Here is a 110,897-nt window from a genome sequence, read left to right on the forward strand (position 1 = left end):
CAGCTCTTCAGTTTTATGCAGACGAAGGATTTATCTACAAACTGAGCTTTAAACTGTTTTTCTACGTGAATGTATGCCAACACAGTGAAGCGCTGTTTTTTATGCTGTTTTTTTCCTCTCCCCATTCATTTCCTATGGGAATTTTTTGCGACGTTTTCGCTAATAATTCGCAAACCTTCGGACTAATGAGAAAGTTTTATACAAGCACGCATCGCCCCATTGGTCTCTACGCGTGTGCCAACTTTGGGCCCGATCCGACGAATGGTGCGTGACTAGTTACGCGCCGAAGTTTTTGGTGGCGAGGAGAACTATAAGCTATAATAAAAATAATACGCGGAATAAATATGTGAGATAGTAGTAGGTGGGCCATGCCTTCGGCATGTGGCCCCCCTAATAATACGCGGAATAAATATGTGAGATAGTAGTAGGTGGGCCATGCCTTCGGCATGTGGCCCCCCTAATAATACGCGGAATAAATATGTGAGATAGTAGTAGGTGGGCCATGCCTTCGGCATGTGGCCCCCCTAATAATACGCGGAATAAATATGTGAGATAGTAGTAGGTGGGCCATGCCTTCGGCATGTGGCCCCCCTAATAATAATACGCGGAATAAATATGTGCAATAGTAGTAGGTGGGCCATGCCTTCGGCATGTGGCCCCCCTAATAATACGCGGAATAAATATGTGAGATAGTAGTAGGTGGGCCATGCCTTCGGCATGTGGCCCCCCTAATAATACGCGGAATAAATATGTGCAATAGTAATAGGTGGGCCATGCCTTCGGCATGTGGCCCCCCTAATAAATATGTGCAATAGTAATAGGTGGGCCATGCCTTCGGCATGTGGCCCCCCTAATAATACGCGGAATAAATATGTGCAATAGTAATAGGTGGGCCATGCCTTCGGCATGTGGCCCCCCTAATAATACGCGGAATAAATATGTGAGATAGTAGTAGGTGGGCCATGCCTTCGGCATGTGGCCCCCCTAATAATACGCGGAATAAATATGTGAGATAGTAGTAGGTGGGCCATGCCTTCGGCATGTGGCCCCCCTAATAATACGCGGAATAAATATGTGCAATAGTAGTAGGTGGGCCATGCCTTCGGCATGTGGCCCCCCTAATAATACGCGGAATAAATATGTGCAATAGTAGTAGGTGGGCCATGCCTTCGGCATGTGGCCCCCCTAATAAATATGTGCAATAGTAATAGGTGGGCCATGCCTTCGGCATGTGGCCCCCCTAATAATACGCGGAATAAATATGTGCAATAGTAGTAGGTGGGCCATGCCTTCGGCATGTGGCCCCCCTAATAATAATAATACGCAGAATAAATATGTGCAATAGTAATAGGTGGGCCATGCCTTCGGCATGTGGCCCCCCTAATAATAAGCATGGACTAATAAAATAATTACGCATATGTTCTTAGTCCATGCTATAATAAAACAGGAACGGGAAAATCAATCCAAATTTATGGTGCAGATCCCTAAAGACATTCATGTAAAACACAATCTTGTGTTGCATTCAGTACACAAACATACCTGTGAATGCAGGAGGAGTCTTTAAACAGTGCTGGGTTCCAGCTTAGATAAATGACATCATAATACTGACAGAGATCCTCCCATGCAATCCAGAAAACCCCTAAAAATGATACAAAAAATTTTAATTAGAAGGATTGTTCATTGTTAGAACATCTGACATAGATTGCAGGACAAATTGGGATTTTTAATACAACAATCCAAAAAGGACACTTTACAGGTTTCTCATTGTCTTCTTATAAATATAATTTTTATCTACTTTGGTTTCTCATTAAATGTGTTTAGTGGTTTCATGTCTATCCTTCTGTCGTGAAACTCTGTAAAACACTTGATTTAAGTTCTCTGTGAATTAACATTGACTGACTGATTAATTAAACACCTGCTCTCACTTTAAAGAGAATAAAAGATGCTTCACATCCTGGAGAGTTTCTAAGTGAACAAATTAAAGCGATTGTTTTGTTTTATATCACGCCCTCCCTTTTTGATTCCTAAAATGTTAGAAGGATTATGTATGCAGCATCATGAATATACCATTATCAAACTTCTGTGCCGTCTTGGGGTCAAAGTTGAGGTATTTAAGGAGCTCCGGCGTCCAGTTTTTCTCATCCCGCTCGCTGTAGCGCCCCTTCCAACGCAGATGACTCCATGGATTTTTCAGCTGCAGGAAACGCATTCCCTACAAGTGTAAAAGACACAGAGAAGCAGATTTAATCTTCGTACTCTAGCTGCTGAATTACCAAACCAAATCTTAGGAAGCAATGCAAGCTGTAGGACTTGATATGGAGGATAACAAGTTCCCGTCCTTATACTGCCAGTTTTAGATGCAGCAATTCTTTGGGAAAGCTGACTTATAAGGAGAGGCGTCAAGTAATGAAGTATGGAGGATAAAAAGTGCCAAAATTAAATAAATAAATACAGCATTAAATAAATAATTAAATGTGTAATTCATTAAATAAATAAGGAATTAAATATATAAATGTGTCATTAATTTAATAAGATACGTCTTCATTTTATAAAAAAAATATATATAATTATTTCAGTGTGCATTTAATTATTTCATGGTCCTGTGTCGCAGTGCATCGAAATCATTAAAACAATCTGTCAAATTCACCCATCAAAGTTAGGGGGCGGGGTTAACGCGAATCGAGTTGCCACCTACTTTGTCAGAGTATGTTCACAACCTGTGGATCACAGTCTCTGTAATCGATTTGCTTCGCCTTAATGTGCAGGGTGACCAATCAGGTGTTAAAGGAATAGTACACCCAAAACATGATTAGCCTTCATTTTCTACTCACCCCCATGCTGAACAACACTCTGGAGTACTTTTTTGATATCTCAAATGCATCTGGAGATCTGGGAGGCTTCTTGCTGTCTGCTGACATTCAAATAATGGAGGTCTGTGGCGCCCGAGGCAGAAAGGTCCATAAAAGTCCACAAAAAACGTGTCAATATTCCTCCATACTACTGCGCACTTTCATCTGGTTTGGTCTGCCGGCTTCCGTAGCGTCGTGATCGCGCATGTGCGCGCTTTCAGGAAATCCTATACACTACTGTTTAAGCTCTAAAAACATTCTAAATGACTTCGTTTCGAGTAAATTCTGGATGCTACCCACTCAGGACACTTGGAATACATTGGACGAGCAGTATGGAGGAATATTGACACGTTTTTTGTGGACTTTTATGGACCTTTCTGTCTCGGTCACCATAGACCTCCATTATTTGAATGTCAGCAGACAGCAAGAAGCCTCCCAGATCTCCAGATGCATTTGAGATATCAAAAAAGTACTCCAGAGTGTTGTTCAGCATGGGGGTGAGTAGAAAATGAAGGCTAATCATGTTTTGGGTGTACTATTCCTTTAAGATAACCGCCCCCTAACTTTGATGGGTGAGTTTCTTTTAATGGTTTCGATGCACTGCGACACAGGACCATGAAATAATTAAATGCACACTGAAATAATTATATATATAAATATATATATATATATTTTTTTTTATAAAATGAAGACGTATTTTATTAAATTAATGACACATTTATATATTTAATTCCTTATTTATTTAATGAATTACACATTTAATTAATTGTTTATTGCTGTATTTATTTATTTCATTGTGGCACTTTTTATCCTCCATAATGAAGTACAAATACTTTGTTACTGTACTTAAGTACACTTTTTAGGTATCTATACTTTACTCCATTATTTTTTTCCTACTTCTGACTTCTACTCATCACATTTTCACACAAGTATCTGTACTTTCTATGCCTTGCATTTTTAAAACAAACGTTACTCGTTACTCTTGGCTTCGGTTTAATGTTTATGTATAAATATTTATTTCACGTCATCTGCACAGTCTAATGCAGATCTTCAGAAGCAAGCAGGTGTTCTTCAAATTGCAAACGTAAATTGTCTATGCCATGCTACAATGTTGGATTCAGAAAAACATGTTGAAATGTCTGAAAGGTCGGACACAGGCGAGAGCGAATCGGGAGACGGAGACCAACAAGACCTCCCTTATCCTTGGCCCTATCTCAAAGAAATTTTTCAAAATAGTAGAAAAATTGAGCTTTAAGTTCATATAGTGGCATCTGCTTGATACTTTTTTATTTTAAGTAGTTTTTGGAGCACATGCTTTTTCACTTCTACTTGAGTAAAGAGGTCAAGTTGATACTACAATTTTTACCAGAGTGTTTTTAAACTGCAGTATCTATAGTTCTACTTAAGTAACAAATGTGTGGACTTTTGACACCACTGCTTATAAGGGTGAAATCCTTTAAAAGTATCGGGTCAGCTAGATGTTCTCCATGCTTATGAATAAATTGACCTGAACTAACCTTGTATTCCCTGATGTCAAGAACTGCATAGGCATGTGTTGGCACCAAACCCCATCTATCACCTTCCTCCTCTGTCATCACCCCCGTCGCCGTGGTGATGAGACAGTCCCCCCTGTGGAATCTGAACACAGAGGCCAAGTTAAAAAAAGGAAGACGTCTCAGAAGTTAAACACAGGAGCGACTAAAATAGAGCCGTCTGTGTGTTATTACCTTTGGAAGAGCATGCGGAAGGTGTCTTCCTTGTTGAAGGACTGATTGTCAGAGTGCATAGCAATGCGCTCAGGGATCCAGCCAGTGAGTGCATGCAGATCGATATTCTGTAAAAAAGAAAGCTTAAATATTTATCTTGAAAAGCAAAAAGTTTGGTGTCAAATATAAATATATGTTTGTGTACAGGACATAATATAAAAAGAAATAAGAAAAGATCCAAATGAATCACATTCCAATTAATAGAGTCTACATTTTAGATGAGCAACTTGTGCTTTTTTTTTTCTTTTTAGGAAGCAGATACAATAACAATACAATGACTGGAAAACAGTTTAAAACCGTAGGCGCTACCCTCCAATGCACTCACCGAGTTGGAGCCAGGGAAATCGTAGCCACCCATCACCTTCATGTAAGCCTTCTCTATCAGGGAAACCCACAGCTCATTGCGGTTGCTGGAGTAGGAGCAGAGCAGCTCTCCGTTACGATCCACCGGAAGGTAGTCATCTATGATCACCTGAAGAAAGAGAAATACCAACATCCATGGAGGAACATGAGTAAAATAAAAAATGTAGACATATTGTCTTTTACAGGGTTCCTACAGCATAAGGCAATTTAATTCAATACTTTTTAATGCCACTTGAAATAAAAATCTAAGATCAAATTCAAAAGAAACACAAGAAAAACCTGCTTACGACAACTTAACCCAAAGGTTTATTTTAACATAAACCACTGCACTAATGTTTCAAATTTTGAAAAGCCTCCCATACAGGAAGAAAGCTAAAAACAAACAAATGACAGATATATTTGAGCAATTATTTAACTGAATTCACAAACATTTGTTTTAGCAGGGAACGAAACAAATCAGTTTTAAAGCCACAACATAACCAGTGCTTAGTCTTTTTTGCAGCTATTTTTCTTTGTATCGTTTTCTTAGTATGTTTGATTTGGTGATAAGTGGAGGCGTTGCAGAGACAAGGGTGGAACAAAACTGTGAAATACCGGCTGTTTCTCGGTAACTCCATTTTGACGATTTGTGTTTCGCGTTTCGCATGTGCGACTCCACTGCCTTAATTCCCATCGTTCCGAGCTTGAACGACTTCTTGCACAAAATCCACTGAGCCTCATGTATGTTCCCTGGTTTTAGCCATGGAGGAAACTCTTGGCTGGAGACAAATTTGGTTACATTTACACTTGCTCATATTTTCCAGACAAAAAGCTAATGGCGCATCTCCCAAATGTCCCGGCCGCAACAACGCTTTTATTGGTTCCACTATCGGGACGGAACCAATAATGGCGAGCCATTATTTTTTTTAAATAAAAAAAAAATTGTCAATTTTAATGTTTTATTTAGATTACAAAAATAAATCGTAATAAAAATAATCCTATTTATGATGTTTTAAAAATTAAGACCTACTAAAGATTGATTTAAGACGTTTTAATACCAATTAAGGCCTTAGTTTTTTATTTTGAAGAATTCAATGCCTTTTAAGACTTTTTAAGGACACGCAGTAACCCTGTTTTAATTCGTGACTACCTTTACAGCTTAGTGCATTTTTATAGAATAAACTAACTATCTTCCAACTTTTGAATAAGGTTTATGGGATCCTATTAGTTTGATATTAGTAGATTTTTCTTCAATAATACTGTGAGTTGGTTTTCTATGGTAACCTTTCTGGGCACTCCATTGATGTGAAGTTTGACCATGTACTTTCCACAGGGGTTATACTCTGGTTCTCCTCGCCTGTTCTGAGGGTAGATGATGCTGCAGGGGAGAAAAAAACAAACAGATTTCAGTTCTTATGTTCTATGTAAGCCGAATGCTGTTGCAATGAAAAAAGAAGCTGCAGTCATACCTGGTGATGAGTTTCTTGTTGTAGCGCCTCTCATAAGCTGCACTGATGGCCAGTGAAGCCACAAATGAACAGTCAGAGACCACCGTCTAAACAAACATGGGTAATTCAAGACACACAACGTGCAATTAGCTTTTCAGAGCCATCAGAAATCACTTTTTATCACTGGTAGCATCGGTTCTCAGTGAAACTGAAAACTGTTTCAGTGTCGTGCATCAATCTGGGCTTTGACTTTAAAAACGAATGTTCTGTTCTGCTTTAAATGCTCTATACCTGTGATGATGTTGCACCACCTACTGGGTAATTTGGACATTACATATCAATGATATTAGCTTTATTCAGAATAAATGAAAGATTAAAGAATAAAAAGTGTGAAGGAATAACTTTCTATACTGAAAACATCAGCATATGAGTTGGAATGAGTTGCGAACCTGTTTGATGCTGAAGCTGGACACAGACATGATCATGGTGGGATTATTGCAGATCTCATCTGGCCGAACCCAGCGGGAGAAGATGGCTTTCTGTTTGGGAGAAAGAGCAAGTTTCCCAGTTTTGTCCCTGTAAGAAAAAAAAAAGATAACTAAAAATGTTTAAATCATTTCAAAAGAAGCATTCAGCAAAAGGCTTAGTTCAACAAGCCAATTTACTCTGAATCAGAAAAAACTTTACTGTGTAAGTGTGTTACACAAAAAAAAGGATTTTTGGTTTGGTGTGACACATTGGTAAAAAATGCAAGTGAAGGAAAGGAAGGAAATATATAATTTAAACAGGCATATGCAAGTTATACAGGAATGTTATGAGGATAATAAAAGGTTTTACTGCAACTTTTTGCAAAGGAAAAGCACTGAAACTGGTATTAAAAGTAAACAGTACTAATAATACAAAAATAGATTTAGCAGAAACAAGATATATAATTTAAATCTAAATTATTTATTTAAACGAGACAAAAGCATCTGATTCTTCATATCTGGCATCCAAATATCGTTTATTATTAATTTTTAACAATGTTTAACAGAATGTAGCAACCACTCTAGAGATGTTTTACTGAACAGAAAGATGAATTATATTTTAATGAATAATATTTTTTCACTTTTGCATGTGAATAATTTTGGTGCAGAAACTTTTTTGGACAGGACCGTAACCTTAAAAGGCATCTTTGAGGTGAGTTACAACAGAGATTCTGGTTCTGGTTGTCTCATTTAACAATCGGCACACCTCTGAACCATGAGGAAGACGTTTACAGAATAGTTAAAGCTGCTGGGAAAAGGGAACATCAACAAACTCCACACTAAAAAAACAATTATTTAGGTCATCAGAGATTCACGTACATGGGAAATTATACCGCTACTTTTGGTGATATAGTTTTTTTTCCATACCCATTCCATGTTTTTTCATTGTTTGAGTTAAGCTTATTACTATGACATATACTGGAAAAATAAGAGTTCCATGTCAATATCCCGTAATGTTTTGATGACAGAATAGGGATTTTTAGTTCATTCGTAAAAAATTTATGAATCCTACTTATGAAGTTTTTAACTTTTTACTGATTGACTGAGCTTTAAATGTTTTGTGTTTTTTTTTTTTTTTATGTGGAGAAACCAGTTCAGTTAGATGTTTGGCTTTTTTCCCTCATTGTGTGGATAGTCCATTTTCAGTTTTTATTAACTGAAGTAAACGTTTACACTTTAGATTCGATGGCAATAAATCTTTAAAGCCGAGTGACAATAAGGACTAAAACTCACGAGAACGGTACAGGGAAGGCAAATCGCTCCTTTAAGTCCACACTCATGAAGGGCATATAGGCAATGCCATTGATTGTAGATGTACTCCTGCAAAGGTAGGCAGAGCAGAACTGATTAAAAACATTGAAACTGATAACAGAAATCTTCCACACCGGTAGAAGTCATTGCTGACCAGAGTTTCTAACCCCAGACGGTTTTATAAAAAAAATATACAAATAAAAATGCAATGACACGATACATTTGGTTCCTCTGACTCATAACATAAAGAGCTTTGTTAGATCGTTTCATTAACCATCTCACCTGAGGACCTCGATCTCCTCAGCTGTGTACCGTTGACCCTGGGGCTCACTGGACTGAACCGCTCTGATTGGTTGAGGCTGTGGTCGGTCGTGGACTGAGAAGTCTGGCCCGAGAGGGAAGAACTGACGAACCGGTCCGCTTGAACCGCCGCTGGACTTGGTTCCTGGAGGCCCTGTTCTGTCCTGAGACTGTGCCGAGGTTGACTTGGATTGCGACTCTTTAAGACCTTCAGCTCTGCAGAAACATTTGGGAAACATACAGGATGTCAGAATTATACTTTTAGTTGTTTTAAACAAATATACTGTTTTTAATTATCATTACCTGAAAATAATAATAAAGGACATTGAAGGTAAACTAACTAAGCATGAAAATGGGACTTTAAATATTCATAACACTTTGTCAAAGCTCTTTTAAATACTTCTGACTGATATGGAGAAAAAGGATTTAAGGCTTTCAAATCAAAGGTTTAAAAGTGTTTAATGTCTAGTTGGCTGAGGGTTCAGGTCGGCACTAGATCTGACCTGTCCAAAGCTTGACGTGCCAGCTGCTTCAGCTTCGTCTGAAGAGTCTGATCTGATGACTCGTTCGACTGACAGGAAAAAACAGAAAGGAGGAATAAATAACATATGGTTTACCATCAATGACTTTGAAAAGGACAAACATTTATACGGAGGGAAAAATACCGTCTTTATGCAGAGCTCCACGGCCTGAGTGTACAGCTCTATAGCTTCATCACCGTTCCCCTTCTCATCTTCCTCAAAGGCCTGAGTTACCAGGAAGTGGGCGCGCTCTAGGTCCACCTGGTGGCGGGATTTCAGCGGGTCGATCTTCTCAGACTGGACTGGATTAGAAGTTTAATGAAATTAAAATACAGGAAGTTTGTTCAGCTAAACTGATTAGACTGTTGTTTACTTGAAATGAGAACATACTGTCCCCAATTATTATTTTATTTTCATTGTAATGGGTTAATTTACAATAAATGGGCAAAATACATATCAAAATTCCAAAAAAGTAAAAAAAAAACACTCCACTGGACTTGGTTTCCAAGTTTGAAGACTTTTTGTTTCCCATCCAGGAAGCTTTTTCAATTCAAAATGTCAGAATACATATCAAAATCTTAAAGGCCTTTAAAAAAAAAAAGATTTCAGTTCTAAATCTTATACACAGAGCTAAACTCTGGGCAGTAGTTGTCAAAAACAGCGTATACTCCAGCCATCTGTGGACACACCCATGTCAACAAAGATCCAGCCGCAGGGAGCAGAAACCAGTGGAAAACTACAGTCAAACATCTAATGTTAAAAGCACTTCAGAGCTTAGAAAACATTATTCCATAAAGATCTAATACCTGCAACAAAAAGCAAACACCTCAGGAAATGATAATAAAAACTATGAAACTATAGGTAGAAAAAATAGAATAAAAAAAGGGAAAAAGGGAAGCAGTTCAGTACTACATTATACTACACAGAAAACTCAATAGAAAAGTTATTTTTGAAAGTAAGCGATGAAAGTCTAGTTTTCCGTGTGAAACAAGCTCCATAGGGATCACTGCAAGGGTTAAATTCAGTGAACTGGTCAGATCAGAATAGACATAAGACAACATGCAAATTATTACATGTGATGGAACATTTATACATCTCTCTGAAAACATTTTCCTAAGAGGGATGTTTTTAATCTTTAGCAGGGATGTTATTAGAGGAATTGAGATGTTATAAAACCTAGTAGAGACATTTGAATATGGCAAGGATTCTACAAAATATCCATCGCTACCAAAGAGCGGTTTAGATATAAGTATATCCATGTGTTGAATTGGTAAAGTTAAAATCTAGCCTGAAACAAACTGAGAATCTGTAGGAAAAAATAAAATCTGATGTTTAACCACTGGATCTATATCCAGTCTGTCTGAGCTTAAGCTATTTTACAAAGAATTGGCATAATTTTCCGTCTCTCGATATGCTTTATTTAGTTACTGCCTGAGAGGACTTTCAGCTGCAACATCAACAAAAGCTGATCCTAGAAAACAGTAAGCATGTATGATGGGTTTTTCAATCATGTTTTCCCCAAGTTTGTCTAATAAAGGTCATTTTAGGCCAATGCCTATCAGTCCAACCAATCCTTGATATGTGCTGCCCATATATTTGGGTCGATTCTACGACCCAAATATATCTTACTCCATTTACTTGATAAAAAAGTGTTATAAGTTAAATTAATCTTACAAAAGTCTCAATTTATTAAGAAATCAAAAAGAACACTAATGATGGAGAGCGATTGAATGCAGTGGCAATGCATGTGCCTCAAGTGTCCTTACAGGTATAGAGGACAATCTTTTATTTCTGGGTGGATCATCAAAATAATGGTCCTCCTAATTGCAATCATTCTGGTGATATGTTTATGTAAGACCGTCCTACGTGCTCACCCTGTTAGCTATCTTTTTCTGGACATGCACACTTCAGTGCGTATATCTTTGGTGAGCTACAGTATCAGACAGTTATTGCCACTACCCCACAGGGGCGACTAACAACAAAGATGGCTCAGGCACCACGCAATGAAGGATGAGTTACTACCAATGGGGAGTAAAAAGCAGTGATTATCTGTCTGAACGGTAAGTTAAAGGAAAATTCCCTTTTTTTAACACTTTTAGCCCATTTTCTGTAGTGTCCAGGATGAAATCGAATGATCAACACCAAAATTTTGACAATTGGCCCTGTCTCTGCTATTTGGCTCATGCAGAATCCCCCTCTGGCTGCTTCAGAATGGCTTCCATAGTGCATGTCCGATAATGTCCTTAAAACAACCTTAAACGTTCTTTTTTTAAAATATGCTACTCACCGGGTCGTCAGCGCTGTTCAATGACGTTCCCAAAAAAGTTTCGTGAAGAAAAACCGTTCCTGTCTTGTTTTATTTAGCATTTTGTAAGTTTACGAAAAAGTCCACCATAAAGTCCCTGCTCTATTTAGTAATTGGGGGATTTAGTAAGCTTGTATGAGCTATGAGAGCAGCTACTTTTAAAAAGAGCGTGCACAAGGAGAAATGGGCTTGTGCACCCGGGTACAGGGTTGTGCAAGAGCATTTATTTTTAAGTGGAGAGGGCTGGTCTTTTAAAAAAGAAACCTTTAAAGCAGCAATGCATAAATAAACTGCATGCATGTGTCAGCTGATATCGATACAAGAAAACAACCGGAATATTGTTCAAATGTCAGACTGCCAATGTATCAGCCTGTATTCACAACTATCCACTACTTTGTCTTGGGCTGGGACATATATTTACGGTAATAAAAATACAATATTTGTGGATTTAAAGTGTCAAAATATGAACATGGATAAAAATATGACTACAAAGCCTGGTAAAAAGAATATGGAAACAATCTTTACCGACTACTGCTTTGGTTTACAGGTGAAAACAACAGGAAGGAATTATTTTTGACAGCTTTCAGAGGACTTTACCTGCATTGTGGAGGGCTTGAACCCGGTTCAAATATTCATTCACTTTGTCCTGGAGCCCTTCCAGTTTGGACCCTGCCATTCCAGCATAGATCAAAGCCTGGGCTGCCTCCTATAACACACAATTACTGTTCATTTAATGGTTCTTTTTTATTATTATTAATAAAAAGTAACTGAACAATAACAACATGCCAGAAAAAAAAATATAATCACTATTTAAAAAGATTTTACTAGAACTTGCCAAACAAACAGAAAAAAATATAAAACTGTCACAGTAAAAGTGGACTTTGAACTCACAGGACAAACACAGCTAAATGCTAACCACGACAGCTAGCAGCTGTTAAAGTGAAAACTTCAGCTACCTACCTTATAATAAAAAACAGCCTCATTATATTTGGCCTTTTGGTCATAGGTCACAGCCGCTTTGGCAAATTTGAAAGCATCGTGTTCCAGCGCTGTACAATCCATGTTGAAGCAAACTTTAATGGCTAGCTCCCTGCTAGCCAGCGAACAGGGCAGCTAACCACTGTGTTAGGGCAAATGTCTATCTTCATTCAGCACGCAGGTTTTCTTCATCAGCTCGGACTGTACATATTGGACGCTCTTCTTTCTCTTCTTTACGGTAAAAGACAAGAAGACGCGGATTAAAAGTTCAGCTTCTCCTTATGACTAAAAACACCAGCAAACATCAAAACAATACTGGCGTTTCCGGGGGAAAAAACCGACCGCGCAGCCGCAATAGAGACTCAGCCTCAGCTGTATCATGGTGCGTTTACTGAAAACAGGAAAAGGATGTTTCTAAATTACCACTACCCTAATTTAAACTTTAAAAAAGAAAAAAATACATCTTTAAAAACATGAACAGCTATGTAGGGAAATTAATAATGATTAATAATAATAGGAGCATGTCTTAGCTTTGGGAAATGCCTGCATAAACTACTCAAAAAAAGAGAAAGAAATAAAGCTTAGTTATCCACCTTATTTCAACACAGATAAAAAGGACACAAGATATTTATGAGTTTCAGAAATTGAGAATGTTGAAATAAAAATGTCATTTGACCTAAGGAACAAGAAGAGAAAAAAAAAAATCATTGGGTAGTTTCTAAATTTTGGGGGCTCTACATTATTACATAGGCCTATATTAGGTCTATTAATATTAATATTTTAAGGCTGTGTATGTTTATCCCCCCAAAGTATAGAAGAATAGAGTTCAATACATTCTAAAAAATATTTAGTCTACTTGATATAGCAGCTTTTTGACAAAGGGCTTAAGTTACAGAGGTGTCAGAAATATTCAGAAATATGTTTGGCATAGTTCAATTTCATTCTGTTCCTATCAGATTAATAAAATAATTGTTGAACCAATTATTTGTCTTCATGAAACTAGCTGATCAACCATTTAAAAGTGAAGTCATTAAGAACCTTTCCTATTGTATAACAAACTATTGTGAAGTTAGAAAACTTAGTGGGAAAGCATTTCTTCCATAATATTCAGTTTTATTTAACGTCCTTTGGACGGAGAGTATTTAAAAGCTCTGACTTAACCGTCCTAAGCACATACATTTATACTCTTCAAAATACCAGAACATTCTCACTCTCCCATGAAACTAAAACCCACCCCCTGCACAAAGATCTCTCACACTTGAACGTTTGGTTATTCCCAAGAAAAATACTTCAGTTCATCAAGGACATACATTTTAGCCACGGCATGAAGGGGCCTGTGTGAACTTACGGTATCTCTCATGACCTTCCCTTTACCCTTCTCTAGAGTAGGGAGGCATCTGCTTTCTGTCCCCCTAAAGATGTACCGCACAGTGAATGATACAGGATTTCTCTATCATTACTCATAATTCAAACAGGCACACTCAAAACATTTTATCTCACATAATAAGCCAACGAAAAATATGATTCCACACTATAAAACCCACTTCATTAGCACTGCACTATAACCACCATTTCTTCTCACACAAATGTTCTTTTAGTGCCCGTTGATTTTGATAATAGATTAAAATTCAAAACATTAAGACTTCTTAAAGAACTTATGAAAGCTTTTTTGTGTGTGTCATCATCTTCAATGTAACTTTAAGCTCTGGAAAATCAATATATAAACTCCTAAAATAAATAAATTTTGATAAAATCATGTGACAGTAAAAGTTTGTTAGTTTTGAATGTTTTTCTATCAACTTTGAGATATTGGGTCTATTGTTTAGATTCTATTAGTAATGTTGTTATTGTACAATATCTGAATAAACACACAATCTGTGGACAGTTCTACCTTTTCCATTTTTGATCGATGAATAAGCAGCTTTATTTATTTCTGGAATGTCCTGTATCATAAAATGGCAATAAAAAATAGTTTTTTTTTTGTTTTTTTTTACAGTGTATTTGTTGCCATTACAGATTATCAAAAGAAAAAAAAAGACAAGTAACTTTATCAAAACTATTTTTATTTTTTATGATTATCTGAAATGTACTTATATAATATACAAATAAACTATTACAATTTGAACATTTAATTAACAGAAGTTATTTAGGAGAAAAATAATTTCAAGATTTAAGATCAGTTGTTAAAAAAAACACCCAGGAAGCTTTCTTTTAAACCAAAATGTCTAATTTTCAGCCAAACCCCCCCCCCCCCCCCCCCCCCCCCCCAAAAAAAATGCTCTTTGGGTCTTCAGCAGTTGTTTACCACACATTTTAAATTTTTTGGTTGTAATATCAAAGCACTGAAGCTGTTCCTCAGCTCAGGATAGGAAAAAATGTGCTTAAAAAACAAAAAAAATAGTAATACCAGAATTATATGCTTCTGTTGATGTATATACTGTCGGTCTATATTTAACCGAGATGTATCTCAGATCAAACCACACATATAATCCTCAAAAACATAAGTGAAAATGTGTGTGTCGTAACATAGGAGTCATTGGGACCTATGGATGTGAATTCGGTTTATCACCAGTCTAGTGTTTTTTCTAGTCAGAACTGTAATTTTAGTATGTAAACCAAGAATACTTTTTGAACTTAAATCAGCTATTTTTATAGCTCCCACCGTGAGGTTGAGTGGATGGGGAGTGCTATTTCCCTTCAAAACTATTAAGTAAGGGAGCAATTTTTGGGGGTTTTACTGTGATTACACAGGAATTGCTACTAATTGCTCACTTGTGCTCATAATATTATAAATGATTGGTTAAAATATAAAAAAAAAACCCAACAACCTCATTATTGTCGTTTCAATCAGCAAAAATAACTTATGTTCTTATTACAATTTGTACAATTATGCATCTTCAAAAGTTTTTTTTTAACCACTTGTAAAGCTGCTCAACACCACAGATGTTTTAAATACTAATGTGTCTTTAATAAAATTTTATGCCAAGATTAAAGAACATACAGTATAGCTGGATCCTATTATTAGTTATTATTAATTAAGTAAAATCTGAAATTAACAGATTGCTTTAACTTTTACTGAATTGTATGAGAGTAAAGAAAGTTGCATAAAAACATGAACCATTTTGTATTTGGAAAAGCTGGTATCCCTTTTTTTTTTGCTTTAGTTTTGATCTAAACCCGATGAGAGAAAGTGATTGTGACCAGTGCACTTTAACCAAAATGTTATCGTATAAAGAAGATTGAAATGTAAAAGTTTTAATATTTTATTAAGGTAAAGTAGCAAAAAAAAAAAAAATCATCTGGTTTGTCCATCAGAGAAAAACAAGGTGCAAGAAAACTGTTAACTTAACTTTCAATTAACAGAAAGGTAGCACCCTCTAGCGGTCAAACAGCAACATTACTGCTGATGGCAAACAAAGGCAAAACACACAGTGGATTAAAAACACATTTAAAGTTACTGAAAATGACACTTTGACCACTTTGAGAAGAGAATAAAGGGCTACATGATCAAAGGTTTTAGAATATAAAAAATAAAATACTTTTATTCTCTCACTTTTAGACTTTTTCTTAACCTTTTTTATTTGCTTTTGTGGTTTAAACAGACAAAGCCTTCTTTTCACAGATATACCGTTGATTTGCACTGCAGTCCACTGATTTCCATCCACTGTACATAACAGATATAACACACTGATTGTCATTTGGTTGTGACTGAATCCAGTTCCTGTAGAGGAAAAAAATATTACAATTTGCAGAAGAATGATTAATTTAATTAAGTGAAATACTAAATATGTGTCTCTTACTTATTAGTCTCATTACTTCCATCAACCCACTTCCATTTGTTGCCTTCTGCTTTCAGGCCAATCCAGTATCCATCATTCCCTGAGCTATACCAACTATTCTGACTGACAAAAGTCTTGGACAAAAACAGAAAATATTATAAATGATATTCATTTTCCAGTTTTTAGGAAATATAGATTATGCACGGGGTTTATCTAAGTACCTTCTCACTTTCATCGGAAACCACAACGAGATCTGCATTCTTGCGTCGGCAGTCTTCACGTGCTTCTTTCCTGGTTTTCCTAGTATTGCAGGCATCGTTTATGGCATAACAGCTGGAGTCTTTATGAAGCCACCCGTCTTGACAAGGTTTGCATGTGTATCCTGAAATAACAGAGTCCACTCGTAAAAAAGAGTCATACATACAAATATTCATATTGGTGATTTTAGAATACAATCAATGTGATCTGGACATACTATTATAGCTCTTGGTACAGTATGCATTGATGCTCCATTGAGCACGGCTGACGTTCTGCTCGATCCACCTGTTCTCCAGGTTTTGTATTTGCTCTGTAAGGTTTCTCTTCTCTGACTCCAGCTCCTGGTTTTGATTTGTAAGTCTCTGTGTTTCTCCTGTCAGGTTTAAAATTCTACTTTCTGAGACATTAAATGCTTCAGAGAGGTTTTTAAACTCAACGGTCAGATTGGTGTGACCCTCCCTCAAGTTTTCTAACTCTGATATGAGTTTGTTGTTGATGTTTGTCAGGTTGTTATTTTCCCCCAGAAGAGCCGTTTGGTTGGTTTTCAGCCGGTCCAGCTCACTTACATCATGCGCAGGAATGAATGTGACTGCAATAGAAAAACAAGACGTGATTTCTTAACAGTTAAATCTTATGCAAAAAAGTTTTTTTCCACATTGATTTCAACCCATTACTACATCTGATCTGCTCCTTTCTGTCTTCTTTAAATGCAAAGTTCAAGCCAATTTATTTTCAAACAAATGTTCTTGTAAGAAATTGTAGAAATCTTCAAGCAAAATTAGGAATAGTGTTTTCATACTGCCTTGGAGGGATCACAGAGATATGTTAAAATGATAAAAAAAAAAACATACAGTATATAATATTGGTATGGTTAGTTATTTATAGAATATTGGCTTCATTTAGCTAACAGTTATCTGAACTAGAATTATTTTAGAATAAAGATATATTGATAAGTAAGTTTAATATCAAAAAGTTTTCCAGATACATCTCTGTGTGACAAAATGCCTTATCTGATGATATGTTTTTAATACAACGCTAACCTTCCACATATGCTCAGAGTGATATTCTGAGTCTAAGAGACGGAGAGGATCATGAACTACCTAAAACTCGCTCTTTCAAGAGAGGTTTTAAAGTGTTTGAATATCAACATTATTGCATACTTGGTGATGATTTATTAAATGTGTGATATTTATAGACTGTGCTTTCAAATCTATGCAGAAACAAATATGCTAATACATATGTTCTATATGTTTTCATTGTAAACTACCCATTTTTGGAGGTGTGACATAAAAAGCACAATATAGTGTTATGGTAGTATCTCATGGTTTCATTGTGTTGCTATTTTACATGTCAAACGCTGCACGACACCTACTCTAATAATAATAATTAAACTTTATTGATCTCACATTGGAGATATGTACCTCTGCATTTAACCCATCCCCTTGAAGAGCAGAGGGCTGACATTGTGCGGAGCCTGGGGGGCAATTGGGAGTGAGAGTCAGAGTGGCAGTCTGTTAGCCTCGTGAGACCATCCTGATCTCGCGAGCTTTCAAGGTTTCGCTCGCAGAGTCTGGAGACTCTCCGTTAAAAAAAAATTGGAGCCGTTCACCAAACGAACATCCAATCAGCGTTGGCTTTGAGGCGGGTTGAGGTGTGACGCAACGAGAAGCACGACAGTTCAGTCTAAAGAACATGGCAGCTTCAGCCGATGAAACTAGCGTTAGCGTGGCTATCGAGCAAGTTTTATCTGAGTATTTCTTCACTGAAAGAAGAGCAAAACACTGCTCTGGAGGCTTTTCTCAGAGGAAAAGATGTTTTTGCTCTTCTCCCGACTGGTTTCGGCAAGAGTAGCCTGGCTTGTGGTTGTGTTTTCGTCGTCGCTCTGTTAGTACGTCATATGCTTCGTTGATCTGATTGGTTTATTTGGCCCGTCTATCACCAACATAGGCCAATCAGCTAACCAGTATTTTCGCCTCTTCCCAAAATTACTTCAACTGAGGGTTTCCAGATGGATATGCGGAGCAAATCCATCTGCATACATTTTTTTTTTCTTTGTATGATGGCCTTAAATGTGCATTTCATCAGGTGAAGTAAAGTAAACTGATTCAAATAATCAACAATAAATACCAAATCACCTAAAAGGTCAAGTTTAAGACTGGGTTTGAACTGAGTTTTCGTTTGGGTTGGGGAGGGTTAGGCGTGAACTCATAGTGGCTAAGTTTAGGGTAAGTATTACAGTTAGGCTGTTGAAATAATGGGATGTCCAGGGAAACGCCCAGCAAAAACATTTCCTGTATTTCAGAAGTGCTATAAAAACGCAGACAATAACCAAAGCTATCTATCTGCAGCAGTAGCTTCATTAGTGATGTGCCAACAAACAGCACTACAGTATAAGACTTATGGTTTCATTTTTTATTTATTTATTTATTTTATTTATTTCGAACAGACAGTAAAAACAATCAAGAACGAAAAATATTTTGAAGGAAACAAACTTAAGAATGAAAATATAAAACAAATTATTTTGCCCATGTGACATGTAAATTTTATATTTTCTGTTCGAAAAGGAGCAGGTAGAAGATACAACTTATAATGTCCTGCCCCTTTCCTACTTGTCAATTTATCCTCAATTAAATGTCAAAACACCAAAAAAAAACAAAAAAACACTTGTTTCCATTCCACATGATGTTTTGCCATGTACAATTATTTTAAGTTCTATTTATGTCATCAATTACATTATAGACTATTAAACAGTCATCTTATATAGCGTATTTTGAAATGAGCTCGGTTTTAATCAGTTTATTAAATTGGTTTGCATTTTGAATTTTTTTAAACTCGTCATTCAATCCATTCCAGACATTTACTCCACACACAGATAAACAAAAACTCTTTCTGGTTGTTTTAAAGTGTTGTTTTTTAAAGTATCCTTCACCTCTTAGATCATAACCCCCTTCTCTGTCACCAAACATTTCCTGTATATTGTGTGGAAGTTTTTGATTTCGAACCTTAAACATGAATTGTGAAGTTCTAAATATTACCAGGTCCCAGAATTTCAGTATATTTGATTTGATAAATAAGTTTCCAATGTTAAAGACTATTAAACTACAGTATTTAGGATTTTTTTTTTTCGATTCTTACCATACACTCCGACTGCTATGACTCCCAACAGCAAACTGACAAACAGAATCCCAAAACACCAGGCCGCCTGCTTATAGACTCGAAGCATGGCTTCTTCTTCCTTATCAGGCAACAGCACTGCTAGAGCTATATAAGAAGAAAGTGTTAGACTCTATAGCTGCTTTATTTATATTCATCACTGTGTCTATTTTGATGATTCCATATAATTCAACCTATAAAAATTTAAATTCTAACCAACCAACCAACCAACCAACCATTTAACTAACTAACTAATACTTTTGGATCCTTTAACATCCTGAATTAGCTTTTAAACCATCAGACAGTTGTAATAGGAAGTATGAGTCCTTGTGTTGACCTGTGCTTTTCTCTACATGCTTTTTTCCCGTAATAACTTACCATTTGTGTCATGTGTGCTTTCCGCTCTTTCACAGCACGTTTTGAGTTCATCGTACACAATCTCCTTCTCCTTTTTGGCTGCAAATTAAAGGCTTATTTTAGAATCAATGCAAACCAAACCTTAGCTCTAAAAGGGAAATTGAATAGTTTGACTTAACAATTGGTCTGTATTCTTTCTTAACACTGCAAAAGAATTAGATCTAAATAAGTATTTTTTTTCTTAAAATAAGTGCATTTTTTCCTTGGATTTGTCAATGGAACAAGACAATCTACATTTTAAATAAAAAAACAATTGCATTGTCTTATTTTAAGTGCATATTATCTAATTATATTATCTTAAGGGTAAAGAATCTTATTCCATGGGCAAATCATCTTATTTACCTACTCAAATTAAGGGTAAATACACTTAATTTAAAATGTTTTACTTATTTCTCGATTGTTTTTGCAGTGAAGACAGTGATTGACAAAAAAAGATGTGGGTTTTTTATATAATAGAAAACGCATAAGAAATTGATTACATCTAAACAGAAGTTACAAGTTTCTGTAAAAAGACTTCTAAATAAATGTATTGAAAACGTACAGTAATTATCAAATATTTCCTTATAATGTCAACATTAGAAAATAAGGGTTAGGGTTTTGTTCATTTGTAATTAAAAATGTCAATCAATTAATATAAAGTTTAAATATTTGCAGATATGTTGTATTTTTTTATATGTTTCATAACTTACAGTTTGTGTAAGTTTTTTCTGTTGCTTCACTCTGGATCTTCACTTCATCATACACAGTCTCTTCTTCCTTCTTTGGAACTGAGAGACAAGGTTGATTTATTGTAAGAAATCCTCCTTTTAAATACATTTCAAGCATTGATTTCAAGCATTTCTAATTTATATGACAGGACCTCTTACAATCCAAATGTATTCACAAGCCTTTATAAAACTTTACCCAGGAATTTTACATGGCCACCCTGTATTCAGAGTATATATGTAATAAAAAAACAGCATGGGGAATCACAGAAAAACGGATGGAAAAGCAGAAGTACTTTAAAAAGTCTTTAAAGTTAGAAAACAAAAAAGGCCAACTGAACCCGTAATCTTTAGAACCACATCTGGTTTATGCTGACAAAACAAAGCATGATGGTCAATCACCATGTTTACTAACTAAATTAACATCTCTGTTGGATAATGTCTCCCACCCCATGCATGAAGCTGGTGCTGAACTGGAGAGCCCCTTCAATGTCAGACTGCTGCACCCTACTGTAAATGCACCATGGAGCGTGATCACAGATCCTTCCTCCCAGCAGCTGTAAGACTTTATAACTTTCTCTGTTCTCAACAACCTCAATAAGTTAACGTTAGAACTGTAAATTTACAGTCACATGTTTATATTACAGTTTTTATATATATTTATTTATTTTTAACAAGTTTTTCAAGGCTGCACTTTAAAAAAAAGAGGAAATTGTCCAGAGAGCTGTTCCAAATGAATTTTCTTTTTGTTTTACACTTGTGTAAACCAAATGACAAATAAAATCTAAGTCTAAGTTGTTCCATTCATGCTGATTTTGCACAGTTTCTATCTTAGTAAGTTAAAAACATGCTGCTGTCGTTTTGCACATCTCGGATGTTGCTGCTATTTTTCAAATATCCAATTCTGTAAAAATGTCCATAGCTGTATATTGGTTATTTATTCTCCTGGTGCATAGTATTTATATTGTTTAAACATTTTACAGTACAGTATTTCATTTGTTTATTTTTAAATTTTTTATTATTATGTTATTCTTATACACTTTTCTGAGGTCAATATTTGTTTGATTATTTTCTCTGTTTTCTTTTTGCTGCTGTAAACACCAGCATTTCCCCATTGTGGGACAATAAAGGGATTTTCTATTTCTATTCTATTCTACTTAGTGACATATTGTGTTTTAGGTGACATGCAAGATGTCAACCAAACAGAGTTGCTTCTTATCAGGAGTGGCTCTCTTCCTGCTACTGGTTCATAAAAAGCCAATTTGAAAGATACACAGCAAATCAAGCAAGGCGTTTTAGAAAACCAGCTGGATTTACATTGAGTTCAGTTGGCGGCCATCAAAGCTTATGCGCTGTATGAACTGGTAGGCTGGCCGTCACTAAGTCTACGTAGACAACTTCATTTGTATATTTTTCTATACAAGGCCATGTTGGGCAAACTGCCGGCATATTTATGTAATCTCCTCAAGCTAAATTCCAGCCATTTTCATCTCCGTTCCACCAGGTGGCGCTTTTACCAGGTTCCAATGGTTTTTACTGAGCTGGGGAAGAAATCCTTCTCTTACTTTGCTCCATGGTCCTGGAATAATTTGCAAAACTTGCTCCATTTAAATGATCTAGTCCCATTGAATGAATTTAAGGCCATGTTAAAATGTCATGTAATTCAGAAATGTAACTGGCCTATGTGACCTGTCTTTTTCTCTATGTGAGATTTTGTCTATGTTGTATTTCTGTTTGTATTTTAACTGGTGTGCCGTCTTGGCCAGGTCTCCCTCGAAAAAGAGATTTCAATCTCAAGGGACTTCCTAGTTAATTACAAAAAAAAAAAAAAACGATAATGGTGGACTAGCGTCACTAACTGTGTGAGAGGAGGGAGTTGGTTGTAAAAGAGTAACAGTAGCTTAAGACAAATGTTTTACCTATCATTCATATCGTCTTTTCATTTTTTAAAAGGTATTGTTTTTCTTGGACTTGACAAACTATGTAGCAACATGTTGTGGCTCATGATTGATAATCAAAGTAAAATTCACTTGTGACTTTAACAAAACAAAGTTTAAAATAAAATTTAAAAAGTTTACTTCCAAGAACACCCCTTTCCAAAGATCTAAAATAAAAAAAGAAAGAAAGATCTCCTTAAAGCGAGTCAGAAGACAATGGTTTCTCTGCAGGTCTTAATAGATGGTGTAACTTTATCTCTCACTGGGAAACACTTTAGAAATAACAATCATTACACATTCTCAGTTTCAGGAAACTGCAAGTAAAGAACAATCTAAAAGAAGTGTTCTGAAAAGCTATATAAGAAACATTTACAATTCTTCATAAATGTTTGAATAAAAGGTCATATTTATCTACACTTCAGTTAAAAACAAACAAAATACACATTTAAATAATATAAAAGTTGCTTTTCTTTTCAGTTATAGTTTTGAGGAAATTAAAATAAAAATCTTCATCAAACAGTTTCAAGTTGTATTGCTTTTCCAGTTTCATACTTATAGCGGTAAATATGCAAACTGTCTAAGGTCAAAGGTTATTCATATTTAAAAAAAATAAAAGTTCCCTTTACCTTCCAGATGTAACTGATCCCTAGTTTTGAATACAATAGAAGAATAGGTAATGTCATCCTCCTTTTCTGCCATTGCTGCAAATATGACGAGTTTTTCCAACTTGTACAGAGAAGCTTTTCCTCAGCTGACTGACATTTAGGAGAAGTTCTACTTTTTTACTACCCTTTTGTCTTGCATCGTTTAGTTTTGAAACTTCTGCTTTTGGTTGGGTAATTAATTGCATTTATGGAAAATCTTAAAATGGGCTAGAGCATGAATATTGTGTTCATGTGTTGTCTGAAATAGAAATAAGTAAAATATTAGCAGCCTACCTAAAAAAAAAAAAGAAAAAAAAAAGCTATTTAAAGTGGAGTTTAGACGTTCGATTGGAGCGAAGGAATTAAATGAGTTCTTCCACTGCTGAATGAATTAATTAAAATGCAATGGATTAATCCTTTTCGTCTTTAGGAATCCAAACAGATTTTGAGGGTTCTCTGCTTGGATTCATTTTTAAGTTTATTTGTGTTTTGTATCTTTGTAGTTATTTCTACCACTGCTGAGTTCTTAAGTTATCCTCTGTTGCTCCCTTGTGCAGGTTTTCATTTCCTCTTGGTTTCCTCCTACTTGGTCTTGCTCACACCTGCTCCCAATCTGCTGATCAGCCTGTCTTGGTTCATTGTCCCATAGTAACACCACTCACTGCTGGTTTGTTGTGTTTGTTGCTTCCTCATCTCTCGTTCCCCACATGAGTTCTCCCTGACATTTTAGTTATCTGTATTTCGGTTCTCAGTATGTTTTGCATTTTTTGTATTTCTGCTATGGAAGTAAAATGACCAGCTCTAATATGTATCTTTAGAAGTACTTCTGGTGTTTATTTTCAGGTGTTAAAAAATATTTATATTTTTAATTGAATAAAAAAAAAAAAACATATAAAGCAACCCATATGGAGCAAATGCAAAGTTTGATAAATACTTTAATGATTTCAAAGCATTTAATATTCATAAGATCCATAATAAACATTTTAAAATACAAGATCAACAATTTTCAGCAGATTGTTTTGTTTTCCAAAAATAAGAATTAATAACTAGGTTTAATTCTATGATAGCATCAATTTTGCTCTACTTTATTGTGTTTGAATTTTGCTGATCCAATAATTTACAGGTTCACATATTTCACTCTCAGAGTTAGACAAAGTGCATCTCCTGGTCAGGGTTTGTACCTGTTTTGGATAAACCTTCAAACTATTGCCTGAAAGTGGAAGCTTTTCCAGACAAAATGTTATCACTGCGAAAACGACCTAGAAATAGGCAAACATTTCTTAAATTAAGTGTATTTACCCTTAAATTCTGTCAGTGAGCCCCAGGGCAGCTGTGGCTACAATGTAGCTTGCCACCATCAGTGTGTGCGTGAATGGGTGAATGAATGTAGTGTAAAGCGCTTTGGTCAAGTCTCCTGATTTGAAAAAAGGCGCTATATAAGTACATGCCATTTACCATTTATTTTGATTAGGTCGATAAGATGATTTGCTGGTGGAATGAGTACTTTTAATCTCAGTTAATATGCGCTTGAAATAAGACAATGCAATTGTTTTTTTTCTTCTTTTAAATGTAAATCATGTTGTTCCATTGGCAAAGTGTCTCACTGCTCAGTTCACTAGAAAAACAATCTAGAAATAAATAAAAATGTCTTAAATTAAGTGTATTTACCCTTAATTTGAGTAGGTAAATGAGATCGTTTGCCAATGAAATTAGGATTTGTACTCTTAAAATAAGATTATTTATTTAGATAATTATTATTTAATTAGATATGTTATTTTAACCTGACAACAGCCAGATGCATGTCTCGCTCCGCCCAGCCAATGTGAGTGGAGCTAGGCGGAGCGAGACATGCATCTGGCTTTTGTCAGGTTAATGTTATTTATCCATCCATGGGCAATGACAGTGAGACCTGGATATATTATTTAATTAGATATAATTAGATAACATGCACTTGAAATAAGACAATGCAATTGTGTCCTATTTTAAGTGTAAATAGACTTGTTCCACTGGCAAAATGTCTTTTTTAACCTCAAATGCACTAATTTTAAGAAAAAAAGAATTATCTAGGTTTAGATTTTTTTCAGTGTTCAAGAAAAAAAAAACTTATTTAGTTTTAAATTTTTTGCAGTGCTGGGGTGTACTCTTACTGTACTGCTGCTAGAATATCATCAAACAATATTCTTAGATAAATGTGCTTTTTTTTATCTCTTATTGTGTTGAAAGTCATGGAACTCATTGCAAAATAATTATATAAGAAAATTCATCATGATTTCAAATGGACTAACAAAAAAACAAAACAAAAAAAATCCAGCAACTCAGGTGGACGATAGTTTGGTCTATCTAATTTACCCACTCAAACTAAGGGTAAATGCAGATTTAAGAAATTGTTACTCATTTCTAGATCATTTTTCCAGTGCATTGGGTAGATGCATAGAAGAAACAAATACGCGGATTCAGATGATTTAAAGCAAAAATTAAGTTTGAGTCTTTGGAGCCAAAGAAGAGCTTTTCCAAAGTCAATACACAGGTTCAGTTAATACAGCTAGAAACCACTGATCAGGCCCAACATCTGGGCTCAGCGTATCTTAAAGACTACACTTTAAAAAAACATCTGTTAGCCTCTAAATCACGGAAAGGTTAAGCTCCACAATATATTACAGACTTGCTGATAGTGTATCCACTGACTGCCTCAGGTCTTCTGGCTGTAATATCTTCTGAACACCCAGAACTAAACATGAAGAAGAAAAGTTCAGTTCTAATGCTGCAAAGATCTGGAATAAACTCCCAGAAAGCTGTAAAATAACTGAAATTCTCATTTGCTTATATTGAAATAAAAAACGTATTTGTTTAGAGTACACTTTGACAGTGCTATCTAAACATTATTAATTTTCCAGTCTAAGTTTTGCTCCACTTTCTTAATCACTTCAATCTTAATCTTTTTAATCTCTGTTGTTTTTTTATTCATTTTTTATTGTGTCGTTTTTATTCTCTTATACTTTTTTTGTTCTCTACGTCGCTGCAATGTGCTTTTCTGACTCTCGCTACTGAAATTTGCTATATAGATAAACTTTCCTTGCCTTTCAGTTTTTAACTCAAAGGCTGAATAGACATCTTTATATCTAAAACTTGATCCACGCTAGTTTTTTCTTTGCCTTTAAAGTTCCAGAGGAAAGCGGAAATAAAGCTTACAGTAGATAAGCCACAAGTCAACCACATTTGTTTGCTCAAGAAGATTGTTTTATAAAAATAGTTTAATAAAAGTGACATATGCAAGTTCCAGGCCCTGCTTTGGTTTGCATGCGTGCTTTAAAATTGAGACTCATGCTTGAAGAATCTGTCAACATTATGATCATTTTATTGAAAAACAGCAGGATCTTTGTTTTCTTCAGAAACAGCCACAAGAAATTAGCTGTTCGACCTCAGTAATCATTTCAAAGGTGTTGATCTGGTCTAATGAACCAAAACTGGACCAATATATGAAATTATAATGTGTGGTATTATCATGAACACCTGATCCTCATTATGCAATGTGATATATTCATAAAATCAGAATCTAAATGACATTTATTTTCCTGAAAGTTTATGTTCCCAGCTTCTCCGTCCAGCTGAATCAAGACAGAGGAAGTATTTTGTAAATAAAAGTTGTTAAAAATGTTCATCTAGATATAGAAAACTTATATAGACACAAGATTTATGCTTGCTATTGAAACATAATAAATATATACAGTTAAGTTTCAATTTAAGCCATTTGAATAAATACAGATTGGAAGAATGGTTAGTGTACAGACTTTAAATGTTAAACACAAGTATGATAGTTTTTGAAAACATTTTTATTTGAAAAGATAAACCTATCTTTTAACAAATCGATGCATTTTTGTACCACAGCTCTCTGGCTAAGTGAAATTATTCTGATGCAAGAGGTTATTTATCTTTCGTTTCTACTGTTTTAGTTGCTATGCTATATTAATTTCTTTTCTCAATTGGTATATATGGGTCAGTTTGCATTGTTTATGCCAATGGCTGTATTGTTTGTTCAGGTCAATATTTACTGTAGAAAACAACAACAACAAAAAACGTAAACACATTCTGGATTCTGGTAGCTTTATTTTATCTTTCAATTAAAAAGGTTATGATTTTAAGTTTGAACGGCAAATATGAGATGCACAAAAAATTTATTTTACAGTGTAATTTGTGATTTTGTTTCAATGAAATTTTTAAATGAGAAAATGTAAATAAAAAAAATGCTGACTGTATTTCATAATATTTCATGGTTTGTTGTGTCACTAGTAGGTTTCTTTTGTACTTTGGAGAGAGAATAGACGGCAGAGATTCTCAGGGTCAGGACTCCCACATAGGCTCTGTAAAACATTCGCCACATGTGAATAGGTCGAGGCTAAAGTGTTAAAGCCTTTTTTTCACAGATCCACGCCCTGGTTTCATTACAGCGCACTGATTTCCATCCTTTGTTAGTGAGAGTAGTCACACAATGACCATCAATTGCAGGCTGCTGCTGTATCCAGGTTCTAAGAAAAAAAAAACAGCTTTTAGATCAAGGTTAATAGATTTGCTTTTTACAAAGTGTGTCAAATAATGTATTTCTCACTGATTGATTAGATCACTTCCATCGATCCATCTCCATGTTCCATTTACAGCTCTGAGGCCGATCCAGTATCCTGTGATGCCTTTTATAGCTGGACTGATATCTTTTAAATATTCCTGAGAAAAAAAAACAGACACAGTTTAATTTTATCATTACCTTCTGTCTCTATGAAAATAAAGCATTAACGATATTGATAATATATTAACTAAGCAATCAGAATTAATTGGAGCAAAGAGTTTTCAGTTGGTGTGCTTTTCAAATCCATTAAATTTGTTCTACGGTTCTGCTTACCTTTTCTTTTTCATTAGCGACGACTATCAGATCTGATATCTTTGTTCTACAATCTTCCCGTGCACCTTCCCAGTTTCTCCAATTAGAGGATTCATGGTCGTTATATGCGTAACAGCTGGAAAAATTGGATTTCCAGCCCTCCTGGCAAGAATTGCATTTTCTATCTGAAACAAGAGTGTTCCAGAAATAAATATAAACCCATTATGTTGCTGTTAGGTATATTTGCACATTCTTATCTAGTTCACAAAAACCACTGAGTTATGATCAGAACATGTACCACCAGCTTTTCTAGGACAATAGGCATCAACGCTCCACTGAGCTCGACTGACATTGAGCTCATTCCCAGTTTTCTCCATGTGTTCAATTATATCTGAGAGGTTTTTCCTGTCTTTCTTCAGCTCTTCGTTTAGCAACGTCAGGTTGTGGTTTTCCGCAGCCAGTGTGGTGATTGTGTTTTTTAAAGCAGCAGAAGCGGTAGTCAGATTTGTATAATCTGAACTTAATTTGTTGTTGAGGTTGGTCAGGTTGTGAATTTCCCTCTGCAGGATCCTTTGGTTTGATTTCAGCTGGTTCAACTCATTTGCAGTGCTCTCCTGAACTGTTGCAACTATAAAATAAAAAAAAATGTTTAAGAATAACTATCATGTAACTTTTTAATTCTAATTTGTTGTTTTTGTTTGATAGTTTAACTTTACTTTACCTCCTGGTATAAATGCACTGTGGTTAAGCAATCTTTTGAAAAGAGCCTTAAAATGTATTGCTCACCGAAACAAAGACCCCAGTCTTTAAATTAGTTCACTTAAAATCAGTTTAAATTTGTTTATATAGCACCAAGTCCCAACATATGTCATCTCAAGGCACTTTAAAATGCTTAAGTCAGATTCCTTAAAAGTTTTACCGAAACTGAAATATATGATGCATTGTAATGCCATTTTTCCAGTAATGAACCCCTTCAACAAACCAATGAGCATATTGCATATGCGCTGATACAAAAATATACTAATTCATGACTTTGCTGTTTTCATATACTTACAATAAACACAGATTCCAATGATAATAAGCAGCAAAATGGCAGAGAGAATCCCAAAACAGCCGGCCAGCTGCCCATAGAGGCCAAATCTTCCTGCTGCCTTTCCTGACAGAGATTCAACACAGATTCTCTATTAGATTAAAACAGTGGTTTTCAAAGTGAGCCACTACTTACTACCTACCCTTGCGTCCTTTTCAATTTGCATGTTTTCAAAACAAAAACAAGGCTTTGTTGGGCTACTGTATAAAACTTTAAACTCAACGCTATTCCTGACATTTTGAATTGAGAAAGCTTCTCGGATGGCAAGCAAAACGTCTACAAACTTGGAAACAAAGTGGGTTTTTTATTTTATTTTTTTGGAATGGCTATGATCTGCATGACTGAGAATCTTCCCCAGCGTAATTTTGGATAAATTACCTCATTCCATTGGGGGTTGTTTTCTCCAGATGAACTTAACAAACTGAGGTGGGCTACAGCGTTCTGCAACCCTTTATCAAATAGAAGATGTGTAATGAACTGCATGCTAATTTTCTTTGGAATAAAATTTGAATCATCTCTAGTTTTTATTAAACTTAGCCTTTTGTCAAGAGTTTTTAATCTTTCATTTTGCTTCGCCTGAGCAACATTTTAATCTAAAAGGTAGAAATTAAAATTCTAAACTATGTTTCTAAGGCCTGTTATGATGTTTAAATTAAGCAAATGAGATTTTATTTATAGGAAAAAATTCTAATAGTCTAAGATTAAGCTTCAGTTAAAAACTAAAAAAGCTCTCTTCAGGTAATTGCCTAAGAATATGAGAAACAAAGGGTCGTTATTAACCTTTTTGCAAAATGACAAAATCTCTCTCTCTCTTTCTCTTTCTGAAAATAAATATATATATATATATATTTTTTTTTTTTTTTCTGTTTTTATAAATTTTTACAGTGGAGAAAAACATTTTCAGTTAGTCATGAAAAAGTTGAGATTCCTCAGTCTTTTTTTGGGGGGGTATCTACCTAAAGAGAAAATGTTTAACCCTTAAATAACTGGTACCTTAAAGTACAACCTATTCTTTATAAAACCAATAGATATGGGATGATTTGCATTAAAATACTTTTGTACTCACCCTGAGCTGGTTCTTTGTCCACCTGCACTTTAGAAATGGTCTCCTCCTCTTTTATAGCTGCAAAGTCATAAGATTAATAAACTTTACATTTAAGCATAAAACACAGTTCAACATACAATACAAATTCATTACTCCTGTTCATCCTTATACTTTTGAATAGTAACCAAGTCTTTTCTTAAATATATATGTATGATGTCAGGTTTATTACCCTGGTCCCTAGGTGAAGTAATCTCCTAAAGAGTTCTTTGTTTTATCCTTGATTTTATGTATACACATGCATATCTTTATCCTGTGCGGGCAGTGCTTTTATTCTATTTTATTTACTTTTATTTATTTTTATTTATTTAAGTTATTTTATCCTTTTGTGCAGCACTTTGGAAACCTTGTGTTTATTGAAATCGTGCTATATAAATAAAGTGGATTGGATCCTCTTCGCTTCTGTTTTTCATCACTGCACTGCTGTTAGCCACTGGATGGTTATAAGGGATTTGATTAGTTTCTTCTCAGGGCACATTCACTGTCCGGGTGGCGTGTGTGTGCGTATGGACGCTGTATGCTTTCGAATAATTTTGGCACGATAAAATTGATCTTCTCTTATGTTGTGGAAAGTTTCTTAATTCTTGTTATTTAAAATTTCCATAACACCTGCCAGGGATGATAATAAATTTGGAAGATAGTATTGGTATTTGCAGAAGTAGTACTTTTTTAGTCAACAACAGGAATAATTTGGGATAATTACCCTTATCACATTAGCAATATTTATTTCTTTTTTTTTTAAAACATCTGATTTGGGAATATGTTTTAGATTTTACATTGAAGTACTTTGAAGTACCTTTTTTTACATACCTTGAGCTGGTTCTTTCTTCACCTTCACCTCAGTATAAACAGATTCCTCTTCCTTTTTAGCTGCGAGATCAGAAGATCAGTGGACTTAATAACATTTAGGTATAAAATACATTCCAAAATACAGTAGATAGTAGCTACAATTAATATACTCTTTTAAGAGATTTCAAAGGATATTAATGAAATGACACAACTATGTATTTCTATGTAATAGGTAAGATAAATTTATCTACAGGCCAGATTTAAGCGTCAAGACAATCCAAAGTGATGATGCAAATTTTATAGCTTTTATAGCTTTCTGGGAGTTTATTCCTTATCAATAGTCATAAGTATTAAATGCTTCTTCTCTGTGTTTGGTTCTGGTTCTGGGTACACAGAGTAGATCAGAGCCAGGAAACCTGAGAGGTCTGGGCAGTGGATGTACTAATGGGAAGTCTGCAATGTATTTGCAGCTTATCCATTTTGTTATGTATTGACGAACATATATATATATATATATATATATATATATATATATATATATATATATATATATATATTTTTTTTTTTTTTTTTTTTTTACTTTATTCTCTGAAAGACAATGTAAGCCCTTTAGCACTGTGCTCCACTTCTTAGTTTTGGGGAGGAAGTGGGCAGCGGCATTTTGGGTCAGCTACATCTGATTCAAACCTGTAAAGTAACCCTTGTAGTGATCAGATCTACTAAAGATGGACACATTAAATAGTTTGTCAAGGTCCTGCTGAGACATTATTTCTTTTATTCTCTGGGCGGTAGAAGGCCGACTTTATTACTGTCTTTATGAGGTACTGAAGGTTCAGGTCTGAGTCCATCACTACCTCCATATTTTGAGCCTGATTTTCTTTGGATTGAAATTTGAGTTATCTGTTTTGATTGTTTTATAAGACTTAAAAAATGTTTGTCCCATAAACCCATGGTCATAGGAATTTGTGGAAATCTGTAATTTAATTTCACTTCAGTGTACTCGGCCTCTTTCAGTGTTATCACTCAAAAAGTGAACATTTTGAAGCATTTTACAACAATAAAAAATGAGTTTTATTTTATCAGCTGTAATACCCACAGCTGTGTGCTGATTTTTGAACACTCGTCTTTGGTGCAAACGCTATTACTTGAGTTTTTTTTTTTTTTTTGATTTAGCTTAAGCTAAGTTTTGCAAATTCATGTATTGGTATTAAATAAAAGGGGCCCTAAGATTAACCCTTGGGGGACACCACATATGATTTGTATGTTTTCTAAAGTAAATTTCCCTACCCCAAAAAATCCCTGTCCTTCAAGTAAGTCCAGTGCTGTACCAGAATGCTGGTACAGGTTTCTAAGCACTCTAATATACAATGGAAGGATCAACAGTGTTGAATGTTGCACGGGGGTCCAATAATAACAGTAATATGGTTCTTCCATTGTCTACATTTATACAGATGCAAACACACACCTTGATGAGGGCAGTCTTTGTACTGTGGTGAACATGGAAGCTTGTTGAAGCGGTTGGATATGTTAGGAAGGTAGCCGTAAAACAGCTATTTAAATAATTGTACTGAAGGGGAAGTTCAAGATGGGCCTGTAGTTCTGCTGTAGTAGTTTGTCTAAGTTGTTATTTTTAAACAGCAGTTTTATAGGGCCTGGGGGGAAACGTCTCACAAAAGGTACACTGCAAAAACGTTCTGAAAATTTGTAAAAATGTCTTTAAACAAGTGTATTTACCTTAAATCTGAGTAGGAAAATAAGATGATCTGCGAATGGAATGAGCATTTTTACCCTTAAAATAAGATAAATTTGATATTATGCACTTGAGTAAGTAGTAAGAGACTATAGTCTTTTTTTCTTATTTTAAATGTAAAATGAAGCTCTAGCGAAAGTTCAATTGAAGAAACTCTGACTTACCTCCATCAATCAGAAGCCGATCCGTCTCCGAAGCGAGCCAATCAGCTTCGAACTACTCCACCACGAAGCCCAATCAGCGTCCTGCTTCCACTTTATAAACTCCCTCAAATCTCACCACAGCCGCTATCCTGCAATCGCAATGTCGGATTTCGACTCAGACGACAATTCACCCACCTCCATCCCCTTCTCCGCCATCGCAGCTGAATCGTCCTCCATGACACGACTTCACCTCAACCTCATCAGAGAGTATTAATCCCAGTTGTCACCATCCCTCGCCTCATCGCATTGGTCCGGCAGAAGACCACCATGTTGAGCCCGGTTCTGCCAGAGGTTTCTTCCCAAAGGGGAGTTTTTCCTCTCCACTGTCGCTTCATGCTTGCTCATCATGGACACTTCACGGTGCCTGCATCATTGAGCAGGACCTCTATATCCCGAGTCTGAGTGAAGCCCCGGCGTCAGCTCCCTCAGTCTTCTAGTCCCACAATTCTGCCCAGCAGATCACCTTGTCAACCAGCTCGGATTAAACCACCACCAGTTTCAGGCCCGGGGGGAACATCCCTATTCACATTCATCTACTCATGCATGTTAAAGCATAATTCAGCATGAATGTTCCTGCCGAGGTCTGAGCGCCAAAGACTATACTTTCTTATCAATAAATTCTTCTAATTATCTTTTCTCTCTGTGTGAGTTTTTCAGATTGAATTCTCTTATTCCACTGGCAAAGAGTCTTACTTACTTGCTCAATTCAAGAAGAAATGCACTTGTTTTAAGAAAAATTTACTTACTTAGATTTACATTTTTTGCAGTGTACATGCTTATCATTTGAGTTAAATCAAATGTTTATGTTTCTTCCCTATCTGAGGTTCTTCTGAGAGAAACCTATTTTTGTACTGTCTCTTTAAATTCACGAGGCACTTCCAGGCTGCGGAGCATTGTATGACATCTGCCAATTGTGTAGTTTGCTGGCAGACATATGATTGTCTAGCAATGTAAAAACTCGGGTAAGTTGTAATGAATTGTGTGGATCAATCCGTCTAACAGCTGTTGACTTTTATACTTGGAGTTTTGGCATCCTTGAGTTTGGGTGATAAAATTGCTGTGGAAACTGATAGAATGGCGTTAACTTGTTTAGCAGTATTGCATCAAGTACTGTTTAATTTAATCTTATGGATTAAAAATCTAATAGGAAATACAGAAAACAAACAGATCAAAAACTAAGACCCAAACTGAATATAAAGCAACTCCATGCTAAGAGTCCGAGTATACAACAAACTGTATTCTAAAAGAGAGCGTTTTGCTAAGATGGAGCCATGTTTTAATATATGAGGGAAACCTGGTGGCTTTTTCTAGTTTTCTGTGTTTGTGTATTATTTTGAAAATAAATTCCACAGTGGAATCCCACAAATGGAGAAATGAAAGCAAAATGCATATTTTATTCAATAAACCATAAAAAAAATTACCTTTCTAATCAGGACAAAATTCAAATTATTTTTTGTAAAAAAAAAAAAAAAAAAAAAACATAATCTTTGTTCGAATATCTAAAATATAACATTGAATATGGGGTAGTTAATTTATTCAAATTTCAATCGTACTTAGCAGAAACAAGGCCGAATGTGGTCTTTCATTTAAAAAAAGTTTTAACCCCTGCTCCTGGGAAAGGGGAAGCAAAGAACAGCTGATTAAAACTTCCTTAAATCTGTGAATGCATGCCTTACAGCAGGGGTCAGAAACCCAAAATGTTCAAAGAGCCATATTGGACCAAAAAAAGACAAAAAACTGATCTTTCTGGAGTCTGGAGTGTGTATTAGCCCACAATTAAAATGTCTTAGGCTACATAAGCATCCATGAAAAAATGTTTATTTTCCCTGCTGCGTATCCAGGAGAAGATGACAACCATGGGACTAATCTGCTGTACGATATTTGGTGCTTTAAGATTAACTTCCTTTACAGTATGAATGTATTATATTTTCTTGCATCAAGGGAATCACATCACAGAAATCACATCTTTTGTGTTAGTTTTATTTTGAGGATTAAATGAAGTTTGTTTGATCTCCTAAACACTATATTAAAAGAAACAAAAAACTAATTTTTTTTCTTTTTCATACATTTTTGAAAAAGCTCCAGTAAGGATGGATACTAAATTATCCATTTAATATAGATACACAAGAGCTATTACATTATGTTGATGATGTGCTTAATCTGTTATTAAAACTTTTATAGATATTTATATTATTATCTTACACAACAATTAGGTATCAAGCAATAAACAGCATTTTCAACATTTTCATCCCTATCCTGTTTTCTGTTTTGTGAAGAATATCAACACGGTCAAATATTAAAATGATTGAAATAAGGACATTTCAACATCCTTTTTCAAGACTTTTATTAGCCATTTCACCACGTAAAGATTAAATGAAATCTTCCGATGTCAAAGTATGAAATAGTAAAAATAGCTATAAATACGTTGAAGTATAAATATTGAATAAACAAGATAAAATAAGTACGTTTAAGCAATTATATACATAAATAAATGTAGGAATCTACAACAGTTATAAATAAAAATGGTGCATTCTGAGTTGTAAGTTTGACTGTCACTACTGAGACTTTTTGACTGTCACTTTTTTGTAAACATTAAGTTTTGTAATAAACTGAAGTGGATTTTTTTGTATTAGTATTTCTTCGGGTTAGAAAATTAACATCCTGCAAGAGTGGCGAAGATCATTTTTATTGGCAGGAAAGAAATTTAGCCACTATGTAAACTTTGTTTCAATGTTCCTACCCTGTCAGAGTAGCACACTGGGCTAAAATATTTCCACATGAAAATGCTTATTTTTATCGTAGGCCATCCAGCGAGCACGTAAACATATCACCAGAATGATTGACAATTAGGAGGACCACTTATTTAGATGATCCACTTGGAAATAAACAATCCTCCTCTATACCTTTGAAATATTGCACAATGTATGCCTGTCCAAAGCTTGCTCTAACATCTTGATCAACTCCTGCTAAAACCCCTCCTAACATGTTCATACTTATCACCAACCAACATTGATGGTATTTTTTAAAATTCGTCTGGGGAATAGTAGGTCTTTAAATCAGGATGATTTTAGTTTAGTTAACTTCAGGCTACTGTTGCTTACCTGTAAGGTTCGTTATGGACTTGCCTCCTCCTATTGAAATGATTTTGTCAAAATTTATTTACTTTGGTGTGCTGTCAGATCTATTCTGGATTTTATTTTATTTGTTTAATAACAATTTTACTTTAATTTATTTATTTTTATTATTGCATATTTGCGATTAAACATTTGATTTTGATGTAATTGTGCATTCAGAGATTTTTTTCCAAGACTTTTTCTGTATTTGTCCCATTAGATTTCATTGCTGTATTTGATAGCTGATCACAGTATTCTATAAGTTATGAACATGTATTGAATAAGGGGAAGTACAATAGGATGGATTCAATATCAAAACAAAACTACCTGAATGGCGTTAAAAGTTCTGCTTTCAGAGTTAGCCAAACTAAAGTTGTCGTCTTTGAACCATGTTTTTTTTTTATCTATGCATGTCTTAAATTTCATGTTAAATACATTTTTAGAATTTTAACCTCTGGAATATTGCAAAAAAAATGTGAAATATCTTTTGCAGCAGTGAAAGAAAAATGATCATACATTATTGTGATTCTTCAACTTTAAAAAGTCCACAAATTGCATCAAAAGCCTTAAGCTTATGCAGAACGCTGCTACTAGAGTCCTGATGAAAACTTACAGAAATTTTTAGCCCTCCCCTTCGTGTCTTTTAGTTAAATCCAGAAAAGAAATTCAAATTCTCACTGTTATGTGTAAATCCCTAAATGAACAAGATTCATTTTATTACAAAGATCTAAATATTCCTAATAGAAAATCTCCTAAAAGTACAAATTTTCCCATGAATCCAACCATGTCATAGGGTTTTATTTTTTTGCTTTAAACAAATTTTTGAAGACACCACCAACAAAAAACAGAATGTGGACATAAGAAAATGTGCAGACTCAGCTGAATTTTTATAAAATCTTCCACATTTATGTAGAGAAAGATGAACTTACCTTCTGACTTGGGCTGTTTGTTACTTTTGATAACCACTGAAGCATAGTGAATATCGTCCTCTGCCATCACTGGAAGGTGAAGGTTGACCTGGATGTGACTTGTTGACTTAAATCTCCCCTCTAAAATGTGATGTGTCAGAAAGAAATTGTCAGTTCTTTAACATAACTTCTGTTTTTTATAGCTCTTGATTTGCATACTTCTGCTTTTTTTTTTTCCCCAGATCACTTTTGATAGATTTTGACCTGTGTTTGCTCGTCTCTGTCTGCTTCTTAGTTCCTTCTTTATTCCTCTTTAAAAATACTATAATAATTACTTGCTGGAAATATTCCAATTTCTAACATTTATTTTGGAGGAATAATTATAATTAATTTTATTTAGAAGAGATTTTCAAAAACACTAAAGGTCACTATATAAAAAAAAGCATTGATAAAAATCATGGAGCTGCCAATGAAAATGAAAAAACTGTGTATTTTGAATTATATTGTTTCCGTTTAGTGCCAGTTCTCAAGTGATACAAGTTTAGCTCAAAACAGTGGTTTGCAGGGTTCACTCCAGTAAGTTTCAAATACATGCACAACAATGCCCAGAGTGTGGGTTTTACATGGTCTCATTAGTGGAGCTGAATTTTCCTACAAGGACATGCAAAGTTAGTAAAGTTTTTTACAAGCCACTACATCATATGTCACTTCCTAACGATTGTCATTGTCGACTTGAGGAAAAACCGGTCTAACCACGCCCCACTGCTCATCAATGGCTCAAAAAGGCACAGAAGCGCTTGTACTTCCTGTGGAAGAAGAGGAGAGCCCACCTGCCCCCACCCATCCTTACCACCTTCTACAGAAGCCCCATAGAGAGCGTTCATACCAGCTGTCTCACTGTGTGGTGTGGAGGCTGCAGCATCTCAGACTGTAAGAAGGTGAGGAGAGTGGTGAGAACAGCAGAGCGGATCATCGGGGCTCCTCTTCCCTCCATTAAGGACATTTCATCCAATCGCTGCCTTTTCCAAACCCGTAACATCATCAATGACCGCTCACATCCCCACCATTGACTGTTCCCCCTGCTGCCCTCTGGTAAGAGACTTTGCAGCATTCGATGCAGGTCTAACTGGTTCTGCAACAGCTTCTTCCCCACCACCATCAGACTGTTGAACTGTTGGGAAAAAAACCTAAATCATATCACAGACTCTGCATCACACTGATAACTGAATACCAACTAAAATACTGCATGTTTGCACCATATATATTTAATGCTCTTGCAGCAAGAAGGTTCTGGATTCGATTCCTAGCACGGTGTCTTTCTGCATGGAGTTTGCATGTTCTCCATGAGCATGCGTGGGTTCTCTCTCTTTTCTGGTTTTCCCTGTTTCCAAGAGCTGGATTTATACTGAGATTATGTTCAAGGTGGACTCAGGTTACTTGTTAGTACTTTTCAGATATTTGTTTTTAGCAAAAATGTGAAATTCCTTTTGCTGAAAAACCATAAACATGTGTTGGTTATAAAATTAAGTTTAAGAGACACAATTGAAAAAGAATTAATGCTGTAAGTACTTTTGCCAGACCTTTTATGTCCAATGTTTGTTTCACTGTGCACTTTAGCAAAGTCTCTGTCTAAAATAGATCCGATTTTGTTTGATGTACAGAACTTCCCTAAACATAGTCTGTGAAAGTCGAAAGCAACACTTGCTCAATGTTGTGGATACAATTGTGGAAGTTGCCTTTAATACGCAGACCAGAATTTGATGAAGTGACTGTAGATGGACGAAATTGATAATTCAAATAACAATAAACCAGACAAAACAAAAATGTTTTTGCTACTAGTGATGCAAAATGATTGTGGAAGTGACTTCGAAACAGAGCAAACAATGTTCTTTAATAACCAGTAACCTACTTTTACCGGTACAGTTTTGGTTATTGAGATCTGTGTTCCGCTGCCACATTTGTAATTACCAACATTAATTACCACATTTGTAAACAACATCCCCAGACACTTAATTTTATACTTTTACTTGCTTACGTGGCTATATAACTAAATAAAGTACAGTTGTGATCAGTTTGGATATTTTCTGTCTGAAATACCAATATTATTTTCCACTTTTTCCAACATTAAGTGATAATGTTTTATACGTGCATCTGCTGTCCAACCTTTTCTTACACTCTAACAACATACATCTTCAAAAGTCTAGTCAGTAATTAGTCCCTTGAGCAGGTTTAAGGTCATCATAATTTTTACGCTGCAACATGAATGTGACTATAGAGTGCATCATAATTGGATGTAGGCAATTCCTCCAATCACTGCTAAACTACAACGCTGTAAAGTCTAAAGAAAATCCTTGAAACATCAAGTAATCCCCATGCAAAGATAAGAGGACATTACAACTGTCAAAGCAATCATATTTCCTACAGGATTAGGGGTTAAAAGCACTTCATTTGCTTATCCGGTTGGAATCTGTGGAGGTATTGTTCTCATATAGTGTACACAAAGAGCGAAACATGTTTAAGCATTAACAGAATTTATTCCAGCCATGGTTAACAAAATAATTGAGAAGCAAAAATTACATGGGAAAATCTCACCTTCTATTAGACTCTTTTTATATATTCAACAATCAGATGGGGAACCAGCTGAATGGCAGAGAGGCTCTGCATACTTTCCAATTTTATCTAAAAGTCAGCCAGGAAGTGTCTCCCCTTAAGCTCCCAGTCATCATTCAGTTCTTCTTACACAGCCTACAACATCGCCATACAAGGTGATGCTGGAGCCACTGTAAGAGTTCTCATCTCAACTTGAGAATCTCCATTTTGATTTACCCACATACAAAGTGAACAGATATAGAAATGAAAAGATGTAACACTTAATTAAACCAGAAAATAAAATAAAATAAAAAGAAATTAAACTGTTGGTTCCTTATGCCATCAGACTGCTGAAATGCAAATGCTAAGTTTCTCAAATAAAACATTTTACATACCAAGATTTCATTATCCTCTTTACTTTCATCAGTAATTGTACTGCATTATATTGATATACGTATACATACACTAATACATAAATCAAACTGGTTTAGTTGTCATTGTCTCTAAATACTTAGGAGACTCCCAGATGATGTGCCGTAAAATTTACATTTTTAAATACATTTTCTATTTATTATAATTAATTGTATTTTATTGACGCATGTAATTAACTACTGTATGTTTTGTTCAGTTTATTGTTAATACACACAAGAATATAGAAGAGAAAGATGAATAAAAAGTTTTTTTTTCACTTTTATCAACACTTTATTTACAAAATCAAACAATATAAACAACTATTTATATGAAACAAGTGCCAGCTAAATATTATAGATCTCCATCAACTGACACAGTACATAAAATTTGGTTAAAGTCCCACAACTGCATAAAATCCTCCATTTTCTGTGTGGCTCTGTGGAAGTGAAACTCCAGCCTCAAAGTAAATAACCATCTTTTCTAATCTTAGGCTGGTTTTCTTTTGTTTTGGCAAACTCCTCCAATAAATAGAGAATTTGTAATATAAATGTGCCAAAAGACAAAAAAAAAATAGTAGTTTTGTGCATTCCATGAAAACATTAAATACATTTTCATGTATTTGAAAGACCACAGAAAGGATACTAATTTAAAACACCCCAATTAATGACAGATACAATTTTCTTTTTAAATTGGAGATGTTTGTATAGAGACCTTCACTGGGATGCTTTTCTTCTAAATTTATCACTCCAGGTGCAGTCTGCCCGGTTTTGGAGATGTCTTAGGTTAAATACTTTTGTGCAGCTGTGGTAAAGGGCTTTCTTATCCATATTCAAATACATAAATAATTCAATAAAACCATTTTCCGTAGGTCCAGGCTGGAGAGAAGAGCTCCACTTTGCTCAGGGTAGCAAGGATCCAGGATCAGGGAAGGAAAGGAGTCTGTTGGATCCGCTTGGTTCTGACCTCACAGTAGCTATGTACAAAGGAGACTCTTCTCATTGGCTGACAAGTTTTCCCTCAGAAGGTCCAGGAAACGCCACACAAGCCTGGCAGACCGTGCTTCCATAACTGAATCTGTGGCCACTGGGCTTGACACCAAAGGTTCCTCTGCAGCTACGCTGGAGTTCCCCAAAGCAACAGAATCCTGCAACCCGGCAGGCTTCTAAGCCTCGTGGGACAGTCAATGAGAGGATGCAAATAGCTTGGTTTTCCTCAGATATAAAACTTTGAACCAATCTGACTGTATGATTTGGTTGAATTGTGTCTGTGTATTAAGATGACACGTGTAATGAATTGGTGCTATATAAATAAACTGAATTTAATGTTTGTGAATAATTTGTTTGTGAGTCCAAAATCAGGCTTTCAAGGGTTAACAAATTTAATTTCCATTGAAGATTTCCATGGGATTTTGTTGTAGGCACATTCAAGTTTATACAGAACCAATTAGGCTTATTGAATAATAACATTTAATCCATTCTGATCTAGGATGTGTCATTTGAGTGTTCCTTTTATTTATTTGAGCATTGTATATGAAATATGAAAATAAATTAACCAAAGTAATACAAGTTAGCAAACAAAATACTACACTGACAAATTGCAAAATGGTGCAGGAGAACCAAAGCAATCGTGGAAGGTATTAATGCCAACTCTTCAACAAGGACGTTTTTGAGAAGAAACAGTTCCTCAGTTCTGCTCTTAATGCTCTGCAGCCTCCTGCCAGATGTAGTGTCCTTTAGGGAGCTACAAACAAAATTTAAGCTTAACAAAAAACATCACATCAAATATTTATGACTGAGAAGCTTTGTGAAAGGGAGCTATAGCAACCTTAACTAGCCACTATTTACGGGGGGAAAAAAGGTTTAGAAAAACATTTGTGTGTTTTTTTGTTTTTAGGCTATAATTGCCTTTCAAAAGTAGCTAGACATGATACATCTTTAGAGAGAGGGGAAAGACATTTGGCAAAGGTCACCAGGCCGGGATTTAAAGATGTGATGGCCTTGTTTCTCTGAATATGACTAACTGTATGTGCTCTCTTTCATCCTCTGACATAGGCACTGGTTTGAAGCTCGTTTTCCTGGCTGTATGTTTCCAGGAGCTGGTTGACAGTTGCCGTTTGTATCTCTGTTTCTTCTGTATCTCCGCTTCTGTCTCCTTGAACCCCAGCCGGCCTCAGCAGATGGCCGCTCACACTGAGTCTGGTTCTGCTGGAGGTTTCTTCTGGTTTAAAGGGAGTTTTTCCTCTCCACTGTCTCTACAAGTGGTGTGAGGGATTGTTTTCGATTTAATGAGTCGATGCAATCAGATGGTTTTCCTTAGACAGAAAACTTTTATCCAATCTGACTGTATGGAACTTTAATACATTGTATGAGGCAATGCAGCCAAAAGTGTTTTGGATGCAAAAAAACAAAAAAACAAAAAGAACTGAGAAGATATTTTCTTTATTTTGTAAATTTTTTTGTCCATTATACCCAGAAAGCCATTTCATAGTAAAACTGAATGCACTTTTATAGATATTAGCTTACTGTTTCTAAGCTTTGCCTCAGATTAAAGGGATGTAATTGGACCTAGCACCACCTAGTGGTTAAAACAGATTATGTCTAACCATGGAAATCTTACATCAGGGAATCTGAACAATATTTACTTGAGAATTGGAGAGCTTTTATTAACTTTTAATGCCAAATGCGGGCGAGTATTGGAAATAGTTCTCTCACCCAAGTCACAACATGTGCTGTGTCAACAAATTAATTTCTATAGGTCAAGAAGAAAGATAAAAAATGTGTGTATTTATTTAATAATCAAAGGACATATTCTATACTCTAATAATCCCAGAGGGAAATTACTTCTCTGCATTTAACCCATCCCCTTGGAGAGCAGTGAGCTGCCATTATGAGGCGCCAGGGGAGCAGTGTGGGGGTCAAGGGTCTTGCTCAGGGACCCAGAGTGGCAGTCTGTGGGAGTGGGGGATTGAACTCACAACCTCAGGATTCAAAGTCCTATGCCCTAACCACTAGGCCGCCATAAATAAATAAGCATACTATTATGTGCCCCGAAAAATACAATAAACAAATAACTGTAGGTAGAAATTAAATAATACAATGAGACATGAATGTATATATCTCTTTTATTAACTTCGTTATTTATTTGCCTTTGTAATAATTACCTTATTTATTTGTTGTCCGTTATTGTTAGGATTCCAGTTTGTGTGGTTTGTTTTTGTGTTTTTCTTCTCTCCACCACCAGATGGTGCCCTGGTCTCATTGGGCCTCCTTGCACACCTGCGGCTCGTTGGGTCTTTACCAGATGAGTATTTGAGCAGCGGGCTGTCACTACCTCGACACCAGAGTGTTTGCCAGTATTGGGAAGCCTTCCTGTATCACTGGATAAGCCTGGACCTTCTACACCCCCCTGGAAGGTTAAACTGAGTCACACTGAGCAAGGGGAAACCTCCACATGTTCAAGTCCACTTCGGGAAAACCAAGTGACAGTCCACTCCTTTACTCATCTGGTTCCAACGTTAGTCTGCCTGTCCGCTCTCCAACGAGTTCATTCTTCTCTGGATTTAACCCCACAAACTGAATGAAAGGAATAACCAAGAGCACCCCAAAACAGTTTCCGGTTCCGGTTCATCAGTCCGCTGAGGTTCAACAGTATTACCCAGCAGAATATCTCTCTCCATCTCTGTTTTGCTAACCCTCAATAAACCAGTTACCTTTTACCCTTGGTCTCTGAGTGGTTCTCTGCATGTGGGTCAGATCTTTAAAGCCCACTATGACAGTTATAATCTTCAACTTTATTTATTAATAACTTATTTTTAAATATTAAGTATTTATATATCTCTTTAATGCTATTTATTTCTGCCTGTCGTTTTTACAGTTCTGCCTCATTATGCAAATGAGGAAGGCTGCGTCTTACAGGGTCAACTTCTGCCCATTGGTTAGTTAGCATTTTACTGCATTGGTCAGATCTACAGGAGGAGAGGAGAGTCTGAAGTCGAGTCTAAAGTCATAGGCCGTTTCTCAATTCATAAGAACGCAAGTAAGGACTCGCCATACGCTAAGCTAGTCACCTCCTGTGTGTTTATATATATATATATATATATATCTATATATATATATATATATATATATATATATATATATAGTAGGGTTGTCAAAAGTATCGATACTCAAAAAAGAATCGATACTGAAAAGTTGTATCCGGATACAATACTCATTTTCAAAAGTATCGATACAGTGCTTCCACCAGTGGCACCTAAACAGTCATTCATCTAAAGTGCAGAATAGAGGACAATGCACTTTCTGAACACTGTGTGATTGAATAATTCTACGCACTTTTCAGTTTCAGACTTTTTTCTGTAACAGGTGCAGCTGCTGAGAATTATTTTTGTTTTTTAACTGGTTTGGCTAGTGTCATTGTTATGTGTGCAAAGCATAGCCAAGGAAGAACACTTAATTTTAATTTTGTACGTTTTTTATGAAGCTTGCTTAATATTGTGCACAGCCAACAACCTCAAAATATTGTTTATTGAAGTTATTTATCTATTTATTGTATTTTTTTTATTAATGAAAAAATTTCTGTTAAATTTTGGAGTCTTTGTTTTTATCCTTGTGGTATCGAAAATGGTATCGAGTATCGAATATTTTCCTTAGTATCGGTATCGAGTTGAAAAGTTTAGTATCGTGACAACCCTAATATATATATACACACATTTATGTCTCACTGTATAATTAAATTCCTACCTACATTTATTTGTTTATTGTAATTTGTATGCTTATTTATTTATTGAGCATGTATTTATTTCTGTATTTATTTTTAAATATGGTACTGTCAAGGTTTAGTTGTGATTTAGAGGGCCCAAATGCAGAGGCAAGAGAGGCTGAGGTGAATTCTTGTAGTTTTAGTGATTAAAATAGTCAACAAAGGCAGGAATCCAAAAATCCAACTAAAAATGTAACACAGACCAGAACCATGGAGACATCAAGAGAAAACATGCACAAGGAGCCAGGGAGAGACGAGGTGAGAAGACAACAGCGATGACAGGACCAGCAACAACAAGGAGTGACTGCAGAGGGGGAGTATATGTAGCTTACTGAGACCATGGCAGGGCTAACGAGCTGACAAGGAGCAGGTGTGAGAGGAGACAATGAGGGAGCCAAGTGGAAAGGAACACACACAAGAGGGCAACAAAGGAAAACAGAAAAACCTGAGAACTGACATGAATCTAGAAACTACAACAAAATAGGAATTAAACCAATAAAACTAGGAAACATGGAACAAAGTAAAGTACAACAGAACCAAAACCATGACAGGTAGAGCTGGTCGTCCATACAGAAACAGCTATCCAGCAGAGAAAGAGAGAATCTACAGGCTCATACAAACAGCATGCCAGGAGGGGAGAGAAGGAGCATGGACTCAACCATGAGTCCAAGCTTGATGGTGACATTATAGTGGCCTCATGGTAATAAATCTGCACACATATAAAATATTCAAAATGCATTTGGAGATAAGTTTGTATCTGTGTTTTTTTAAATATACAGCTCCTATGAGTTTTCACTACACATGTTCACTTCCAGGCAGAATTCTGACTTAATAAATTGAGATGTGCTTCAGCACATCTGAATCAAATGATTGCAAATCTTTCTCAGCAGCCTCCAAGGGCTGGAGAGGTCTGTTTATTTTTTTATTTAAGTTGGAGGTAGGGGAACACCTAAAACATGCTGTATGGTGGGCCCCGAGGAACAGTGTTGAAGGCATCACCTTTAAATGACTCCATCTTCTTGGAGAAAGCAGATTTTTTTGTTGTATTGGAGAGTTTTTATTTGCTTTGCTGTAAACACGTGGATTTACCCACTTTAAGGCATTAAATAATGTTCATTCTCTATCCTATTAGATGTTGTTTTGACCTACTTAACTCTTTATCTATGTTTCATTTAAGTTTGTTACAGTGAAAGTGCTTAAAATAAAAAATAATTGATCTCAAACATTGTAAGTGTGCAAGAGTTTCCATTTTCTGACTATTTTTCCTAACAGATTTTTATTTAACTTAACATCAGCAGGACTATTTGACATGAGGCTGTGACACATCTAAGCTAATTCCTGACAGAAACACATACTTACAGTTTGACATTAGATAAGAAGCATTGAAAATGAGTGAACTCCAACTTAAAAAGAAAATAAAAAACACAACTTCCCAGCTGTATGATTTTCTGTAACAGTTGTTCTTTATGGGCTGCACAGTGTTGCAGTGGGTAGCGCTGCTGCCTTGCAGCAAGAAGGTTCTGAGTTGGATTCCCGGCCTGGGGTCTTTCTGCTTAAAAAGCTTTTAAAAAGGCCCCATTTTGTTTTAATTATGCAGCAGATCTTCCTAAGCATTTAGAGAAATTGTTTGTCTAATTTAATTCAACGTAAATCTTTCGACTCTCCTTTCTTTTTTTTCTTGTTTTAATGTTATGTTTGATAATTCCTGTAATAAATACAAAATAGCGAATGAATAAGGTCAGAGAAATGATAAATACATCAATATAATTTATTTGACCTAAAACTGAAAGCTATATTAAATGTTCAGACTGTATGGATGTAACTAATATGTTTAGTTTAATGAAACATAGTAATGAGGGTTGTCTCTGAGTAGCTCAGGAATAATATCTGGGGTCATGATATCAGCTGTCACTTAACACATTAGTTTAGTTTAAAATAACAATATCCAAAAATGAAATGCATTTAAATATTTAGCAATACACACTTTCGCATATAAATGTGATTTCCAGCCTTTTTAAAGGAGCAATGGAGCAATATGGCAAAAATGTTTATCCATAAAAAGTTACCAACAGGATCTGGAATTACAGCCGACTTTGTTTTATTTTACATTTTTTGTGAATATTTTACTGCAGAGTGTTTTAGTCCATAAACTAAATCCACAGAAGAGCACCTGTTGAAGCAATAAATATTGGAAATCACCTGCAGGGAGATACTTTTCTGGAATCTACCTCAGAGTAATAATAAATACATGTTAAAGTGTAAATCAGTTTTACAGCTAAAATAATTTCAATTGCTAAGTAATAACTACCTTATTTGTACATGAAAATCGTGTTTAACACATGCACTGATTCTAATTTTCTTGAAGGGTATTAAAATAACTTCCAGAAATCTGAATATTTCATCTCTAAACAGATATAGCCTTCTTCCCACAGATCCAGGCGTTTTTCTCATTACAGCTCTTGGAGCTCCATTCATCGCTCTGGTGAGAAGTCACACATTGATCAGTAGCTTCATTAGGAAGTTTCTTTATCCAGGATCTAAGGAAAGATATTTGTCAGATAATGGATGATTTTTCTATTTCATAATAAGTTTAATAAATAATGTCTCTCACTGAATGGTCAGATCACTTCCATTGATCCATTTCCATTTCCCGTCTACAGCTCTGAGGCCAATCCAGTATCCCTTAATATCGTTACCAGTCCAACTTTCGTCTGTAACAAACTTCTGTGGAGAGGGAGATAAAAATATTACATATTTACTTCACTAACATGATCAACAGTTTTTAAAGAAAATGTACTTTTAGTTCACATAATCAGTTTAGCAGCTCTGCCTTTACCTTTTCTGCTTCATCACCAACAACAGCCAGATCTGAACCTTTTCCTCTGCAGTCTTTCTGTGCTTCTTCCCAGGTTTTCCAGTCCTTGGATTCAGCATTATTAATAGCAAAGCAGCTGGAACCATTGTTCATCCATCCTTTTGGACAAGATTTACACTTTCTCTCTGAAGCAACGATCAACAAATACAAATTAGGACTGACTAATATAACCATTATAAAGGGTAATCTTTTAACATTACGAGATCTGAACATACCGTTGTTTTCTCTTGGACAGTAATTATCAATGCTCCACTGAGCTCGACTAACATTCTTCTCATTCCAAGTTTTCTCCATTGTTTCTATTTGTTCTGTGAGGTTCTTGCTCTCTGTCTCCAGCTCCTGATTTTCCTTCTTAACTTGATAAAGTTCTTGTGTCAGGTTTGCATTTTGTTTTGTCAGGTTCTGAACCTTGTTGTTAAGTTTGTTGTTAAGGTTTGTCAGGTTCTGAACCTTGTTGTTAAGTTTGTTGTTAAGGTTTGTTAGGTTCTGAACCGTGTTGTTAAAATCTGAGCTCAGTTTGTCGTTAAGGTTTGTCAGATTTTTTAAATCAGAGCTCAGCTTGTTATTAAGGTTTGTCAGATTTTTAAAATCTGAGCTCAGCTTGTTATTAAGGTTTGTCAGATTGTTTTTTTCTTGTTTCAAGTTGTCATTTTCTCCCAGTAGAATTGTCTGTTCATCTTTCAGCAGTTTCAGCTCCTGTTCAGCCCTCTTCTGAAGAAATATAACTGCAAAACATCAATGTTTACCATATAGTGACAATATAGTTATACGTAAATGCATAATTCACAAATGGTTCATAAAAAACATACATTTTGTTAGACTTTTAAAAATATATTAACTTCATACTACAGCTGAACTGTAAATATTTCTTAGAAAGCTTTTCAATATACTTAAAATACCAGAAATTTCTTACATCTTAAAGTTTTATTTAAAGAAATATGACCCAAATAAAAATATGAAATTTTTGTTTCATGATTCTCCAAATCAAAGTTCAATAATTCAGGTGAGTAAGAACCCTGCCTAGTGTTTCTTCATTCTGTTCACTGGCCCAGGTTATCACCCCTCAGTCTGTGTTGTCCAAATGAAAATAGTTTGAACTAATCTTCATACAAGCTTTTAACTATCTAGACCTTGATTATCCACCTCTGTTCTCAGCTAAGGATTTGTTATTTTGGTTATTGTTTTAAGAACAATAGTAGATGAAGTTAAAGGGCCAATGTCATGAAAAATCAACTTATTTAACCTAAACTGTGCTATAATGCTATTTCTTCAACACCATAATGTCCAATGTGGTATTTTGCTTGATTAATGCATGTCTGAATGATCCTCATAAATTCTCCTCTCTGAGCTGCACCTCCTTGTCTGGAAAAATTACTGGCCTTTTACCGTTTAAGGTGATTATAGAGGACAGTGATTATAGAGGACCAACTCTGACAAAGTCAAAAATAAATATATATATAAAAAATGCTGAATAAATACATAGGCATACAATTACTTGGGCAGAAAAAACATCAAATAGATAAAAATAAGCAGCAGTTATATTCTACAATGAGAAATAAATTCATAAATACATTTAAATGTGCTTATTTCTTTATTTCTCTTTCTAATAATTATCATACTTATTTGAAATCATCTTAATCTTATCTTTATTTTTTATTGATTTTATATGTATTTATTTCTGCCGTATTATATAACTTACATACATTTGGAAGACTTTAAAAAACCTTTATGGTAACTTATGCTGCAGTAAAACACTGAGAAACATACAAAGAACCTTGATTTCTCTTCCTCATATTCCACATACTTACAATAGAGACAGATTCCAATGATGGCCAACACCAAAATTAAACATAGACTCCCGAAGCAACACAGATACTTCTTATACTGGCGATATCTTCTTTCAGCTTTCTTGTCTGAAACAAGTCCTGCAGAGACTAATCAGAAGATATATCACATTAAGTTTCATTATGACAAATCCTGATTACAAGTTTGCTTCAAGTTAAAATACTAGAAAGTGTCATTTGTACAGCACTTTCTTACATCCCCAAGATGGATGTCATTTTTTCTTTTGTTGTACAGAAGTAACACCTTGCTCTGTTTTAGGCTCCGCCTCTAAGATTGGATTCTGCTTCCTGAGTCTCAGCCCAATCAAGATCCCATGCACACTATTTAAGGCCTGTAAGGCTGCACTTCAGGGCCTCTGGGCCATTTATCTGCCATACACCTCAGTGGTTGTTGCAGCATCTAATGATCTGTTAATTTGCTGCCATGTAAACCTGTTTAGATAGTTTTTGTAGAAGAGAGCTTCCTTTTTGTTTAACCCCAGTTTTCTCCTCTTTATGTGCTTGTTCGATAGGTTCTATTGTAGGTTTGTATATTTTGGTTTTAAACTGAGTTAGGTAAATCCACTTTTCTTTTTCTTTTAGGGTTGTTTTGTTTTTTTTATTTTGGCCTGAGCTCTCCCTGAAGCCTTAACCATTTTTTATTTAAAAGAAATTGCAAAATAAACCTATTTAAATGCCTTTTTTGACTCATTGTTTCCTTGTTTAAATTTATGTTGTTCTTTTATACCTCCTAGACCCAGCCAGGTGACATAACAACTTAAAAAAGCAGGTGATGAATTTAAAAATATAGGATTAAAATAGGAAATACAGTACAAGTAAAACTACCACTAAAAAAATGATCACCAGGACGGTAACAAATGTGTGGTTTATTGTTCATATTAAATTAAATTCAATAATTCTTCACGGCTATTAAATGTTGCAATAACTCATAGGGTTTTTTCTTTTTACTTTTTTTGTACAATTGCCTTCACCTTTCAGGCTTTTTCTGGTTCTTCCCTGAGCTCTTGGTATGTCTCCTGTTTTCTTCCTTCCAATGTTTCCATGATTTGAGATGGCCACATCGACAATTATGTCTGCCCTCTGCTAATTCTCAATGATCCTAATGTCTGGTTGGTTGGCCACAACCTTTTTGTCTGTTTGTATCTGGAAGCCCCACATGCACGTGGAACAGGTTTGAGCTAATGCTGGCAATACGGATCAAACTTCTACTCCACTTGTAGAGAGACAATATAGCCTCTAGGATCTCGATCTTCTCCAGTTCCACAAAACACACGTGGACCGGTCGGACAAACTTTAAAGCACCTTTGAGCACCGTGCAGAGATTGTGGAGCTGGTCCAGTGTTCCTCGGCCAGGACATAAACCACAATGCTCCTCCCGAAGCCTTGGATCGAAACTCAGCCGAACTCTCCTTTCCAGCACCCAGGCATATGAGTTCCGTGCATGTTTTAGAGTCTCTATACACCAGTAATGATTAATTGATCACTAAATTAGTTATCGATTATTTCAATTAGCAATTGTTCACAGCTAATCTGCTTAATTATTAATTCTAGTAATTATAATAATTATTATTTATTTTAGTAGCTTCTATTTATTTTAGTAGCTTACAGTTCCCATGTAAGAGGATGGAAGACACACACATACAGTTAGTCACAGTAAGAGAAACAGGACTACACCGAAAAACATGCCAAGCTCCAACATCTAACAACAGAGATGCCAATGGCACTAGCATAGCTGAAAGTTCAATCCAGGATGGAGTCACAGTCGAGTAGCAACAGATCAGAAGAAGCTACTATATAGTTATAAATCAACTATTCCAATTTTGCACCTTTTGTACTGTGTCTGTTCTATCTCTCATCTGATGCAGATTGTGACAGCTGTGTTTTCACGTACAGTGTTCTTCCAATAAATTCCCTACAGCAGAAATAGTTTCTAACAAATAGTCATTCTATTATTGACTGTATTGCTGAAGAGGAATCTCTATTATGTCCTCATTCTGGCAGCTGGTGATTAGTACTTGACTTGTTTTTTTTTTTCTTTGGTTTACTTTTTTTTCCTTTTATGAAGTTACATTTGGTGTTTAGTTTGAGCTGGATGCTGGTCACTTCTGAGTTTTGACGAAATACTTCTCGACTATAAATCTTCAATTGTTTGATAGCTTCGATTAATTTAACATCTACATGCTTTAAGTCACAAACACTGAACAGTGCGAGAAACCTGATCTATATTCAGGAAAAATAGGCTATAGGCTTATAGAAGCATCAGGGCTGAGGTCTTAGTCTGCTGTTAAAAGGGATGTTTTAGTTATAAATATTCAAATATAAAGGCTATTTTAAAGATATTTTTCATTGAAATGTGTTTACACCTGCATTTTACACCTTTGTAACATGATCAGATTGCCAGGAACAAAGGCAAGTGCCAAATGTGAAAAAGAGACGTTTATGTATTTAAATTATTTATGCATTGAAATTTAGCTTCAGTCCTACAGTGATTTAAAAAAAAATTGGATCCACCAAACATCAAATAAATTGGTGGATTAATATCTAAAGGCTATCTTAATACTAGATAAATATATTCCTGCAGTCTAATTGATTTATATTTCATCCTTAAATACTCTAAGCCCTTATTGTTTGGTTAAAGCCCCCCCCCCCCTTCCTCATTTTAGGGCGTTTATAGAATAAATACCCTTAAATGAGGAAGGGTGTTTATTCTATACATTCTCTTAAAGATAAATCAGTTTATTTTTTAGTGAAAGGGGTAGCTGTGAAGTATACATTTTCTGTTGGTACTGTTATTGTAAAAGTAAATACAACTGATCTCCCTCTAAGAGTCTACAGTGTGTCATGGCATGAGTTCATTGACAATATGATGTTGGTATTCTGCTCAAAATACAGACACTTCATTAATGGTGATTCGAGGAGTTTTATTTAAAATACAGCTTTATAAACTACTGTCAATGCAATTTTTAATCTGTGCAGATTCAATAACGCGACCAATAACAGATATGAAATGTTTTGGAGCAGGAGCAAAGTATGAAGTCTCGGAAAAGTTTAGTCATAAGAATGTCCTGGTGAGACCTACCTAAGTGACATATTTGAGAAGCTAAAAGGACTAAATCTGCAGCTTCAAGAAAGAGATAAGCGGCTCCTTCAGCACTGCAAAAATTGGAATTCTATATGAGTAATTTTTGCTTAAATTAAGTGATTTTTTTTCTTGAATTGAGGAGAGGAGTGAGACACTTTGACAATGGAACAAGACAATTTACATTTAGAATAAGAAAAACACAATTGCTTTGTCTTATTTCAAGTGAATATTATCTAATTATCTTATTTAAGGAGTAGGCATGTCATTTCATTGCCACATCATCTTATTTGCCTGCTAAAATTAAGGGTAAATACACTTATTTTAAGAAATGTTGTACTTATTTCTAGATGGTTTTTGCAGTGAGGTCACAGGATCGGCTCTTTCACTCGAAAGCTTCCAGTGTGAATTTATGTATACTCCTGACTATGATACCACCACAATGATTCTATGTATTATGCAGCATATTTCAGCACTGAATAGATTTTTAAAAAAACTTTCCAGTATGAAAAGGGTGCATATGCTTATGCTTATGTTTTTGGCGCCTATCCGTTTCACCAACCCCTCAGTGCACATGGTCCCTAGCTGGGCTTCCCCTATTAAAATATTCTGGCACCTCCACAGGTGAGGACATCAGTCTTAAGATATAAATCAATGTTAAGAAAGCAAACACATTATCACACTAAAATCTTAGCCTTTTCATTTTCTGAACCTTGGCAGCTTTAGTTAAAGTCTTATATCTATTTCGGTGAGTTGGGTTTCTGGTTCAAATTTAAAATGTGTTTCTTTCACTTTGGGTCTGTTTGCAAAAATGTATTGTACTGGTGCTGCCATCTACATACTTCTTTTTACTCAGTATCATAAAGGAAATTGGTGGTATCAAAAATCTTTGGGAGGATTATTTAAGGAACAGAATCTGTTCATTTTCATATAAAAAAATAGAAAATAAAAAAAATAATTGAAAATATATGTTTTTTTTTTTTATTGAAAATGTAACAAATTAGTTGTGATTTAAAATGAAGCTAAGGCGGAAATTCAACTGAAGAAACTCTGATTACTTCCATTCAATCTGAGGCTGATCCGCCTCCGATGCAGCCAACCCGCTTCAAGCCACATCTCCTCGATGCCCAATCATCTTCCAGCATTCTACTTAAAAGCCACTCCAAATCATCTCTAGGCCTGCTCTTCAACAAGCGCAAGATCCGTCGCTCCCATGTCGGACTTTGATTCAGACAAATCAACTTACCTCCAATCCTCTGGCTCGAAGAAGTTCCCGTCTAGCCGCTCTCTCATCTCCGTCCTCCGCATTGCGCTCCAAGGGCATTTTGCCAGGCTCCGACTTATACTCTTATACTCAGCTCAACTTTCTCAGTTAGCCTCCCTTTTGCCTCATTAAGATTCATCTCCTTCCCCCCCTCCATCCGCTCCTCCGTCTGCGCCGAATCAGGTCCCGCCCTTTCCATCCAGGCAGTTCATATATTCCTATGTATTCTAACGTTTCTCCTTGCCTCTGTTTCAATATTATATAAGGGAAATATGTTAATTTAGTTTCACTCATCCTCCCCTCCTGTGAAGTTGAACATCAAGTCGCCTCAGCAGGCGACATTACAGCTGTTTTCAAATCATCCGATCCCCGCTTATCCAAAAACCTCACCATTGGCCAATTTCTGGCAGCGTTCAGCATCTTCCGGGACATTCTTTGCTCAGTTTATCAGACCGCAGGGTCGAGCTAGACAATTATCTCGCATGAATAGCAGATCTTCATATCAAATTCGGCAATCACCTCTTTTATCAATATCTCAATCATTTGCTACTAAAGCAGCTGCAACTTTGGCCCAATCCGGAGTTCGTCTGGTCTGGTCGGTCTCGGACACACATCTTTTAATCATGTTGACCCAGTCCATCCCCTGTTCTGCCTGTCATTCAACCGGTCACCTCAGCGCGTTTTGCCCATCTATACCCTTTAAGTCTAGCACTCAATCTATTCCTCCTCCGTTCTCTTCTACACTTGCCCAGCCCACGGACCGCCGAGGTAGAAATGTCCAGATATTCAATTCCAGACCCATCTGTAATAAGTTTAATGAAAGTACATGCACCTTTCCTAATTGCAGTTTCTCCACATTTGCAGCTTTACTAGGACGCGCATCCCAAGTCTGTCTGTCCCCGCCGTGCTCTGTTCATGAGAAATCGTACCTTCAAACATTAATAGCCCGTCATCTTCTACGCCCATCATTATTTCTGAATTGCCATTTTGTCTTACCCATCATCCCGACCGCACTTTCGTCAACTTCATTCTTACCGGTCTGTCTCAAGGTTTTCATGTTGGAGTCTACAACCCTCCTCCCTCACCCACGTCTCCCCTAAGTTCCAATCCGCTTTAAAAGAACCAGACGTCGTAGATCAGCTGCTTCACAAGAAGTGTCCAAGAGTTTCATGATTGCTCCTTTCAAAACATTCTCTGTTTGCTCCCTTCCGTGTGAGCCCCCTAGTGGTAGCTACCCGCTATATTCCGGGAAAAAGAGGCTCTATTGGACTTATCTGCCCCTCATTCTGGCCGTCACTCCTCCATAAATAGCCTCTTCCCTCTTTCCTCTTCTCTCTTCACTACGCTTCTGTAGACCACGCTATTTCTCTCATTAAGACCACCGGCCAAGGGGCCTGGCTGGCCAAAGCAGACATTTTCGATGCTTTCAAATTATTTTCATTCACCCTTCTCAATGGCACCCGTTCGGAGCTAAATGGAAGTCCCTGTTCTACTTTGCTGTCCGTCTCACCTTCGGCTGCAGGAGCAGTCCTTGTCTGTTTGACAAATCTTAGAAGCTCTGTGTTGGATTCTCCTTAATGTTACTCATTTGCCATGCGTTCTTCATCTCTGGATGATTTCCTACGCATAGATCCTCCCTCCATCAGCCCAGTTCGTCACTCTTTAAACTAAAAGCTCTTTAACCAACTTGGTGTTCCCCTGTCCGAAGAAAAACCATCGGCCCTGTTACAAAATTGTTTTTCTAGGCATAGCTCGATTCAGTGGCCATGATGGCATCCCTGCCCGCAGACAAGCTGTCTCGGATTCGTGTGATTTCTCAGTCTTATAGCTCTGCATCAATTATTTCCAAACGTCAGTTGCTTCTTTGCTTGGTCACCTTAATTTTGCTGTGAGCATCATTCCACAAGGTCGTTCCTTCATTTCCCGACTGCTTGACCTAGCTTACTCTGTTCCCTCTCTCTTAGATTAGGTTTCTCTGGACAAAGGTTGCCGTTCCGATCTTTCCTTCTGGGCTAGACTTCTTTGTAAATGGAACGGCAAATCATTTTCTATGATGACATCATTCAAACGCTGACACGCTCCAATTTTTCATGGATGCTGCCCCATCCGTAGGTTTTGGGGGGGTTCTTTCAGGACAGGTGTTTGCTGGTTCGTGGCCTCCCTCTTTTACTAGTTCTCAGTCATCTGCGCTATGCGAGGTTTACCCTACTGTATAGCCGTAGCCTACCGTCTGTGGGGCCCGCTTTTGAGGAGAAAGCACATATCCGCTTCTGCGACATGGCAGTCATTGACGCCATCTATAAGGTCACCCCTCCTCTCATCTCTCACGCCATTCATTAGAGGCATAACTTGGCAAGCAGTCACTAACAACTTCATCATCTCTGCTCGACACGTTCCAGGTCTTTTTAACCATTCTGCTGATGCTCTTTCTCGTTTTAAATTTCAGACCTTCCATCATGTTCGTCCTTCTGCCGATCTCCTTCCGACCCCGTTCCTCCGCTAGAAGAACTCATCCTCAACTAACCCACTTTCTTCGTTCGTACTTACTTTCCTCCAGTTTCTACATAAATCAGGTTTAGCTTCACTTCAACTAAAAGTCGTTTCGATCCTTCCCGACATTCCTCTTTCGGATCTTTGTTTCCACATCGATCATTACAAATATCTTGAATCATTCTAAAGGGAAAGGCCGTTGTTCTATTTCTATCACACATACAGATGGCCCCTTTTGCCGTTTATCACCATGTTTAATTTGTCCAAAAACGCCAAAAGTTTTTCCCTCATTTCAAAGCCCCTTTTTGCCACGCCCGAGGGTTCTCCCGCGTCACCACGCTGGTTCCAAGATCATCTCAGAATACTATTAGAATCCTGTGGCTTTTCATCCAGTCATTATTCCAGCCACTCATTTAGGATAGGGGCAGCCACAAAGCAGCTGCTCGTGGTGTCTCCGTGGCTTCTCTCCAGCAGTCGGGCCGACAGACTTTTTCAGCCTATAAATCCTATATCTGCCCTTAACACTCTTCAATCTTAGCAGCCCAACGCTCTCTCTGTCTGTAAGGTAAGCTAACTTCGAATACTGGTGGTGGTTTAAAATATATTCTCATCCTTGCTAAATCATTGCTCCCTGCCACGCACCCTGCCATGCTCCCTGCGTGTTCCCTGCCATGCTTCCCGCTATGCTCCCCGTGAGTCATGTTCCCTGCCATGCGCCCTTGCCACGCTCCCTGCCATGCTCCCCATGTGATCCCTGCCACTTTACCTGCCTGCCATGCTCCCTGTGTGTTCCCTGCCATGCTCCCTGCTATGCTCCCTGTGGTCCCCTGCCTTGTTCCCTGCCATACTCCCTGAGTGTTCCCTGCCATGCTCCCTGCTATGCTCCCTGTGGTCCCCTGCCTTGTTCCCTGCCATGCTCCCTGTGTGTTCCCTGCCATGCTCCCTGCTATGCTCCCTGTGGTCCCCGGCCTTGTTCCCTGCCATGCTCCCTGTGTGTTCCCTGCCATGCTCCCTGCTATGCTCCCTGTGGTCCCCGGCCTTGTTCCCTGCCATGCTCCCTGCTAGGCTCCCTGTGGTCCCTGGCCTTGTTCCCTGCCATGCTCCCTGCCTGCTCCCTGTGTGTTCCCAGCCATGCTTCCTGCCTGCTCCCTGTGTGTTCCCTGCCATGCTCCCTGTGGTCCCATGCCTTGTTCCCTGCCTCGTTCCCTGCCATGCTCCCCGTGTGTTCCCTGCAAAGCTCCCGTGGTCCCCTGCCATGTCCCTGCCATAATTCCTGCCATGCTTCCTGCCCTGCCACCTACAATGCTCCCTTCTATGCTCCCTGCCATGCTCCCTACCTTGCTCTGCATATTCCCTGCATGTCCCCTACATGCCCTGTCATGTTCCTCACCACATCCCCTGTCGTTTCCTGCCTTGCTTTCTGCTATGCTCCCCGCAATGTTTCCTATGCTTCCTGCTATGCACCCTGCTAAGCGTTCTGCAAGCTCCTTTATTTTCTCTCTACATTGCTCACTGCTATGATCCCTGTCATGATTATTCATTTATCACGTGTATCAGCCTGTGCATAATGAAGTCCTTCTGTACTCATCCTTCTCCCTCTACTTTCTGCATATGCTGGCGCTCAGGCCTGAACCTCGGCAATTTTTTGGGGGGAAATATCCTTATTCTCATACATCAGTTTATCTGCATTAAAGTGTAAATCAGCGTTTATGTTTCCTGCCGAGGCCTGAGCGCCAAAGTTCAAACTATTGTATCAATAAACTCTTCTAATTGCATCTTTCTCTCTCTGTGAGTTTTTCAGATTGAAATGAAGCTATGGCGGAAATTCAACTGAAGAAACTCTGATTACTTCCATTCAATCTGAGGCTGATCGGCCTCCGATGCAGCCAACCCGCTTCAAGCCACATCTCCTCGATGCCCCATCATCTTCCAGCACTCTACTTAAAAGCCACTCCAAATCATCTCTAGGCCTGCTCTTCAACAAGCGCAAGATCCGTCGCTCCCATGTCGGACTTTGATTCAGACAACCCACCTCCATGCCCTTCTCCACCATTGTAGTAAGCTCATCCGACTCCTCCTCGATGCTCCTTCAACCTCACCTCCAGTGTGTACTCCCTCCAGACTTTCATGGAGTTCCCTGTCACTTTAAACGGTCCGGCAGAAGACCGCCACGTTGAGCCTGGTTCTGCCAGAGATTTCTTCCCAAAGGGGAGTTTTTTTCTCTCCACAGTCGCTTCATGCTTGCTCTTCATGGACAGTTCATGGACAGTTTTATGCAAACTTTGTTCATTCCGTGACATCTAACTCAAGCATCACCCTGTATACTAGCCTCTATGGATTAACCAAACTTCATCTGTCTAAACTCCACCACCAGTTTCAGGCCCGGGGGAAATATCCTTATTCTCATACATCAGTTTATCTGCATTAAAGTATAAATCAGCGTTTATGTTTCCTGCCGAGGCCTGAGTGCCAAAGTTCAAACTATTGTATCAATAAACTCTTCTAATTGCATCTTTCTCTCTCTGTGAGTTTTTCAGATTGAAATAGCGATGTTGCTTTAATCACTCAAAATCTCACTCTATGCTCATATTAAAAGTCGGGAGCCCTGCTAATAAAATACAGTTTCTTTCTCAGGTTGGTTCCAACCTCTAAGTGACAAAAGTAGACATGAGTGCACAGAAACCGGACCATTCACGAGTAGAAGAGAATCTACAGGGGATAAAAAAAAAGTCACAAACTCTTAGAAAGAACATTAACTCATGCTTGTGACCAATTGTCCCAGTTTGTTTTAATATTATAGGAATAGCATAGTTTATAGATACTGTAAGCAAAAACTTTTTATATCTGTACAACTTACCATTTGTGTTAGGTGTTTGCGGAGCCGTTTGATTTCGGATCTTCACTTCAGAATACACAACATCTTCCTCAATTTTAGCTAAAAAAAGCAAATGTTCAAAAGTTTATTTGTTGATTTTGTTAAATTTATAAATTACAAATGTTTTGCTTAATTCTTAATAATGGTTTTTCTGTTTTGGTTTGTACTGAGAGTATATGTCATTGTCATTACTTCAGACAGGTAATCAAGATACCCAAAAACAAAAAGGGGGAAGTGACTCACAGGAAACAAAGCTACAAAGTTTTGCATTTTATTAAGTATTAAGCAATAAATCCAAATTGAAAGCAACATACTGTACATAGCAAAAGCTGATTAAAAATAAATGTATATACAGAAAAAAGTAGGAAAGAAAACGATGGAATGTAGACCCTTTCAGGTTCTAGAAGCAAAAACTTTTTTTATAGGGAGTTTATAGGGACCATGGAACAAACTATTGCTCGGCCTTAAAGTGAGTCTGGCAAATTGTCTGTCACCTTTAGAGAAGGGAGCAATGCTTCGCTAACAGCTCTTTTAGTTTTAGAAAGCTGGTGGGCTTTATCGAGGACATGTCAGACAGCGGGAGAAACACTTTGTGGGTCTCTTCAATGCTTTCTATCCTGGAAGCTGAAACTGGGCACCTGGGGCTTGTTCATCAACCAGCCTGAAGTCACTTAGGTGGTCAGAAAACTCTGCATTAGCAAAGATTCGGGTGCTGAGATCTGCCCTGACTACCTTAATCATGTAGTTGTTGTTGGGCTGCTGTGGCTGACACGCCTCTTCAGCATTGCATGGTGGTTGGGGACAATGCTCTTGGACTCGGGTACTAGTTCCCCTAAGTTACCAGAGGGTGCGTTCTCATTTAACTCATATCTCAGCCTCCTCGGAAAGCCCTATTACAGGGTTCTAGGGAGGATAGTAATGCTGTTTATCTTGAGGGGTCATAGAAGTTTGCCTACATGTGTTTTGTGGCTCAGCGGAAAGTAAAACTTGCTTACAATAATGTGTGCTTTTATATTCAGTTTAGTTTTTATTCTTGCCATGGTCTGAAAGTACCCAATTATTGCCTCATCAACTGTAGATTTAATTTCCCATTTTTGTACTCTATTGTGAGCCTATATTAGGGCATTTACCAAAAAGACGACTTGTTAACAAAGTGACTTATATAATACGTATATAAGCTGAGATGACTCATATCTGGACAACCTCATTCTATGGGCTTAGTAGAGGAATTAGTAATAACTGTTGGGAGCTGGAGAAATACACCTTTTCTCCAGCAGAGTCCGCCCTGGATCCTCCCTGCTGAGCTGCTCTGCACACCTGCAGCTGATGATCTCATCTGGAGGACCTGGACTACTTAAGCTGCCTTCAGACCTTGCCTCGACGCCGCAGTGTCTTAATCAGTTGGTTAGCACTTAAGCCATAGATCCCTAGTGAACCAAGTCCCCTTTGAGTCCAACCTGGATTCTAACCCTTTTGTCTCTGCTTCCAGGTTTCCTGTTCTTTCTCCTGAGAAGCTCTGGAAGAGCTTAACCTGCCGAGCCAGCCCTCCGAGCCAAACCTGAAGACTCACTCTCTGGATTTCCTAGCAGCTCTGGATACCAAGCTGGAAACACAAGCCAAGGTCAAAACAGCCTTTAGAAGTAAGACGCTGAAACAGCTTAAGGACTCTGCCAACCCAAGCTTTCTCCGGACCCAACAGTTCCGCTCCCAAAGCCTCCTCTACGTTCATCAAGGTACAAACCTGAACACAATCAGTCAAGTCTCAACCAAGCCTTCGCTAACCAAACTGTCTTTCTCACAGACGCCAGTGAACCGGTCCCAGCCCAGAACCATTGCATCAGTCTTTATTATATGTGTGAACTTGCCAATAAACTCTGTTAAACTTTCCATCCGTGTCGTCAGTGTTCTGCATATTGGGCCTCCCTAATACCCATCATGACAGAACACTGCGGCCAAACTCAAGGCCCAGCAGAACATCTCCGTCAACTTTTGGAGGAGCGGGATGCCCAAATCCACAGACAAGTTCAAGCTCTGAGTGAGTTAAACTCCCGCATAGAATTCCAAGACCATGTAGTCCGAAACTTCTCCAGTCGTTTAAACAATGCTAACGCTCCAGTAACCCAACCATTTCCGGGTCCTGTTCCTCCGCCGAGGTCACCGGCTGTGACGTCATCCGAGTTCCGCCCAAGTCTCCCAGAGAAGTTTTCTGGTAACGTAACTGATTGTAAGGGATTTTTATTTCAATGTCGTCTCATTTTTCAGAACTCTCCTGCCAGTTTTCCCACGGACCACAAGAAAATAACGTTTATCCTTTCCCAGTTAACAGGAAGAGCTCTGGCTTGGGCTCAAGCCAGATTTGCCTCAGATGAAAGCTTAAGCTGTCACTATTCAGATTTCGTTTCTGAATTTTCCCAGGTATTCAACCAAGACACTGACCAAACCCTTGATTCTCGAGCACTGCTTCATTTAAAACAGGGAAATTCTTCTGTGGCCGAATTTTCTATAAATTTCCGGGTTAAAGCAGCTGCTTCCGGATGGAACCAGGGTGCATTAAAGAGTGCTTATTTCGAGGCATTAAACGAAAATATTAAGGATGAGTTGGCTACCCGTGATGAACCGGCTACACTCGAAGAACTAATCCAATTAACTATAAAACTGGACAACCGGATTCGGGCCAGAAACAGCCGCAAACATAAGAGTTTGGCGTTATTTTCCTCTGCCCCCGCCTCTAATAACGTGACTGTTGTTTCTGCCCCCACAGAACAGTTATCCAGACCAAAGCCAAGGAGCCAGCCTCTCCCTTTGCCTGTTCAGGCTACTCATCCTGGAGAAACTGAGATTGAGCCGATGCAGGTTGGACACACAAGGTTGTCTCCTGAGGAAAGGCAAAGCAGATTTTTGGGCAGACTTTGCATTTATTGTGGTGAGAGTGGACACGTCATTGCTTCCTGTCCAGAAAGATCAAAAGCCGGGGCCCGTCAGAGGTTTTGAGGAGTCTGACGGGCCATGAAGAAAATGAAAAACCTCCTCGTCTTTTGCTTCCTGCCACGTTGTTTTTCCTCGACCAGAGCCTCTCTCTTTCAGCCTTCATTGATTCTGGATGTGAACGTAATTTAATAGACTCTGATCTCGTCCAACAGCACCAAATTGCTACAGTTCCTTTAACCCAGCCTCTCAGAGTCTCTGCGATTGATGGGAAAAAACTTCATCAAGTCACCCACCAAACTCAACCCCTTGAACTTCTAATCTCAGGAAACCATCGAGAGTCCATAACCTTCTTTGTTTTTTCATCCGCATGTTCCCCACTGGTACTGGGTTATGAATGGCTGGAGAAGCATAATCCCCATATTAATTGGGCCGATCGTCATGTGGAGTCCTGGTCCACATTGTGTCACGAGACCTGCCTCCGTTCTGCAGCTCCCGCTTTGGGGGCCCCTAGAGGTGGGGGGGAGATGGACGTCCCTGACCTTACTCCGGTACCCCCTGATTACCATGATTTGGCTCCTGTTTTCAGTAAGGTCAGTGCTTCGTCCCTTCCACCACACAGACCATACGACTGTGCCATCGAGTTATTACCCGGTGCTCCGTTACCCAGCAGTAGACTTTATAACATTTCCAAACCAGAACGTGAAACAATGGAAAAATACATTAACGAGTCGCTAGCTGCAGGAATTATTCGCCCTTCTTCATCCCCATTGGGCGCAGGATTTTTCTTTGTTGGAAAAAAGGATGGTTCTTTGAGACCCTGTATAGATTATAGAGGCCTGAACCAAATCACTATCAAAAACAAATATCCTCTTCCTCTTCTCGCCTCAGCCTTTGAGCCTGTACAAGGAGCTACCGTTTTCACAAAGCTCGATTTAAGAAATGCCTATCATCTCCTTAGGATACGTGAAGGAGATGAATGGAAAACGGCATTTAAGACTCCTTTGGGCCAGTTCGAGTATTTGGTCATGCCTTTCGGCTTAACAAATGCCCCCGCATGTTTTCAGGCCCTAGTGAACGACGTCCTCAGAGACTTTCTCAATGTGTTTGTATTCGTATACATTGATGATATCCTGATCTACTCCAAGAATCTATCTGAACATAAGAGACATGTCCGCCTGGTTCTTCAGAGACTTCTAGAGAATAAACTTTTTGTAAAGGCTGAAAAATGTGAGTTTCACCAATCTTCAGTTACCTTTTTGGGGTTTGAGCTCGAGGGCGGGCAGGTTAAGCCTTCTGAAGAAAAGATAAAAGCTGTTTTAGAATGGCCCGTTCCAGAAAGCCGTAAGCAGCTACAAAGATTTTTGGGCTTCGCTAATTTCTACCGGAGGTTCATCAGAAATTATAGCCAAACCGCCCTCCCATTAACTGCATTAACTTCTTCCAAGAGAGTTTTTCGATGGTCCCCCGAGGCACAAGCAGCTTTTGACAAACTCAAAACCTTATTTTCCAGAGCTCCAGTCCTAATCCAACCAGATCCATCTAAGCAATTTATCCTAGAGGTTGATGCTTCTGACTCCGGTGTAGGGGCAGTTTTGTCTCAGAAACTCGACTCTGATCAACGAATCCATCCCTGTGCCTTCTTTTCCCGTAAACTCTCTCCCGCTGAACACAACTACGACGTTGGGGACCGAGAACTTTTGGCCATTAGGTTGGCTTTGGAAGAGTGGAGACACTGGCTCGAAGGAGCAGAGCATCCAGTCCTGGTGTGGACTGACCACAAGAATCTCGCCTACATCCAGTCCGCTAAACAAGCTACTCCTTGACAGTCAAGGTGGTCTCTCTTCTTTTCACGTTTTAATCTCATTATCTCCTACAGACCTGGATCTAAGAACACCAAGCCCGATTCTCTCTCTCGTCTCTACGCTGTGGATCAACCTGAGTCACCCCAACCTGTCCTCCCTGCCTCATGTACCGTTGGAATGGTCACTTGGGAGATAACAGATTTAATCAACGCTGCCCTGGCCACAGAACCTGACCCAGGTAATGGACCACCTAACCGTACCTATGTCCCCTCGTCTGTTAGGTCTCGTCTCATTCATTGGATGCACTCGGCAAGATTCTCTGCTCATCCGGGAGTGAGCCGAACAGTTTCACTGATCTCAAGACGGTTTTGGTGGCCCACTTTGCATCGAGATGTAAAGGAATATGTGTCTGCCTGCTCCAACTGTGCACGGAACAAAGCCTCTCATCAGCCACCCTCCGGTTTGCTGCAACCGCTCCCTGTGCCCTCACGTCCTTGGTCCCATATTGCCATCGATTTCGTCACTGGTCTCCCAGAGTCTCGAGGTATGTCAACTATTTTAACCATCGTAGATCGTTTCTCCAAATCTCGTCATCTGATCCCTCTCAGAAAGCTTCCTACGGCCTATCAAACCGCCCAGTTGCTGATCAAGCACGTCTTTCGCCTCCATGGTATTCCCCAGGACATCCTCTCAGATCGTGGTCCCCAATTTGTCTCACAGGTTTGGAAGGCCTTCTGTTCTGCTCTAAATTGTAAAGTGTCACTAACTTCTGGCTATCATCCCCAGTCAAATGGTCAAACTGAGAGGATGAACCAACACCTCGAATCCACCCTCCGCTGTCTCACCTCCAATAATCCCACCGATTGGAGTCAATATCTCACCTGGATAGAATACGCCCATAACTCACTCAAGTCTGCATCTACTGGTCAGTCTCCCTTCCAAGTTAGCCTCGGCTACCAACCACCTCTCTTCCCTGCTGACGAGAGAGAGATATCGGTGAAGAATGTCAATCACCACATCCGTCGTTGCCAGCGTGTTTGGAGAGAGACCATCAAAGCACTCAACCGTTCCTCTGAGTCCTCTAAGAGGTTCACTGACCCCAAGAGACGTCCAGCCCCTGAGTACAAGGTCGGCCAGGAGGTCTGGCTGTCCACCCGGGGACATTTCCGGGACATCCCCTTGAGGGGGATGTCCCGCAAATTATCCCCGAGATTCATCGGCCCATACAAGATCACTCGAGTCATCAACCCCTCCGCCGTCCGTCTTCAACTTCCCCCGACACTCAGGATTCACCCTACCTTCCACGTCTCCCAGGTTAAACCAGTCATCTCTAGTCCCATTTGCCCTCCATCCGACTCCCCTCCACCCGCCCTGGAAGTCGATGGACATCCGGCCTTCACCGTTCGCCGGATCGTGGACTCCCGTCGGCGAGGTCGCGGTTGGCAGTACCTCGTCGACTGGGAGGGCTACGGTCCGGAGGACCGACAATGGGTTCCTGGTTCATACATCCTCGACCCTTCTCTCATCGAGGAGTATGAGCGTTCCCTCCCGTCTACCTCTTCTGCACCGCCAAGGGGCGGTCGTTGAGGGGGGGGTACTGTTGGGAGCTGGAGAAAAACACCTTTTCTCCAGCAGAGTCCGCCCTGGATCCTCCCTGCTGAGCTGCTCTGCACACCTGCAGCTGATGATATCATCTGGAGGACCTGGACTACTTAAGCTGCCTTCAGACCTTGCCTCGACGCCGCAGTGTCTTAATCAGTTGGTTAGCACTTAAGCCATAGATCCCTAGTGAACCAAGTCCCCTTTGAGTCCAACCTGGATTCTAACCCTTTTGTCTCTGCTTCCAGGTTTCCTGTTCTTTCTCCTGAGAAGCTCTGGAAGAGCTTAACCTGCCGAGCCAGCCCTCCGAGCCAAACCTGAAGACTCACTCTCTGGATTTCCTAGCAGCTCTGGATACCGAGCTGAAAACACAAGCCAAGGTCAAAACAGCCTTTAGAAGTAAGACGCTGAAACAGCTTAAGGACTCTGCCAACCCAAGCTTTCTCCGGACCCAACAGTTCCGCTCCCAAACCCTCCTCTACGTTCATCAAGGTACAAACCTGAACACAATCAGTCAAGTCTCAACCAAGCCTTCGCTAACCAAACTGTCTTTCTCACAGACGCCAGTGAACCGGTCCCAGCCCAGAACCATTGCATCAGTCTTTATTATATGTGTGAACTTGCCAATAAACTCTGTTAAACTTTCCATCCGTGTCGTCAGTGTTCTGCATATTGGGCCTCCCTGATACCCATCATGACAATAACTATAACAAAGAACATTAATTTTCATCAGATGAAAGAGGAAATTAAGGAAATGAAGAAATATTCAGGAGAGTTTGATATATATATATATATATATATATATATATATATATATATATATATATATATATATATATATATATATATATATATATATATATATATATATATATATATATATATATAATAAGGAGAACTAAAGCAAGCAATAATTAAAATAATTTAAAGGGAATCTAACTTAGATGGGGATAAACATGAAAGAATTCTACAATTTCAAAATCCTTTCTTCCCAGAGTAACAACATTTCATTCATATTCACTCTGATTTTATGTCTTATAGCAAAAACATACAAAACTATATTCCGTTGTCCGTTTCATAACAAACATAGAGGTTTGAAAAGGAGCATATTCAACCATTACGGGAGACTTTTAATCACTGTGATCAGTGTCTTAGTAGAATCCTAGGTCCGAGAAACTGTCTGCAACATATTTCAACTAAATTAAAAAAATTCCTTTGACATGAACAATAATATGGACACTTCTATTTAAGGATTGTTAATTCTCATATGTTGATGGTATCACGGTCAATAGTCAAATCTCCATGCAGAAGTTTTACTTGAGATACACCAATGCTGCCCTGCGCTCCGTGCATTTGCTTATATTGTAACATAAAATAAAATTATGAGTCGTAACAAAAACAAAAAACATTAAATTCTGTTAAGCATTTTTTTCCCCAGTGACACAAACAGCTTAACAAAAGCTCACTAATCTTTTTTTTGTTTTTCTGTACTGGAGAAATTCTCAGTCCACAGCTTTTATTATAATATAAATCCACAGACAGCTTCATGTTAGTCGTAGGAGTGTTATAAAACATCGACACAAACTTACCTCTCGGCGGCCTCTTGCTTTTAATCACTACTGATGCGTACTGAACCTCGTCCTCTTCCATACCTGCAGTCCAACCGTTAAAGAGTGTGACGATTCAGCAAATGTACCACAATGCTGATCTAAACAGCATTTTTGAAGAAGTATGCATTTCCTGAATAAGTTTTATGCTCTGGTTGTTTGGAACTTCTGCTTTTTAAAACCCAGACAATTCATTTACATTTCCATCTTATAGAAAAAGCGTCACGCCACAAAGCTCTGTTATTTGGTGATTATATTAAAACAGTCAAACAGTGATTTAATTCATAGAACTTTTAAAGGGTTCATTAAACCATTGTTTGTGAAAGATTAATTTTGAATAGTGATGCTATTTAAGTCGATTTTAAAACTTCTGGTCTCCGAAGAGGAAGATGTTTGTCACTCAATTATTAGTTTCACACAGTGCATGACAAAATGTTTCGTATCTGATCTTAACTTAAAAGTCTACAAACTGATAGCAAAAAAAAAATCAATGATCAATAGGATAAACAGGAACAATCATACTTTTTGGTCTTTAATTCCTTCAGCTTTAATCCTCTGCATACAAACAGTTTATATTATCTGTGCTGTCACTGTTGGATCATACACATCGCTCTAAAAAAATACTGACTTACAAAACTATAAGGGATGGCCAAGTCTGCATCCAGAATTTGAATCTGGGTGCCCATCAAGTAACCTTGCATGATGATTATCAGAAAATCTGACAAGCATTAGCTTTTTATTGCCTATACTCTTGTGTTGTTTGTGAATTGAGTCTTGTTCCGAAATGTTTTCTAAAGCAGGTTCTATTCTGAAAATTGGGGCAAAATTTTGCACATGACCACTGTTTAATTACAAAGCATCAGACTGAGCAACCAGACTTTCACCCAGTGATTTCTGAAAATGTTTTGAGTAAGGTTGTGATCTTCGATAAAAAAAAAGAAAATAAATACGTTAATTAAATGTTGCAGTAGGGTTTTTGTGTTTTCCTCATCGAGTTGTTGTAAGTGTTGATAGTTGTAGTTGTATCACTCTGTCTTGCACCAGGTCTGGAAAAGCATCTTAGGCTGCTCACTGTCGTCCATAACCTTCTTCACTTTATGAAGATTTCCTCTTTGTTAAATCATCTCCAGAGATTCTAGAGGACTATCTAGAACAGAGCCGGCTTTCTCTTGTTGTTGAAAGGGCACAAAAGAGTACATACTCCTTGTGGAGGAGGAGGAGAGCCCACCTGCCCCCACCCATCCTCCACACCTCCGAGTGTTCTGACCAGCTGTCTCACTGTGTGGTGTGGAGGCTGCAGCGCCACAGATTAGAAGAGTAGTCAGAACAGCAGAGAAGATCATCAGGGCTCCTCTTCCCTCCATAAAAGACATTTAATCCTAGCGCTGCATGTCCCGGGCCTGTAACATTATCAATGACCCTTCCCAACCCCCCCGTGGACAATAAATGTTTTCTTAGTCTAATTCTTTTGTAGGTCATTTGCTCAGATGCTGTTGCCCGAGCAGATGATCAGAAGAGATCACACTCTCCACACAGACTGTATTGCTTTTATGTTTGCATTAATGAAATTTGATGCCCTCGCCAATGATATTGTATGATTTAGAAAATATCAGTATGTTACCTAATAAACAAAACATATAACAGAATCTGTTATAATTTTTTTCTCTGATGAAAAGGTAGAAAATTTTAACTTACATCTTGATTGCCGTGGTTTCTTACTTTTGAACGACACTGAAGGATAGAGAATTTCCTCCTCTTGCATCTCTAGCCCTGCATTTAGAAATGACTGAAACTGAAACCTGTCTGCAAAAGAGCAAAGACATGTAGAAGTTATTTCCTCTGAGGCAAGCCTTCTAATTGGAGCTCTTCTAGAGACATGTCTGGTTTTGGCTGCTGGCATTTGCATCAGTAGAGCATAAAATAACTTGAGTATTTTAGAAAAATCTCAGTGAGAATCAACAAGGCTGAAAAGAAAATAGCTAGCTCGGTCAGGATTTTGCACTGAAAAAGACCCCTTTTTGACCGCGTTAGAGTTGACATCATAATGACTGCAGTCCAAAGTGGCTTTTTGTTTATAAATAAAGAAGCGCTGTGTTTTTATTTAAGCTACATTGTGTCATTTTCAGCGACATCTTACAGCTAGATTGCAGACTGCAGCGAGATTTACTTTATGGTTTGAGAACTGTATGGTGGCACTTTTGCTTAGCAATAAGAAGATTTAAATCCATTAGTGGAGTTTTAAATCCTGGCATTGTTTTTCTTTCTCTTTTCCTTGGCTAGTTGATTAATTTTTTTTACTTTATTCAATGGTATTGTGGTATACACAGCTGAAGTCTTTTTTTAAAATAGGAATTTTCATACAGGGTTATTGCACACGGTGTTTACATGGGTATTTATAGTGATGGATATTTATATATATATATATATATATATATATATATATATATATATATATATATATATATATATATATATATATTAGGGGTGAAACGGTTCACAAAATCCACGGTTCGGTTCACGGTTTCGTGGTCACAGTTTTCAGTTCGGTATATGTTGATTGTTAGCCTGACATGTTGGTCGTGTTGCTGTTAGCATAAACAAAACGTGTTGCACAATGCTTGCACACTGTTGCACTTTTATCCACAACTTTCTTTCCGCCATCATCGTAGGTCACTCTAAATGCAAAGTGGTCCCGTACAGCAGACCTATAAAGTGCTGCTGGCACATCTTCCAACTCCTGTTCTTTCCCACTCGCCATACCCACACAATTCTCCACAACAACTGATTTTTTTCTGCTACACCCGGCTACTCTGCTTCGCTTCTTCTTGTTTACTACTGGTGGTTGGCTTTGGTCGCAGTACCGCCACCTTCTGCTCTGGAGTGTACATGCTTCGCCTATGAGAAAAAGGGGCCTCACATGAACCGAAGGTAACACATGCGAACCGAACCGAACAGTTGGGACGGTTTTCATACACCATTCTATCCCTAGTATATATATTATATATTAGGGATATATATATATATATATGACCGGGGTTCGATTCCCGGCATGGACATCCAGGTGGACCCTTAGGCAAGGTCCTTTGTGCTTAGTGGCCTACCTCAGGCATGAGTGATACCGCAAATACAAGAGCGGACGTCGCCCGGGTTAACAAGGTCCGCGTCAGTTGCTAGGTAACCAAGGCAACTTGATGACAAATCGGCTACATTGAGTTCTTGATGAAGGCTATTAGAGTCCTGTTGATCTTGTACATTTCCAGGCATTCCAGTATCCATGTATGTGGCATTGAGTCATAGGCTTTCTTATAGTCAATCCAGGCAGTGCACAGATTTGTCTGCCTGGTCTTACAGTCTCGGGTGACTGCTCTATCCACTAGTAGCTGGTGTTTGGCTCCTCTGGTGTTGCTGCCTATTCCACAAATCGGCTACTGGAACAAGACATAGATGGACTAGAGCAGAAAACTTGGTACTGATGAAATATATATATATACACTATATTGCCAAAAGTATTTGCTCACCTGCCTTGACTCACATATGAGCTTAAGTGACATCCCGTTCCTAATCCATAGGGTTCAATATGACGTCGGTCCACCCTTTGCAGCTAGAACAGCTTCAACTCTTCTGGGAAGGCTGTCCACAAGGTTTAGGAGTTTGTTTATGGGAATTTTTGACCATTCTTCCAGAAGCGCATTTGTGAGGTCGCACACTGATGTTGGACGAGAAGGCCTGGCTCTCAGTCTCCGCTCTAATTCATCCCAAAGGTGTTCTATCGGGTTGAGGTCAGGACTCTGTGCAGGCCAGTCAAGTTCATCCACACCAGACTCTGTCATCCATGTCTTTATGGACCTTGCTTTGTGCACTGGTGCACAGTCATGTTGGAAGAGGAAGGGGCCAGCTCCAAACTGTTCCCACAAAGTTGGGAGCATGGAATTGTCCAAAATGTCTTGGTATGCTGAAGCATTCAGAGTTCCTTTCACTGGAACTAAAGGGCCAAGCCCAGCTCCTGAAAAACAACCCCACACCATAATCCCCCCTCCACCAAACTTTACACTTGGCACAATGCAGTCAGACAAGTACCGTTCTCCTGGCAACCGCCAAACCCAGACCTGTCCATCAGATTGCCAGATGGAGAAGCGCGATTCGTCACTCCAGAGAACGCGTCTCCACTGCTCTAGAGTCCAGTGGCGGCGTGCTTTACACCACCGCATCCGACGCTTTGCATTGCACTTGGTGATGTATGGCTTGGATGCAGCTGCTCGACCATGGAAACCCATTCCATGAAGCTCTCTGCGCACTGTTCTTGAGCTAATCTGAAGGCCACATGAAGTTTGGAGGTCTGTAGTGATTGACTCTGCAGAAAGTTGGCGACCTCTTCGCACTATGCGCGTCAGCATCCGCTGACCCCGCTCCATCAGTTTACGTGGCCTACCACTTCGTGGCTGAGTTGCTGTCGTTCCCAAACACTTCCATTTTCTTATAATACAGCTGACAGTTGACTGTGGAATATTTAGGAGCGAGGAAATTTCACGACTGGATTTGTTGCACAGGTGGCATCCTATCACAGTTCCACGCTGGAATTCACTGAGCTCCTGAGAGCGACCCATTCTTTCACAAATGTTTGTAAAAACAGTCTGCATGCCTAGGTGCTTGAATTTATACACCTGTGGCCATGGAAGTGATTGGAACACCTGATTCCAATAATTTGGATGGGTGAGCAAATACTTTTGGCAATATAGTGTATATATATATATATATATATATATATATATATATATATATATATATATATATATATATATATATATATATATATATATATATATATATATATATAGGTATTGCACTGGGTATCACATATAAAGAAACAGGTTATTGCACAAGGTATTAAATAGTAATTGCACAATATACATTGCACAAGTTACTGCCGTTGTAGTGTCGCATTGTAGAGTCTGGTGGCTGTAGGGATGAATGACCTGCAGTAGCGCTTCTTTTAACAAACAGGGATTAAAAGTCTTTCCCTAAAGGAGCTGCTCAGCTCCTCTACAGCCTGGTGCAGAGGGTGGGATTTGTTGTCCATGATGGATGTAAGCTTGGACAGCACCCTTCTCTCAGCCACTTCCTCCACCTCCTCCAGAGCATAGCTTAAGACAGACATGGCCGTTCTCACCAGTTTTTTCAGTCTCTTTCTGTCTCACTCTGCGTAGCCAGGGGCCCAACAGAAAACAGTGTGGAGGAGGGCTGATGTGACCATAGAGTCATAGAAGGTTTTAAGTAGTGGCCTGCTCACTCCAAAGGATCTCAGCCTCCTCAGGAGGTGGAGGCGGCTCTGGCCCTTTAGTATTGACGTGAACACCAAGGTATTTGAAACTCTCCGCAGTTTCTATGTCTTGCCTCTGAATGTTCATGGGGGGGTGAGGTGGGGGTCTTCTCCTGAACTCAATCACTATGTTCTTGGTCTTACTGGTGTTAAGACACAGGTGGTTCTTTTCACACCAGTCCGCAAAGTTCATAATGACCCATTAATACTGCATCTCGTTCCCCTCAAAGACACAGCCTACAATGGCCAAGTCATTGGAGAACTTCTGGAGATGGCATTTGTCCGTGTTGTAGGTGAAGAGGAGCGGAGACAGAATGGTGCCTTGGGGGGTCCCGGTACTGCAGACTGCCCCTCTGACTGTCAGCCGTGCAAGCATGGCCCTCACCGTACTGTGGGTGTTCTGTGAGGTAGTTGATGGTCCAGGCAGCAACATGTCTGTCCACTCCAGCTTCCCCCTCAGAAGCTCTGGTCTGATGGTGTTGAAAGCGCTGGAAAAGTCAAAGAACATAACTCTCATTGCATCCTTCACTCCAATGTCAGGTCAATAAGCAAACTGCAGCGATTCCAGGGTGGGGTACACCATGGTGCGTAGGTGAGCTAGGATGAGGTGCTCCATGGTCTTCATCAGGTTTTGATGTCAGGATGACAGATCTAAAGTGGGCCAGTTCCTTGGCATGTGGCATGTTTTGGGAACCAGTAGCACACAGGAGGTCTTCCAGAGAGTAGGGAACATCCCCAGGCTGAGGCTCAGGTTGTAGATGTAGCTGAGGAGAGCTTGCAGAGTTCATCAACACAGTTCTTCAGCAACCTTGCAGGGAAGCCGTCCTGTCCAGAAGCTTTCCTCTGTTTTAGTCTCTTCAGGTGGCCTCTCACCTACCTCGAAATGACTGTGATGGGGGGGAGGGTAGGTCTCTGGTGGCCTAGCGGTCGAAGACGTGTTGAGAGTTGAGGAAAGGGAGTGGGCTAGTGTGAGGGGAGTCAAACCAGGTGAAAAACCTGTTTAACTCGTCTGCAAACTCTGTGTCTCTGTCTGCAGCCCTGCTGGTGGTGGTCCTCTGCCCAAAGCCGGAGATTTCTTGAGACCTCTCTATACATTTCTGATGCTGTTTTGTGCCAGTTGTTCCTCCATTTTCCTCCCATAGTCCACCTTTGCCACCCTGAACCTCCACTGGAGCTCTACGCTGCTCTTCTCTGTCCCCTGAGTTAAAAGCCCTTTTTTTCTGGTTTAGGTGGTTGTTTGGAAAGCTCAGTAGCCGTTGTGTGGGCACAGTTCTTTCCACACACAAGGTCCTGTAGTCAGTGATACATTCAGTCAGGCTGTTGATGTCATCACCATGAAGGCTTTGGAACATGCTCCAGTCTGTGGAGCATGTTCCAAACCCACAGTATATTTCTTTCTCATAGTTCTCGTTTCTATCTATTTAAATGTGATGTAAATATTTTCTTTTATCGTCATCAAAACATTTTCCATGTTTCTATTTTCTATATCCTTTTTATATCCTTTGAATATATTTTGGTAAGCATATTTAGATCTGGATTACCATGGCATTACAGGGCAATTATGTAGGCTCTCTCTGTATTTCCTTTTTATATCAAAACCCTGTGAATTTAAATGTACTTTGACCCCCTGAATAACGGTAACAAAAAGGGGAAAATTCTCAGAAATAAAGCCAAAAAACTTCCAAAGAAGAAAGAAGAACGTTTTTTTTTCTTTTCTTTTAGAAGATTTTACTGATCTGTGTGTAAGGCACAATTGATAGTAGATCAGGGATTGATGCTCTTGAATGGAAACCTTGTATGTCTGAAACCATTCCTTTATTGTACATTTTGTTAGCTTGTCTGTCTGCTATATTAACCAATATAATATGTTGAACTAGATCTGCTATTTTCACAGCTTTTGTGAGACAATTTTTTATAAAGAAGGGCATTAATTCATAAAAAAGTTTATTTGTATTGCATAAATTAAAGATTTTTGCCCAACAGCAATGATGAACTGCACAGCAGCATTCTATATAAAGCTATTGCAGTATCTTGGCAAGAGCTGTCATTCTGGTAAAGAATCTGGTTGTTAATCGAAATTGTAAAGGTAAATTTTTTGTGCAACATAAAAGTGACTAAAATAAGACTAAAGCCTTTTCAAGTTTTAGTCCACTAAAACCGACTAAAACTAACATATGACTAAAATACAACAAAGACTAATAATAGTTTTCGTCCTGAAGACTAAAACTAAAACTAAATCTAAGATGGCTGTCAAAATCAACACTGCTTAGGTTTTGTTTCTCTGTGTTGCTTTATGATGACATGGTAAACAATCCAGTGTGAATCGTTTTGCTCTGAACCTGACTGACAAGTTTTAGAAGATGCTGTTTCAGGGTAAATGTTTCTTTCTCTTTTAAAAAAAAAAACCTGTAATAACATCAGCCAACAGCAAAAAAGACTTATGCAAAAGCCAGTAAGGTGCAAACATTACAATATTTTCGAGATGGAATATCCTTAGAAACCATAGAAACTATGAAACACGTTTAAAAATACCTGCTTCTGTATTGCTTACATAGATAATTAATTTTTAAATCAGAGGTGGGTAGTAAAGGGCTGCAATTTGTTAGTTAGATTTACTTTGAACCCCAGTCGGCCTCGGCAGATGGCCGCTCACACTGAGCCTGGTTCTGCTGGAGGTTTCTTCCTGTTAAAAGTGAGTTTTTCCTCTCCACTGTCGCTACAATCATGCTTAGTGTGAGGGATTGTATTTGAGTCAATGAGTCAATGCAATCAACTGGTTTTCCTTAGATAGAAAACTTTGTATCAATTTGACTGTATGATCTGGTAAAGTGCCTTGAGATGACATGTGCTGTGAATTTGGCGCTATATAAATAAACTGAATTGAATTGAATTGAACTTTAGCAACTTTTTGACAAAAAAAAGACAGTTACTTAGACTAATGTTACGTAAGAGAGATTTGAGAACTCTACCCCATGAAACTAATTTAAGAGAATAAGGAACAGGCTTGTCTTAACCAAACTGTTTCAAGTATAGTCACATAGCTATAGGCGTTTGTTGAAGTAAATATTGCTTTAAAAACGAAACAAGTTAGCATTTATCCACTGAGGCTAAATGACACGGGGAGGTCCAGTTGGCATAGATTAAACTGTAGATAATATCAGTGGAGGTACTTAATGCTGTTCTAGCATGTAAATATTAACTATGGCAAGGACTAGTTTTACGTTTTAGGATGAGATTATGATTTTTAAAAATGTATCAGACACTAAACAAATTTCTGTTTGTACATAATTTTAAATAGTAAATCAAATGTTTTGATCTGTTACTCAGTGCCTTTTTTCACATTTTATTTTTTACCAAAAAAAAAAATGTTAAAGTGGTGCTATTCTTGTTTAAGAATGGGTTTTGGGAACTCAAACCCACACGTTTAAAATACCTCTCTAATTTTACAAACAGCCTTTGGTGCAACTTTTAAAAGACATAGACGTCTGAAAAATGAAGAACAACCTAGTTTGACAAAAAGCAACTCCTTATATAGTTGGAAACAGAAAAGTTAAAAAACATTTCTAAATGAAGGCTGCTGAATCAGTGAGTGGTCACTGAGTAACACACAGTGCATTCTTACTTTTCCTAAAAATCTAATTTATGCAGGAAAGAAACTTGTGTTGATGGGGAAGGAATAAAGGGGAATAATGTCATGTCAGATCACTCTAGAAATGAGTCAGCAGTCAGACCACAAGGCAGACTGTGGGTTTTGTGATATGAAAGCAAACCTCCATTAGTGGAGTTTTGAAATGCTTTGAAACTCTTAACTCAATACTGTTTTCAATGTTCACTGAAGTTTTCAGTCAAAACCAGTTGGTTAACTAGAGATACATAAAACAGACCTTAAGCATTAAATTGCCTACCGTTGCCTACATTGGGCTTGTGGTGCCCTGGGGATCATGGCTTTGGTCAGGGACCCAAAATAAAAGAAAAAAAAAGCATTCTCTCAAAAAACTAGGCCACCACTACCCAGATTGGCCACGTCCCCATGAAAAAGAATACAAACTAAGTTTAGACATAATTTAAACTATGATTCACATCCGTTTTCAGTCATGGTTTATGGGGTTGTGAGGTTTGCTGATGCCTATCTCCAGCTGTCTACAGTATGAGCGAGAGGCGGGGTACATCCTGCACAGGTTGCCAGTCTATTGCAGGGCAACACAGAGACAAACGACCATTCATGCACACACTCTCACATGAGAGATAAACCATTTACTGAATTAAATAACCACAAAAGACCCTAATTTAAAATACAACGGTGCCTTTATTAGCTTATAATCCTTATAATAATAATTATGCAAACACAACTGAAATAAGAGCAAATAAATAAAACAAATAAAAGGGGGAAAATGGATTTAAAAAGTCTGCTCAAGAGTCTCTGAGGAGTGTTCCGGTTATAAGGCATACTGTATTTTAGGTTAACTTTAAAAAAAAAAAAGCAGATAAATATGAATAAAAGAAGTCGTTTCATTTAGTTTTACAGGGAAAAATTAACAATGATTCAGAAATGCATTAAACTGTAATGGAGCTTAAAGAGAGTGTGTTAGATTAGCTGGCCCCAGGAGGTCTGGTTCGGTGGGTCCAGCTGAAATAAAGGAGTTAGAGCTCACAAAATGGCCTCTATCATGTGGTCAGACATGAAGTAGCTGGGAGCAAACAATGCTAGTCAGTCCATTGTAGTAGACACAGATGCTAACTCCATGTTGTTTGTTCAGTTTATCTACTTTACTTTTGAATAGTTTTTCTCTTTATTAATTTAAGGTTCTCAACAGAAAGTTAACACAGTCCTTTTATCACTTGCATTTAAGAGTTTAATTTAACAACTTATTTTAACAACAGTGGAGGAATTTGAAATAATATTGACGTCTGTTTTTTTAGATTGCTCTTGGTACTGATGTCCTTAAAAGTATATCCAGGAAGTCCTGCTCTTTTCAATAATGCCCTGCTGCAAACACATGGCCAATATATTATATAGAACTCAGGAAAAGAATCTAATTTGATTGAATCCTGTTTCTAAACGTGCATAAAATTTGGGGAATCCTTTGCACAAAAATGAAGCTACAGCATATTTGTTTTACCCACTTAAATTTCTTTTAAAATGCAGAACAAACTCCTAATAATCTATGACGTGTCTGAAGATGTATTTAGCAAACTATATTATATATAAATAGATAAACAAGGGAAAAATAGCTTGCCTTAAAGGTCATATATTATGCAAAGTTTAAATTATAAACATTTGTAACAGTCATATGTGTCCTGAATCCTGTGTATGAGATTCACAAATAAAAAAAATATTTTCACCTCTGTCATTGCCTTTCTCTACCTCTGAGCTCTGATATTTACTCAAAATGGTCTATTTGAAAACGTAAAATAAGCTGTCCAGAGCGGTCTGTATTTATTATTTACTTTATTATAAATAGTTTTTTACTCCTTTGCAGCTGAAATCATTAAAATATAAATACTTATAAATCTCATCTTTCTGTCTTACTTTTGATTCTTCCTGCTAGTGGGAAAGAGAAGCAACAGAAGTTCTCCATTAGTCTTTGACCTGAGCTCTTAGGATTTTCATTTGCTGGTCGTGTGAGAATCTACACCAGCGCCACTCCTAGCTGTATATTCCTTGTATTTCTCAGAATATCTATCCTGGTATAATATATTTACAGGCTGAAAAGACATTTTGATATAAGGAGTAAAATTGTAAGATTATGTTTACTGCGGTCATGGGCTGATCATCAGATAAAAAAAAAAATAAGAAAACCAATAATAACTCTAAATGTTGTTTGAACACAGACTGTTCTTTAAATTGTGAGATCTGGTTTTTAGCTCACATTAAACAAACCAATGGGTCTGTACTGGGTAAATTTCCAACTCCTTAATAAAGTTACTGATCTACTCTATTCTTAGCTTTTCAGCATTTATATAAGCATGTTTTTTTATATTTTCTTACCTCACCACTACTATTGTAGTACTATTCAGAATCAGAATCGGGTTTATTGCCATTATTAGTGAAGGAGTTCACAACTAGGAATTTTTTATGGTACAATCGTGCAACATGAAACATATATGAAATAGATAAATAAAATTATAAAAATCTCTAAAAACACTGGGGTATAAGGCATGCAAAAAATATACTAATATATACACTTAGGATAAAAATATGGATAAATAAAAAAAATATATATATAAAAAATAAAAATAAAATATAAAAAATAAAATAAAAAAATATATAAAAAAAAAATCTTTTCAGAGGATTTTAGTAAAATCTATCCACATTGCAAATAAGGATTACCTCATAAACACAGAAGCTGACAGAATTTTTATCATTTGAATATTTTTTTATGTATGGTCAAGAACAAAAGTCACAATTTACATTTTGATTGTTGTGGTTTCTTACTTTTGAACACCACAGAAGCATAATTCATTTCCTCCTCTGCCATCTATGGTGTTACTTTGAAAAATGACTTGACTTAAACCGGAACACCTCTTAGGTTGAGTAACATAGCAGATGGGTGTAGTTTTATTTCCTCTGAGGCAAGCCTTCCACCTATAGATATATATATTTTTTTGGCTGCAGACATTTACATGGAATGATTTTTCTTCCTACCTCTAAAGTTAACGGTCTTGGGGGAAAAAGTAGTCAGTTCTTATCAAAAAGTTGCCAGGTCACAGCTCTTTGAATAATACATTAATCACAGGAAAACGATGGAGCTCTTTAAAAAAAAAAAAATTTAAATCTTCACCAACTGAGAAGATATTTGGGTTTATAAAAGCAAATTGTCTTAAAAACATCTTGCAGATTGTGTTACTGAATTAAATCAATAATCCCTAAAACTAAATGTTTCTTTTAGGTATAACCCAATCCGCAGCCGCAATAGAGTTTACTTAATGATGTATCTGAGCTGAGTTTTTTTCTACTTCCGGCTGCTTTAGATCACCATTCAAATGTAAAATAATAACAAATATACTGACTTCATAAGAGGTCTGATTCTTCTAAAACGGATGCATTACAGTTTGTCCAATTGTAATTGTCATATGATGACATCATAAGAAGGGGCAGGGGCCCCAGCAGATCTGAACACGTGGGCAGACTCATCATAGACGTAATATATGAGTAGAACCCACATCTATTGCTTTTGCCTATTGGCGCTGACGTGATTTAGTGGTGCCATCTTGGGGCGGAAATGTGTTGAGCAGGCACAGAATTGACTTTAATGAACTTGAATTCACTGAATATTTCACAACATTTTACGGTTATGCATTTTTGCTGAAAACAAACAAATGGTTCAGTGTAATGTATATTCTATATGGGTTTAAGAATAAGGGAATATTATAATAGGATGTATGTATGTTGCAAAGCAAAGCAACTCATACATTTCTACAGTTCTATATTTATTTTTTATTTTGTTATTATTGCTATATACATACTCATATACAGGTATACAGCTGGGTGCTGTCTGAAATGGAGCGTGATTGCTCCATTGAAGTTTTATTTTTATTTTGTTGTGCTTCTTTTTTAATTTTCAAGAAAAAAATAAACCAGGATTAATCCAGAATTTAATGAGCCTATTGTGTGTCTGTAAATAACACAGAGGCCTAACTAAGCCAAAAAGGTCACAGAACTGAGAATCTATCTTCATCAACCTGACCAGGCTACTGGAAAACGTCATCGTCCTCAGAGGGTTAACATCAGCTAAACACTAGTTAATGTTTAGTAAGATATTAACAATAAATATCTGTCTTTTTCGCTCCTTAATCATGTTAACAGAACCAGTAGCTCCATATCTTCGCATTTTTAATATTAAGATTTTAGTTTAAACATACATATATATATATATATATATATATATATATATATATATATATATATATATATATATATATATATATATATATATATATATATATATATATATATATATATATATATATATATATATATATATATATATATATATATATATATACATACAAACAGTTCTAGGAACAGGAAAGATACTCTGGTAGAGGATATATGTACATATATACAATTATAACATCTTTCTTTCTGGATAATTAACATAAATGAAATGAACTTAAATCAGTTAGCCTTTTACAACAGAAACATCAAAATTCAGTGAGTCTTTTCTCATCTCTTTTTGTATAAATGTTAATAATTGTTACCGGGTACTTTAGCACATAAACCTTAGAAGGGAGGAAAAAAGTGCGGACAGACATTTGAAATCAGAAGACGTTAGTACAGAGAGGAGATCTGAGACACAACAAAACATCCCTTTTGGAACATTAATGTAGTTTTTTTTTTTCAGTATATGCAGTAGATGTAGGATTTGATATATTTTAAAGATGCGCACTGCTTAAAGCATGATTTCTTATTCTATAGTCGCAAATACAGACTTTTCAAATACTACTTCATATATTTTTAATTGGGAGAGCAACAGAAAATAAAAATCAAGCCTTGGTAAATGTGGATAAGTATATATTTTTACTGAGTCTAACATAAAAAGAGCAACTTTTTTCCCTCAATATTTTACTTTTATTTGCAATCAAATTTTAATGTTTATATACATTTGAATGCCTTTTAGTATTTTAAATGTGACCTAATTAACAGTTAAAGCCTTCTTCTCACAGATCCAGGCGTTCTTCTCATCACAGCTAACTGATCTCCATCCTCTGCCTTGGAGAACAGTCACACACTGACCATCAGTTGCATTGTGTTTTATCCAGCCCCTGAAGAGAAACATCAGTTAGATATAAAATTAATTGATTCTATAGAATTTATAGAATAAGATTCCATAAATATTCAAAAAATCCACTAGACTTGGTTTCCAAGATTCAAAAACGTTTCGCCACCTCTCCAGGAAGCTTTCTCAATTCAAATGTGAATAAGAATAGAATAAGAATGTGTGTGTCTCTTACGTATTGATCAGTTCAGCCCCGTTGATCCATTTCCATTTTCCTTGAACAGCTCTCAGGCCAATCCAGTATCCCTTAATGCCCTTTATAGCAGGACTAAAGTTGTTGTTTATCTCACCCTATGTTTCACATGACAATAATAAAGATAGGGATTTAAAAACTGTACATGTATGATTAACAGTTTCTTAATAAAAAATTGTTAAAATTAACACAAGCTTTTAACCTTTTCCACATCATTTTCTACAACAGTCAGATCTGAAACCATTCCTCTACAGTTTTCTCGTGCTTCAGTCCAGTTTTTTCGATCCTTTTCCACTGCATCATTATATGCATAGCAGTTGGTTTGGAATTTAAGCCATCCTTTCTGACAAGGGTCACACTTTCTGCCTTAAACAAAAGAGATAAACAACATGTTTAGCTGCAAAATGCTATTATTGTCTGTTGCTTTTAAATTTCAGGAGATCTGTTCTTACCATTTGTTTCTTTGGGACAGTATACATCAATGCTCCACTGAGCTCTGCTGACATTAAGCTCATTGTTAATTTCCTTCAGCTTTTCTATTTGTTCGTTCAGGGTTTCCTTCTCTTCCTCCAACTCATTGTTTTTCTTTTCCACTTGATGAAGTTCTTTCATAAGATAAGTGTAAACTAAAACAAAAACAAACAAACACAGTAATGGCAGTGGAGCACTTCATCTTTATCGGTTATCCTTTTGTCGACAGGTTTTTGACCTAAATAATTTGAGTTGATAACTTGATGTGCAAATGTAAGAAGAATAAATCAATCTGCAGAAAACTGATTATTTTAATGTTCTCTAAATTTTTTAAGCTGGAAGTAGATGGACTGATTATACATCATATAAAATAAGAAAAGTTATTTAACTAATTTATTTTAGAAAATAATCATAGATTACAATGTTATGCTTATATGGTTAACAGTCTAGAAAATAAACAACATAAAAAGACAATAGGCCTTTCAAGGGAAGCTTGTTATAGCCGTTTCTGGCTCCCACATCCATAAGGGCCTCTTATACCAATGGCTGCCAGGCAATCAAAACCCAGGTATTCGACCCCTCTAGGCCAGATTCCTCCCCAACTGACGGTTGCCGACTGCAGGCATAGGCCGCATGCAGGGTAAGGGTAGACCCACACCACAGGCCAAGATGTATCTTGGAGGGGCCAAACCCTCCAATGTCCCAGACCCCCACCCAGTCCCAGGAACCGGCATCCCCAATCCCAGCAGATGGACCAGACATTGAAGCCATAGGATGGGAGCCAAAGGCTGGAGAGCCCAAGGAGAGCCAGTAAATGCAGCCAAGCCATGACCAACCCTAAGGGTCCAACCCATCCCCAAGTGGAGCTGAGACAAAAGAGGTGTTAAAGACCCCAGGCCAGCCCCCCCTCCTGCCTGGATGTATGCATCCCAAATGGTCATGAACACCGGAAACAAAGCCAGAAAGCCTGATCCGTCTCCAGTGCCCCAAATATGCCCACCTTGATGCCCTACATATGTATGTCTTGGAAATTTTATAAATGATGCTGACTAATGTGTTATGTAAAAGGGGCATAGGCCATCATCACCAGCATGGGACCCACCATGGTGATGATTTCCTCCCCAATATCCTATGTTTATTGTGGTGTGATAGATCAGTTGGGGGGAAGCATCAAAGATGAGGAGCAAAGTACTGGGAAGCAGGGTTCTTCCAGGGAGCCAGCTCCCCTACTCGCCCCAATAGGCACGCTCTTCTCCACGTTCCACCAAGGGAGCAAGGCGCCAAGCACCAGGGGGCAGACCTCAACCCCTTAACATTGTTGCATAACCAAGCCCCCAACCAACAGTAGGGATCCCACCCAAGGGCAGGCCACCCAACGGAATTCAGACACCACCGCCAGGCCGGTAACCATGTGTGCTGACACAGAACCCTGAAAGACCATGCACCCAGCTTCCAGAGGTCCTACCTGGGGTTCCCAATGCCCACCTTTGCAGGAGGAACCCGGCTTACATCTAGCCCTCTCAGCATCCCTCACCAGGAAGCCTCCTGACTCCATGTGCCCAAACGCACTCCAAATCAGCCCCAGTACCCTACTTGTCTGAGCCACAGGCCACACACCCCAAATAGGAAAGGTAGCCGATGCTAGGTATCCAGAGAAATTGATTTAGTGATGAGGCAGAGGTTATCACTGGTTATGACCTGTGATAAAGTTCATAGATTTCCAGAATGTAATGATAAAACTTGAACATTCATAAAACAAGATGGCAGCACCCTGCACAGCTGCGACTACTTCGGCTCCGGTTAGCATCACAAACCTGATCCTACTTTCGTCAGCTAAAACAGCGATTCCCATACCTACAACACAGCGTCACAGTGTAGGAACAGTGTACACCCGTAAGACTCTAATTATTCTCAGGAAATTTGGGCTTCAAGACCTCCTCTGCACAGAGACGCACTCGCTAGCCTCGGACTGCTACGCCAAGCGGACTGAGCGGCCAGCGGAACAGCGGTCCCTCCCACAACCACAGGAGCCTTCGGAGACGTCGGAGACGGTGTGAAAGGAAGCAGATGCGCAGCTGCCGTGGAGGACTAACAGCTAAGCTAAAAGCTAACCCGTCAAGATCGCCGCTTCCCTCACTGCTGCTCGCCAACATATGCTCCCTGGAAAATAAAATGGACTACCTCAAGCTGGAACTACACTCAAAGCTTGAACCAAGAAACTGCTGTGCCATTGTCCTTACCGAAACATGGCTTAGTGCATCGGTCACAGACAGCGCAGTTAGCCTGGACGGGCTGACAACATTCTCCAGTCTCCAGTCACTGCCCTGCAGACATTGAACTCCTGACTGTGAGAGACCGACCCTTTTACCTGCCATGTGAATTCACCAGCCTCACCATTGTTGCTGTTTACATCCCACCCAGCGCCAACACGAAGCAAGCCCTCAGTGTTCTCTACATCACAGACATGCAAGCCACACAGCCGGAAGGTGTTTTTATTGTTGCTGGAGACTTCAACCAGGCCAACATGACGACCGTGCTTCCAAACTTTTACCAACACAGGGACTTTGCTACAAGAGGGGAGAATACGCTGGACCCTGTTTACACCAACATAACGAAGGCATAGAGAGCAGCCCTACGCCCCCACGTGGGCTCCTCAGACCATCTCTCTGTCATGCTAATTCCTGCATACCAGCCCCGGCTCATCAGAGAAAAACCTGCAGTGAAGAAGGTGCGGGTATGGCCTGAGGTAGCGATGTCTGCACTGCAGGACTGTTTTGAGTGCACTGAATGGAGCATCTTCAAGGAGACAACCAGCGCACCAACGTGGAGGAGTACGCTGCATCAGTGTCCGACTACATCAGTTGGTGCATGGATAATGAGACGGCAACAAAAACAATAGTCACTCGGGCAAACCAGAACCTTTGAATGACCAAGGAGGTGCGAATGAAGCTGAGAGAACAAAATGCTGCGTTCAAATCTGGAGATGCTGCGGCTCTCAGGTCTGCAAGGGCTAACCTGAAGCGGGCCATCAGAGATGCCAAGCGGGCCTACAGCTGGAAAATCCAATGTCTCTTCCAAGACTCCAACGACACCAGGAAACTGTGGCAGGGCATTCAGTCTGTCATAGACTACAATCCACACCCTCATCCTGCCAGAACAACACTGGCAGGATGAGGGGCCGTGGGAACTTCCTCAATGAGCTCAACAACTTCTCCGAAAGATTTGAGGAGCTGAATTCCAACCCTGCTAGGAAAGTGACACCACACCCAGACGAACAGGCGCTCAGACTGGAAACATCAGCAGTGCAGAAAGTTTCGAGGAAGGTCAACGCACGGAAAGCTGGAGGTCCTGACAACATTCCAGGTCAGCTGAAAACAAATGCTCGGACCAGCTGACCCACGGGCTCACAGACATCTTCAACACGTCCCTGGACCAGGCCATTGTCCCATGGTGCTTCAAGTCTGCCACTGTCTTTTCGGTCCAAAAAGACAACCACCATCACGTGCCTTAACGACTTCTGCCACGTCGCACTCACATCCTCCATCATGAAGTGCTTAAAAAGACTTGTTAAGGACCACATTATCTCAACGCTCCCCCCATCACACGACCAGTTCAAGTTTGCATACCAGTCCAAGCACAGTGCGGAGGATGCAGTCTCCACTGCTCTCCACCTGAGCCTGGAGCACCTGGAGGAGAAGAACACCCACGTGCGGATGCTGTTCCTGGACATCAGCTCAGCATTCAACACGATCATCCCCCAGGACCTGGTAGGCAAACTGGGCCCCTTAGGAATAAACACCCCCCTCTGGCTGCTGGACTTTGTCACTGACAGAACCCAGGCTGTCAGAGTGGGGAACAACACCTCCGACGTCATCACCTTGAACACCGGCACCCCCCAGGGCTGTGTCCTGAGCTCCCTGCTGTTCACCCTGATGACCCACGACTGTCTTCCATGCCTCAGGTCCAATCACATCCTGAAGTACGCGAATGACACCACAGTAGTGAGCCTCATCCGGGACAACAACGAGGCGGCCTACAGTGAGGAGGTGCGGCATCTGGTGGACTGGTGCAGAGGGAACAACCTGATCCTTACCTCCAAAAGGCCAAAGAGATTATCATCAACTTCAGGAAATCCAGACCCACCCACACACCCCTCCTCATCAACGACTCAGCTTTGGATGTTGTCAGTAGCACCAAGTTCCTGGGGGTGCACATCACTGACAACCTCAGCTGGTCATCCCACATCTCCTCACTGGTGAAGAAGGGCCAGCAGCTCCTGCACTTCCTGCGTCGTATGAAGAGAACATCACTCCCGCCCCCCATCCTTCAGACCTTCTACACAATAAATAAATTTTTTATCAAGTAGTTTTACTGATAATGTTTGCTTGATAATGTTAAAACCTATTAACTTTTCAAGATTAGTTTTAACACCTTGTTGGCAAAACGCCAAGTCTATTATTGCTTTAACCAGAATAAAAAAATACTTTTAATAGAAATCTAATTTATTAAAGATTGACTCCTCCTGTCATTGTCTATCCAAAAATTTCAATAAATAAAAGCATTTTATAACTTCTTTTTGCATCATTTATGTAACGTTTATTTTGTTCTAAATCTGTTTTTAAAATAATATCAATCTGACTTAAGTCTAACTTATAAAGTTAATTGATGGCATAGATAAATTGATATTGCTCTATAAAACAGTACTTACAAAACACAGCGGGTATGACTCCTAACACCAAAATGATAATGAAAGTCACCAAGCAACAAGCCAGCATCTGACGGCAGCCATCTGTTCTCCCTGCTTCCTTCTCTGATAAAAGTCCTGCTGTGATTAAACAACGCATTTGATTAAATAACTATATTAAGCAAAGTTTATTCAACACAAAATGTGCTTAAAAACCAAACTTTCTTTCAGATGTTCTCCTATCCAGTCTTTATTAATTCTGGCAGCTCACACTAGAACCCATCATCTATTAAAGTTTAAAAACTCATCCAAATAAAGCCCAAAACAAGTAAGATAGTAAATTAATTTCTTACTCAAGATTGTTTTCTCTTTTATGTTCTTTGAGTTTGAGTTGTTTTCATCAGAATGTTTTAAGTACACCTTTTTATTAGAGTAAAAGGGGAGCAGACCCTCCAGCTAAAGGGCAATTTAGAGTGTAGTGCTTAACAAGTATTTCTAACCTGATCAAGCACTTTGTGCTGTCTCTAAATTGAATTGTATCTGACCCACAAATAATGAGAAATCTAGAACTTTATAGCATGTATTGGAAAAAGAACTTCCAATAGACCACCTGAGAATAAAGATAAAAAAAAATTAAATGTTAATAAAAAAAAAAACAAAACAAAAAAATCTATCCACAAAAGATTTCTCTCTATTGCTGGAAAATATAACAGATCAGATACTGGGTTTTTGCCCTGTGCTAACAAACCAGAATATGTTATTTTTCTGTAGTTCAGATAAACTACTGCCCGTCTGGGTACTTTTTATTTAGCAGTCTTTGTCCAAAATAGATTTCTAGGAGATTGTGGGCCGGATTTATCAAGATCCAATATTGCATGCAGTAATTTGCGCTCGCAAACTGGAATTTTGCGCGAGGGGCTGAACCATGGTTTGCGGGTGATTTAACAAGAGCGATTGCGTAACTGGTGGCAGGTGCAAAACTGTTGGAGACGCCCTATTTAAATGATGGTTTTGCGCGTTTTGTGGTTTGCGGCATGGCGAGTTTGGACAGCAGAAAGCGCAAAAGGAAATTCGACCCCATGGAAATGGAGGTGTTAGTGGATGAAGCCAACAAACATTTAAGTGAGCTACAGCAAAGAAGTGTGACTGTCACACAGAGGAACGCTATATGTGAACAAATCTGTAATAAAGTAAACGCTGTCGGTGAAACCTTGCGAACAGTGGATGAAGTAAAAAGAAGATACCAGGATATTAGAAGGCGAACCAAAGAAAAACAGGCATATAACAAAACATCTGAGAACAAAACAAGAGGGGGCACAGTAGATGAGATGCTTCTGACCAGCATTGAGGAACAAGTACAGCTGATGCTCTGTGAGGAGCAAATCACTGGAATTGCAGCTCCAAAATGGCAATGCTGGATAAACGATATGTTTTAATGATCGTTTCCTCGTTCATTCCAAAAATATTCACACGGAGTGAAAAAATGCGTTCTCTGCGTCTCCTTGCTTCATTTCGATGTCTCCTTCTTGCGACAATAACCGCTGCCATGTGTGCGCAATTACGCATACAGACCATTTGCACCTTCTTTTGAAACGTGTTAAATATAGAGTCAGATACCGTTAGCAAAATTGCTTTCAGGTTTAATAAATCACTTTGCGAGTGCTAAATTAATATATTTACATGTTCTCCTCCCACAAGACGCACTTTTGCGTGTAAACGCCCCATATTGCATATTCATAGCTGAAAAAGTACTAAATGGATAAGAGGCGCTATTTAGCACGTTTTAAAGACCAAATCCTTTTAGCACGCTGTTGATAGATCAGTTTGTACATTTTTTAGCGTGCGCAGTGAAATAGCTCACGTTTTTATACACGCAAACCTTTGATAGATCCGGCCCTGTAAGTAATCAATTGAATGATTATTTAATTATTCCTTACATTTTTAAAACAAACGTTACTCGTTGCTCTTGGCTTCAGTTTAATGTTTATAAATATTTATTTTACGTCATGTGCGCCATTCAATGCAGATCATTGGCGCCATCAACATCTAGTGAAAACTAGTGTAATTGGATTGGAGTCATGTAACGCAAACACTCATTGGTTAGCTAAAGGAAATCATCAGAAGCAAGCAGGTGTTCTTCAAACTGCAAACGTGAATTGTCTATGCTATGCTGTGAGTGTTTTTAAACTGCAGTATTTATACTTCTACTTATGTAAGAAATGTGTGTACGTTTGACACCACTGCCCAACGGTTATGTTTGTGGACAGTTGGAAGAAGCCAAAGAGAATCTGTTTATGCATTAAGGACAGCATGCAGTCTTTCTACAAGAACACCCACGATTGGGATTCAAACCCAGGATGTGTGCTCTAATCGCTGCTTCACTGCACAGCTGATTGAGCTAAACCTATGAATGTAATTCAGTAATTAGTGCATGAATTTAATGAAACATATAGAGGTTTTTTTATATGAAGGTTGTCATGCTCTTTTGTTTAAATCTGTTGTCAAATGGTTCTAAAAATGTGTAAATATGTAAGATTATGCAGCACAGTTCTAGCAGAATACTGTTAAAAATATTTAAAAGGTCACAGCAATTAGTATCTGCTGAACCCTGATTATGTCTGAAACAGTTTAACAAATATTAAACTGAGACAGTAATGGATGAATGTTAAACTGTACAATTAGAAATAAAAAGTCAGATTCATGTTATGACAACAGCTGAAGGTCGAGCTGTGGGCGTCACCTCAATGCCTGGTGTTCGGCAAAAGCGACTTCATACTGATGTTTGCAGAGACACATTTAAAACTTTAGGGGGTCTGGTATTGAGGAATGGAGTTTTGGATTCCAATGTAACATCATTTTGTTGTTAAAAAAAATCAAATTGTTTTACGGCAAACATTTAGGGCCAGCAGTCTGTTGAGTTGGTTCTTTTCGCTGCCTTGTTTCATCATAAATAGTTCCTTCCTCCTTTGCAGCTGAAATCATTCAAATGATGAATCCCTTCTATCTTACTTTTGATTCTTTTCGAATTTTCGGATTCAAATTTGAAGTTTAACTTTGACATAGATACCAGAAGCTTAATGATTATCATCAAGACTATGATACTCCACCAATGTTCTACCTGGGGTAGCTCTTATGTTCTTCTTAGGACTTCCTTCTACATTTTGATAGACAGATTCTTCAGTTTCCTCTGAAAGACACACAAAAAAATACAATATCCTCTAAACCAAAGGTTGTTCTTAAAAGAGCAGCAATTAATAGTTTACTTTCCATTTTCTGGCTTTGATCAGGTTTGTTCATCTTTTGTGTTTCTGAATTAATCAAATGTTGTTGTTTTTTTATTCCAGGAAAGAAATACCTGTTTATTCCCACAGAAATCTCCTTTCTTTATTCATTAAAATACTAACATGGTTTTACTTGTAAGGCGACAAAATTGTAACACTCCCCTTTTGTGAAGTAGGAAAAACACCAATACAAAGTGAATCCAGTAGAACTGTTTATTGCCTACCTGGAATGAGTGACAATAATTGAATAAACTTTTGGATCTCAAAATGGTATCGGTGCCCTATTTGTTGGTACTCGCTTAAACCGATACCACCATTTTAGTGCTGGATCTGGGCCCTGGCCGATACTGGTATAGCTATCGGTACAAGACTACTAGTGACACTATTTCCTGTATCAGCCAAGAACCCTTTCATCATTAAAAATACAAATTAAACAGTAAAGAAATGGCTACAAAATGTGTTTTGTCACATGTTATGTCCCTTTTTTTTTTTTTACCTTTATTAAATCTTTATTGTTTTCAGATATTTATATGACACTATTTTACAACAAAGAATCTCAAATAAGCAACAAGAAGGAACCATTATGGAGATGTATTTATCTATCCTTACACCCTATCATCCCAAACAAAAGTCCTAAAACATAAATTAAATAAATACGTTGGAGACAAATGTACATTAAATTAAGAACACATATATCCATCCATTAATTATCATGCACGCACGCTTATAGTGGGGTCATGAGGGCTGCTGTGGTGAACATTGAAAGATCGGCTGTTGATCGCAGATTAAGAAAACAGATATAACCAAATACTTGCTTGTGCTTGTTGTGATTTTATGTCAAATTCAATTCCCAACCCGCTGGGAATTTATGTTTCTGATACTTTAAGATGTTTATTGCCCTCCCCAGTAGAAGTGGTAAAACATCTTATTTAATCAGATATTATTTCAGCTGTTATATACTGATTATGACACACAGTCCTACTAACTGTGTGTTAGAACAACAGATGAAAGAGTGATTCGAGCACTAATCATGGTCAAACAGTTAATTCTGCACATAGATGGAATAAATTCACCACAACTTCTGTTCAAAATATAAGAGTTTATTAACAAAAATCATTCAGCTCCAAGTCAACATATTTCAGTTTAACACTCTCAACTAAGACTAGTAATACTCAACTAAACTAAACTAACTACTATGTACAAAGAGGAAGGGGGAAACGGTTGAAAAATCATATTACAGTTTAAGATGGATTCTGTGTTTGAAACCAAAGTTTATCTGGAATAATTTGGGATATGATCAAATTAGCTTTTCACTAATTTTAAAGAAATTGGAATGTTTTCAGACCAATTCACAATGCAAATCCATGAGGTGAATAAAACATTATTTGGCCAAATAATGTTTTATTAAATGATTTGCATAATCAAGAACCAATAACCTTTAGTTAAATGATTCTTTACCCTCTTTAGCTAGCAGCGAATAGACATCAGGATTCCACTAAATGACTCTTGGTCATACTTGCTAATGGAAATGTAATGAGCATTTGAGGAACATATGAACACTAATGTTACGTCAGTGTTTAAATCCTTAGTGAATAAAGCTTGTGTAAGCTTTAGCAACAGCTCAACACATATTCCTGTAGCATAGCGTAGCATGCAGTCCATTCTTTAGCATCAATTAGCGTTGTCTTTACTCAGCAGTACACAGACGATATGATTAGCATCATCAAAAGACATATTGCTTGTTCTGTCCCTAATCATGCCAGACCTGCAAACCTTTTTCCATGTCCATTTGGAAAGCTTGAGTTTCATCCAGTTTTGCAGCTCTGCAGTCAGGGGTTCCTTTGTCTGGGTCTCACAGCAGGGGTCCCCTCAGTGTTACACCCAGGGCATGGTCCTCATCCAGTTTGGCTCTAAAAGTTCTGAAACTCAAGAGAAATGCGTTGCAAAAAGTCTGTTTGCAGCAGTTCGGTTCTGAAAGGTTCTGACTTATCCTTGATGGTTCTGGGGATCTGGTTCCCCTGGGGTCCGCATCTCCACTGTGGTGGAGATCCAGCCACATTGGGCCCCAGCTTTGAGTGCAGGAGCAGAAGAGGCCAGGAGCAAAAGGAGGCACAATAGACAGAATCCTGTGTGCTCTGTGGTTTTGTTCTGTCTTCACACAGAGGGGGGTAGGTTTTTCACACCTCTGGTGGCTTCCATGTGACTGTTTTGGCTGAAAAAGGGGGGGACTGCAGAAGTCCCCCAGCTGTTATTCACTTAAGCTGCGTTTTCTTCTCTGGTCATACTATCAAGATGAAATATGGACACTGGTTCCCAATGTCCAAAAAGTATGATCATGGCATATGGCACAACATGCTGAAGTTTGGATTATAGATCCAGACATTGTGAATGGCAATAGATAAGTTAAAATCTAAAATATAATGGCCTTTGCCTTATTTATTAAGGACTAGATGGAAAAGAGGTTTGGTCAGTAATACAGTTAGGCAACAATTTTGGCCAAATTGGTACGTCCATTAACATTGCACTTTTGTTCTGTTTATTTACCAAACATTTTTCTTATTATTCACATTGTGATTACAATTTACAAACAAACCAAAGGACTTCTGAACTTCTAACAAGTGCCTTCCGGAAACTACATGTTTGGTTGCAGGTAACCTGCCTCAACTATTAGCATTGTTTACCATAATGCTTCCTTTTAAATGTTTCTTATAAGGACTCCGGCTTAACCAATAAACTGATTGGTGTCCCACTATTCCATTTAGAAATTCCATATCAGTTCTACAATATTGCAATCGATTCATAAACTGCGCTCCAAAGACATTAAATATCCAATTGTGGCAAAAACCCAAAGTGATTCATTTAAGACTTTAAATGTAGCTCCAACCTGAAAAGGCTCAAACAGAGAGGAAGTATGTTTTAGAAAGTTTATTTATAAGAAAGAAACTTCGGCGCTGGTAACCGCCAGAGAGAAAGGTCTGCTATGGATGATTTATTAATTTTGTTTTCTATAAGAAAAGCTTTTGGAATAAAGTCACTGGATACATAAATTAAACCAATGCTTAAATTCCAACTATAACTGTCTTCATCTCACCTGCTCAGCCAATCACCTGTTCATGCGCCTCCATCCCAGCCTAATGGTGGCAGTCCCATCTCCTCCCCCCTTCATAAAGTCCAGCTTGATGTGTGCAACTCCTCCTGACCTTAGCTTCAATCACCTCCACCAGGTCTCCACCTTCGCTCAGCATATATTCAATCTTATGTTTGTATTATGACTTTGTGACCGAACACTATGTTTCTTTATGTGCTTCCTTCATTACAAAAAAAACAAAACAAATAGTTGATTCTGACTGTTAAAGCATAAACAACTTAGCTTACTTATGCCAGGTTTGTAAAGAAAATTTCTATTGATTCCAGGTATTGTTAAAAAAGTATAGGAACAATTGCATTTACACAAATAAAATATTCAAATTATTAACTTTGCTTGTATTTAAAATAATTAAAACAAGTTTATCCAATTGTTAAAAAATGCGGTTATAATATATATACAACTACTTTATTGGTTCTACTCTCTTTCTTCAACATATTACAGCCCCAATGTAACTTTGTCTGGAAACAAAACTAAATAATGTAAAGCAACTGAGCTACAACAAAAGGAACATTCAAAAATTTAGATAACATTGAAAGAACACATTATGAAAACGGATGAATGCACAAGTCAGAAGGCAAATGTTGTCTGTCCCACTTCAAAAAAGAAGAACTGAAAACGGTGTATTAATTGATAGCACCTCCTGCTGAGTTTTTTAAAAGATCTTCTTTTCTTTTGAAGACTGAACCATAAGCTGACAACCAGGATGTTGAGGGTAGTTTCAGGCCCCGTCCACACGAAGTCAAAATGAACACGAAACGCTGATATTTTCCAAAACGTTTGCCGTAAAGACGGAGACGTAAAATAAATGTGATCGACCACACGAATGCATGAAAACGCTGCAAAATGTATGCTAGGCCTGTAAGTGGCGCTGTGGTGCCAAAGCAAAAATAAGCGACGAAATGTTGGGCATGCGCACTAATATTTATACATGGTTGCCCTGCGGGTCCATTTTCGTGGTTAAGTCAAATTCAGGTGCTGAACTATGTCGTCGATATTGCTCTGTTCTTCCTGGAGATATTCCAGAAGAAGAAGATTCTGTTGTAAGCCCGACAGCAGGGTGAGTAGCATTAGCAGCAACGGCGCCATTGTTGTTGTGATACTGGTCGCGCATGCGTGTTTAGAGGCGACGCTATGACGCATGCGTGTAAAAAAAAATATGCGGTTAGAGTGTAAAGATGGAAACGCGAAAACGGCGTTTCGAAATCTTCCCACTCTGAAGGCTGAATAAAAAAAAGATCGTTTACAGACCCCCGAAACGCCGGCTTCGTGTGGATGAGAGGCTGGTTTGGTGAAAAATTTGTGCGTTTAGGCCAGGGCTCGTCTTCGTGTGGACGGGGCCTCAGACGGGTCCTTCTGACTCTTGAATGTGTTCGCACTCAAAAGGCAAAATCCCACTTCGCTTGGCAAACTAGGCATTCCCATTACACCTGTCAAGCTCCCATTCTGATCTGTGAAATTGTGGCCAGGTGTTTTTATGACATGTATAGGTTTTGATGGACCATAAAATAATTTCTCAACAGCAAAAACACCTTTTTGGCATTCACACACTGACCCCTTAAATTACAATTTTGTGAAATCAGCTCCACTTTTTCTTTTCAGATGAATATAGAGATGCATTTTTCTCAGGCACAGTTTGTATATTTCACATGTAATCATGTCTTCTGGGCAGGCAGGTGCCTGTTGTCAGGGCTCCTGTCTGTGTGTTTGTTTTTGTGTTTGTCTCCCTTCCACCAACAGGAGGCGTCTGGTTCCAGTCCACCTCCTCACACACCTGCTGACGGTTACCTCATTAACGGAGTGCTCTTAAAGGAATAGTACACCCAAAACATGATTAGCCTTCATTTTCTACTCCCCCCCATGCTGAACAACAATCTGGAGTACTTTTTTGATATCTCAAATGCATCTGGAGATCTGGGAGGCTTCTTGCTGTCTGCTGACATTCAAATAATGGAGGTCTATGGTGCCCGAGGCAGAAAGGTCCATAAAAGTCAACAAAAAACGTGTCAATATTCCTCCATACTGCTCGTCCAATGTATTCCAAGTGTCCTGAGTGGGTAGCATCCAGAATTTACTCGAAACAAAGTCATTTAGAATGTTTTTAGAGCATAAACAGAAGTGTATAAGATTTCCTGAAAGCGCGCGCCTGCGCGTTCACGACGCCACAGAAGCCGGCAGACCAAACCAGATGAAAGTGCGCCTCCCAGATCTCCAAATCAAGTTATCAATTCAAATTTATTTAGGTTGCAAAACTGAGGACAAAAAGGATAACAGATAAAGTGCTTCAGTGTCATTAATGTTTTTTTTCCACTGTTTTAGTTCACAGTAATCTAATGAGAGAACTTCATCAAGTGAAAAAACAAAATCATGAGTTTGAGGGAGAGAAAGAAACCCTGAAGGAACAAATAGAAAAGCTGAAGGAAACTCAGAATGAGCTTAATGTCAGCAGAGCTCAGTGGAGCATTGATGAATACTGTCCTAAAAGAACAAATGGTAAGAATAGATCTCCTGATATCTAAAAGCAACAGACAATAATAACATTTTGCTGCTAAACATGTTCTTGTTTATCTCTGCTGTTTAAGGCAGAAAGTGTTTGCCATGTCAGGAAGGCTGGAACCAATTCCAAACCAACTGCTATGGATATAATGATGCAGACGAAAGGGATCGAAAAAACTGGACTGAAGCACGAGAAAACTGTACAGGAAAGGTTTCAGATCTGACTGTTGTAGAAACCGATGTGGAAAAGGTAAACAGCTTGTGTTAAATTAAACTGAATTTTATGGAAAAAACTGTTAATCATATATGTGCAGTTTTTAAATCACTCTCTATGTTATTGTCATGTCAAACGTAGAGTAAGATAAACAACACATTTAGTCCTGCTATAAATGGCATTGCTGGATACTGGATTGGCCTGAGAGCTGATCAAGGAAAATGGAAATGGATCAACGGGGCTGAACTGATCAATACGTGAGAAACACAAACATTCTTATTCTATGATTAGTCAAATTAATGGGTTTGTATCTAACTGATGTTTCTCTTCAGGAGCTGGATAAAACACAATGCAACTGATGGCCAGTGTGTGACTGTTCTCGAAGACAGAGAATGGAGATCAGTCAGCTGTGATGAGAAGAACGCCTGGATCTGTAAGAAGAAGGCTTTAACTGTTAAATAGGACACATTTAAACTTCTAAAAGACATTCAAATGTATTTAAACATAAAAACCTGAGCGTAAATGTTGTTATTTTAGACTGAGTTAAACTATTTACTTATCCACATTTACCAAATGTTAATTTTTATTATATATTTTTTTTCGATAGAAAAGATATCTTAGTATATTAAAAGCATGTATTTGTTGTCCATTTTTTATCAAATATTGAGTAATTACGGAATAAGAGAAAATGTTTTAAGCACTGTGCATCTTCCAGTATATGAAATCCTACATGTGGTAAAATCTGCATTTGAGATATCAAAAAAGTACTCCAGAGTGTTGTTCAGCATGGGGGTGAGTAGAAAATGAAGGCTAATCATGTTTTGGGTGTACTATTCCTTTAAGCTGCTGATTGCCACTACCTACGCCAGAGTGTTTGCCAGTTTTTGGTACTCTAGCCAAGCTGAGTTTTCTCTGAGTAAGACTGAGTTCTTGTCTCCCTGAGTTTGAACTTTGTTTTTTTTGTCTTTGCCTCTCTGCAGGATGTCATCCTGCAAACTGGACCTTTTCGGACCTCCACTCCCAGGAGGGATCAACTGAGTCTAAACTGAGCCAGGGATTCAAACAGGAGGTTTGGATCCAGTCTCCTTTGAAGACGTTGAAATTACTCTCTGAGCAAGGGAATCATCTTCACCACGACCAGTTCAAGTACAGCAGGAAATCTGAGTGGAAATCAGCGTCACCGTTCCCCTACACCGTCCGAGTCCTGGGTAAACCCTGTTCCGCCCTCCAGCGAGTCAGACAAACTCTGGAAAAACCAACACACAGATTGGAGTCAAGGATCCTTCCCTTCTCTGGAAACGGGAGTCATCAACCAGCTCCTCTGCTTCAAGTCAACGATTCAAGTTTCCCACTGGGCCTAAACTAATAGTCTGTCTTCCCCTCATCTTCCAGTTCCGGCTGAGCAGAGTTCAGAGAAACTCTGCACCAAGCTTAACATCTTCAATAAGATCCATCAAACTTTTCATCCGTGTCTCTCTGTTTGGACTTCTGCATTTTGGGTCAGACCTTTAATTAAATCATGAAACCTGTTTTGCCTGGATGTTGGTAGCTGCTGGATTGACAGGTGGCTGGGCTGATGCACAGCTGGACACTATACTGAAAGTCATTCTATAGTTAACCAAGTGATTAATAAACCTCTCCCTTCTGTCAGTGGTTGAAAAACTGTATAAGCAATGAAAGTGAGATGCTTAGACTTAGACAACATTTGTTGTCATTTTGTATAGACAGAGTGTATATAGAATGAAATTTCGGTTTGTACAGCTCTAAGGACACTTCCATTTCTTAAAGTGCTGCAGTAACAGTATTATTACTGTAACTGTAGCAGTATTATTACTGTTACTGTAACTGTTCTACAAACAGGAGTAAGATTTTCTCTTAAAATGATTTTTTGTTGCTTAAGTTTCAAGTTTAGTTTTTATCACTTCTGGTTCAGTGAAGCTAATTATAGTACATACAAAGAGTGTAAAAATAAGTTTTGGACAGATTAAAGGTTTACAAACAAAAAACCTAAGATAAAATTAATAAACAAGAGCAACTAATTTTTTTTTAACATACCGGTAACTGGTTTTTGTTTCCAATCTTCATTCTAGATAATGGGTTTTACATAAGCAAGATTTAACACGCACACATATTAATGTTTTTCAACTATTTAAACTATACTTAAAACTCAGAAGTTGTTAACATACTGAAATAAATTGGAAAGAATCTTTGGTAAATGTGAGCAAGTGGATCTTTTGACAGATGGAAAAAAAAACACAAACAAGGAAAACATTTTTATTCAGTCTCTCTGATGAAAACAGCAAATATTCGTTGGAAGATTTAAGTCAAACAAAATTATAAAACCATTTTTCTTCCAAATCTACAATATTGTTAGTATTACACATTGGTGCATTCATAATAGACACATGCTATATATAGAATGGCATCTGGATTTCTCCACAAAACGACAAACCAATCACAGATAGAGGAGTGCGAATTATCTTATTTTTTAAAAAGATCAATCTTATTTTTAAAGAATCCTATAAAATCATTACAGCTAATGGTAAATGGCATGTACTTATATAGCGCCTTTTTTCAAGTCAGGAGACTTGACCAAAGCGCTTGACACAACATTCATTCACTCATTCACGCACACACTCACACACTGATGGTGGCAAGCTACATTGTAGCCACAGCTGCCCTGGGGCTCACTGACAGAAGCCTAAGAGCAGGTGGAATGGACACTTCAGCTAAGCTATGGCTCTGGGTGAGTTTGGCAATTGTATTAAAAAGAAATCTAGGATTATTCCTATTCTCTTCTATTAATGAGGAGAATAAGATCTCTATATATTAACTTTCTGTTGAACAATAAAGAGAGCTTAAACTTGAGCTTTCTATATCTTTTTGTTTCACATCATACATCAATTACCATATTTTAAAAATCTGTAGTTGAATCCGTCAGTCAAGTTAAGACAAATTTCCTTTGAGGTCGTCCTGTAAACAATCCATCTAATCCTTCTTTTAGCATATTCCGTCATTTTAAAGTCCAGTATAAGAACAAGCTGAGTCTGACATAGTAGAACTTTATTATTAGCTTATGTCAGAATAACAAGAACTGACTTACTAATAAAAAACATCCTATTATGTGTTTTCTGCATAATTAATGTTTATTATAATTCATGATATTCATGTAGGTTAAATGTTCCTGGTTAAATTTATGGTTAATTCTTTTCATTTTCATAATGCTATATATTAGTGTCAATATGAAATTTATAAACATCTAAGAAAAATAAGACTCCTGATAAAAATAAAGGAGAAATGCTGATTTATTGATAGATCTAATTCAAAGTAACTTTTCAATAAAACCTTCCAGCACAATATCAAGAAAAACTAGAAACCCTCAGAATAAAAACCATCTGCCTGTTAATAGTGTGAATTTATCAGCATCACCACTTTTTTTTTTTTTTTGCATCCCACTACAAATGCAAATGTTTTGTTGTTTTAACATGAAACCTTTTTTTGTTACCATTATGATAGAGGCCTAAAAATGTATCTAGGCTTCATCAGCACCCTCTGCTGGCCATCTTTAGGTATTGACAAAAAATGATGGTCATTAATTCATATTGATGCTAATCAGATTTCATATGATTCAATTTGATATATTCATGTTAAAATAAGAAGTCAGGAGACATATTTCTAAACAATGTCTAATTAACTCCAGTGAACTCAGGGAGACTAATACATTTCACACCAACAGATCCAAATAATAATTTTGTTGCTGCACTGACCAAAGAAAACTGGGTCTCACATTTTTTTATATTAACACTTTATTTCAAACACTCAACATTCGTTGTAAGTAAAGGTTATGTTGAATTGTAACTAAATGTGAATCTGTTAAATTAGAAACACCAATAATAGTAAAAAAATAAATCAAAAATATATTTATGAAATATAAATATGTGTATGGGCTGCTTAGTGGAGCAGTGGATAGCACTGCTACCTTGCAGCAAAAAGGTTCCCGGTTCAGTTCCTGTTCCGGGGTCTTTCTACATGAAGTCAGAATGTTCTCCCTACTCATGCATGTGTTCTCTCTGGGTACTCTGGCTTCCTTCCACAGTCCAAAAACATCACTGTTATGTTAATTAGCATCTCTAAATTGTGCTTAGAATAGATCAATATGTGGATGCAACATAATTTTCTAAATGAGGACAGTTCTAGAGTTAGCTCACAGTTTCAGCTACTAGAGCCAGAAACCACTTTTATGGCTGAAATCTTGATGCCATGATGAACTCAGACCTGAACCTTCAGATTTTTTTTCTCTTTCTGGATTTTAACATAAATCAATGAGCCTAATCTGTAGCAAAAGCATAAGTACAGAAAACCGTTGTTGAGATTTTTTTTTTAATAAAATGCATTCATCTCTTGTATAAATGTTACTTTAGTTCCTTTATTGCTCATCTTCATTATGGTGAAGCTAATTGCAGCACAGAAAGCTTAGAATGGAGGGACAATCATGTGGACAGACATTTTAAATTAGAAGATGTTAGTACAGAGAGGAGAACAGAGACACAACAAAGCATCTCCTTTGGAACATTAATGTGGATTATGGTTCTGTTTTCAGTCTATGCAGCAGATTTTACCACATGTAGGATTTCATATACTGGAAGATGCACAGTGCTTAAAACATTTTCTCTTATTCCGTAATTACTCAATATTTGATAAAAAATGGACAACAAATACATATTTTTAATATACTAAGATATCTTTTCTATCGAAAAAAAATATATAATAAAAATTAACATTTGGTAAATGTGGATAAGTAAATAGTTTAACTCAGTCTAAAATAACAACATTTACGCTCAGGTTTTTATGTTTAAATACATTTGAATGTCTTTTAGAAGTTTAAATGTGTCCTATTTAACAGTTAAAGCCTTCTTCTTACAGATCCAGGCGTTCTTCTCATCACAGCTAACTGATCTCCATTCTCTGTCTTCGAGAACAGTCACACACTGACCATCAGTTGCATTGTGTTTTATCCAGCTCCTGAAGAGAAACATCAGTTAGATACAAACCCATTAATTTGACCAATCATAGAATAAGAATGTTTGTGTTTCTCACGTATTGATCAGTTCAGCCCCGTTGATCCATTTCCATTTTCCTTGATCAGCTCTCAGGCCAATCCAGTATCCAGCAATGCCATTTATAGCAGGACTAAATGTGTTGTTTATCTTACTCTACGTTTGACATGACAATAACATAGAGAGTGATTTAAAAACTGCACATATATGATTAACAGTTTTTTCCATAAAATTCAGTTTAATTTAACACAAGCTGTTTACCTTTTCCACATCGGTTTCTACAACAGTCAGATCTGAAACCTTTCCTGTAGAGTTTTCTCGTGCTTCAGTCCAGTTTTTTCGATCCCTTTCGTCTGCATCATTATATCCATAGCAGTTGGTTTGGAATTGGTTCCAGCCTTCCTGACATGGCAAACACTTTCTGCCTTAAACAGCAGAGATAAACAAGAACATGTTTAGCAGCAAAATGTTATTATTGTCTGTTGCTTTTAGATATCAGGAGATCTATTCTTACCATTTGTTCTTTTAGGACAGTATTCATCAATGCTCCACTGAGCTCTGCTGACATTAAGCTCATTCTGAGTTTCCTTCAGCTTTTCTATTTGTTCCTTCAGGGTTTCTTTCTCTCCCTCAAACTCATGATTTTGTTTTTTCACTTGATGAAGTTCTCTCATTAGATTACTGTGAACTAAAACAGTGAAAAAAAAACATTAATGACACTGAAGCACTTTATCTGTTATCCTTTTGTCCTCAGTTTTGCAACCTAAATAAATTTGAATTGATAACTTGATGTGCAAATATAAGAACAATAAATCAATCTGCAGAAAACATTTTGAAGCTTCTTTTCAAATTGAAAAAAGTATATGGTGTGAATATACAACGATGAAATAAGAAAATTTCTTCACCTAATTTATTTCAGAAAAACAATCAGACATTAAGAAGTTATGCTTATGGTATTAGCATTCCAGAAAATAAACTCTATAAAAAGACGATTGGTCTTTAAAAGGAAGCTTGTTGAAATTAAAATCCTCTGAGAGCATTTCAACATATTCTTCAAAATTCTATTTAATTCAAAAAAGCTTATTTAAATAGCGCCAATTCACAACAAACGTCATTTCAATGTGTTTTACAGAGACAACACTGTCAGATTGGTTATGAAAACCACTTAATTGCATCCAGTCGTACACCGTTTCTCAATTCACAAGAACGTGAGAACGGACTCGTGTCCTCACCAAGTATGTTCTTAAGAAGAACACAGGAAAGTCTGGACTCATGAAGAACGGGAGCAGGCAACATAGAAATGGGTCAGTTGGAACAGAAGCGTACTGATGCATGCTGGGACAGCTGTCCATCTTGTTCAGGAAAGACACAGCCATGCAGACAAGGTCCGAGCCATCTCACCCAGTCATAGTAGAAAAAACAGGACTACACTGGCAACAAGCAAAACTCCAACATCTATAAACAGAGATGTCGATAGCAGCAGCACACCTGATATTTCAATCCAGGATGAGGTCACAGTTAAACATCAACAGACCAGGTGAAGCTACTATGACGACAAAAGGCAGAGAGAACATGAAGTTATGAGTGGAACTTAACAAACACCACAGAATGGGAGAAGAGAGACAGAATGAAGCAGAACGAGGTAAAGTGGTCCCTATGTGATCCAGCAGCCCAAACATATAGCAGCATAAATACAAAAAAAGATCAGGATAACCTCATTATTTTGGATGAGATATAGGAAAAGTAGAGCCAAAAAAGAATGAAATAAACTAAGGAAAAATAAATGATCAAAGGAATGAAACAAGTGTGAATGATTGCTGTGACTTTTATTAAGGTGACTTACTGTAGACATGCAGCGGGATAACTACCAACAGAATCAGCCAATAAACTGCTACTGGGAAACCCTGAAACTTGTGACCTGATAAAAAAAAGAAAAATATTTTTGTTATTATTATTATTATTTTAGAAAAGGAAATACTGTCAGACTTACTATCATTAACTGGATGGGTTTTCTAAATAAAAAAAATAACTTTAAGTTGTCCTATTCACATTTGAATCTCTAAGCCCAAAGCTTATCGTTAAGACTTTGATATTCCACTTTGTTCATGTTTTACCTGGGGTAGCTCTCATCTTCATCTCAGCACCTGCTGCTACTTGAGGATAGTCCGATTCTGCAGTTTCCTCTGAAAAACGTGAGAATAAAATACAATGTCCTCTAAACCAAAGGTCCTCTTTAAAAGAGCAGCAGTTAATGGCTGACTTTCCATTTTCTGGCTTTGATTAGGTTTGTTCATCTTTTGTGTTTCTGAATTTATTCAAAGTTTATTGTTATTTCCAGGAAACAAATACCTCTAACTATGTGTTTACTCCCTCATAAACATATCTTCCTTCTATGTTCATTAAAACACAAACATGGTTTTACTTGTAAGGTGAAAAAAAATCTAACGCCTCATAAATTGTAGTTTAAACAGATTACAAGTACAAGGATCAAGTAAGATAATTATAATTATTATAAAATATTCGGAATATACTGTAACTAAAAACAAAAGCCTTAACATGTTGCCTCTTACCTCCAGACAAATAAAGATTTGGGTTCTCAGATGCACCATGCAGACTTTGAGCTTTTCTGTCCATTCTGTAAAAGTTTCAACACATCATATGAGGACAGAAGGTAACCGTCACAGAGAAAAACCTCAGACTTTTTACCCTCAAAAGGACTTCTAAGTTCTGCTTTTATGACGTGTTTAAAGTCTTAACTTACCAACCTGTTATTCAAGGAGCTACAGTTCACTATCCTGATTCTCAACAAGAAAAGTTTTTTTTTCTGTTGAGACAAAAAACAACAACCTTAATAATAAAGGCTTTAGTTTTAAAGTGATCATACAGAAACTTATAAAGATTCTTTAAACCAAGAAGTTAACGTATGTTTGGTTTTAAGTTCCTTTTTTTTTTATCTTACTTTATCAAGTGTGTCTTCCATGATGCTGCAGCGAACATTTTAGATTTGCAGGAAAAATACTTTTGTAATTCATAAATGTTCTAATAGAAATGTTTCAAACACTTTAACCCACAGAGCATCAGGGAAGTATTCACATTTCTTAACGTTTTCCACATTTTGTCCTGACAGCCTTATTTGAAAATGGTCTGTTTGTTTTTAAAACACCTAAAGTAGATTTTTTTTTTTTTTTTTGCACATCAGTTTTGATAGATATTGTGTTGAAGCACTTTCAGGTAGTAAAAACATCCTCAACTCCTCTTAAGTATGTCTTATTACGTTGGGGTTTTGGTGTGCCAATGTAAGGGGATATTCAGGTAACTTTTAACTCAATACTCTAAGCTCTGTGAGCGCTCCATTGGAAGCTGCTGCTGCCGCAGTGCATGCTGGGATAGCTGTCAAACTCAAGAACGGACAAGTCTGCTCTGATATATACTTGGTAAATAGGGAGGGAGGATAACAACATCCAGGGACTTTGCCCGTTCTCCTTCTTGTGTTCTTGTGAACTGGAACATCACTAGTGCTGAGGCTGATGACGTTTCACAAGTAAACAAGCACATTAGAACGCAAAACTACAAATATTGAGAAACAGCCTATGTCCCTCACCTCCCTTAGAACATATCCAAACTTCTCCCAGAGTTTGTAGTTAAAGAAATGTCACAGTATGTTTGGAACCGCTGGGTCTGACCAGCATCCTCCCCCTCCATCGTAGCTAACCCACCGCCAGGTAGCTGTCAGTGAGCTTTCTAGCCCTCTCTTTGCCTCAATGTTCCAGTTATGTGGCCACAGTTTAGAAAAAAAACTACAACAATGATCATGAACTAGGGTGTCCTGATGCCAAGAGCAGATATGGACGCCCTTATGCTTGAATATGGTGTTTGTTATGGACAGTCCATGATTAGCACAGAAGTCCAACAGCAGCACGGTGGTTTTTGCATTCAGCTTTAAAAATTATCACTGAAAAAAGAAAATTCAGAACCAGTAAAACAATTATTGCATTGCTGATGTCACCAGCTTTGTGTGAACGTAAATCATTTAATTTACATCATTATTTATAGCTGAAATGTTTTCAAGCTAACTGGTTCAGTGAAGATAATTATAGTACATATAAAGAGAATAAAAATAAAAGATAAAATTAATAAACAGAAGCATCTCCATTTTTTTTAACATAACTGTTTTTGTTTCTATTCTTCAGTCTAGATATTGGGTTTTACCATAAGTAAGAATTTATAAAGATTTAACGTGCACACATTAATGTTTTCAACCATTGAAACTATACTCAAAACTCAGGAGAATATGTTAACATCCTGAAATAAATTTGAAAGAATCTTTGGTAAATGTGAGCAAGTGCATCGTTTGACAGATGGAAAAAAAAAAACATTTTTATTCAGTCTGTGTGATAAAAACAGCAAATATTCATTGAGTCAAACACAATTTTACAACAATTGTTCTTTAAAATCTGTAATATTGTTAGTATTACACATTGGTGCATTTATAATAGACTCATGTTTTATATAGAATGGCATCCGAATTTCTCCACAAACGTTTATAGCAGCAGCCTATAACAATCTTTAACCCTTTATTAACTGAAAGCTCAGAAGCATCATACCAACCATACCAAGGAGAAGGTAAACTCACCCTCCCATCATACTGCAAGCTGTGGGTCGGGAATTTCGAAACGTCGTTATTATAAACAGGGTTATTTTTGCAACTATATAAATTCAGTCTGGTGTAGTTGGTGTGTCACAATTACAAGTATTGTTATGTAATTCAAGCGGCAGTGCAATATTTGAGTCGCCAAGCATTTCAAGATGGCATCACGTGTTAAAAGCACAGAGAGGATGTAAAATACAGTTTAACTTTATGTTCATCATTTTATGATGTGTGGAAAAACAAACATTTACAGGTTGTTGTTTTTATTTACTTTAAATGTGACCTAATCAACACTTAAAGCCTTCTTTTCACAGATCCAGGCATTCTTCTCCTTACAGCTAACTGATCTCCATTGTTCGTCTTGGAGAGCAGTCACACACTGACCATCAGTTGCTTTCCCTTCTATCCAGTCCCTGAAGAAAAACATCAGTTAGATATTAATTTACTTATTTTACCATTAAAAGGATAAAAAGTATGCATCTCTCACTGATTGCTTAGTTCAGTTCCATCAATCCATTTCCATTTTCCTTGATCAGCTCTCAGGCCAATCCAGTATCCTTTAATCCCCTCTTCTTTAGGACTGATCCCATTGATATAACCCTAATATCAACATGACAATGATGAATAGAGACATTTAAAAATTTTACAAACATAATCAGCAGTTTCTATATAAATTTATAGATGCAGTTCATAAGTTAGGAGTTAATAAGTTTTCACTTCTTCCTACCCCATTTTTGAGCATGATATGTTAATGGAAACAAATATCTGTATTTTTCTCTTCTTTTTTATGCACTTCTTGTTACTGTGCACTATTTTATTTTTTTTTTATATTTGTATCATGTTCAAAATAAATCTCATTTCATACAGGTTTTTTACCTTTTCCTCTTCATTTGCTGCAGCAGTCAGATCTGAACCCTTTTCTCTACAGCCTTCTCGTGCTCCATTCCAGTTTCTCTGATTTTCAACCTTTGCGTTATTATATGCATAGCAGCTGGTTGTGAAGGTACTCCAGCCTTTTTGACAAGGCTTACATTTTCTCCCTTAAACAACAAAGATCAACAAAACCATATTTAATGAAAACTGTTTTCTCTTGTCTTTACTGTAGATTTTAGGAGATCTATTCTTACCCTTTGTTGCTTTAGGACAGTATTCATCAATGCTCCACTGAGCTCTGCTGACATTAAGCTCATTCTGAGTTTTCTTCAGGTTTTCTATTTGTTCCTTCAGGTCGTTCTGCCGTCCTTCCAGCTCATCGGTTTGTCTCTTCAGATCCTGGGTTTTATTTTTTAGCTGTTCTTGTTCCACGGTCAGATTTCTGATTCTGGTTTCTAAGTCATTGTAGACGTGGGTCAGGTTTTCATTCTGGTACGTTAAGTTTTGGTTTTCTGATCTGAGTTTGTTGTTGAGGGCCGTTAAGTTCTTGTTTTCTGCCTTGTTTGCTCTTAGCTGGTTTATCTTCATGTCATGAAAAGAAAAAACTGCAAAATAACAATAAAAAACATTTTTTATCAAGTAGTTTAATGATTGTTTTTTGAAGATTTAAACAGAGGTTTAAACCTAATGACTTTCCAGGATTAGGATTAGAATAAAAAATACCTTTAAAAGAAATCTAAAGATTGACTTTTATTTTCAAAAGTGCCTTAACATTGTTTAGCCAAACATTTCAATAAATATCTAATAAAAATCTTTTTCCATCATTTCTGTAAGATTAATTTTGTTTAGAAAGTGTTTGTAAAATAATTTAAACTTATAAAGTTATTTATAGAATATAAATTGGTATTCCTCTATAAAACACTACTTACAGTAAACAGTTGCTATGATTCCCAATACCAAAATGATGCTGAAAGTCACCAAAAAACAAGTCAGCATCTGACAGCAGCCATGTTTTCTTCCAGCTTCCTTCTCTGATAAAATTCCTGCTGTAGTAAAACAACAAATATGATTAAATATCTATATTAAGCAAAGTTTATTCATCACAAAACAAGCTTAAAATCAATGGAAACCAAAAATTCATCAAAATGAAGCACAAAACAAATAAGATAGTAAATGAATTTCTTCCTAAAGATTGTTTTCCCTTTTGTGCTGTCTGAGAGATTCTGTTCATGCATGAGGACAACATGCAGTCTTTGTACAGGAACACCCAGAGATTCAAACCCAGGAAATTTGCTTTAATTGTTGCTTCACTGTGCAGCCGATAAAGCTAAAATATGTATAATGTTATTTAATGATTATGCAGCACGTTTCTAGAAGAACACTCTTGAAGTCTTTAACAGGTCACAGCAATTAATATCTGTTGAACCCTGATTACCGTAAATCCTCTAATATTGGCCTGCATTCAATTAGCAGCCGGGTCTCTAATAATGGCCGGTCTCGTATACAGGCTATAAATAGAACCAACAATGTTTCTGGGCAGTCCTCAACAACTTGTCATAGTAACATATAAGTGACACGGAGGGGCAATGTTTGCTAATGAATCCAATCAATTAGCATGGGAAGTCCCATCCTTACACAGAGATGGTAGTGGCCTTACACAATCATTCTGATCTGAGAGACAAATGTGATTACCGGTAGGTCTGGTGGTAAAATTACAGAATTTCATTGGCCTCTTTGTTCTGAATTTCCCTTGAAATATATGATACTGGTAGCCTACTTCCACCTAGCCTGCCTCAAATAAAATTTTGCTGTGATGGCAGAACAATTTCCATTATTTAAAAAAAAAATAATTTGTTTTGCATGTCAGTTTGGCCAAGATTCCATTCTGTGTCTTTTTATTTGTATTGCCGTGCAGAAAAATTGCCTCTAATTCTGGCCTCCTTCCAATAATGGCCTGGACCAAGATGTACCTGAGTGGAATAAAGGCCCCGGCCTATATTAGAGGATTTACGGTATGTCTGAAACAGTTTGACCAACTTTGAACTAGAACAGTAATAGATGGAGGTTAAACTCTACAATCAGAACATTTAGTTCATTTATTTATTTTATTTTTTTTACAGTGTCCTGTCTGGGAATGTTGCAATAAGAATAATTCTTGATGCCAAAAAGAGCCCTACAGATCTTACTTTCACAAGTGGAGCAGTACGGCTATCGCCATAGTGTTCCGATTGTTTCATGCATATAAATTGATTTATTATAATTATGCCGGGAGTTTTACAGATTATATGGACACTGCAATGTAAGTAGAATAGAAGAGGAAAAACAGAAAAATAGGGAGAAAAGATTAAATAAAGAGGAGATAGAAATGAGATAATGATAAAACATTTTCATTCTGCTTCATCACCTGCAACGAGATGTAAAAAGAACAGCACAACCAACAGACATGGAACGAGACATACAATAAAGTAACCTTGAAACTATCGCTGAAGTAGTTTTATTTAATCTGACATGTACTCTGTGTTACCTGAAGATAAGAATGTGACAAAGAACATTTAGTTTAAAAACACATTCAAATAGTTTTACGACATACCTTTTGAGCCAGAAGTCTGCTGAGTTGGATCGTTTTGCAACTTTACTTCATCATAAATAGTTTCTTCCTCCTTTGCAGCTGAAATACAACAAGCATGCTTAGTGTGAGGCATTAACTTTGAGTCTATGAGTCGATGAACTCAGCTGGTTTTCCTTAAATAGAAAACTTTGCGCCGGTATTACTGGATGATCTGGTTCAATTATGTCTGTAAACAATGATGGGTTGTTAATTGGCTGTATATAAATAAATTGAATATAATTGGATTTAAATCAATAAAATATAAATACTTATGAATCAATTGTTTCTGTTTTATTTTGGATTGTTACTGCTAGTGGGAAAGAGAAGCAACAGAAGATCTTTAAGCTGAGCTCTTAGGGTTTTAATTTGCTGGATGTGTGAGAATCTACACCAACGCCACTCCTAGCTGTATATTCTTTGTATTTTTAAGCATTTCTATCCTGCTGTAATATATTTACAGGCTGAAAAGACATTTTGATATCAGGATTAAAATCGTAAGATTGTGTTTATTGACGTCATGGGCTGATCATCGGATTTAAAAGAATCAGAGATTGCAGGGCAAATTTCCAACTCCTTAATAAAGTTAAAATGATTAACTCTACTCTCTAATGTTCACCATTTATGTTAGCATGTTTGATATTTTCTTCCCTCACCACTTATAATGTAGAACGATTCGGAGGATATCAGTAAAATCTATCCACATTGAAAATAAAGATTACCTCATAAACACAGAAACTGACGGAAGTTTTATCAGTTCAATATTTTTTATGCTATGCAAAAGAAGAGATTTTAAACTTACGTTTTGTTTGTTGTGGTTTCTTACTTTTGAACACCACTGAAGCATAGTGAATTTCCTCCTCTGACATCTTCAGGTTTACTTTGAAGAATGACTTGACTGGAACCGGAACCCCTCTAAAGTTGACTAACAGAGAAGATGGACGTAATGTTATTTCCTTCCTCCTTCTGTTTTTGGTTGCAGACATTTAAATGTGTGACTTAAGGTGACATAACTATTTTAGACACATCTCTGCCAATATAAACAAGACTGAACAGATAATGGCTGCATGATTCAGCAGGATTTTACAATAAAATGTTTCAATACAATTATTTCCTATCTCTAAAGTTATCAGGTCTCAGGAGAAAAGTAGCTCCAAGTTAAGCTTAAGTCTTTCAAATTAACATATTAATAAGTCAGAGTGAATTATCTCTGAAACACTTTCTATAAATATAAAAGTCAGATCATCACCTTTCACTTATATTGCAATATCCATCTCCTGTCAACATGAAGAGGACATGGAGCTCCATTCATTTTATGAAAAATAAAGATCCCAGGCAGGTTTCCTTTCTCCTTTCTTTTACTCTTTTAAATATTTATAGATTACAGCAAATTGAACCAAATTATTTGAGCTAGAAGGCAGAAGTTAAATAACAAGAACAAGTTATCAGAGTTTGGATTCATGAGCTTGTAGAGAAATTTACAAATACTTTTTACGAGTTTTTCACAGGTTTAAATTGAAATCATGATTGACTTTAATGCTTTTTATACTTAATTTGTTCAAATTATACATTTTAGTCCAGCTACTTTAAAATGTAATATTTCCTAATTTAATGTTAATGACAGTGGTTCAAAAAAATACACCAGGTACATTATGAGGAGAAATAGGATTTTAGCCTAAAGCTTTCATGAAGGAGAGAAATTCAAAATGTTGAGGCAGGAGGGTTTTATTATTTTTCCCTAAAAATAATTTAGTACATTTTTCTAACATTACCTTCTCTTTCACTGTTGTCCATCACTCACATCACTAAAATGGAAAATTTGTGGCCAGATTAATCAATAATAAAATTTCTTTTCAGGTTTTAAAACATTATTTTTCTACTGAAAAATAGAGAGAGCTTAGACTTAAGCTTTCTGTTCCTTTTTGTTTAACATCATACATCAATTACCGTATTTTAAAAATCCATAGTTGAATCAGTCAGTGAAGTTAAGACAAATTTCCTTTAAGGT

At 37.6% G+C, this 110,897-nt stretch overlaps 6 protein-coding genes across 8 annotated transcripts; all 6 read right to left on the minus strand.

Moving 5' to 3' along the window:
* Positions 1–1,539: 1,539 nt before the first annotated feature.
* Positions 1,540–12,610, minus strand: capn7 (calpain 7; the record flags this gene model as incomplete). The annotated part of the gene is made up of 14 exons (XM_038292407.1): positions 12,270–12,610; positions 11,907–12,015; positions 9,149–9,306; positions 8,987–9,054; positions 8,466–8,699; positions 8,166–8,252; positions 6,855–6,981; positions 6,427–6,512; positions 6,242–6,335; positions 4,941–5,087; positions 4,577–4,683; positions 4,367–4,487; positions 2,068–2,212; positions 1,540–1,639 (listed from the first exon to the last, which is right to left on the minus strand). Coding segments are annotated over exons 1-14 (1,685 nt in total), but the record flags the coding sequence as incomplete, so codon positions are not given.
* A 3,012-nt stretch (positions 12,611–15,622) lies between these two features.
* On the minus strand, positions 15,623–23,301 carry LOC119788214 (asialoglycoprotein receptor 1-like). The gene is made up of 8 exons (XM_038292411.1): positions 23,162–23,301; positions 20,584–20,661; positions 19,856–19,933; positions 19,460–19,585; positions 16,542–16,913; positions 16,288–16,448; positions 16,088–16,200; positions 15,623–16,008 (listed from the first exon to the last, which is right to left on the minus strand). Exons 1-8 carry the CDS (start codon positions 23,232–23,234, stop codon positions 15,882–15,884), a joined length of 1,128 nt encoding a protein of 375 aa, XP_038148339.1. The 5' UTR covers positions 23,235–23,301; the 3' UTR covers positions 15,623–15,881.
* Positions 23,302–27,278: 3,977 nt separating this feature from the next.
* Positions 27,279–37,151, minus strand: LOC119788201 (C-type lectin domain family 4 member G-like). Its single transcript, XM_038292396.1, has 8 exons — positions 37,026–37,151; positions 31,052–31,111; positions 30,206–30,262; positions 29,104–29,205; positions 28,351–28,677; positions 28,071–28,234; positions 27,783–27,895; positions 27,279–27,702 (listed from the first exon to the last, which is right to left on the minus strand). Exons 1-8 carry the CDS (start codon positions 37,090–37,092, stop codon positions 27,573–27,575), a joined length of 1,020 nt encoding a protein of 339 aa, XP_038148324.1. The 5' UTR covers positions 37,093–37,151; the 3' UTR covers positions 27,279–27,572.
* A 9,789-nt stretch (positions 37,152–46,940) lies between these two features.
* LOC119788199 (C-type lectin domain family 4 member G-like) lies at positions 46,941–67,232 on the minus strand. 3 transcript variants are annotated; one of them, XM_038292395.1, is made up of 9 exons: positions 67,108–67,232; positions 59,172–59,249; positions 49,446–49,571; positions 48,261–48,362; positions 48,130–48,218; positions 47,853–48,087; positions 47,599–47,762; positions 47,374–47,486; positions 46,941–47,299 (listed from the first exon to the last, which is right to left on the minus strand). In XM_038292395.1, the coding sequence occupies exons 1-9, from the start codon at positions 67,166–67,168 to the stop codon at positions 47,167–47,169; spliced, it is 1,101 nt and encodes a 366-aa protein (XP_038148323.1). In that variant the 5' UTR covers positions 67,169–67,232; the 3' UTR covers positions 46,941–47,166. The 3 variants fall into 3 exon arrangements, with proteins under 3 accessions (XP_038148323.1, XP_038148322.1, XP_038148320.1); XM_038292394.1 differs by having other exon boundaries at positions 47,853–48,218; XM_038292392.1 differs by having other exon boundaries at positions 47,853–48,362.
* A 13,377-nt stretch (positions 67,233–80,609) lies between these two features.
* LOC119788194 (C-type lectin domain family 4 member G-like) lies at positions 80,610–89,730 on the minus strand. The gene is made up of 5 exons (XM_038292386.1): positions 89,689–89,730; positions 81,868–82,041; positions 81,618–81,781; positions 81,398–81,513; positions 80,610–81,208 (listed from the first exon to the last, which is right to left on the minus strand). Exons 2-5 carry the CDS (start codon positions 82,025–82,027, stop codon positions 81,079–81,081), a joined length of 570 nt encoding a protein of 189 aa, XP_038148314.1. The 5' UTR covers positions 82,028–82,041; positions 89,689–89,730; the 3' UTR covers positions 80,610–81,078.
* Positions 89,731–100,592: 10,862 nt separating this feature from the next.
* On the minus strand, positions 100,593–109,788 carry LOC119788202 (CD209 antigen-like). The gene is made up of 12 exons (XM_038292397.1): positions 109,692–109,788; positions 108,875–108,952; positions 107,214–107,330; positions 106,539–106,889; positions 106,288–106,451; positions 105,899–106,011; positions 105,706–105,824; positions 102,878–102,946; positions 101,278–101,451; positions 101,025–101,188; positions 100,804–100,919; positions 100,593–100,728 (listed from the first exon to the last, which is right to left on the minus strand). Exons 1-12 carry the CDS (start codon positions 109,756–109,758, stop codon positions 100,599–100,601), a joined length of 1,662 nt encoding a protein of 553 aa, XP_038148325.1. The 5' UTR covers positions 109,759–109,788; the 3' UTR covers positions 100,593–100,598.
* Between the last annotated feature and the right edge of the window lie 1,109 nt (positions 109,789–110,897).

This window comes from Cyprinodon tularosa, unplaced genomic scaffold (assembly GCF_016077235.1).
Source record: "Cyprinodon tularosa strain WSP-4 unplaced genomic scaffold, ASM1607723v1 ctg311, whole genome shotgun sequence".
Taxonomy (NCBI): domain Eukaryota; kingdom Metazoa; phylum Chordata; class Actinopteri; order Cyprinodontiformes; family Cyprinodontidae; genus Cyprinodon; species Cyprinodon tularosa.

Bases quoted from the DNA above. Each gene is read 5' to 3' on its own strand.
- LOC119788199 (XM_038292392.1), bottom strand. From the start codon at position 67,168: ATGGAAGAGGACGAGGTTCAGTACGCATCAGTAGTGATTAAAAGCAAG. The intron at 49,572-59,171 runs GTAAGTTGTACA...TCTTCTGATTAG, and splicing joins GCAAACACCTAACACAAATG to TCTCTGCAGGACTTGTTTCA. The intron at 47,487-47,598 runs GTAAAGGCAGAG...CCCTCTCCACAG, and splicing joins TTGGTGATGAAGCAGAAAAG to AAGTTTGTTACAGACGAAAG.
- LOC119788214 (XM_038292411.1), bottom strand. From the start codon at position 23,234: ATGGCAGAAAAGGAGGATGACATTACCTATTCTTCTATTGTATTCAAA. The intron at 19,586-19,855 runs GTAAGTTATTAC...CTTCTTATATAG, and splicing joins AAGCACACATGACACAAATG to CTCTAGCAGTGCTGTTGCCT. The intron at 16,449-16,541 runs GTATGTCCAGAT...CTGTTATTTCAG, and splicing joins CTGTACCAAGAGCTATAATA to GATACACATGCAAACCTTGT.
- LOC119788194 (XM_038292386.1), bottom strand. From the start codon at position 82,027: ATGAAAGAACTTCATCAAGTGGAAAAGAAAAACAATGAGTTGGAGGAA. The intron at 81,782-81,867 runs GTAAGAACAGAT...CTTTTGTTTAAG, and splicing joins CTGTCCCAAAGAAACAAATG to GCAGAAAGTGTGACCCTTGT. The intron at 81,514-81,617 runs GTTAAAAGCTTG...TGTGAAACATAG, and splicing joins TAGAAAATGATGTGGAAAAG to GGTGAGATAAACAACAACTT.
- LOC119788201 (XM_038292396.1), bottom strand. From the start codon at position 37,092: ATGGCAGAGGACGATATTCACTATGCTTCAGTGGTTATCAAAAGTAAC. The intron at 27,896-28,070 runs GTAAGCAGAACC...TTTTTTTCTCAG, and splicing joins TCGCTAATGAAAAAGAAAAG to GAATATTTAAAAGATATCAG. The intron at 27,703-27,782 runs GTGAGAAATACA...TTTTTTTCTTAG, and splicing joins GGAAGTGATCTAATCAATCA to AACCTGGATACAGCAGCAGC.
- LOC119788202 (XM_038292397.1), bottom strand. From the start codon at position 109,758: ATGTCAGAGGAGGAAATTCACTATGCTTCAGTGGTGTTCAAAAGTAAG. The intron at 108,953-109,691 runs GTAAGTTTAAAA...GTTGTATTTCAG, and splicing joins GAAACCACAACAAACAAAAC to CTGCAAAGGAGGAAGAAACT. The intron at 102,947-105,705 runs GTGTTGATTAGG...CACGTTTTTCAG, and splicing joins CTGTGAAAAGAAGGCTTTAA to AGGAAACTGCAGAATCGGAC.